The sequence below is a fragment of the Dipodomys merriami genome, unplaced genomic scaffold (genome assembly GCF_024711535.1).
Source record: "Dipodomys merriami isolate MVZ:Mamm:240054 unplaced genomic scaffold, mDipMer1.0.p SCAF_8, whole genome shotgun sequence".
NCBI classification, from domain to species: Eukaryota; Metazoa; Chordata; class Mammalia; order Rodentia; family Heteromyidae; genus Dipodomys; species Dipodomys merriami.
The window spans coordinates 38,570,232-38,714,410 of NW_027206401.1; the positions used below are offsets into that span (position 1 = coordinate 38,570,232).

At 40.4% G+C, this 144,179-nt stretch overlaps 1 protein-coding gene and 1 non-coding gene across 3 annotated transcripts; both read left to right on the top strand.

Moving 5' to 3' along the window:
* The first annotated feature begins 17,047 nt into the window (after window positions 1-17,047).
* On the top strand, window positions 17,048-98,374 carry Sim1 (SIM bHLH transcription factor 1). 2 transcript variants are annotated; one of them, XM_070010244.1, is made up of 12 exons: window positions 17,048-17,300; window positions 18,078-18,721; window positions 27,803-27,885; window positions 30,931-31,020; window positions 31,584-31,692; window positions 31,833-31,918; window positions 32,800-32,999; window positions 33,214-33,320; window positions 34,214-34,361; window positions 67,133-67,301; window positions 92,609-93,011; window positions 95,671-98,374. In XM_070010244.1, exons 2-12 carry the CDS (start codon window positions 18,547-18,549, stop codon window positions 96,399-96,401), a joined length of 2,301 nt encoding a protein of 766 aa, XP_069866345.1. In that variant the 5' UTR covers window positions 17,048-17,300; window positions 18,078-18,546; the 3' UTR covers window positions 96,402-98,374. The 2 variants fall into 2 exon arrangements, with proteins under 2 accessions (XP_069866345.1, XP_069866346.1); XM_070010245.1 differs by lacking the exon at window positions 17,048-17,300 and adding an exon at window positions 17,509-17,593.
* LOC138819582 (U6 spliceosomal RNA) lies at window positions 52,848-52,951 on the top strand. The gene has a single exon (XR_011369503.1). It is a non-coding gene; the product is annotated as a U6 spliceosomal RNA (small nuclear RNA).
* Window positions 98,375-144,179: the final 45,805 nt, after the last annotated feature.

Sequence of the window (144,179 nt, forward strand, 5' to 3'; positions counted from 1 at the left end):
TTTTTGTTTTGCATTAGTTGTTCAGAACACTATGAGGGTCACAGGAAAATACTTGTAATGAAAATGTCCACCTATAGGTGGCAAACTTGTACTGCTGGCTTTCTGTCCTTGAGCGCCCTTGCAAACAAAACCCACTGCGGATGGAGCTGAAAGTGAAATTTGAAGAAAGAAAAGAAATTTTAAAAAGAAAAGGATTCAGAAAAAAAAATCACACCAACTTAAAGCTGAAAAACAAGAAACCACCATAAAAATTTCATACAGTACTTAGATTCATCTGCAACATATCTCATGCAATTAAACCAAATGCATTTATTCAGAACGTATTTACAGAATTGCTACAGCATAGCACCCAACCCTTGGCTTGGAATAAGTGGGAAAGAGACACACCCCTACCCGGGAACCACAGGCCTGAGGCTCTCCACCAGCAAAGAACTTCCAGCCTGCCTCTGACCAGCTGGGCAGAAGCCCCCAGGCTGGGCCTCGGGCCCAGCTCTTTAGATTCCAACTCTTATCTCTGCCACAAAAGGCAGAGAGTGACAAAATGATTCAGGGTTTGAGGGCAGGAATAGCATATTCCTTAGGGATGTCTCACCACAGAGAAATCTCAGCAATCCCTCCAGAGCTTCTCTGAGTACAATGGTCTTGACCACCTGAGACTCTATCCTTTCCCCTTCCAGGCAATCCTGCCCAGACTGGCCAACTTCAGGGCAGGGCAGGGAGCAAGAGTGAGAAGCAGAACCTCCTGGAGCTCTAGGGAAAATGTCAAAGAATTTAACTTATTCATAAGAAGACATCTTTGCATCTTACTTAAAATTCCTTTGGATATAATAATCTTGTTAAATGTGTTTTATTAAAGTAAAATTACTTCAAGTGAACATAGCTAGTTTAAATATATAAAAGATCAGAAAAGTTGTGTCTTCTTTTATCTATTCCTTGCTCTTTGAGGAACTTCCTTCTATATTATTGCAATCCTAACCTTAGTTGTTTACATGTATGTGAATAAATAAATGTATAGATAGAAAGATTTTCTATGTATTACACTACCACTTTGTATTTTCATTAAGCAATATATCTTGGTGATATTACATATATATACATATATATATATATATATATATATATATATGCCACTCTGCTCAATGTGGTATGCTCATTTATGGCCCTCTCATATATAAACCTTCCCCCTCTTGTGGCTGTTTAGGTTTTATCTGCTCCCCATGAACATAAACAGTTTCACAGTGAAGTCCTTTTACATATATCTGTGCAACTGTACATATACACATTGGAAGAATTCATCTCTAAAACACTATTATACCAAAACATTCATTCATTCATTTTAAATTTTAACTGATACTATTAGATGTCCTCTACAAAGGCCTTTTTATTGAATTCACCTCTTTATTTCTACATTTCCCTCTTTCTGTTCTTTTTCCTCTCATTATCTTTCAGTTGTCAATCTATATTGTAGCCTACTTTTATTCTGTATATTACATGTTAATCTTGGAGTCTTTCTTCTCCTTCAGAACACATGCAATTCTTAAGAAAATGCTGTTGGATTTACTTTTAAATATGTCCAAAATCCAGCCACTTTTTTACTTTCTTTGCTGCTGTTTTCCTAGCTGAACACTGGCCTAGATCTTTATGGATGGGATCCATCCCATCCACCCTTTCAAACAGCACAGAAGCCATAGAAACCCTGATTTTAAAAACAAAAAGATTGAATCTCAATGTTGTTTTGGTCTGCATTTCCTTTATGACTAGAGATGTTGATTTCTTCATGTGTCTACTAGCCATTTTTACTTTTTTCAGAAGACTCTCTTTAGCTAATTGGCCTGTTTGTTAATTTGAGTGCTGGTTTTTTGAGGGTTTAATTTTTTAAGTTCTCTGTATATTCTGAGTATTAGGCCACTGATGTGTAGCTGGCAAAAATATTCTCCCATTCTGTAGGCTTTTGTGGACCATGTCCTTTGCTGGACAGATACTTTTTAGTGTGATGCAGTTCTATTTATCAAGTCTTTTTTGATTTGCTGTGCTTCTGGATTATTACTGGGCCAAGCAGCCTATCATGGTTTCAGGTCTTACATTGAGGTCTTTGATACATTTTGAATTGATGCTAGTGCAATGTGACAGATAAAGGTCCTGTTTCAGTTTTCTGCATGTGAATATCCAATTTTCCCAGCACCATTTGTTGAAGAGGTTTTATTTCTTTCATCCAATGTTGAGATTCCACCTCATTCCACATAGAATGGTCATTATCAAGAAAACGAATGATAACAGATGCTGGCAAGGATGTTGTCAAAAGGAACCCTAATACACTGTTGGTAGGAATGTAAACTTGTTCAACTTCTCTGAAAAGCAGTATAGAGGTTGCTCAAGAAATTAAACATAGAACTATCCAATGGTGCAGCAATTCCACTCCTGGGAAATTATCCAAAACCTGGATATAGTTAAGCTACCAGTACAACCATGTTTATTGCAGCACTACTTACCAGAGCCAAGGTATGGAATCAACACAGATGTCCCTCAGTGGATGGATGGATCAAGAAAATGGGGTACATATACACAAAGGAATTTTACTCACCCATTAGAAAAATCATATTGTACCATTTTTAAAAAGAAAAAAATGGAAAAACATACTAAAAAAATACATTAAATGAAGTAAGTCAGACCCAGAGAGACAAAAAGTGCACATTTATAAACTTAAATGTGTTGAGTGGTTTGCAATTGTATATAAATGTGTTAGCTGAAATATGGTAGATTCAGAGAGACTCAAATAGTGTAATTCCTTAGAAAGGCAAAGTCAAAGTTCAACAAAATAAACACCAGAAAGTATGTATTTGAAAGGGGTGGGTGAAGTCAAGCAGAAGCTAAGTTTATGTTAGGCAAAATGAACCCCAAGATAAGGACTCAAATGGTTTTTCTTTCTTGCTATTGTTTCTAACGTATTTACAAGATGATTTATTTGTTGCTTTGTATGTCCCTCCCCCACAGTATAACCCCTGTTTTCACTGTATTTGACGTTGATATAATTTGGGGAAGGAAAGGGAAAAAACAGATTGTTTAAATAGGGATACAGGTGGACCCATTACAACAATGAGATGTACAAGTCGTTATGTCGAAAAACAAACTTTACAACTTTGGGGGAAGGGCACAGGGAGATGGGAGAGCAAGGATGATAAGGGGAAACAAAGGAGGAGGCAACAATGCTTGATAAGAAATGTACTCATTACCTTGCTCATGTAATTGTAACCCCTCTGCACGGTACTTTCACAATAAAAAAACATTGATTAAAAAAGAGGAAAGGAATAGACAAATGAAGAGAAAAGGCAGAGAATATAGTCGAGGATTCAATGTATATTCTACTACATAAAGAAGAGTGAAGGAAGGTAGGAAAGAAACGGGTGACAGTGTTGAAAGGGGTGACATTGATCAAGATGCCTTCATAAACTGCTTTATTAACTGGCAGCTCCTTTGTATACTACTTAAAGGGAATTTTTTTGGAGGGTCCGGTCGTGGGGCCTGAACTCTGGGCCTGGGCGCTGTCCCTCAGCTCTTCAGCTCAAGGCTAGCGCTCTACCACTTGAGCCACAGAGCCACTTCCGGCTTTTTTCTTTTTGCTTATGTGGTGCTAAGGAATCGAACCCAGGGCCTCATGCATGCAAGGCAAGCACTCTACCACTAAGTCATCTTCCCAGCCCCCCTTAAAGGGAATTTTTAAAAAAAGAATCAGCCTGTGATTCATACCTGTACTCCTAGCACTCTAGAGGCTGAGAACCAAGGATTGGGGTTTAAAGTCCTTGAGATTCTTATTTCCAATTAACTACCAGAAAGCTGGAGATAGAGCTGTGGATCAAGGTGTAGCATGCTAACTTTGAGTACAAAAGCTCAGGGTCCCTGCACAGGCCCCAAGTACAGCCCAAGAGTAGGCAAAAAAAGCATTCAAGTTATATCATATGTGTGTGTGTGTGCATGTCAAAATGAAAGTCCTTTGTAGAACTAATTAATGTTAATTAAAAATAAAAATGAGCAAGCCAGGTACAGGTGGCTCACTTCTGTAATCTTAGCTACTCAGGAGGCTGAGCTCTGTTGTGCAAAGCCAGCCCAGGCAAGAAAGCCCAAGAGAAGAAACACTTACCTTCAATTAACTACTAAAAAGACATGAGTGAAGCACTGGCTAGAGTGATAGAGTACCTGCCTGCCTGCCTGCCTGCCTTGAACAAAAAACTTAAGGAATAGCACCCAGACTCTGAGCTCAAGCCCTAGTAATGGTACAAAAAAAAAAAAAAATGAGGGAAAGGGAACAGAGTTACTTTTTTTTTCAGGCATTTTGGTGGTTCAGGATAAACTCCTTATGGTGGTCTGAATGGCCCTCTGTGATCTTCCTGTCATACCACAGCTGTGTTCCCAGTCCCCATCTCCACTCTCATGCAGACACTGATCTTGCTACTCAGTGAACACTCCAGGACCACACCCTAGTTAGGGTCTTTGCTCCAGCAATCCCCAGCTTGCCAACGCCTTGGGTAACTCCTTCATCTCCTTCAAGTTGAATCAAATCGCACCATTTTTTTTTTGGTCGGTCGTGGGGCTTGAACTCTGGGCTTGGGCGATGTTCCTGAACTCTTCAGCTCAAGGAGAGTGCTCTACCACTTGAGCCACAGCGCCACTTCCTGCAGCATTTTTAAAAACAAAAGCCACTCTGACACACTTAGGTAACCCTGCATACTTCCCTTGCTCCGCTTCCTCTTTTCCCACAGCACTCACAACCCTCTTACCTTCTGGTAATTAACTGTTTTTATTGCATTCACTGTTTAACTCCCTCCATTTGAATTTAATTGTCACACAGCTAGGTTTTGCTGTTCTGTTCATTGAAAGATCCCAAGTGTTTAAGAGCAAAACCTAGCGCATGGTGATGCTTAATAAATATCTATTGTGTGGAATTCCATTCGTTTCCCTGCTGCAATTTTGGAAACAGTGTCACAGACCTGTGGTTTTGACACTGAAACATCCCTTTCTGGGCGATAATTGTCCTGAGACTTTCAAATGAAAGTTTCAAAAGGAAAAAATAGAAAATTGGACAGATTTTATTTTTTTGCTGAAAAAAGAAAATGAAAACAAAATCTACAAGCTGGAAGAAAATATTTTCAAATAATAAATTAGAGGATCTGTTCATATATATGCATATATGCATATATACATATGTTTATGTATATATGCATATATGTGTATATGTATATGTGTGCATATAGACATATCCATGACACAGCATGGATAGGTATACATAGATGTAGGTATATATACTTATATATGTATGTATGCATGTATACATAAATGTATATATACATGTATATATACTTTTATAATACATAAAATATCTCAAAACTCAAGTAAAATTGAGAAACAAGTGATTCCATTGAAATGCACAAAAACATGAATAGATATTTTTAACAAGGGGAACATAGATGCATGTAAAGAAATTAGAGAAATTCAGTTACACCACAATGATACCATATATATATCAGAATGACTAAGGTAGAAAATAACGACAACATGAATGATGGTGAGGATGTGGAGAAGTAAGTTGCTTATACATGCTGGTGAAGATGTAAAATGGCATGATTACAAAAATAGTAGTTTGTCCATTTCTAACCAAGAAATGGATTTCCCACACACCTCAGCAGTTGCATTCTTGGTATCAGTCCCAGAGAAATGAAAACTGATGTTCACTTAAAAAAATATGTGCCAGTCTGCATGGTGGCTTTATAAATAATAAACTCAAACTGGCAACTACCTAAATGCCTTTCAATAGTAAATGGTCAAGCAAATTGTGGAACATACATACCATTGAACAGTGCTTAGCACCAAAAAAGGAACAAACTATCAGTACATAGAAATAACCTGGATGGATCTTTAGGGGATTTCTTGAGAAAAATAATATAATCTGAAAATCTATGTATTATATAATTCTATTTATATACAACTTATTCTTGAGAAAATAAAAATATGGAGATAAAGAGCTATAGACAGAAGAAGAGAAGGGATCTCTGTAATGAAGGGACAATTCCATACCTTCTTACGATATGTGCATAATGGTATACTTGTCTGGTAAAATGTGAGTGCATGCATACACACATACTGGAATATATGTGTGTGTGTGTGTACATATATATATATATATATATATATATATATACCTGGAAAATATAGCCCCTGTGCATATATATATATATATATATATATATATATATATATACCTGGAAAATATAGCCCCTGTGCATTGTGTCATTTCCTGGTATTTACATACACTACAGTTATATATAAGATGTTAACACTACAACAATCAGGGTGAAGGGTGCCCCAATGTCTCTGTACATTCCTTTGCAGCCTCCTGTAAATCCACAATTATTCACTATGAAGAGCTAAGAGAAAGTGCTCCAAGAAGAAATCCAGAACGGCTATCAGGATCCTCTGCTTTCAGTTCACAGATGCTCTGCATCCTTGCTTTCACTTAGAATGTTTCTCCGTTGCATAGTGGATTGTCAGCACCTCCTCGACTAGCTTTTCACTGTTTGATTTCCAAAGGAAATCTTGAGGTCACTTGTTTGGGTGGTTATTACCCCTGTACAGGTGTGAGAAAGTCTCTCTACTCCCTGTTCTTCAGCCTTCTGTTTAGAACCTTGGAGAAATGTCACCTGCATCCTTCCTCACAAAATTCTGGGCCACAAAACCATAGAACCTCAAGTTCACTTTCTTCTGTTTTGAAATCATACAATGAGTTGGAACTGAACACACATATTCTGATAGGGTGCTGGTCAGGCTTTATCTCCTTCTAAAGAAATGTGTATGTCCTGTACAAATGTCCTTCTGGCAGGCTGATCATTGGAGAACTGACATTATTACATGTGGTGCTCCATGAGGTTTATATCTCTCCTCAAATTTCCAATTAGTCAAAGCATAGGTAATTTCTGAAAAGTTACTTAAAAATGCACAAACAAATTGCTTAATAGAGCTTTCAAAATAAACCTGTGCAGAATTTCTAAATAATTTTTCCTGTACATTTGGCCAAGAAGTCATCGACCTATTTTGTACTTGTTGGTGTCAGGTGTTCTGAAAAAAACATGCCTCTTACCTCTTCGTGCCATTCTTTGTACATTCTCCCTCCTTCTCTGAAATTTGCCCTCAAAAAGCAAACTTGCTATCACTTCTATTCTTTCAGTCCCCTAGAATGCAAACTATTTAGTGGTCATCCATTCAGCACTGATACTCTTGCATAGTTAGTTACAGTGCATCGTGACAAGCCTTCTTTAATACGGGTCACACAACAGATCAACAAGGAAGGCAGCCTCCGTAGGACTTGGCTAAGCCAAGTCCCTCTATGTGGGACTAAACCAGAGCTGAATTTCAGTTCCTACCTGCACAGATGAGCCACACTTGGCTCAAACTCTGGAACGGTCTCAGAAACACAAAGTCCGCTTGTTCTTGCCTTTGCACTCTACTCAATCATTGACTTGTATTTCCAAGAATGATTTCTTATTTTTAACACAACTTTTTTCCTAGGTCAAAGAACTGTAAAATAGTTAAACATATGGCTTCACAAACCTATTCTGGCATAAGTTTCTCTTTTAAACTTACTTTTATTAGTATGTATTGGTTGTACCAAATGGTTTCACTGTGATATTGTCATACATGCATACAATGTCCTCCAATCTAATTTATGACCTCTATTACTATCATTCTGCCTTTCATATTCTTTTTTTTTTGGTGCAGATACTGGGACTTGAAATCAGGGTCTGGGCACTGTCCTTGGGCTTTTCTGCTCAAGGCTAGTGATCTGCCACTGGAGTCACAGCTCCACTTCAGGCTTTTTGCTGGGTAATTAGAGGTAAGAGTCTCATGGACTTTCCCACCTAGGCTATCTTTGATTCTCAGTCTCCTGAATTGCTAGGATTATAGCTGTGAGCCACTGGCATCAGGCCCCCTCTGACTTCTTAAAACAATTACAACACGTTTCATTGCTCTATCTTCATACGTGTAAACTCCCTCTGCATGGGACACAGGACTAAACCAGAGTTGAATTTTAGTCCTTACCTGCACAGATAAGCCACACTTCACCACTGGACTCAGCCATGTACCCTCTATATTCACTGTTCCTCTCCCACTGGTACCCACCTCCTCCAGAACCTATCATACACCTGTCTTCATCAGTGTAACAAAGGAGTCAATATTCACTGGGCACTAACAAATCACTGAATCTAGGACAAAACCAGATCATCTTGGTTTTCTTTCATTAGAAAAGGGAACATTGGTTATTTCTAGTCTGAGTTAGTTGTCCTCTTCCACTGCAGTGGTCAGGTACTCTTGGCCTGCTGTCAGGGACTTAATCCATGCATGGACTGCAGTTGAATGAGAACATTTGACTCTCTATCAAATGGAACACACCTCCCAGATTTTCTACACTATGTGGTACCAGTTCTGGACATTTCTCATTCAGCGTTCATCCCTGTCAGCTAGTCTGAAAATTGGAACCATAAATACTTGACAAATCACCAGCTACCTCATGGTTACAGGTGGTGACATATCTCCACCGCTGCTGCTGCTTATTCATGAAAGCTGAGGTTAAGACTCTGTTTCTGAGATGTAAACTAGGGAGAATCCCACATAAAGCACCAGTGTTGGACAGAATATCAGACAGACAATTTTCAACTAAAATGCCAGTTATTAGAAGTCATGTGGAGTCAGGAGTTGCCATGGAATCCATTTGTTTCTAAACCAGCTCCTCCTGCTGGAATGGTTTCTCATTATCATGTCTTTCTGAGGAGCAGGATGGGGATGGGGGAGAAAGACAGTGTGCTATCTGATCTATAACTGTGTTTTAATGCCGAGATTCTGAAGACACTCAAAAGGAATACAAAATTAAAATCTTAAGAAAAGTTGTTATAAAAACACAATGCCTATTTTTATTGCTATCTGATTTGGAGTCAAATGTTCCCACTGCAATTAAGGTTTCTTTTTCTTATTCTGGGAAAATACACGATGGCTTCAGGTATGACATTTATCATTGCAAACAACTTATTGGATCTCCAGGAGTAAAAATAAATATCAAAACAGATCTAAACCATGACAGGCTGCGCATTTGCAGTGCACTTGTTTTCCTGTTTTCTGCTGTGTATCGTTTTTATTTAGATGGTTAACCAGATCATTATGGTTTTTCCTCCAGTGAAACTGCTGCTAGAATGAATCTATCCCCTTGTTTCCTCTACGTTTTTTGTTCAAATCATGAGAAGTGATTGGCCAGCATATGTGAATCCTTGAGTTGTTTTTCTGGTGACATCCCCATCTGTTTGCAGGTAAAAATACAGAAGTAAGTTGATCAAATATCAACTTTGGATGACTGAATTTTAAAACACAGAATCCAACAATTAACCACTATCTTAACATACATGCAATATAATTGATTATAATTAGTCAGGAGATCTGTCGGATGAAAACCGTTGAGATTACATTTGTATATCTATCTTTTTTCTGTGTTCTGAATAGAGATTGTTATTTGGAGGCAGTGAGGGCGGGGGGGGGGGAGGGGAGTCTTGGTAGATAACTCCAGAACATTGAGCCTGTGTTCCTGATTATTTCCACTGACCAGGGCCAACTAGCAAGCTCACTCCCCAGCTCCTACTTAATCATGACCCAGGGGACTTTTGTCCATCTGAGAACCAAGAAATTCCCACCCTGAACTCCCCACAGTGGAGAAATTCAAAATGGTTTGAGCCTGAATCTTCCTGACAAATAAAAGATGAATTAAAAGTAGGGACTGAGTATTTTTACCTACCAGATTGGACAAAACAATTATGATATGCTTCATTATAGGGACACAGGGAAATAGTCACACTAGCTGGTGGGAATGTTAATGATCACAACTTGCATAGAAGACAATTTAGCAAAGTCTCTTAGAAACATTAACCTATGCATCCTCTGACCCAGCAACTCCACTTTTAAAAAAAAAAAATCTTGTGAGGCCATTTACAAAGGTAATGATATGTATACAACTTTACTCATTATAGCATTATTAGTGATATCTATAAGAAGAAATAAATCTAAATGCTCTATGACAAGTAAATTCTCCTTGTATAGCCTTAAAGTAAATTTTTAGGAAGAAAAAGTTGAAGATATTCTCCAAATGATGACATGAAAAGTAAATAAGGTTCAGAACAGTGTACCAAATATCCCTCTTAATGTTTGCTTGAAAATGCATTAAGAAACTCCAGAAAGATATTAAGAAGCTAAGTAGTTGTATAGAAGCAGACAAACTAACAGCCCAAAGATACCTGGCTTGCATACTGTTTTAAAATTGGATTTCATTTAGTAATCTGGATTTCTAGGTAAGGAAAATGAGTGAAGCAGGCCAGGTGTTAAGATAAAAAATGATGCTGATAAGCTAATGTGCCTGGATTTTCTGCCTAGCTTTAGAGTAGAGAGACTCTGCAGTGAGAATACTGAGGGACTCATGGGTCTCCTACCAGAAGTGGAGCTGTGACTCAGACAGATACCCTTGTCCCAAACCATTTTCCTATTCTTCCTAAAGAGACTTAGGGACCACAGCTGGGCAGAGGCTTACCCAGCATCCTTATTCTTTCAGGTGTTCCCCAAAGCAGTGCTCCCTTATCCATTCTACAAAACATGAACAGTGCCTGAAGCCCATATGGTTTTATATGTCATGAAAATATTTGCATTTCAATTTATTTTACAAATCAGAAGAAAAACAAACATAGGAACAACAGACAGGTGATAATGAATCCAGCCTGAGTGGCATCCATCACTGGCAAACTAAAATTTTTAATATGGTTGTATAAACGAAGGCGCTTATAAAACAAGTAACAAAAGTGCTAAAGGGCCAACAGAGTTGTAATGGCATATAATGTAGCAATGTGGCCCATAGAGGAGGGAGGACTTAGCACTGTAACACAGGAGGGAGGACTTAGCACTGTAACAGAGGAGGGAGGACTTAGCACTGTAACAGAGGAGGGAGGACTTAGCACTGTAACAGAGGAGACCTCTACCTTATAGGCGAACTATACACTGGAAGAGCCTCTTCCTCTGAAGGCCGTTTCCTTACACCGATACCACTCACACACATTGGTGCTTTTATCCTAAAGCTTTCTTTAAACATGAGGGAACAGAATTGAGGCTGACAGAAATACCAATGCTAACCTTCTTTCCTTCCAATGTGCCCTACTTGGTCCTTCCCACTTTCCCCTATACTCTCTGAAGATTCTTTCTGGCAACCTAGCTGAGAACCCCAAATCCTGGGGTACCCTGAGCAAATATTTCTGCTTTTCTGAGGCCACATTCCCCGTAGAAAAGAGGGCTAGTTGGGCTGGGTTCTAGCTTCTGCTCCTTTATTTTGAGGCCATCTTTTTTCTAGGGAAGCATGAGTCATCTCTAGACACCCACACTATCATGGGGAGATCCTCTTACCCATGCCATTAAGTATCACACAATATTTGACATCCTACAACTGCAAGGCCAGTATTTCCAACCTTTTCCATCTTTACAATCTTTTCTTCAAAGAAGCTGGGGGAATAAGAACAGCAGAACCTTGGAAATGCCGTTACCGGGACATACTCTAAGTCTACTGGATCCTAAAATAGGGAGATGTGGTCCTCTGATTTTGTTTTAACCAAATCCATGGGGATTCCCATATACTGTCAAGTTCCCAACCTACCATGCATGCTAAGTTCCTAGATTTTCAAGAGCAGATAAACCATGCCAGACACCCAGGGGAAGGTAGACCCAGGAATGTGCTCTCCAGGTCTTAGGCACTTTGTCTCTGGTTCAAATCAGTACAAAAATGGTTCTGTAGGATCCTAGGGAGACACTTCAAGGGCCACTTTGGGCCTCAGCCACCTGGGGCCTAAGCTCTGAAGACTGAGCAAAGTCAGATGAGCATGGCCTCATACTGGTTAAGCTACAGAGATCAAGATTGTCCAGGCCTTGCACACTGTAGTACCAGAAGTGGTGCCCACCATTAACCCAGATCACCCATACTCTGTCCCCCAAACTTTCAGGTGTGTTCCAGACGGCCTGGAGGCTGAGTTTCCCTGAAGGTCAGATTCCTCAGGGTTTCCTTTATCTCTAGTCCAGAAGAGGCTTCTGAATCCTAAATCAGGGTAGGACTCATTTTCAAAAGCTTCTCTCTGCCTCCACTCTACCCCCGTATCACCCTGTCAATCCAATGGCCAGGTCTGGAAGTGGATCATCTGTTTGAGCTACCTTACCAGAGTTCTTTACCCACTTTTCTTGAAGAGTGCAGGCTTGGCATTCCAGATATAGCTTGGGGGTGTATTAGCACCAGGGGCTAGAAGAAAGTAGAGGTTCAAAGAAAAGGGAAACCTCAAGACCTATTCCATAGACTGAAAGCTGGAGGGGGAGAGAGATTACAAAGTTCTCACTTGGAGATACTAAGGTGCAGGTCCAGGAATCCAGCCCATTCTTGATCCCCAACATTTCTAAAGCCACAATTCTTAGACCTGATCCAGTTTCCCTCTCCCCATCCCCACCTACCCCACCCCACCCCCAACTTAGTCCTGGTGTTACCTGCATTACTAAGAGCTTAGTTTTCCCTGAAATTCAGGAAAGGATCTAGGCATCAAAAAGTCTTTCAACTTGAAGTTGTGAACCAGTTTTATTGCTAGCTTTGAAGTGTCACAGTACTGCTATGTCCTTTACTGAGTTATGTCCACCCACTGCTCCTAACTCCGTTCCTGGAAAGAAGAAAATGTGGAAAGTGTCTGTTACTGGAGTGGAAGGCACTCATCCCTTTGGTTTTCAGAACGTGCAGATCAGTTTTCTTGCAGCTATCACTTTAATAAATGTTTTATTTTAAAACCTAAAATTAGTGTCTACCAATAGAGTGCTATACAACATACGAAACAAGTTCTTCCCAGCCACCAATTGACTGTTATATTTTACAGTGTCGAAATCTGGACAGAAAAAAATACTCAGAACATTTAGAGAAACTTATAAAAATCCTTACTTGTATCCCACCACAGTAATTCTTTCTAGAACTAATTTTTTCAAATACATTTTGTGGAGCAATTCATGCAGATGCTTGAGAAACAGTTTGGGGGAAAAGTTGGTGGGTTTTTTTTCTTGGAGGGGGCAGGTACAAGTTAAACCTTTTAAAACATCTCCTGATTAGAGCTGCAATATTTACAGTTATTTCTAACATAGTAAATTTGAGCATATTTTCTGGAGTTTTCCTGCACCTTTGTTTTATGTCAGGCTCACTCCATGGGGTCAAAGTTGCAAGGGGCCCTGGATTTCACATCTACTCCACAGAGATGTGCATGTCTAAATGTGATTATAACATGCGTCTGATAGTGTATTAAAATTAACTTGTACATGTGAAAAGAAAATGGTTAATATTTCTTGAGACTAATATTTCCCTAGATGTCCTGTTCTGTGCTGGCGTGAACATCTGGATATAACTTAATAAGACACTGAAGTGGCCATCTTTAAATATTTTCTTCTTGATTATGAATATGTCCTTCATCCTGACCTTGGCCATTGAGTAAAACCTATGTCTGTGTTCTTTGTGCGTCTTGAATATATGATGCAAGAGCATGTACAAGTGTGTGTGTGTGTGTGTGTGTGTGTGTGTGTGTGTCGCTCACGCATGCGCGCCCATGCACAGCTCTGACAATCTCTCAGAAATCACTGTAGCTTTGATAAGATGCCCAAATAGCTGACAGGAGAGAGGCTATTGGTAGGAGGGAGGGAAGTTTATGCCTGAGCAGTGGTGATGCCCGCCATGTGTCCATATCTGCGCCCCTTCCCTTCCCCCTCCCTCCGACACCGCGCTTAAACCCCGCTTGGCAGTGTGTAGGTGGAATCCGATCAGAAGTCACTTTTACAACCCAAGGTTCAGCCTCTGTAGCCTGGACTTTGCTAGATGTTGGCAGAGGTCAGACAGCCCTCAGAGATTCCCTCCCCTCCTCTCTGAGCACACACAGAGTTCTGGACGTCTCTGGCACTGGCACTGGTAGTTCCCCAATCCCCAGAGAGCGAACTCGCTGCACCCACCAGCCACCGCCCTAGGCGTCTGCGCAGCGGCCAACACCAGCCACCCAGGGCCTCCGGGAAGGCAAAAGTCCCTGGTCGCCCCTGGGAAGGGACGCTCAGAGGACAAACGAGTCCCTCCCTCGAGGCTGTTTGTCCACATTGGTGAGGGAAAGCGATGTTTTTACGCTCGATCGAGTCACTTTCCTTTTGCCCTCCACCACGTTCTGGAAGGGCGTACGGAGACTGTACCCCTGGAGTCGGGGTTTGAGTTCTGCACCCCGGCCTGGAGGAGGCCTCCACCCTGTGGGGCTGGTCCTGGTGGCTCGCCTTGTGGCCAGCGGTTTCCCTTCCTTCCTAGGTCGGCAAAGAGGGAGGAAAGGATTAGCCTGTCAACCTTCAGAAAGTGACTTGAAAATTTCCCATGCAAGAGGCGATCGCAAATTCTCAGAACGCGTGGGAGGCACCTGAGGTTCTGGTTCACGGTTCAAGTCCCCAACTGGAGGGGCCTCGCGTGCCGGGCTGGCGGGCGGGGTCGCCTGGCGGGGTGACCGGGAGGGAGGGTGCGATGCTAGCCAGCACCCCGTGCCGGGCAGGGGAGTGGAGGAGTCCAGTTCCGGCTCCAACCTGAGTTCAAAGATTAGAAAAACAGGTGTTGAGTCGCCCTGCTAATTCACTCTCTCGGTAAACGAACGCGAGACAGATGTGTGCAGAGGATTTAGCGAGGGGCCAGCGCTTTCCGGGCCGTGCGTTCGCTTTGTTTATTAAAGGCCATCTTCTGCTCGGTGGCTGGTGGAGTGCTGATCTGCCAAGGGGACCCGGGAGAAGCCAGCCAGGCCCACTGTGCCCACTTTAATGAGATCACGTCCAGACTTGTTTGGGCTATCTTGCTTCCTCTTATGATTGCATTCCCCCCTTGTATGTGAAGCCTGGCCCCTTCCAAACCGGTCCTCTCCCTTCCTTACAGTGAACTCGGTCAAGTTTCAGACCCTAGAAAATCACTTTCCACAACCTGCTAGTTGTTTGAAGTAAAGACAGCGTTTAGAGCCACTGCCCACTTGTCTGACCTTCTCACCAGCATCCTGCCCAGATGCAAGTGTTCCTTAACTCTGAAGTGTCATTGCTTAGTCTGGTGGCTCCATCTTCTCCTGAGATCTGTCCAGGTTGCCAAAGAGAAGAGGGTTTTTCCACACTCCCCTCCCTTCTCTTTCCTTGCAGTAGCTGACTTGAGCTTATCTGGTCTTTTGGGAATCGTGTGTGTGAGCCACAGCTCATCTCTGTCTGAGATGCCCTCCTTTCTTGTTTTCTTTTGTATCTTTACTGGCCAGAATCACCCAGAACCATCCAGAGCCAGGTGGCTGAGCCGCTACAGCCACTGGGGAAATGATTTCTCCACCATGACAGCCCAATAGCTGGTTCCAGTTTTGAAACACCTACACAGTTTACTGCTGTTCTTCCTCCTGGCCCCCTCTCCAAAACATTCCTCAACTCTTGCCAGGTGTGGCCCAGATGTGTCAATAACCCATCCGAAAGCTCCCATTGTCCCGGGAGCTTATTGTCATTTGGGCAAGGAGGAGGCAGCAGATGTCTGTATTTTTCTTTTTAATACACACTCTTGAAGGTGTCCCAAATAACAGCAGAATGGCACACGCCCCTGTCTGGAGTATTTGCTTTCTGGGTCACATAGGAGATGAGTGTTCGCATACTTTTCATGGCGATCGGAACCTCGGTCTCCAAGCACACCTCCTGGAGCCGAGCTGGGGCTGGGTGCGAACAGCATCGTCGAAGCGGGTGTTGAACCGGTCAGAAGGGAGCAGCAGCAATTCTCTTGGGCATAACTTCACCTCTCCCCCCCCTCCCCCCCTCCTCGTTGCTGTCTGTGTTCTTTTCTCACATGATAAAAGGAGAGGGAGATTCAAATGAGTGGGCCTGGAGCTATAATTTGTCAGTGTTTGCGAGTTCATTAAAAGGCGGCGGGGAATCACGGCCGTCTCCTGAAGGCTCTGTCTTTTCTGCACGGAACATCTTGAACTTTGAACTCTTGTTTCCTAATACAAAGCCGCACGCCAAGTGGACACGGATTCACGGATTCTGGATCGTTCCCAGAGCTCTCTCCGGATCTCCATCAACTCCTGTTTTGCCCTGAAAGGGAACCTCTCCTCTCTACCCCACCCCTACTCGCTTCTTCCCTGTAGGAAAGCTTTTCCTGTAAGAAACCAATCAGCCCCCAAACACAAACCATGGTGTGGTGGTGGGGGTTCTGGGGGGGCGGATAAGTTAAGGCAAGTATTGCATTTATTTCTTTTGGAGATTAATTTGGCATCACACTAGTTTCAGGGAACCATGACAGAAAATAAAGTCTACCATCGGCCTCGCGCGCATCCCGGGTCCCAGAATCTGCCCTCAGGAGGGGCGAGTCCTTCAGATCGGCCTTTGGGCAAAGCCGGTTCCCGGTGCCGGTGATTTTCGCCTCGCCAGCCCGGAGCCCCAATCTGACCGTCGGTTCCCTGCGGCCGCCGCCCCGAGCCGTTCCCAGCGCCCCGGACTGAGGGTTCTGCACACCCGACCCCAGGGACCTCGGAGAGCTCGACACCCGCACAACATCCGGAAGGCCCGAGAGGTCCGAGGTCCGGAGCAGGGCAGCGGCAACCGGGCAGCGTCGACCCCCGCGTCCGGGGGCTCATTAACCGCGCGGCTGGCAGGCTGGTGGGTAGGACTCGGAGCCCGCTACTGAGAAGGGGGGCGGTGCACGACGGACTCGTCACTCACCCGCATCAACCAATTAGCGTCGTGCCGCAGGGCGCGCTAGGCCAATGGGAGCCCAGAAGACTCGTGAGTGACATTGCTAGAGGGCGGGAGAAAGGGAGCCCGGGAGTGAAGTTGAAGCTAAACCCACGAAGCTGTAGAGAAGTTAAGAAGGTGTGGGGGGGGGGGAGGGTGTGATTGCGGGGCGCGGGGGGAGAGGGGAGGTCTTTCGACTTCCAATTAGGAATATCACTGGGCTTCTTAGGAACTATTGAGGAGGAGGATTCTAAAAACCACCTCGCCCGTCCCGAAGCCCTCATCCTCCTCCTCCTCCTCCTCCTACCACGTACCCCTCCCCCAATTCTTGACCAAGAAAAAGGAGCCTGGGGAGTGCGCTGCGCCTCTCTGCGCGCGGGGAGCGGGAGGCCGGCACTTTTGCTTAGTGGGGCCGCAGGCAGGAGTACCCTTAAGAGGTACCCGCTGCAGCCCTTGGAGGATTGAAGGTAGGTGATGCAGAAGACAGCCCCAAGTTCTCGGGGCGGCCGTGCACGGCCGTGCGGCCCGGGAGGGGCTGGGGGGGGGGCGAGGCTGGGACGCCGCCCTCCCCGGCGCCGGCCGGCCAGGGGGCTGTCGCGTGTGCCACCTGTTAACCTGGCGCGGTCGACCCAGCGTGGTACCGCCCCTGCTGGGCAGGGAGAGTCCAGGGTCCCCGCGGGGGTCCCCGGAAGGGGGGTTGTCGATGGTGGAAGTGCCACTTTTTGAGGAATCCTTCCGACTTGAGAACGGTGTCAGAAAGGTAGCCAAGCTCCCGATTTGACAAGATGGGGGGGGAGCTGGGGAGGGGGGGAGCCCCCAAAGGGTTCCCGCGGCGGTGTGGAGGAATTCTGATTTGCTGTGCTGGGAGTGGTGCCCAGGCTGGGCGCGGGAGCGAGGACCCGCGGCCCAAGGGCTCTCGAGGGTCTCTGAAAATATGCGTTTTGTTGTTTGGGTAACTTGAAGGGAGGGTTGGAGAATGTGGCTGGCACGGGGAAGAGGTGGGAGAGTTGTTGGAGGCGGGAGAGGGGGCTCAGCCTCGTGGATAACTTCTCTATATCTTAGGAAAACTAATAATAATAACCATCAGGAAAAGGGGGGGGGAGAAGAGAAACCTCATGGGTCCTGAGGCTCCTTGAATCGCTTTCTGGCCGTTGTGTTGTGTTGTTTTGTTCAGAACGGGGGTAAGGGTGTGATTGACGCTGGGGTGACAAATGTCTGACACTCGGATGCTGTTTTCTTCGCAGTGGTCCAGAGGAGTTCGCCCGGATTGCTGTCCTGCCCAACCCGGCTCGGACCGCCTGCGTCCCCTGAAGAGCAAACATTGTCGGGGATTATTATGCCGACTTTCCAAGGAGCGAGGTTCTCGGCTTGGAGCAGGAGAAAAGGCTGGCTCCTCACGGGTCCGACCAGCATTTGATACCTAAAGATCCTCAGGATTGTCCACATTGTCTTCGATCGGCAACGTTCTTATACCTGTGACTCCGAATTGTTTTTCGTGTTTTTTTTTCCAAAGAAAATACTTTGTTTGCCGCCCTGGTCTTTCCCTACAATTAATATATTTCCCGCTGGTACAGATTTCAGCCTCTTCCTTCAAAATATGCTTTCCGTTTTCACCAAGTATGATTTCTAGTTGAAAGTTTCTTTATATTTTCCCCCCGTGTTGGATGATTCTGTGGAGTTTACGGTGTAAGAAGAAAGGGAGAACGAGACACAATGAAAGAAAAGTCCAAAAATGCTGCTCGGACTAGGAGGGAGAAAGAAAATAGTGAGTTTTATGAACTGGCTAAATTACTGCCTTTGCCCTCGGCCATCACCTCTCAGCTGGACAAAGCATCCATAATCAGACTCACCACCAGCTATCTCAAAATGAGGGTGGTATTCCCGGAAGGTAAGTGCTATTGCCTAGATGAAATGTCAAAGGTAGAAAAGGTGTAGAATTGCTGGGCCCAAGAGTAGCACACTAGTATTTACTAGTGTGTTAGTATTTACATATTCCTCTCCCCAGCGACAAGTTTAGCTCTGATACTTGACCAGTCCTCTCTGAACTCCGAGTTCCTTTTCTAGGCTCTACTAATACTTTCTCTCCAGTCCATCAGATCTGTTTGGTTGGGAAGCAGCCCAACAGTGCTTTTGTCAACACTTCAGATATGAGGCTCAATTGAAAGTACTACTAATCCAAACATGCCTTTCCATTTTATTCCTCCTGTTAGAAACGCACCCAGTAGAGAACAGTTCTGCCGAATTCTGTAGTTTTGCTAGGTATATGTCTATCATTCTGCAAAGTAATAGCACGGATATGTGTGAACAATATATCCTGAATTTACCCAGTCTCTTCAACTGCATATAATAAATTTGTTCTAAGTTTTTAACATGATCGCTGAGTCTTTAACTGTGGGGGCTCGGTAATTTGCAACTCTGGCCCTCAGATTAGCTGTAAAATACAAGGTTAGAACTAAAATACATAAAATTAAATTAATATGACTGGTTCACTTAGAAAAATCTCTTTTTAGTGGCCGGTTGGCAAACAAATACTGGAAGGGGGTGTCAAAATAAGGCCTAGAAGTTAGAATAGCTTAACTATAGATATCATTTTAAATTGCAGTTTAGGTGACTAAAATTCACTGTGTGAGGGCTAGGACCTAGATCTGGCTTCTAGAACACATCCTGTGAATGACCATGTGTGCTCACTTTTCTTTTCCATTTCTCTGTGCAAATAAATAGATGGCCCCCAAATATTTCAGATATGCCTTTGCTAGGAGACAAAGATTTGGAAATGTAAAGGAGTGATTACTAGACAAGCAAACAGATTTAAGAGAAAGAAACCTGTTTATTTACAAAGCGAACTTCTTAGTTGGCCTAATAGAGGTTTACCTTGTTGATCTTGAATGTCTGGGAGTTAACATCCAAAATCAGCAAGCAACAGTGTTTGGAGGGAGAGGAAGTAGTAATTATTCGGTTTGAAGTCTTGCTTTCCTTGGTCGTGATGTAAACACTTGTACAACATGCTTCAAATTAGTCAGGGCCACTGTGGGAAAACTTTCAAACTAAACTGTAGTCCACTTGGCCTTCAAACTATAAGTAGTATTAGAGTTAGTTCTTTTTTAAAACATTTCTTTGATGGGTCTTATTTGACTCTGGAAATGGGGGAGGAGAAGAGTGAATGCTGAAAGTACCTGAACAGTAGTTGTCCTTGTTGCTGTAGTTGGTGGTGGTGTTTGTTTTTTAAAGAAGAAAGGAAGGAGGATCTATACATCAAACACCACATTTCCCATTCAAACAGTGCTGAGAATTGCTGATGGGAAAATTACCATTAGGCCATACTGCCTTCTGTTTTTGAAAAAGAGCGAGCGATCTCGTTGTCTTTTATACTGTCAGCGCCTACTTTATAAAAATGAAGCCATTGCGAACTCCGCTGGCCGCGCTCTTCCTAACGGGATTATTAGCAGTGATTTGTCAGCTCCCGCGGTCTCAGTGGGCTCCCTTTCTGCGTGATTTCTAGCCGGTCTCATCAATTATTGGTGCCGATGTCGCTGGCTGCTTGATCAGGAGCAGCATATGGTGCTGCTTGTGGAGCTGCAAGTAATAGCAGGAGAAGAATAGCGTTCAGAGTCGGAGGGCAGACTTCACATAGGACCGGAGAGCCCGGGGAGAAGCTGGGCCAGAGATCCTAGTCAGCTTAGTACAGGCCCTGGGCTGGGGCAGCAGGGAGAGGATGACTGGGTCTCTCTCTCTCTCTCTCTCTCTCTCTCTCTCTCTCTCTCTCTCTCTCTCTCTCTCTCTCTCTCTCTCTCTCACACACACACACACACACACACACACACACACTTTCCTGTTTAAGATGCTAACTTTACATATTATAAATCACACCACATCATAAAGCATAGGAGGAACAAACAGTACACTTTCTATAGCCAAGGTCTTGTTTAGCACTGAAGACTGGAGAGTCCTCTAGGAGGTCAGGCTGGACCTACTCTAGTTAATTTTCTCTGTATTTTCTACAATGCCCCCACCTTTTCCCAAGGCCCAGGACCAGGCCCTCCCGCAAGCTCCCTTCTTCTTGGGTGAGGGCAAGTTTATGGGGAGGAGGGGACAGACGATGTGTGAACTCTGGGCACATCATTTATTTCTCCAGCTACCATTGAGCTCATAACTCACTCTCAGCTTGCACTTGCTGAGTTAGACAGGGTCACTGGAACAGCTGGCTTCTAGGGATAAGGCTTTGCTTTTGAGAGTAAACGCCTATTTGGTATACATTTGAAAAACCGCAAAGCCCAAACAAAGCTTTTTAAAGTATGAAAGCAAGGAGAAGAAAAATAACAGCAACATCAACAACAACAACAAAAGAAAACCCCAAAGCAGTTCTTTTGAAAGGAGTACTACCAAAGTGAATTGGTGACAAGTGGCAAAGCCAGACACAACCTGTAGGGGGTGCCAATTTGGGGTTCAGATTAGAGTTACGGCAGTGGGTGCACAAAGTTGAAGTCCAGGGCATAGAGGGAAACGCAGCACTTTTTATGGCTAGGATCCTTTGTTTCATGAACTTGAAGGTGAAATTTCACTTATTTTAAAACTGTCTTAGCTCACAGTAGGTCTTCAGCGAAATTTTGTTTTAGGAATAGAATACAGCAACTTTATCATGGTAAATACTCTATTACGTGTGACGTGGATTTTGCAAGATGTATGATCTCAATTACAGATCTGGTGACATAGCTGTATGCATAACGCCATCAAAATCTAGCTTTTGCTCACATTTCACTTACACCCTGCAATTCCAAGTGTTTTATGTTAAACAAACACGTTTGTTTAATAAACAATGTTAAAAAAACATTGTCCCAGGTATACTTGACAAAAGGGACAAATTTAAATACAGGTCATTCCTCTATGGAAAGGGTCCCTCCCCGCCTCGCTTGCTTAATACAATTTTTACCTCTAGGATCTAATAGGTTTTTAAAGGGCATGTTTCAACTTTTACTATTTTACCTAATTAGGCAATATTGGAGAAAGAGAGAGAGGAATGAAATATATGTGATTGAAGTAACTAAGACTAAGCATTAGACTGGTGATTTAATAGGAAAAAGAAAAGGGAAGAATACTGTGAAATAATTAAAAGAGCACATCTTCTGATTTATAACATTTTTCCTTTTAATATAGCCTTGCAAAGGAACAACTGAAGCATGGAGAGATGTTTGGTGCTATCAAAGCCAAATAGATTAGATTTTTAAAAGGAGATGGTATGATCTTATTTGTGTGCACAATAGAACACATTCAACATCGAAATACAGCTTTAACACAATTTTGGCTGGGAGTATAGTGGTGAGGACAATACACAATGAAAGAATCTGACGTGTTTTTGAATTAGTAGCTATTCAGAATCTTGGTAACACCACACAATATTTCATTGCTAAGGTGTCTTGGAAAGTAAAAATAACCACAGAGATGAAAACTAGTAACTGTTCAGGAAAGAGAGTCTCTTCAAAGGCCAGGAATAATTCAACAAACCTCCATAGACCTTTTCTGTAACATTTTCCTCAAAATTAAAATACTTAATCATTGTATGTTTTGAAGGAGATAACTGGAAAAAATAAAAAGAAAAGAGGCCCCATTTCCCACGTGGTTGGATGATTTAGGGCTGTTTTCTTGGCTGCTCAGGGAAATGATTGAGCATTAGGTTTCCATGTTTATTTTCTTACAGAAGTTTTTCTCATTTAAAGGCCTTTAAGCCCAGTTTATGGTCCACGCTGATTATCTCTGTTTAATTCTAGTTTTGATGTGCAGTGAAAATGTAAAGGCAAATAACCATGCAGAGAATTTTCCAGGCAGATTTATGTACTGGAAATTGTAGAGCCAATCAATGAAAAACAATGTCTTATTTGAAAAAAAAAAAGTATCATTAAGAAAAACTCCACAACGAAGGTACGAATAAGTCACAAACCTGAGGCTCAAAGGATAACAACGCTGTTTAGGGGAGTTGTGTTTTTTTTTCCAGTTCTGGGTAACTTTGGCACCTTCCAATTTACAGACAAATGGGGATGCCCTGAATTCTCCCTGCATTTCTCTGTGGACCCAGGTATTTCTTACAAAAGCCAGGTTTGGATTCCGATAACAATTATTTGAGTGGGTCTCGCACTACCAGTCTCTGATTCGTGGAATTTTTCGTGTGCGTTAAAGGGAACCCCAATTATTTAGGAATGGTCTTGCTAATCAAGACAGTAAGTACTAACCCTGCCTCTCTAGCGGAGCAAACTTCCTCAACAGGTATCCCCACCCCACCTCGATGACCAAGGACTGTTAGGTCGTCCAGGCCTCGGCGACACGCCTCTGCGTCTTCCCCAGGGTGCGAGTTCGCTGCCCACTAGGCTGTCTTGGGAAGTCCCAGGCTCTTTATTGTGGTGGCTTTGCTGGGTCGCCCCTGTGGGACGCGCCGTGTGACAACCACCCTTCCTGCTTCCTGGGCCACTGTTCCCAAGCACAGGAAGTGACCAAGGGCATTCAGATCGAATCCGGCCCTAGTGCAGAGGGCAGGCTTGGTTCGATGGTCTAGGGTCTCCAAGCCACGTAAAGACTGAAGCCTCGGGTTTCTCCGCCTTGCGCGCGCGGGTCTCCAGGGCGGTGATGCCGCCAAGTCCCGGTCATGGGTCATGATGGAAGTCCGAAGTTTGATAACCATTTTGTTTGATACTCCCCAGCCCCCACGAAGGGCTCTGACTCAGGCACTTGTCCCCAGTTTTAGCTGGGGCCTGGCGGAACCTTCCCCGCCGTCTCAGCTTTCCGTTCCTTGGCGGCTGGCTCGGAGCCGGGGGAGTTTGGTTGACAGGGACTGAGCCCGACGAGGACGCAGAAAGAAAGGGTCAGCGTCGCGACCGTAGGTCTTCACTCCATTTCTGGGCTAACGGGGCCCGCGAGGGCGCACGGGCCTCCGAGGAGCCAGCACAGGGCACACACTGAGTTCCAGCCGGGCGCGTGGGACAAGCACTCACCCGGGAGCCCAAGAGTCAAAGGGGGCCCTAGTGCGACTTGGTGCTTGAGGGGACTTTCTGCTCTGAGAGAGTTCCAGGAGTCTGGTCCCAGTTGGTAACATCTATTCTTTCTTTCTTCCTCTCTTTCCCAGAGAGCCCAACCGGGGACCTGTGCCCCTAGCCCAACACAAAGGCGTCTGGGCACCAGCCTGGGAAATACTTGGACTGTGCATCCAACAATGACCACAGGCCTTGCAGAATTCCCAGGATTTGGGGGCTGAGGTGGGGGGTATGCCCCAGGCCGGCCTCCTCCCTCCCGCCTCTGGCCTCGGAGGTTCCAGGTAGCCTCTTAGGGACTCAGTATTAGGAGTGGCTGTGAGCCTGTGTGCCTCAGTCTCTAGGTTGTGGAGCATCTAAGGGACAGCTCCTGCAGCTTCCTCCTCCTCCCTTTGCCTGAAAGGGGAGAAGGCAATGGGGGAGGGAGGGAGAGATGGAGAGAGAAAAAGAGAAGAGGAGAGAGAGAGAGAGAGAGAGAGAGAGAGAGAGAGAGAGAGAGAGAGAGAGAGAGAGAGAGAGAGAGAGAGAGAGAGAGAGAGAGAGAGAGAGAGAGAGAGAGAGAGAGAATCTGTTTCCTTTTGCTCCCAGTTTGAGTGTGAAGGAGGGAGATAATGCGGGGGTCTGTAATCTATATTTTGTCAAGGGTATGAAATTCATTCGAAGGAAAAGCGCGATCAATTTATTTTTGCTCCTTGCAATAACACAGCTGGATGATGCTTTGAGCTCCAGCTAGACTGTGGCTCATCATTCATTCGCCAAGAACGGGCCTAAATGGTGCCTGTGGGATTAGGTCAATTTTAGTGGATCTACTTCGCCTCATTTGGTTACTAATTGGTTTCTTGTTTTATAAATCGAAATCTCATTTTCAGGAAATTACAAAACCCGTGCAGTCAGTCCATTGAGGTAATCCTTGGGTCAGGGGGTATTTAAATGGAAATGGCTCAACCCAGCACCAAGGGTAAAGCCACAGTGAAACTTGCCCGGGTTTTCACATGAAATGTGAGCTAGCCCTTTAGATTCATCATAGATACATCGCTTCTAATGCTACTTATGTAAATATAATAAACCAGACTTTAGGGGAAGGAGGGGGGGCTAGAAGAAACAAAATTTATCTGCTAAGGTTAATGTAGCATATCTTGGAAATCTTCCAAAATAGATTATGTTTTCCTTTGTCTTCGACCACTTTAGCTGGGGAAAATCCTTTTGTCTAAAACTCGATTTAGTTATCGCCTCCTTCTCGGAACTTCTTTTCTCCTTTGGAAAACCCGGTTCCCTCGGCCCTCGCCAAATTACAAGCGAATCTTTAGATCTTGTGCCCACTGTAATCCCGCCGCAAAAGGAGCTGCTTTCCTCCTCATTTTAAACAGACAATCAAAGGATTTGCGAATTTTCTGCGGTAGGTCAAGTGCAGAAATGGAATCTCAGCTTCCCCCCTCCACACACACACTTCCGCCGTCGCTCCAACAACTGAAATTGGGTACAGCTCGAGACACCGAAGACGAGAGGAGAGGGGGTCCAGGGCGCTAGGGGTGTCTTCGGCCCTACTGGGGGACTTGGGGGAAGCAGGCCCCTGCTCGGGGGTGCGGGAAGAGTCCTTGGCACCACCAGGACGAGCTCGGCCCTGGTATTACATTTGGAAATCTCGACAGGTAGACCGGGACAGCCAGTTCCCTACAAAACATTAACTCAGCCCTTAACCGTGTGACCGAGATTCCAGAACACAAAGAGAAGGCAGAGCTCGGTGAACGCCAACGGCTTCTTAAATCGTGGTGGTGGTGGTGGAAGCCGGGGAGAGTGAGCGAGGCCCCGGGTTAGTCCACACCCGGCCCCGCCGCTTATTAACCTGGGGGGGGGGGGGGCTGGTGTTCCCTGCCTGGAGCATACTAAATGAGGGCGCAACCAGTCCAAACACACAGGCGCCTGGCTTTCCGAACCAGCGTCCTACCCTCCACCCCAGCCTAGCCCCGGGGACCCTTCAAATTATTTGAGTCGGGAGGTAGCTCCCGAAGACCCACCACTTGTTAGAGGGAAGACATTTGTGGATCCAAAGTTCGGGTTTCACACGCTTGCTGCAGGGCAGGGAGAGGCGGGTTTCCCACCCAGCGCAATCTTGGGCGCACCAGTGGCGGCCACGGGGAGCGGCGATTGGGGTGGGGGGGCGACGCTTTGGGGAAGTTGGCCTCGGCCAAGTGCGAAGGGGTCCCAAAGGCAGGCACCGCGGAGTCCTGGGCGCCCCTTTTCCTTTTCGTAGTGTGGCTTCCGTAGCCAGCTCCTCCCGCGGCTTACCAGTGGGGTGCGGTGCGCGGAGGGTATCCTAGCCCGGATCAAAACCAAACAAGCCCTGCCAGACACCGCCCAGCAGAAACTGGGCAGGTCAAGAATGAAACGCAGGTGACAGACGCTGGAGTGAGTGCAGGTGTGTGACAGGGCACTTCAGTAAAGGTCCCGGAGGACGGAGGACAAGAAGTCACCCCGGGGAGGAAAGTTGGGGCCGGCTAAAGAGTCAGGAGAAGAAACCTGCGGAGGGGGGTGGAGGGCACTTGCAGTCGGGGGGAGGGGCATCTGTGTTTGCCCAGCGGAGGGGCAATCGTTAGATTTATTTAGATGTGCAAACACCCAGAAAGATCCTATTCCAGCTCATCGTCACTCGTGGCCAGGGTTTTGATCGTTTGCTTTAAAACCAGCCCCTGCCCAAGACCTTAAAAAAAATATGACTCCACGGTTTATCGTGATTCTTTCCAGCCCTGTATGATAATGAATCAAATGAGTATTTGTCATTGTATACGTTATGATGTATTTGCTCCTAACGAAATAGACCACATTTTTAAAAACCTAGCCATGTTAAATGGTGTTCAATTGTATAAAAATAAAAGGATTTAACTATATATATGTATATATATATAGTTAAAAGAATTTCAGCAGCAGTCTTGTTATATTACCTCTCCCCAAGAGTTTAATATAGGCTTTCACAAATTCCTCCTGTCTTATTTTGATTTCTTTCTGCACACATATAATAAAGCCAAGTCGCTATGTTTTGATCTGACAGGTGAGTCTGAAGTGTTTTATTTTTTTAGGCATCACCAGTTTAAAAAAAAAAAAGTTTGTGGCAAGGCCTGAAAAGATCTTAGTGTATAATATGGAGAAGAAGAATGGACTGTGTTTGCTAATAGGAGATGTAGTTTGGGGCATAGAGAAACAATGATTCCCTCGGTCTAGAATAGGGTAAAAATATTGCTGAGAAGCTGTTCCCACCTCGAGGTTGTAACTGGCTTTTCTTTTCTTTTTAAATTTAAGGAGGGTGGGGAGGGTGAGCTGTGGGCTAAGCCGGTCCTTGGAAGGGAAAGGAGGAGGAAGAAGAGTTGTGAACGGATGTCTGGAAGTCAACCCTCAACATTTTCCCCCCGCTTCCAAAGGGGATTAAAGTCAGAATCCAAGGGAGGGGAATGGCTGGAAAGCCACACAGCCAATCAGAAAGGCGTCTGGGTCCAGAAGGACCGAGCGGGCTGTTTCAGATCTCTCCGGTGGTGTTTTCTGGGTGCGGGGACACCCTTCCGTGTTTGATGAGGTCCATAAGGAAAACTTTTAAGTGTCCCTAGAAACACGAGTGAACCCACGCACAAGTTAACACGACGGGATGTGGTGGGGGAGGGTTGCGGGGTGCAGTCCTTCTGGGCAGGCGCTCAGAGTTCCTCCCTGAGAAGCTGGGTCGCGGGTGGGGGGCACCTGCGATTTCTGCTCCCAAGGCGAGGGGGCGGGGCCTGCGTGTCCACGCTCGGACACGCCCCCTCTTATCCCCCAGCAGGTTGGCTCTGGACAGGGGTGTGACTGGGGGTGGGGGAAGGAGGGTAGTATCCAGTGGTACTCTCCAGCACCGGTGGCCCCTGTGTAACAAATCATAAAACGCCAACTAGCCAACTGGGTCTGGTTTTGTCATTAAAGACTGTGTGTTTCCACAGGGCTCGGTGAGGCGTGGGGTCACTCCAGTCGGACTAGTCCCCTGGACAACGTTGGCCGAGAACTGGGTTCCCATCTACTCCAGGTACTGACGCAGTTTCGGGGTGCTGCTGAGTCCGGGTGCTCTTTCTGTTTCTCCAGGGAACAAAGGGGATGGGGTGGGGTGGAGGGGTGGATCTTGCTAAACCTAGCGCACTTTCGGCCCAACAGCTCCCTCAAAGTTAAAACTTTCAGCTGAATGGGTGATGGCAGCTCACTGGGCTGAGGATGAAGCAAAGGAGCAGCCAGAAATTGGGCTTTAGAAAATAACCATGGTGGCAAGGCCCCATCAGGGCTCTCAGACCAAGGGAAAGGGCACCACTGGTCAGTTTTCAGCTGAGGAAATTAGAATGCCCTGGGCCAGGCGGCAGAGAGAGGCCCACAGAAGCAACCGTCTGAAATGAAGGATTTGCAGAGGAAATAAGCTGAATCTGGTAGAAACACCGGACAGTGCTTCAAGCCCACACATTCCCCGATCCAGCTGTGTCTGCAACTCATTTCATCTCCCTGTAGTTCCCAGGCTCCTCTGATTCTCCAAGGAGCCCGAGCCTCAGGCCAGTCCAGACTGAGAATGAACGCTCTCTTACCCACATGCAGCCCCTTAGGTAATGAGTTTAACCAATGTGAGGCGCCACTTACCTTGTTATTTGCAGTGCACACTGCTGTAAATAGCTTGTTGCCCCGTATGTCGAAGAACAAATATTTTAAATAGTAAAACTCCCAGTGGTACTTTTAGGTTTGACACTTGTCCCCAATACTGCACCCTCTTTATTATTATTCAAGTCCACTGGGAGCTCCCGGACTGATAGAAAGCTCAGTGGAATCAGCCAGTTAGTTCTCTCTCCACTTTGGGACTGAAGAAATGGCATCTATGACATCATACCACCACTCTGCAGACTCAGTCAGTTCCATTTTTCCTTTCTTTTCCAGAGACCAAGTAGTTTTTGTTAATTTATTTGCTTAGTTATTTTACAGGATTTGAATTCATAGCTGTTTGCTAGGCAGATATTCTGCCTCTTGCAGTCCAGTCTTTTTTGCTTCAATTATTTTTCAGATAGGGCCTCTAGTTTGTTTTGTTGTTGTTGTTTTCTGTCAGGCTTTCCAACTTAGGCCTTCATAGCAGTCATGTTGGGATTACAGGCATATAACACCATGCTGAAGTTTTTGTTATGGTTCTGCTTGTTGTTGTGATTGAGTATTGATAACATTTTGCTTGGGACTGGCCAACCAGGATCCTTCCCAATCAGTCTCTGGAGTACCTGGAATTATAGGTATGAGCTACTGTCCTGGCATGAGACCAGTGAGATTTTACTGCCCACTGGACATAGCTAAGTAAAAGTCTGCTTGCACCTGAAGCTTAGCATCTTCAGGACAAACATATGTTATCCCCCCCCCCCCCACCCCCCAGACCTCCGTTCAGACAAAAACTTTCTTTAAATTTTCTTTTTCTTTTTTCCTTCCTTCCTTCCTTCCTTCCTTCCTTCCTTCCTTCCTTCCTTCCTTCCTTCCTTCCTTCCTTTCTTCCTTTCTTTTTTTTTGACTGGTCCTGGGGTATGAACTCAGAACCTAGCTGTCCCTGAACTCTTGTTCAAGGTGAGTAGCTTAAGCCATAGCTCCACTTTGAGGTTTTTGGTGATTAATTGGAGATAAGTCTCATGAACTTTCCTGCCCAGTCTGGCTTCAAACTTTGATCCTCAGATCACAGTGTCCTGAGTAGGTAGAATTTCAGTTGTGAGCCACTGGTGCCTGGCTGTTTCTCTGAGTTTTTAATCTGGGTCAGTGGTGTCACTTTCTGCTCAATGTTCTTACTGAAATCAAGAAATCAACATTTAGCCTTTCTGCCACTAATCAGCATAAAGCCTACAGCCAATACCATCTTTGAATTAGATTCTCCCCTTCCTTCCTTTGTGAAATTCTCAGGCTTGAAAATCAAATTTCCACTGCAGCAAGCTACCTACTTCAATCTCTTGATCTTCATTCCTTCTTCCTGCAGGTTATTGTCCATATACTTTGAGGAACCCCTGTTCCCCCCCCCCCCCACACACACACACGTCAAAGGACATTTTAGTCCTGCTTAGAAACCTCAGGTCCCTAAACAAATTCAGATTCCTTGTTGTGCCATACTCCAAAATTCCATCATGACTAAACTCAGAATACATCAGATCCACTCTCTCTGCACCTCTTGTCTTTGCTACATAATTCCTTCAGCCTGGGGTGTTCTTCTCTTCTCTAGTAATCACCTTTTTACCAAGGTGCTACTCAAACATCAACTTCTTGAAAGCCTCTGTGATTTTCCCTCAGGCCTCTGGGTGCTCAGCTTCAGGCTCTCTTGCCTATTCAGCCTAGACCATTTAACTGTATGGCATTAAGTCTGTCTTCAGGCCAGTTGCCCCAGGTGACTTCCAAGATTTGACCCATCCTAATTCTCCACTGTCTCCTGTGTGGATCCATTCACAGAGATGAAGGGACAGAGGGAAATCTAAGTCATTCCTCGCAACACAGACACACTATAACATTACTCTTTGGATTTGCTGCTCGAAAAGCCTCTTATCTCCTAAATCTCCCTTTCCTGGATTCTTTCCAGGGCCACTGGGTAGCTTCCTTCTGTCTACAAACTTCATACTGCCATGTCGACCAGTGCTCCTCCACTGGATCATTCCCAAACCCTGCTATTACTTTTTTCACTAGAGAACACTGCTACTGCAGAGTTCTTCTAGACTGACATTAGACCATCACCCCAAGAACCTAACTTACCTTTGCTTAAAGGCTATGACCCACTACCCCCTGCCCCCTTTCATATATGCTTGTTAAAGATGTGTCTTTCCTTTGGGAGTCTCCCCAGTGTTCCAGGGCATTAGGCATCTCTCTCAGTCTTCTACATGCCCCAGATGTTTACGAATTTGTTTTGACCCAAAGAAGGGACGTTGGTGGCTGGTTCTATGTCCTGTTCCTTGGCATTCTCTCTCCAAGCCCTCTCTTTGCACTTTTTTCTAGCTGAACCTCTTACCATCTCTAACTTATACCCCTTCCTCTGTTGTTTATCCAAATGGCTCAGAGGCCTCTCCATTCACTCTGTTCTCTGACTTCCCAGACCCTGGATGGCTTCATCTTTGTCGTGGCTCCTGATGGGAAGATCATGTACATCTCAGAGACAGCCTCGGTTCACCTGGGTCTTTCTCAGGTAGGTGAGTGGTTCATATTTCCAGCCTGTGGTGTTTACAGCCAGAGCTGGTGGAGGGAAGGGAAGGTGTTTCCTCAATTCCTTTCCCCCCTCCCTTAAAGCTGCATTTCTGAGTCTGAAAAACTCTCAGCTAGAAGGAGGACTTTTAAAACAGGCAGGCCTGGATCTCCCCATTTGTGAACTTGTCTTTCCTTGTCTTCTATCTCCGGCTCAAGCAGTTGCTATAGTTATGAGTTCTTACCATAAGCCAGACTCTGTGGAAAGAGGTTATGTACTTATATCTTTATTACCATTACCAGGGAGCAAATACTACTATGATTATCTTCACTACTGCTATTAAGATTATTTCACAGATAAGGAAGTAGTGGTTTATGTAAGAAGCAAATGTGTAGCAAGTTCTACCCACTGCCCATTGCTAGATGCAGTCCATAGCAGCTGGCCTATTCCAATTGCTGCCTGCATTGTCCTGCAGATTCCCTGGCCCAAGGAAGCATTCAGCCTCTGAGTGGGGTGGGGGGGGGCACTGTACCACCGGGGAGACGGTGATCCCCTCCTCTTTACAGGTAGAGCTGACTGGAAACAGCATTTATGAATACATCCACCCTGCCGACCACGACGAGATGACGGCTGTGCTCACTGCCCATCAGCCCTACCATTCTCACTTCGTACAGGGTAAGGAGGACACGTGCCCCAGGCCCTGAATGTCCCTGCGAGTCCAACTGGGATTTGTGCCCGCAATTCGTTATAGCTGAGAGATGGGCACCACCCTGTCATTCTCACATCCTGAGCTTCTCTTTGCTCTTCTTTCCCAGAGTATGAGATCGAGCGCTCCTTCTTCCTCAGGATGAAGTGCGTCTTAGCCAAGAGGAACGCTGGCCTCACCTGTGGGGGCTACAAGGTGTGTGGCAGAGCTGCAAGATAGACGGGGGGGGGGGGGGGGGGGGGGGCGCAGCAGGTGTAGTGGGTGGGGCAGGACACCAGGCATCCAGCGGCTTGGGGGAAGTCGTTTATGCCTTTGGGTCGCCCCCCTCTGTGTCCCCAAAAGTTTGGAAGCATCTGCAGGGATCTTTCCTTAGGGTGTCTGACTTTGAGAACACCTGGCGGACAAGGCTGAAAAAGCGGAGTGTGACTAAACTCGGATACCAGGCTGTGGAGGGAGTTCATAGAGTCTCCAGGGTGGGAAACTCCATCGGAGTTATGACACCCCCAAAATTGGTTAAGAACCCGAGTTGTGGTTACAAACTGTGGTTCTAAAGTCTAGTGGGATTAAACATCAGTAGAAAGGAGATTTGATTCAGATGGGTTCAATCATTTGGAAATAAATACACATATATTTTATTCTTTTAATTTTGTGTCAGTGCTAGGGCTTGAACTCAGCCTGGACACTGCCCCTTAGCTTTTTTCACTCAAGGCTGGTGCTCTACCACTTGAACCACGACTCCACTTCTGGCTTTTAGTTTTTCTGTCTGGGCTGTCATCAAACCAGTATCCTCAGAATCCAGATCTCAGAATCCAGAGTAGTTAAGAAAACAGGCTTGAGTCACCAGCAACATGCATTTATTTTATTTTAAAACAAGCTTCCAAGTGAGCTCAGTGTGGGGTTTATTCACTCTCTTGAGACACTGTGGCTCACCAATCACTTTGGACCCCATAGAAGGAAGCGCATGATTCCCACAGAATGTGTGGTCAAGTAGAATGTCAGTAAGATTCCATTCCTTTGCGTGTTTATGGGTTCTTCTGGACCTGGCTTGGGTCTCACGCCCTCCGAATCCACCCTAGGTCATTCACTGTAGCGGCTACCTGAAGATCCGCCAGTATAGCCTGGACATGTCCCCTTTCGATGGCTGCTACCAGAATGTGGGCCTGGTGGCCGTGGGCCACTCACTGCCTCCGAGCGCCGTCACGGAGATCAAACTACATAGCAACATGTTCATGTTCCGCGCCAGCCTGGACATGAAGCTCATCTTCCTGGACTCCAGGTGTGTGGAAACGGCTGAGAAGGGCTGGCCCTGCTCGGTGAGGGACAGCTTTCCTTCCATGTCAGGAGCACATTCTACAGGTGACGCCACTGTCAATGTGCCGGGAAGTAAGGGCACCGCCCTTCCCCTTCCCTCCCCGCACCCCGAGATCTACGACCACGTGGGAGAGGAGGTAACACCCTCGAACTCATCTTTTGGGGATTGCTTTCCTCAGGGTGGCAGAGCTGACGGGCTACGAACCTCAGGATCTGATTGAGAAGACCTTGTACCACCACGTGCATGGCTGCGACACCTTCCACTTACGCTGCGCGCACCACCTGTGTAAGACCCCCCAACCCCTCCCCTGGGCCGGAGGGAGGGTCTCAGCCACGGGTAGTGGGGGTCACCAGTGTGTGAGGCCTCCCGGAAGGCCACCTACCTGGGCCACTGAACCCCATCTGGCTTCTCTGCCTTTCCCCAGCTGCTAACACTGGGCAAAGTGTCCCCCAAAGCGATTTTATTATGCTACTAAGACTTCTTCACCTGGACACCTCATTAACAAAAATGCAAACAGAAACCAACTCTCTCCTCTCACCTGGACTTTAGGTGTAGGTTTCTTTGGAGCTGAATTTCTCGGGAGTGGGAACTTGAATGTCAGAGTTCACTTGAGCAAACTCCTTCCCTGGTTAGAAAAGCCAATCTGAGAGGTCAGGCGCTGGTGGTTCACGCCTGCAATCCTAATCATTCATAGAGACTGAGATCTGAGGATCACTGTCCTGAGCCAGACTGGACAGAAAAGTCCATGAGATTCTCATCTCCAGTTAGTCAGCAAAAGGCCCGAAGTGGAGGTGTGGCTCACGTGGTGGAGCACCAGCCTTGCGCAAAAAGAGAACCCCTGGGTGCAGCTAGTTCAAGCCCCAGCAAACCACTCCCCCCACAACATACATGGAGGGGGGGCGGGGAGAAAAGCAAAAGAAGTCAGTTTAGGGGAACCTTTTCTCCATTTTTAGCATTTTGCTTGGCAGTGGAAACAGAGGCCCGGCGGGGGAAGTCCATTAGCATACCTATTAACCCCCTGCCTGCCCCCTGGGCTCCCTGCAGTTGAACGGAACAATCAAGGGGATTGGGAATTTGCCTGTTGTCCCTCCCTCCCGCCGGGTTCTCAGGGGGTCGGCGCTTGGGGCGCAGGGACGGGCAGGCCGGCTCCTCACCCCACGCCTCCGTCTCTCCCTCAGTGCTGGTGAAGGGCCAGGTGACCACCAAGTACTACAGGTTCCTGGCGAAGCACGGGGGCTGGGTGTGGGTGCAGAGCTACGCCACCATCGTGCACAACAGCCGCTCGTCCAGGCCGCACTGCATCGTCAGCGTCAACTACGTCCTCACGTGAGTGCCAAGCCCCCCCACCCCAGTTTCCTACACCCCAGGAGCCTGGTCTCGGAGAGGGGTGCAGTGGTGCGCGCCGCCTGGGTAGGCCGGGCTGGGGGAGAGGAGGCCATGGCAGCACTTTCATCTTTCCGAAGAGGCTTCCTTATTTCCTGCGGGAAGATTTGGGAGTTTTTGCATCCTGGTCCGTCATTTGCTTTCCTTTCTCTGAATTCAATGATGGGGCAGGGGGGTGCAGAGAGAGAAAGACGGGGGTGGGGTGGGGATCCGACGTACGGACCCCATTTATGGTGAACGAACAGGACATCTGTTTCACTTTTTCAGATCTGGGGTTTGAAGTTCTTAATTTCAACCAGAGTTTCCAAACCAAAGTTGAGAGTTCTGAGAGAGCGTTTCTTTCCCTGAGCCACAAACAGGGGGCCTCGGTGATCGCCAGGGTCTCACTTCAGACCTCTAGGATGCTCGGGGCCCCCGAAGTAGCATCGCTGCTCTGCCGATGGGGGCCGGGGCCTCGCGTGGCTGGAAGGATCCCCCCGGGGTGGGGTGGGTCCGAGCCCAGCTCCGGTGTCACCTGCGGGGGGCCACAGACCCGGAGGCCGCAGTGGCAGGATTACAGTTCTGGCTTCTGGTCGCGAGTGGGGCGTGGCCGATCGCGTGGCCTCCGAGGCCCCGGCGGAGGAAAGCATGCTTGGTATTGGCCAGGGCCCGAAGCCCTCCCCAGAACTCTTGGGGGGCCCAATCGCCGTTTGGGTTTTGTAGAAGAGGTTGGATTTCTTGGGACTTGGGAGGGGACTTAAAGACAGGATTTATTTTCGAAGGGTTGACACACGAGATGGAGAAAACGCTGTTTTGATGGTCAGAAAGTTGGTCAGGGGATGGTCTTGGGAATCGATTATCCCATCATGGTCAATGAGCATTAGACCCATGCCACATGGTTTCAAATCGCCACATTAAACATGTAGTAGCTGGAAATAGGCTTAGCCAATGAGACTAATCCGTGCACTGTTTCATAAGAAAATACAATTCAATAGACTTTGGAAATGAGTTTGGTTGAGGCGAAAGAGTTCAATATTCAAGAATAATATCTGGTGATGATGAAGAATCTTGCTTTTCTCTCGTTCTAGTACACGATGTTCACGTATGACCATTGGATTTGGGGAATAGAAAGAAGGCCATATATTAGAATACAGAGTGAAAACCTATCTATTTTGGGGGATCACTGAATGAAACCATCGATCTTATGAATGTAGTTTTTCATATTATAAAAGTAAACATAAGAAGATGGCAAGGTATACCTTGTAAAATAAGTCGCTCTGTAAAGCTCTGTATTAAAGGGTGAAAAATTATGTCTGCTTAGTATGGAAAGAAATCAGACATTTCTTAAGAAGGTGCTTTGTATGTCTGAGACATCACAAGCATTATACATGCACTCTGTTCTCTGGTGGGTGCCTGTGGTTAGAAACCATTCTTTATCAAACAGCAGGGTATAGAGTCACACAGACCCCTACAAATGATCTGAATGCAAGTTAGACCTCCCAATGGGTAAACTTAATTTATGTTTGAAGTCATTTTGAAATATTCTGTTTTGTTTTCCAGTGGGTAAGTGTTCTTTTTCCTTCTGTTGACTCTACCATTCTTTACACACTTCTTCAGAGCTGCAGAATAAGACCATCAACTCTACGTCAGATTTTTTTTTCATTTAAGGAGGATACATAATTTATAGAAGGAAAAAATAGCATGGCACATATTTTCTGATTTTTTGTACATCTAACTGAAAATAGAAATAAACAGACAGAAGCATATAAGGCGAAAAGCTGAAGTTGATTACGCTTTTATGAGTCTCAGCTCCAAATCCTTGTATAAAAAATTCTTAGAACCATTTTTATGGCTGCAAATGTGGAAACTGCTCTAGATGAAATGCCATCAAGTGGCTCCGTGTGTGTGTCAACAGGATTTTCATAATGAACAGGTTGCAGTTTGTTTGATGTGTATATCACACAGCTGGCTGTGAGTTACTAATTTACATTGTCTTAGCAAATTAAATAGATGGCTATTGATTCTCTAGGGTAGTAGTGAACTAGCACATGCATTTGTCTTTAGGGCTACTTTTCTATGATGACAGAGAAGTGAATGCTTTCCAAATGCCCCACCTCAAACAATGTGCTTAAAAACTAAGCTCTGAAATAATTTGGGATGCCATATGGTTTTCAAACTTAAACATTTTTATGATACGTACTTTGAGGGGATTTTTATGTTATGAAAGTAGAGGATATTTTAAAATAAGTATTGGTCACATGAAGGTATGATTTTTTTTCATTAGGTGCTCATTTTTCTAAATTCTCAAAGATAAAATTTATTGTCCAAGTTATTACCTAACGAAGGCAACAATGAATAGAATTAATCAGTAATCTTGTTTTAATAAGCACCTGGAAATAGTGCATAGGGAAACGTGGGTGATTTTAGAGGCACATGGTGAATGTCTTGATGTGTTTTGCTGGTTTTTGTGTGGTCTCCTCCCACAATTTCTGAAGGGGTTGAGAAAACACTATGATTCAAACTTCAATTTTTTTTCATAGTTTCTCTAGTCTTTGAGTTTCAATGGAACTCCTATAGCTTTTCCTTCCTTCCCCTTCTCCTCTCTAAATAAAAACCCAGAACAGTTTGTGATTTTCCTACCATACACACATATGATAGGAGGTTTATCTTCTGCGTTAAAAACATCTTATATATCATGAGTGCCCACAGGCTTTGAAGTAAATGCTACATATGGCAGGATTGATCTTGGTTTTAAGAGGATAGATGAATGGAGACTGTGACTAGTATTAGTGAATGTGGGCAAGGTGTAGAGAATAGGAGGATGTATACCATCTTTTAAGCCTTGGGTGGTTTTCTTGCATTCATACATACTTGACATTGATTGGTAGTAATTATTCCTAGTCTGTTCAGATAGGAAACATTAGTAGCAGTGTGAAGAAAATTGAAGTTGTGGAGGACCTAAGAAGCTATGGAAAGTAGTTTCCAGGGAAGTGGAAAGTATCAGTTCTTTCTATGATTTCAGGCTTCATATATTTAAAAAACATGAAATATTTCTCTTTGTTCAAGGATAAGCCTTCAAAAATAAGGTATAAAGCTTTTATTTTGAAACATCTTAGAACTTCAAAGTTTTCAAGCACAGACGCTGAAAGAACCACACAGCAAAGATCCTTATACATACCATTTACATTTAACACTATGAATAGGTGCCATGTTTGTTCTGCACGCATTTGTTTGCATGTCCATTTTTATGTGTGTTTCCCCCTACTAGGTAATTTTTAAGTCAGATAAAGACTTTATGGTATTTCATTCATACACAGTATTCTATTTAGCCACCATGCCATTTATGATGGCATAAATTAGTGTTCATAATGACTATGAGTCAAAGCTTGCAAAGATAGGGTAAGAGCTAGTTTACTGATGCCATTAAAAACAATCTGCTACCAAGATCCATCAAGTACTCATTGATATAAGACATCAAGTAGGCTGATAGACAATATTTTGTGGGGGGACCTCTATAGGATGTAGGTCTAAGTGTTAGAATATTTTAAAGTAGGTTTCTCTATTGATCAAGATGCTTTATGCGCACAAACTGACATGTTGAACTGAAAACTTTATGTACAACTGCTTAAGGACAATAAAATTCAACAATAGATTTCTCTGAGAATTATAAGCAACTCTGCAATTCTGTTATTGGGCCTGGAAGGTAAAAGAGATCATGTTTAGTGATTTGACAGGTTTAATATTTTGATTCTTTCTTTTTTTGTTTGTTAGTAAAGATGGATGCCTTTTGTATTTCTGTGTGTGTGTGTGTGTGTGTGCGCGCGCGCACGTGCACACACGCGCGCGCTCATAGTCTTTCCTGGCTTTTTCTCCTCAATGTTGGCTCCCTACCACTTGAGCCACACTTCCACTTCCTCTTGTTCTTAAAGTGAGGAAAGAAGAGTGCTTTCGTGGAAAATCTCACATTATGTTGCACAGTGATTTCCAGAGAGAATATAAAAGGAAGTAGTTTTCTGTGTTCAGGTTCCGATTTCCGAGCAAATACAGGTAATTCAATTCATGGTACAACACTTGTGATTTAGTTCCCTTTGAATTTGTAGAAATGTCTAGGCAAAGGCGAAATGACAGACTTACTTCATATCAGAACTAAAAGGTGTCCACACTGTAATTATTATAAGGATTACTTTTTGTTCTTATTTGCATATTATTGTATCCTCTCACAACTATTGTGAGAACCATTGTGGTTTCACAATTGAAAAGGATTTTAAAATGTCAACATATTGTGTGAATATAAAACTTTACATATTCTTACTGCAGCAAACATTAAAATATACATATATTGGTTGTTTTTCCGAATTTGCTAATGGTACTAAATGAATATGGGCGTTCAAGAGTTTGTTGCCAGTGGTATATGACTGTAATGTCAACTGTGAGTAAGGCATAGGTAGTTGAATCATGGTCAAAATTGTGAGACCTCATTTGAAAAATGAGTAAATCAGCCAGGTACCAGTTGTTTACACCTGTAATCCTAGCTACTTAGTATGTTAAGATCTGAGAATGATGGTTTTAGGCCAGCCCAGACAGGAAAGTCCATGAGACTCTTATCTCTAATTAACCACCAAAAAACCAGAAGTGGTGTTGCTCAAGTGGTACAGTGCCAGCCTTGAGTGAAAAAGCCAGTGTGCTGGCCCTGAGTTCAAGTCTTAACACCAGAACAGAACAATACAAAACAAAGAAACAAATGAAACAACAACAAAGAAAACTAAAATAAAAAACATTGGAGGAATAGCTAAAGTGGTAGAATCCTGCCTGACAGGTACCAGGGCTCTAAATTCGAACTTCAGTAGCACAGGAAAAACAAAATACCTTAATTGCTTCTAGAGACAATACTGCAATAAAGTGTATTTCTACAACTCAATTCAACATTTTACATTCTTGTTAAACAAAAGCCTTAAATCAAATATCAGGAGATTGGTAAGCCAAGTTACGCTTTTTCTCAAATTTGACATGAACTACTTATGGCATTGGGGGTATTGTCTAGCTGGTGTGTGTGTGTGTGTGTGTGTATGTTAGCTCTTTTGTGCCTTTCAAGAAGAATGGAGAAGGGGTTGGGAAGATGGCTCAGTGGTAGAGCACTTGCCTTGCATGCATGAGGCCCTGGGTTCGATTCCTCAGCACCACATAACCAAAAAGAAAAAAGCTGGAAGTGGCGCTGTGGGTCAAGTGGTAGAGCGCTAGCTTTGAGCTGAAGAGCTGAGGGACAGCGCCCAGGCCCAGAGTTCAGGCCCATGACCGCCACCCCCCCAAAAAAAAAGAAGAATGGAGAAGTTTATCAGTAACAGAAGTTATCCGTAAAGTTCTCCTCAGTAGCTAGGATGAACTACCCAGCATTCTCTGGGCTGCTATGCCATTCTCTGTTTTTTGTTTGTTTGTTTTTGTACTGCTGCTGTGTGGCTTCTCCTCCCCAGGCCTCTCTGGCCTCTGCTCCTCCCTTCATTATTTCTTTGACTTGTAGGGCATTGACTCAGAACCTTTCCCTTAGTTCAGTGATAACCATTGAGGGCTAAGTGATCAGCCTGACTACCGGTCCTGGGGCTTTCCTTTTACCCTGCCTATTGGGAGGAAAGTGTTCTGATCTTTGAGTCACGTTACAGAAACGCATGAATCATTGCCTTATTTTAAGGCAGGGCTCATATGTGATATTGTGAATAGATGGAGAAATTCAAATAAGGCTTTACTTGAGCTCCAGGAAAACGTGGTTTTCTTTCTCTTGACTGTCTATTCATTTGGGGAATGCTGTTACATTTGGTACTAGATGTATGTGAGCATGTGTGCATGGAGTATACATATCTTTACAATTTAGTAAATGGCTGCTACTGCTTTTCCCTTATCTACTGATTCTCTCAATGTTCTCTGCTGGCTGCTGATATTTAGCTGGATGAACAGGTGGTGCTAGAAAATTTGAGGAGTTAAAGTGTGGATGTTTGTGCTTAAGCAATCATGCAAAAAGGATTGATTAGAATTTAACTGAAATCTGATGTACTGGAGTACATGTCAATAAAGAAACTAAACGCTCTGCCTTGCCTAGGGGAACAATTTCTCACCTCATCTCCCTTTCCCCCATCACAGGCATTCCAAGGAGCTGGCAGAGTGGAAAGGGTGAGGGCAGAGCTAGGGGGTGGTGGAGCCTGCCCAAACACTGTCAGGGGTCTGGCTGAGCCTGAGTGATACCACCTATGACGTTTACTCCAGGAAGTGATCTTGCAGTAAGGTTGTGATTTTGTTTTCAGAAAGACCCAAATAATCCTTCTAAGCAACTTGTGCAGGCAAGCCATGAGTTTTGACATCAGATGAATCTGAATTACAATCAAGATGGTCACATTATAAGTATCTGTGACACTTTGCATAGACCACTGTATCCTTTTGACCCATCTGTAAGATGGGGACGTTTATATTCAACTTTAGAGATTTAGAGAGGACTATATGAGGAAACACACACACACACACACACACACACACACACACACGTAGACACACAGAGAACTAGCACAATATGTAGCAGAAAGCAGGTGCTCAGGTCTTGGCTGTTACTATTGAAGTAAGGAGGTCAGGTCTGGCTGGCGCCATATTGACCACATAGTAGATTATAGGTCTGGCATCTTGTCTTCAGGCTGGGGGAAGGAACACGGCCCTCCCCCCACCCCCATCACCTGCCTCCCAGGTAATGGGTGTGCCCTGGCCCTGGAGGCAGGGGCAGGCACTTGGCTGATAGGTTACTGAATCTGTCAGTCTAGTGCCTGGGACTGGGAATTTCCTGAGGATCTGCCCCCTGCATGGACCTATTTAGGCCAGGACCAGCCTAGCCTCCAGGACCAGCCTAGCCTCCACGTGTGTCTCGGTGACTGTGTCCCGTATCCTGTTTCCTGACTTGTCTCCAGTCATCATGGAGTCCCAATTCAGCTCTCCATTGGAGCTGAATTGGCTTGTTGGTATTGTTTTTGTTATTTTTTTTCCTCTTTAGCATGTTTCTTAGCTATGGTATGTGTATTTGCGTGCTGCAGGTCTTTGTAACAACTGGAAGCCTGTTAACTCTATATTAAAGACTCCAATATTCTATATTTTAAAATATGGCTTCTTGGATGAGTTACCTTAAAACACTATTAGCATTTGTCAATTATGATGCCAACTAACATATTTTGGAGAAAAATAGAGCAGTTTTGAATTTCTAAATCCTCACACCCACAAATTTTGGTATTTATTGTCTTCCTCCTCCTTAGTTCTTCAACTCATAGGCTCCCAGAACTAGTCTTTGTATATGGTGAATTCCAGCAGTTTGGTTAGGCTCTCCTGGTTTTTACTGTGGTCATCATGGACTATACAGGGCTCTGAGCTTTGTGCATGGAGAGACATTAACCAGAGTTTCCTCAATGCTTTGTTTAGTTCCTTACACAGGGTACTTTCTTAAAGAAAGAAAAAGTTTCTAAGAAGCAAAGCTTCTAGCAAATTTCTAATATAGTTAGAGCCAGTATGTTGTCAACCTAATTAAGGTTACTAACTATAATTAAGTGAGTAAAACATGAAACACTGGCCTTTTTGATGTTCTGTGAAGCTTTCTATCTCATGATTGTGTGTGGACTGGGTATGGCTGCATAGCAAGCAGAAATCTTCGTGCCTTTTTTTTTTGGGGGGGGTTTGGTCGTGGGGCCTGAACTCTGGGCCTGGGCCACAGCACCACTTCCAGCTTTTTTCTTTTTGCTTATGTGGTGCTGAGGAATCGAACCCAGGGCCTCAGGCATGCAAGGCAAGCGCTCTACCACTGAGCCACCTTCCCAGCCCCATCTTCGTACTTTTTAATAAGATTATGGTTCACTGGCAAAATAGAAGAGCCCCACTTCAATATGAAAGAAGCCAGATCAGCCCTTATCAGAATGGTGATAAATGCTTGTACTATTTGGTAAGGGTATTGAACTCAAAGGTGCTAAAAGTGAGGATGTAGCCCTCAGGAATGGAATGGGACTTTTAAGGGCTGGAAACAAGTAGCATCTTTTGACATGGACATAAGACATGTGTCCATGCACCTCACGGTTCTTTCTCCAGTATTTATTGTAGCACAATCTGTATCATCTTATACAATGATGTGTTCACTGCTCGCATTGAAACAAGAGTTTCCTTTCCTCTGTGTGTGTCTGTGTGTCTGTGTGTGTCTGTATCGGTTGGGGCTAGAACTCAGGGCTCAGGTGTTGTCTTTCACCTTTTTTGTTAACAGATGGCATTGTACCACTTCAGCCACAGCTCCACTTGTGTGTGTGTGTTTGTGTGTGTGTGTGTGTGATTAAATGGAAATAAGAGTCTCACAGATTTTCCTGCCGGAGCTGATCTTTAAAATTTTATTTATTTGTTTGCTTGTTTGTTGTTATGGTAGAGTTTATATACAGAGGGGTTTATAGTTACCTAATCAGGTAATAAGTACAATTCTTTTTGAATCATGTCTCCCTTTCCTTCACTCTCTCTGTTTTTCCCTCCTGTCTCCACCCACAAGATGTGCAGTTCATTTTCTACAGTGTCTAGTGAATAACACTGTTGTATTTTTTCACCCTTGTTTTACCCTTTCTGTGCCCCGCCAAACCCTCCCAAATACAAACAAACAAACAAGACAAAAGAAAAATAAAACAAAACAACATTAATGCCAACTAAAATGTCTCTTGTTTCCTTTTCTTGGAGTTCATTTCATAAAATATTACTTTATATGATCGTATACAAATAGCTATTGAGCCTTTGTCAACCACTCCCATTCAGTGTGTAAATGTCTAGAGTCCTATATAATTTATCATATCCTGGTGTATATGTGTGTATGTGTATGTACATATTTAAAAAATCATTCAGTGTTTTTACTCGTAGATTTATAAGCACACAAATGAGGGAAACCTTGCAGCCTATATTTCTTTTGCTCTGGCTTACTTTGCTTAATGTAATTTTTTCCAAGTCTTTCCATTTCCTTATGAATGGTGCAATGTCATTCTTTCTGATGGAAACATAGAATTCCATTGTGGATAAACATCACATTTTCTTGATCCATTCATCTACTGAGGGACATCTGGATTGATTCTATATCTTGGCCATGGTAAACAATGCTTCTATGCCTGAGTTGGTGTTGAACCATGATCCTCAGAACTTAGACACCTGAGTGGCTAGGATTATCAGCGCGAGCCACTCATGCACAGGTTTTCTTTCCTTTTTACTTTCTTTCTTTTTTTTTTTTTTTTTTGTCGGTCGTGGGGCTTGAACTCTGAGTTTGGGCGCTGTCCTGTGCTCTTCAGCTCAAGGCAAGCCCTCTACCACTTGAGCCACAGCACCACTTCCAGGTTTTCTTTCCTTTTTAATGAATTGCTTTGCTGGAACATAGCATGTTTTATCAGGACTAGAAACTTTCTCCAAGCCTCTTGTCTTTCCTGAGTTACTGACATTTTTTTCCCAATGTGTTCACTGAACTTTATTAAATATTCTGTAGTACCTATCCACAGGAAAACACAGATTTTAAAGTGTTCATGGACATCAGCATTCTAAATTGAATGTAAATCTTGAAATGAGTATACAGTACTACCATATGTATGATAGCTTTACTTTAAAGTTTATTTTAGAAAGAAAATCTGAGGTACATACTGGAAAGGCAGATGACACAGCTGAAGACAGGAAATCACAAGAGCCAGAAGGTCTTGTTTGATGACATAATTCTGCTGCTGGTAGAATATGATGCAGTCTAATCTCTGGATTTCTTAGTTGGATGCTTTAAGCTCTGAAAAACACAGGAATGCCTACAAGTTTTCTGGAAAATGTGTTATGAAAGAAGGCATCACTATATATTTTCATGTAACAAAGCATTTTGCTTGAGTCTATTGCTATTCACTGCTGCTTTTCACTAGGACTAGGACTGTGGGAATTGCTTAATTGTATCTATCTATCTATCTATCTATCTATCTATCTATCTATCTATCTATCTATCTATCTATCATTCTACTTTTCTATCTAACCATCCATCTATCTAGTCCCATTCCCAAGGGCCTGGGTACTGTCTCTGAACTTTTTTGCTCAAGATTAGTGCTTTACCATTTGGGTTATAAATCTATTTCTGGTTTTTTGGTGGTTAATTGGAGATAAGAGTCCCAAAGACTTTCCTGCCTAGGCTGGCTTTGAAGCATGATTCTTAGATCTCAGCTTCCTGAGTAGCTAGGATTGCAGGCATGAGCCACTGGCACCTGGCTAATTTTTCTATGTTTTAAAATCTGTAATATGGAGGTAATATTGCTGGTTCTACCTCACAGAATTGTTCTGAACATTAAATGAGAATGTGAGGTTACTGGTACTGTGCCCAACACAAGTGACAATGAATAAATGCCAATATTCGGTGGTTATTTTAGTGAAATAAAATGTTATTGTTGTTGTTGTTGTTGTTTTGCAAGCCTGGATGTGCAGGTCTTTGAGCTGACAGAAGAAAAGCCTTCCCCTTAGGAAGGCAGGAGGGCAACCAAGAATAACAAACCAGAAGTCATTCTGATGTGTCTCAAAGGGATTGCTAGCTCTCTTTCCAGTTTCCTAGGACTAACAGATCTTTAAGCATTCATAAAAGATTAATTCAGCATTTATCATGTAGCAGGTGCTGTGCCAAGTTTGAGAGATAGAAAATGGGTGTCAGTGTGGTCAGGAAAAAGAAGTTTGCAAAAACACAAGCATAGGCAAATGTAGCTCAATTTCCCTAATAGGCTGGTGCCTAATGCAGCTTCAATGAGGGAAAATTCTTCCATCCACAGTAGAAACAGGAGGGGCTAGTGTGCGTGGGCCCTGGATGGGTCACTTCTGGGAAATGAGCTCTAACTAGGTGGAGAAGGAAGTGGAGGCAGTGGTATGAGTAGGGTGAGGAGGGTGGGAGGGTGGGGGGACAGAGGGCAGTGTAAAGAAGTAGCTAAATGGTGAGGATCAAGGAGGTTGCTTATTAGTAGCAGAGTAACTGGCCACAAGGTAAGGAGTGCAACTTGAACTTTCCCAGGGACATTGCCCAGGGTGGTCTTGTGTTTCTCATTGCTTCAGGGAGGGATGGCCGCTGATGGCCAAGTTGAATATTGTCCTGTTGTTATGATGTTGAGCTGATCTATTGCTTACATTTTGTAAGCAATATTCAGTATTTATAGGAGATGTCTGATAGGTTTCTGAATCTTAGTGAATTTTTGTATCGAATAATCATTCTAGATCCCAAATAGTCCATTGTATATTTATTATATTTTTGAAAATGCTGCTTGCAATTTTAGATTGTTTTGTAACATTAAAAAATTTACCTATAAGGATTATCTTGTAAGCATTTCTGCTCTGGGACCAGTTGGAATATGATTATCGGCTTTAAGGGAAAGGAAGGGTAGCCACTCTGCTGCTCATTACCATGCTTAATGGACTCATATTTGAGGCAGCTATTTGGGGTAAGAGACTAAGTTTGGTCAAGTGACTGCCAAATACCACACAGTCAGCTAATGTGGACCAGAAGGAAAACTATGGAGTCCTGGCTCCAGGATCCACTTGGTGTCTTTCTTCTTTGGCTTCAAACCCTTGTATTGGAAAATGCCATGGGGAAGTGCTATTTCTATATGTTAGAGGAGTCCAATGTTGGCAATTTCATGATTCCACCTTGTATTTATGAAGTAATTTATGACACATAGGAGATATTTTTCACAGGACTATGGGAAAGGTATTCTCTTGTTTAATAATGTGAGTCAGTTTCTTCATTTCTCTGATGTACTTCGATCACCAGAAATATCTTCACATCCCAGGTCCAATCCTAAGCTATCAACATATCAACAATAATCCCATTTCTACAAAAAGCAATTGATTAGTGTTTCCTACAGAACATTATTTTATTTAGACCATCTAATATTTTACTAGGATTCAAGTGTGAACTGCTGTGCTATCTTTACAGGACAGATACTTTTCTTTTGATTGATTGCTATATGGACAGAGCCTGTAAAAAGATCTTTTTTTTTTCTCAGGGATTTCTTGTTCAAACAGAATTTGTTGTATCCACATCAGTAAAGCCATGCTAATATGGGCTGCTGGCCCGATCTTGGAAATAGCCTCATTATATTGAACTGGATGTCATCATGGTACCCATTAAGGTGGGATTCTCTCTGTGTTTGTACTTTTAAATCCAAGTCCCTTGTCACCTTTTTACATCTCACCAAGAATAGCAGCCTTCTCTGGTAATGCAGCCTTCGAATCTGCTGCCTCTCATCTGTCTCATGCTACTGCAAGCCATTACAAAAGTAGAATCCTTGGTTTTGAGCATGCCTAGAGGTTTGTGGCTTGCTGCTGCTCTTCTGTCATTCATTTTATTCTCTGAGAGAGATTTAGTCTCTGAGATGATTGTAATATATCCTGGTGACTGAAGGGAGAAAGCCAAGAGATTCTCATCTTTCAAAAACTTCCTACTAATTGAATAGCTATCCAAATATACCACAGGTAAAGAGCTGCTTTCAAAATTTTCACATATAAAGAAATTCAACTGTTCTTTGATTTAATTTTTGCACACATCTCCATCAAACGATTTTACAAGCCATTAATAACTAACAGTGTTGGAAGGCACAATGCTTTAAGTTCACTGTGGAAATCTTACTACCGTCCTGGCAAAGGGCAGCATTTGTTATGCAGGATTTGATAATGGCCCCCCGCAGATTTACAGCTCAAAATGGTGTAAGAATGGGGCCTACAAAAGGGGAAGCAGAATGGGTGTCAATTGCACTCTTCCAATTAGAGCACTTAAAGAAATAGCAAAGTGCAGGGTAGCATTTTATTGGGAAGGCTAATTGAAAACCAAGGGAAACTATTTAGAGATGTTACATGGTATCTTCTGGTGTAATCTCTTTTCTGTTTCTGTGTCTTCTCAGTTAACTGAATAGGATTTTCATTATAAACAAATGCCTGTCATTAGAATCCGCTTTTTATTTTTCTGTTGCTGCAATTAAGGGGGTGATCAGAAATGTTTTGGGGGATGTTTTGTTCATTCACTCAGCAGGTGTTTCCCCAGTACTTGCAGGCTCTGTGGAAGGGCTACAATGTAAAGGTGGAAGACCAGAACCCTGCCCTCGCGGTATACCAATTTTAATGGGAAGAAACAGAAATTATAAACAAATAATATATAATGTCAGAAAGTGAGAGGGGACAAATTAATAGGACAGAGATACAGGACAAGTTATCAAAAGCCTCTCTGAAGTCTCATGAATGAAGATAAAGAGTTGAACTTTCCAACAAAAGGTTGCAAATTCAAGGCTGAGAAATGAAAGTCAGCCTGGCATGTTGAGAACAAAAATCACCATCAGTCATGGTGGCTGCTGCTTAAGGGAGGGGAAGCCTGGAAGGAGAGAAGGCTAGAATAGATAGACTTAGACAGCATTGGGTCTTGAAAGCTGTGGGAAGTCATAGGAGAGTTCTGAGCAAAGAAATGTCATGATTTACCAAAAAAAAATTATTGAGGAGTTGGGCATGTGGTTTAGTGGTAGAGGGCTTTCCTAGCATGCATGAAGCCCTGCGCTCAATTCCTCAGTACCACATAAACAGAAAAAGCTGGAAGTGGTACTGTGGCTCAGGTGGTAGAGTGCTAGCTTTGAGCAAAAGAAGCTCAAGGACAGTGTCTAGGCCCTGAGTTCAAGCCCCAGAACTTGGGAAAAAAATATTATTGAGCCAGGCACTGGTGGTTCACACTTGTAATACTAGGTGCTCAGGATCAGAGTACTGTGATCTGAACCCAGTCCCAGCAGGACTGGAAGAGAAGTTGTGGCTCAAGTAATATATTGCCAGTGTTGAGCAAAAAAAAAAAAAATCTAAAGGACAGCACCCCAATCCTGATTTCAGGCTCCCAAACCAGCACACAAACACATGCACAAATGTTACTTAAAACTAGTAGCATAATTACAAAAAGGGTTTCATTGTGATAATTAACTACATGGATATAATGTACTTTGATCAAATTCACATTTTGAAATTACTCTCTTTTTTCAATATGACTCTTTTTTTTTTTTTTTTTTTTTTTGGGTCCAGTCATGGGGCCTGACTCTGGGCCTGGGCGCTGTCCCTCAGCTCTTCAGCTCAAGGCTAGCACTCTACCACTTGAGCCACAGTGCCACTTCCGGCTTTTTTCTTTTTGCTTATGTGGTGCTGAGGAATCGAACCCAGGGCCTCAGGCATGCAAGGCAAGCGCTCTACCACTGAGCCACATTCCCAGGCCAATATGACTTTTTTTTTTTTTAATTCCCTCCTTCTTCCTTCTCATAATTGAACAGTTTTTAACTGGGTTTCATTGTGCTGCTTTCATACATACAAATAATATACTTCGATGACAATCATTGGCAAAGTCTTCTTTCCCTCTCTTCCCATCTGCTGAGTCTCTGCCAAACAGCACCCTCTCAACATGGTATATATTCTATTATTATTATTATTACAATTTTGGGTCTAAATTTTGCATGAGTCACAACATGATGTTTGTCTTTCTGAGTCTTATCTCACTCAACACCACGACCTTCATTTCCATCCAATTTTTTCCAAATGATGTAGCATGAAGAATAGGCACTGGGAAGAGGAGAGGATAAAGGCAGGCAGAACAGTGGGGTAATAATTGTAATCACCGAGGTGAGAGAAAATGAGGGTTTGAAAGAAAGAGGCAGTGTGAAGGGATCACATTCAGGATACATTTCAAGGCAGAACTGGTAGCATTTGCAGAATCTTTGGATATGGAGTGTGAGAAGGTGCGCAGTCAGGAACAGCACCTGGTATGGTAACCTAAGCAACTGGTGCATGGTAGGAAAAGAAGTTTGGCAAGCAGTGACAGCCATCAGGGTTGTGGGGCTGTGTCTACTTTGAAATGCTATTTGATGGCATCTGTCAGAGTGGACTTAGGTGTCTATGGGAAGGTCTGGGTAAAGTTAGAGGGCCATCTACTGGGTGGTAGTAGCTCATACCTGTAATCCTAGCTACTCAGAAGGCTGAGATCTGAGGACCATAGGTTGAGCCTCCTCGGGCAAGTCCGTGAGACTCTTATTTCCAATTAATCATCAAAAAGCCAGAAGTCATCATGTAGCTCAATGGTAGAGTGCTTGCCCAGACCCTGAGTTTAAGCCCTAGAAACATGTGCATTTGCGTGAACACACAGAGACACATACAAAGACACACACACACATGCACACACAGACTCAGGGTCATTAGTGTGTAGAACTTGAAGCTGGTAGAGTGAATGAGATCATCAGAGACTATGTGTCAACAAAGAAGAGAAGCAACAGGAGTTTGAGAGGGAGCAAATTGATGAGGAGATGAGGTAAGTTTCAGTGAAGAGTTTAGGCTTTGAGGTTGATTTTGTCTTTGGGATGATCTTTCCATTTCTCATTTCCCTGTGGTCTTAAGACCCTATTCCTTTCATTTTTCTATCTCAGGTAACATTACTCTAATTCTCTGAATAGTTGTCTGTCCCCATATCCTTGGCCTTGACTGGCAGCATCAGCACCACTTCATACCTCAAAAAAAATGGCAAATGGCTGTGCCAGATACTGTGACTCATTAATCCTAACTACTCAGGAGGCTGAGATCTGAGAATCACAGTTCAAAGCCAGTTGTGACAGGAAAGTCCATGAGAGTCTTTTCTCCAATTAATCCCTCCCCCCCCCCCCCCCCCGCAAAAAAAGTTGCAAGTGGAGCTGTCGATCAAGGGTACAGCACCAGACTTGAGCAAAAGAGGCTCAGGGATGGTGCCCAGGACCTGAGTTCAAGCCTCAAGACAAGCATTAAAAAAAAAAAAAGGTAAATGGCCAATATCCATCTGCAAGTGAGAACTTCTTGGGGCAGAGCTCAGCAGGTTGTGTCTTGCCCTTGTGTTTTGATGCACACTGAAGCTGGGAAGCCACTGCTTTTCAGGAAGGAGCTGATGGACTGAATCAAGGAAAGAGGACAGAGGAGGCATGCATTATTATCTGTCTCTGGGTCAACTATGTAAAATCAAAGAAGTACATAGATTTTTAAGCTCAGCCTGTAGACCACTGTTGAGATGTCTTCACAGAGATGGACAGGGAAGTTTCTCCAATGCAACAAATTATAACAAGATGCCACTACCCAGCCTGTCCTTTTCAATGGGTTCTATTGATAACTACTCTGTGTTAGAAAACTCTCTGACACCAATTACAGAAAAGCTTTTTAGTATTTTAGTGGACAATTTTAAAGGATGCCCACAGCACATACAGTAAGGATGAAGGTGGAACATTCACGGAATTGTGAATTTTTATTCATAAAACATCTCAAATTTATTTTAGCCATTTAAATAATAGAGTTTAATGTATATTTAGTCAAGCATTACTGGAGTGAAGGCTTAAGGAGATTAGAAATAAATGAATCCAATTAAAGAACTTGTCTCTGAGATTTGATATGTCATAGGTATGAATGAACTGTTTGCACAGCAACTGTAAAGAAACCATTAATGATTAACGATCTAAAGGAGGTTTAATCAGGAATCAATATTATAGGACATCTTTAAAAATATTTAATTTAAACAAATGATTTGTGTATCAGAAAGCATTGAATCATACCATTGGTTTTGTGGGGTCTTTTCCTGGGGAGTTCAAAGTCTGAGGTTCTACATCTATATGATTTACGGAAATGCCAGCAGATTTGCATTGGGCAGAAAAGGATTGACCCTCAAACTGTGTCCTGAGATTTGGCTTTGTGAGGTCTCCCCACAGAATATGGGGAACTTGAGTACATTGTGGTCTTTGTGATTGGGTCAGTTTTACCAACGTGGTGTGAAGATGGTTTATTTTTGGTTGTAGCTGTTTCTTTTTCGGTTCTGAAATTGGTCTGGAACTTAACAACAACTACAAAAGATGTGCCCTTTTTACCCATTCTGCCAGGAGATAGTTTTGGGGTTTAAGAATCAGCTTTGCTGTGGATTTGAATAACCAGATGAGAAAGTTGTTCTTGTGAGAACAGTCTTAGGCACAGCTAAGGTGTGAGGTTGATGACATGTGCCACTGCTTCTCAGAAGACCTGGAAGAGTTCAGATGGACCACACATTGGAAAGGCATCAGCTTAATAAATAGCCATGAATTGCCTAGTATGAGGGATGGACAGGTGGGTAGATAGATGGGAAAGAAGCGCAGATGTGGAAAAGAGAGGCCAGAAGAATGCATGCATGTTTTTAATCTTTGTTGAAGTGTTTTAAAAAGCAACAAAAGTGGACTAATATGAATATTACTTTTTCTTTGTTTCTATTTGAGTCCTTGCCAGAAGAGATCCATATCAGTGGTTCATGTTGTGGAAGAAGAGAACGTTGTTGCTGTTTTGGTTTTGTTTCGTTTGTTTTCCAGTTCTAGGGCTTGAACTCAAGGCCTGAACACTGTCCCTGAGCTTTTTGCTCAAAGTTTGTACTCTACAACTTGAACCCCAGCTTCACTTCTGGCTTTGTAGTGGTTCATTGGAGATAAGACTCTCATATTTTCCTACCCCAGTTGGCTTTGAACCATGATCCTCAGATCTCAGCCTCATGAGTAGTAGTACAGATGTGAGCCACCAGCATCAGCAAATGTTTGTTTTTTAAAAAATGTATTCCTGTTTCGAAACAGGCAATACAATCTCTCTCTCTCTCTCTCTCTCTCTCTCTCTCTCTCTCTCTCTCTCTCTCTCTCTCTCTCTCTCTCTCTCTCTCTCTCTCTCTCTCTCTCTCTCTCTATTAGACCAGGGCTTCATCTCTGGGCTTAGTGTTCTTACTTGGTTTGCTTGCTCAGGGCTGGTGTTCTACCACTTATTTAAGCCAAGCCTCCATTATGTTGCTGGTTAATTCAAGGTGGTATCCTAAAAGTTATTTCTGTTCCAGCTGGTTGCTAACTTGAATCCTCTAGACTAAATCTTTCCTACTTCCCAAGAAAAGAAAAGTAAAAGTAAAAGAACAGAAAAGTAACGAATCAATAGAGTTTAGATCTTAAGCCTAACAGACTCACAAATATATTTATAACATTAATAGTAAACTATAGAATATTTTTTTCTTTTCTTTTCTTTTTTTTTTGGGGGGGGGGTCCGGTCGTGGGGCCTGAACTCTGGGCCTGGGCGCTGTCTCTCAGCTCTTCAGCTCAAGGCTAGTGCTCTACCACTTGAGCCACAGCGCCACTTCTGGCTTTTTTCTTTTTGCTTATGTGGTGCTGAGGAATCGAACCCAGGACCTCAGGCATGCAAGGCAAACGCTCTACCTCTGAGCCAACTTCCTAGCCCTAGAATAATTTTTTCTTAAGCATAAACATTAACTTTCTAGTCAGGTACAGTGTAATGCACATGTGCAGTCTTGGAACTTAGAAGATTGAGAGAGTGAGATTTTTGAAGCCAGAGAGTTTGAGGCCAGCCTGTAGACATAGCAAGACCCTATATCTCAAAGAAAAAAATAATCCTGTGCTTGTTTCAGCAGCACATGTACTAAAATTACGATACAGAGAAGATTATCATAACCACTGCCCAAGGATGACAGGCAAATTCATGAAGCATTTCAAAAAGCCTCCTTAGAACAACAAAACAGCTTCTTAGGATTTAGTTTCTTTGAACACTGATAAATGTGTTATTTTAGCTTACACAAACCTAACTTGTTTTAAGACACCATGTGAAAGAAAACTTTTCCCTTTGAACTGTCTTAATAACTTAAGTTCTACTCTTCAAAAAAGTGAATCTGAAGTCACATAGTTCATAAGAAAACCTTCCCAGAAAGATAATTCTGTAAGAACAGAAGGGTAAGGGTAGAAAATAGATCAGGAAGTGGAATATGCTGCTACTGGGAAAGCTTGTGGACATTTGGACATGTAAACATTATAAAGGGTGTTCCAGAGAAGTTGAACCCGTGAGAAGATAAATTTAGCAGTGCTTTCTCTTTTGTATTTACCTTAAAAATAAAAAGAAAGAGGTTGGGGAGCCATTTTAATATGAGGTGAGAGTTCCTGAAATTGGCCTGAATAAGTATGTTTTCTAATAAAGTTTTTTTTTTGATAACAAAAGTCATACATGCTTACTAACGGAAAACCTAAAATATTGAAGTGAAGAGAGGAAGAAAACAGATTTAAAATTTATATCCCAGACATCTGCATTGAACATTTTAGGTCATAGCTTCTTGTTGCACCTATTACATGTTAATTTAAAAAGAGCAAAAAATTCACTCAGCTATAGTATTTTTCATAAAATTGGAGTAAAAATATTCAATGACTGCATAACATTTTTATCAAATAGATTTACTACAATTTTGCAATTTATTTTCTTCTTATTTCATTATTTCTAATGGTAAAAAATTAATATAACTTAATATAAATGTAGATACTCACCTTTGATTATGACCTTACAATTCTAGAAGTGAAATTGCTTGATTTACAAACATGGAGATTTAGACTCTTGATAAATATTACTGCTTACTCTTCAGAGTACTATTCTTCTCTCTCTCTCTCTCTTTCTCTCTCTCTCTCTCCTTTCTTTCCTTTATGTATGTCAAGTTTTATTTTCATAGAATTGGGAAAACTATATAGATAAGAGTATCTTACAGTTTATAGTTTTACAGAAAAATAAATACACCTGCATTTAGTTTCTTTATCGTATAGCCACACTTTCATATATTGGCCTAAAAAAGAATTCCTGTTTATAAAAAAAACAAATCTAATCAGGAATATAGTATATAGATGAGTACAAAGTGGAATACATAGAAAGCAGACAGAATAACTAAGTACCAAAAGCTTAGGAACAAAGTGTAACTCAGTCAGGTAATTGACGGAGGGATGCGTCTGTGTGTAACAGCCTCTTTATGCAACACCACACTGAGAAAACAGAGCCTGGTAAACCATGCTGATTCAAACATCACTGTATCTTATCCCGCTCCAGGGGCATGCAACCCAAAAGGTAAAGGCACACTCATTTATTTCCAATGATCTCATTATCTTTTGTCATAAAAAGTCCTCTTTACTGGTAGGATGTGGTAGCACGTATCTTTAATCCTACCTATTTGAAAAGCAATGCTAGGATGATTAAGATCTGAGGCTAGCCTCAGGGAAATTCAGGAGAACTTTATCTGAAAAATAACTTTAAAAAATGCTTGGGGTGTGGCTCCTAATAGAGCACTAAGAAACTCGGGACTTGAGGTCTTGAACTGAAACGTAGTATTGTCAAAAAGGGGGAAAAAAGACTCCAGCCCCCAATCCCCTCCACAGGCAAAAAACTACACTCTGTTAATATAAAAGCAAAAATGGTCATTTCTCAATTGCTTTAATTCCTATAGGTTATTACTTGTAAGGCAAAAACTCTTAAAAACCATTTCTCAGCATGTTTACCTCCTTTTATTTTGCTCATGGGGATATCTGTATTCACTACTGATTTGTAGAATGCATTTCTCTTTAGAGTCAAAGCACTATTTCTCCTCCCTCTGCCAATAAAATTACAATAGTTCCAAGTGGTTGAGGATGAAATTAACTTCAGTATTCTAGTTTACATGATATCAGGTATGCAGTACCTAAATTATTATCTGATAAAATAAGTTTATTTTTATTAGTGTGCATATCATTGAAACAGGAAAATATTGCTTATTTGATTTAGTATCTCACAGAATTTCTGAATGTTCATTATTAATTAGAATCTGGAAATTACATGAAAAATCTCATGTAAATTCAGCTTAGAGGATATTTCTTCACAATTCAAATAGAGCTAGGCTTTATTTATACAGAAATCAGGGAATCAAGGTACGAGGCTAGTTGGGGCATAACAGTTCACAAAACTTGCCAGGAGCTGGTGGCTTATGCTTGTAATCCTAGCTTCTCAGGAAGCTAAGATTTGAGGATCACAGTTCAAAGCCAGACCTGGCAGGAAAGACTCCTATCATCAATAAACTATTCAGAAAAAGCTAGAAGTGGTGCTGTGGCTCAATTGCTAGAATGTTAGCCTTGAGCAAAAGAAGTTCAGGACAGCACCCATATCCCAAGTTCAAGCCCCAGGACCAGCAAAAAAAAAAAAAAAAAGTTCACAAAACTTCATCTTAACCAATGGCTGAGTTCAATGGTGGGTACCTGTTATCCAAGCTACAGGGAAAGTACAATGGTTGGATGCATGCCTGTCATTCTAGCTAGCAATAAAAAGAATCACATATAAGACAACTACAATCCAGATGGGCTCAGGCATGTAGTGAGACCATATCTTGAAAATAACCACTGCCAAAAAGGGACTGTTGGAATGACTCAATGGGTGAAGTACCTGCTTAGCAAGTATGTGGCCCTGTGTTCAGATCCTAGTATTGCCAAAACAGAAGTTGTATGGAAAGCTTCATTTTCAGTCATTTGGATTGACATGAGTCGATGTTTATTGCAATGAACATTATTTTATTAATCACTTACAAGGGAACTGTTCTATGTGACATATTGTCTTAGACAATAAAAGAAAGCTATCGTATAAGAAGGAATTTGGGAGGTGGTGGTGAAGTTTCCACACTCGCCATATTGTGAGACAAAATAGTAGACATGTTATGTGATTAGTAGAAGATGGACAGAACCCAAAAGAAAAGCAAAGAGAAATCACTGTGACCATGCAGGGGAAGGAAAAAAGTGATCTATTTAGCTATATTTTACCTGTTTTATGGTTTTTTTCTGTTATAAAGATGAATGATTATACCATATCATATTACAGATGGGTATATATATATATATATATATATATATATATATATATATATATTGCCTTATGTTCTGGTTATTGTTTGCCTATTGATAATACTCATCTTTTTCCGTCTTGATCTCAAAATGCAGTAATAAACTTCATGTTCAAACCATTCATTGCTCTTGAGGTGACATCTGAACCACCGAGCAATAAATGAAACTTTCAAAATAGAGGAGAAAGATGGTTTGTAGGCAAAGGCATTCTTTATGCAAAGTCAAAGACTGTGGGAGAACAACTCTTAGAAATGAACACAAATCCACTTATTAGAATGAGATTGTTCCATTTCAGAGGGTAGATTAGCCTAATTTTCCAGCAGATTGCTTTAGTGTGGGAGCTCCACACAGTATGGAGTTCTCCTTCTCATCTCTTTCTGCCTGGCTCCATGGGAGCCTGAAATTGAAGCATAAAACAGGTCTCTCTGCTGCCGAGGTTTACCCAGTGACTAGGCAGTCACTCTGCCAGAATATAAAGAAGGTCATGCACTTGATGTAACAGTGACTTTAGAATCCAATTAAAAAGTTTAGTGTAAGGCCCAGTCATTCCCGCTTAATCGGATCACAGTTTAATGCAATCCTCTGCTTATTTCAGTCAGTGCCCTTGGAGCCAAATCAGTTTTGTGTTTTGGTTTCCATGTTTTACCTGCATAATTTGATTACCTTTAGCTCAATTCAGGAATGTGGAAGCATCGTTTAAGAATTGTCACATAGCATCCTGTCAACCAAGAAGCTCCCAACAAAAGCAAAAATGCATCTGTCTAAAATGCAAGTGGGAAAAAGTGTGTGAGGCTTGAACTGGGGCTTGAACTTGGCTTGGGCGTTGGCCCTGAGCTCTTTTGGTCAAGGCCTGGGCTCTACCATTCAGCCACAGCTCCACTTGAGGTTTTCTGGTGGTTTATTAACCATAAGAGTCTCACAAACTAGCCAGGCGCTGGTGGCTCACGCCTGTAATCCTAGCTACTCAGGAGGCTGAGATCTGAGGATCGCAGTTCAAAGCCAGCCCGGGCAGGAGAGACCATGAGACTCCTATCTCCAATAAACCACCAGAAAACCAGAAGTGGCGCTGTAGCTCAAGTGGTAGAGCGCTCGCCTTGAGCTGAAGAGCTGAGGGACAGCGCCCAGGCCCAGAGTTCAAGCCCCACGACCAACAACAATAACAAAAAAGAGTCTCACAAACTTCCTTGTCTGGGCTGGCTTTGAGCTTTGATCCCCTAATCTCAGCCTCCTGAGCAGCTAGTATTATAGGCATGAGCCACCAGCATGCTAGTATGGTTTTGAGGAGAAAAATTGTTACAAAGAATCTTGACTTAACTTGAACTATCAAAATAGCATTGATTGCATCATTGTACATTTATTTCAACTCACCTAAAGTTGCATATATGTTAGTATAGCTATCAGCATTGACTATTCAAGGTGGAGGGGCTGGGAAGGTGGCTCAGTGGTAGAGCGCTTGCCTTGCATGCCTGAGGCCCTGGGTTCAATTCCTCAGCACCACATAAGCAAAAAGAAAAAAGCTGGAAGTGGTACTGTGGCTCAAGTGGTAGAGCGCTAGCCTTGAGCTGAAGAGCTGAGGGACAGCGCCCAGGCCCAGAGTTCAGGCCCCACGACCGGACCAAAAAAAAAAAAAAAAAAAAAAGACTATTCAAGGTGGAATATAGGGATAATAATGCATTTCTCTGAAGCTAGGGGTAGCATCTGGTGGTGAAGAACCTTTCACTTAGCCCTGGCTGGTATCAGCCTGAGTTTTTCTTATAACAAGTAGCTTTGACCTCATGAGTAGTTGTGGCATGATGCACAATGGTTTCATTCTTTTTCTATTGGTATTTGAGTTATTCCAAATATGTACATGAATATTATAAAGTTTAAAATAGACTCCGGTGGTTTATTCTGCAAATTGAGTGATTTCTGAATGTCCATAATGGAATAAGAGGATTACTTTGGCCTATGCAAATATGGGTGAGACTAGCAAGCTCCCCAGTCTTAGAAACTGCAAAATTACCCATGTCACATTGCTTTCAGCCCTGAGCTACCTAAAGATGTCTGTAGCTTTTGTACACACCCTTAAAAGGAGAGAAAGCCAAATGTAGATCATTCTCACTACTATTTTGAAGAGGATCGTGTATGCCAGAGTTGCTCTTTCACTGTATCAATTGTGTCTGGGAAACAGCCCGCACTGCCCTTAATGAGACCAGCTGTGGCGCTCCAAACTGAGGCTATGTAGCACTTCCTAAGGAAATGCCATGTCCTTTGTCTATAAATCAGTTATGTTCTCTACAGTATTCTTGTTACATAACTTTATCTTTTCTGAGTTTCCTATTAGAGAATTTTAATTTCCTTCCTTCCTTCCTTCCTTCCTTGCTTCCTTCCTTCTTTCCTTCTTTCCTTCCTTCCTTCCTTGCTTCCTTCCTTCCTTCCTTCCTTCTTCCCTTCTTTTCCTCCCTCCTTCCCTCTCATTCTCTCTCCCTTTCTCCCTCTATTCCTTTTTCCCCTTTCTCCCTCTCTCCTGCTCTTTATCCACATAGCTAGGGCCTATTTTTCTCTCTTTCTCTCTCTCTCAAGTTCAAATTCTGTCAACTAATTTTTTTTTATTTTCTCCCACTTCATGGGGGCAACATGAAATAAATGGCTTCGCTAAGCATATAGGAAACTCTGAGGGCATGTGTAATGCCAGAATACACTTCAAAATGTCAGGGTGAGTAGTAGGGCAAGGCTCTTCTGTGTGCTTGAGTTTGGAGATGGACACGCAATTGGTAAATGCGATTTCCAGCAACTTCTACAAATGAAAAGCTCCATTTCATAGAATTCTAAAAGTAAAACAAATGCTTTGTTCTTTGTGCATCTGTATTTGGAGCTGTTCTCGGCAGCACATCAAGCACACTTGAAATCTAAGTGGGCACATATATGTATATGTATGTATATATATAATGCTTTTCATATTAATATATCTTTAGAGCTGTTGGGGTTTTGAACACTGAAACAGGAAGACCTCTCAGAGTGATTGCATTTCTCTAAAGGTCCCCACTTGCAAACTTAGCAATAAAGAACTTTTTTTGATAAACATTTTGACCATGCTGCAGTAGATTTTTTTTTTGTGCCATTCCTGGGGCTTGAACTCAGGGCCTGGGCACTGTCCTTGAGTCTTTCGGGGCTCAAGGCTAGTGCTCTACCACTTGAGCCACAGCACCACTTCTGGCTTTTTCTGTTTATGTGGTACCTTAGGAATTGAACCTGGGACTTCATGCATGCTACTAGGCAAGCACTCTACCACTGCACTGTTAGGTTTTTAAAGAGAGGTTGCCAAGTAAGAACCACACCATGCACGTGCTATTCAGATAAGGGATAGGTTTATTCATCGTTCTGGCTGGCACCAGGCCATGTTGGCACTCCATGCGGCTGGGAAAGGCCTGGGAAAGAGGGCGTCTGGCCCTGGGCTACGCCTTATCTAGGTATGGGCGGTGAAAGGTGTGGCCACATAGAATCCAGATGTGACCTCAGTGGATGCAGATGTGACCTCTTCCTGGTGTGCCAGTTGTCTAGGTAATGCAGGTATTGGGTGGAGACTTTGCTGCGAAGAGGGTGGAGTCTGCTCACCATCCAGGAGCAGACCTAGCTGTCCCTCAGCTCTTAAGCTCAAGGCTAGCACTCTACCACTTGAGCCACAGCACCACTTCCAGTTTTCTGGTGGTTAATTGGAGATAAGAGTCTCAGGGACTCTTCCTACATGGGCTGGCTTTGAACCTCGATCCTCAGATCTCAGCTTCCTTAGTAGCTGGGATTACAGGCATGAGCCACTGGTGCCCGGCTCTGCAGTAGATTTTATAGGTTGAAAAATAATATAGTAAATTTAGTAGTAAATTTGGAGTGAAAGGTCAAGTAATACAGCACAGAGAGGTATTTATGATGTGCTAAAAAGTGTTACAGAGTTTGGAAGTTAAGAGATAATATGGCCATTGAGAATTCACTGTGTTCTAGGTACTGTGCTATGGATTTTTCATACACTATTTAGTCTTAATCTTATCATGTCCCCCTGATAAGATAAGCCAAGCCTCATATGGGCTGTTAGACAGTCAGGCAGAGGCTGCTGTACCCTTGATCTACCTAACTTCTGCAAAAATTTGATAGAATATATGTGTGTGTGTGTATGGTGTGGGTGAGCACTCAAGTGTATATGTATATTTATACTGGCCCTGGTCACCATCCCTGAGCTTTTTTGTGCTCAGGGTTATTGTTCTACCATTCTACCACTTTGAGCCTCTGCTCCACTTGCTATTTTTTTTCCTGTTGTAATTTTTTCAGCATAATTTTTTTATTATCAGGGTTATGTATAGAGGGGTTAGTTACATAAATAAGGTAATAAGTACATTTCTTGTCAAACTTGTTACCCCTTCCCTCATTTTTCTTCTGCTTTCCCTTCCCCCCAATCCCCTAGCCATCCCACCCACAAGTTGTACAGATCATTTCCAACACATTGTCTTGTGTATATTGCTATTGCATTGGTTCTCCACTTGTCCTTCTGTTGTTCCTTTTCTGTTCCCTAATTCAAATAAACGTAAATACAATACCAAAATCAATTACAGTGATAACAGGGTATATACTATAGAGGGAAAAACATACAAATAAAACAAAAAATCACATAGTTTATTACAAACAACAACAAAGAAGATATCGTTTGAGGAGAACCAAATTGTTACTATTTTAATCTTAATTTAATCTTAATTGTTACTATTTTAATTTTAATGCATCAACTCTGCTTACATTTAACAGTGTTTCCATGTGCATATGTAGAATTTTAAATCTGATACTGGATTTAAAATATTATTTAGACTTATTTGATTTGTAGTTTTGTTGTTGTTGGGAAATACACAAAAACTTTAGAAAGGCTTAAAAAAACTTCTTTCCATAAAACAACTGCAAGAGCCGGGTGCTAGTGGCTCATGCCTGTAATCCTAGCTACTCAGGAGGCTGCGATCTGAGGATCACGGTTCAAAGCCAGCCCTGGCAGGAAAGTCCATGAAATTCTTATCTCCAATAAACCACTAGCGCCAGAAGTGGCGTTGTGGCTCAAGCGGTAGATTGTGCACCTCGAGCTGAAGAGCGTATGGACAGCGCCCAGGCCTAGAGTTCAAGCCCCACAACTGACAAAAAAAACAAAAAACAAATATTTATGTGGGTACACTGTGATATTTTAATGCATGCTTTAACACGTGTTTAACACATGATGTCTACTGATTGATAGTAATAAGGACTTAAAAAAAAAATCTCTATCATTTCTTCCTCCTTCCTTCCCTTTGGCACTATTGGGGTTTGAATTCAAGGCTTTAAACTTGCTGTACAAGTGTTCTACCATTTGAGCTACTTTCTTGGTTTATTCTTGTACTTTAACCTTCATAGCTGGAATTATAGATTCATGTTCTCATGCTTGCTTTATTGATTGAGTTGAGGTATCATTGCCCACCCATTGCCTCCGACTGACTTTGAATTTCAATCTTCCCTTTTCCACTTCCCAAATAGCTAGGGTGACAAGGATAAGCCACAGTGCCAGGAGCACTTGAAATCCTAGTACTTCATAAAGTATCATTTATTAAAGTGTCTGTATATTCTCAAATGCATGTTTCTGTGTCTTTGTGGAAAATTATTTTATGTCTTTCAATTTTAATTGCAGAAGTTCTTCACTTCCTTGTTTAAACTTATTTTTTTAAATATCAATTGAGAATGGGATTGCTTTCCCTAGATTTCTGTTCTTATCAAGTTCATTATTTTTGTATAAAAAATGCTATTAATTTTGGTATGTTGATTTTGTATCTGGAAACTTTCCTGAATTTATCAGTTTTTTCAATGTTTTGGTGGAGTCTTGAAGCTTTTCTCTATATAGTATCAGGTGCTTTGAAATAGGAATAATTGTGGTCTTTTCCCCTTATTATTTTTGTAATCTTTTATTTCTTTCTCTGATTGCTTTTACTAATATCTCCAGTACTGTGTCAACTCTGAGTGTGAAAATGGACATCCTTGCCTTATTCTAGATCTTAGAAGAAATGCTTTCAGCCTTCTTCCCATCCTTATCATGCTGGTTGTGGGTTTATCATATGTTTTCTTGGGATATGTCCTTTCTATACTGAATTAAGAATATTGATCGCATCCTGCCCATGTAATTGTAACTCCTCTGTACAGTATGTTCACAAATAAAATAAAAAATAAAAAAAAAGAATATTGATCGCTCTAGCTAGCTATGTCCTTTACCATGCAGAAGCTCTGCAACTTCATGCAATCCCATTTGTCCAACCTTTCTTTGATTTGTTGTGTTTCTGGGTCTCTATTAAGGAGATTTCGGCCTGTGCCAAGAAGACCTAGGGTTTCTCCTATTCCATCCTGTAATGTTTTCAGAGTGTCTGCTTTGACTCCGAGATCTTTGATCCATTTGGAGTTGATTCTGGTGCAGGGTGATATATAAGGGTCTAGCTTTAGTTTTCTACAGGTAGTTAACCAGTTTTGCCAGCACCATTTACTGAATTGGCTGTCTTTCTTCCATTCTATTTTTTTAGCTCCCTTATCAAAGATTGGATGGCTATAGGTCTGTAGGTTCATTTCTGGGTTTTCAATTCTATTCCATTGGTTCTGAGGTCTGTTCTTGTGCCAGTACCAAGCTGTTTTGATTACTATGGCTTTATAGTAGAGTTTGAAATTTGGTATTGATATTCCTCCAGCAGTGTTCTTTCCATTGAGGAGCGTTTTTGCTATTCGGGTTCTTTTATTGTTCCATATGAATTTTTGGATTGCCTCTTCTATTTCCTTGAAGAATTTGTGGAGGGGAAGGGGAAAAATAAGTCGTTTAAATAAGGATACAGGTGGACCTGTTGCAACAATGAGAAGTACAAGTTGTCATGTCAAAAACGAACTTTACAACTTGGGGGGGGAGGATATCGTGGGGGAGAGGGAGGATGGGAAGGGAAACAAAGGGTAAACAAAGGAGGAGGCTACAATGCTTGATAAGAAATGTACTCACTATCTTGCCCATGTAATTGTAACCCCTCTGTACAGTATTTTCACAATAAAAAAAAAAGAATATTGATCGCCAGGCTGGGAAAGTGGCTCAGAGGTAGAGTGCTTGCCTTGCATGCACAAGGCCCTGGGTTTGATTCCTCAGCGCCACATAAGCAGAAAAAACCAGAAGAGCCACTGTTTTTCAAGTGGTAGGGCACTAGCCTTGAGCTGAAGAGCTTAGGGACAGTGCCCATGCCCAGAGTTCAGGCCCTATGACCAACAAAAAACTCGGCTCCCCAAATATACCAACATCAAATACAGTGAAAACAGGGGTTATACTGTGGGGGAGGGACATACAAATCAACAACAAATCACTTGGTACCTTATAAATACGTTAGAAACAATAGCAAGAAAGAAAAAACCACTTGTGGACAGAAGGGAACCCTACTGCATTGTTGGTGGGAGTGTAAACTTGTTCAACCACTTTGGAAAGTAGTATGGAGGTTCCTCAAAAGACTCCATATAGAGCTCCCCTATGACCCCGCAATCCCACTTTTGGGCATTTACCCAAATGTTTACAAACAAGACCACATTAAAGCTAGCAGCATGACTACGTTTATTGCAACCTTATTTACCATAGCTAAGATATGGAACCAACCCAGATGCCCCTCAGTAGATGAATGGATCAAGAAAATGTGGTATATATACACAATGTAATCCTATGCCTCCATCAGAAAGAATGACATTGCCCCATTTGTTAGGAAATGGAAAGACTTCGAACAAATTTTATTAAGTGAAGTAAGCCAGGCCCAAAGAAACATAGGTCCCATGGTTTCCCTTACTTGCAATAACTAGTATATGTCTGAGTCAAGCAGAAAAAGGTCAGATAAGGTGATGCTAGGGAAATGAACCCTAAGATATGTATTCCAATGTTTTTTTCTTTCATGAGATTGTTTCTAACACATTTATAAGATTATTTCTTTGTTGCTTTGTATGTCCCTCCCCCATGGTATAACCCCTGCTTTCACTGTATTTGATGTTGTTATAATTTGTGGAGGGGAAGAGAAAAAACAAATCGTTTAAATAGGGATACAGGTGGACCCATTGCAACAATGAGACGTACAAGTCGTTATGTTGAAAACGAACTTTACAACTTTGGTAGAAGGGGGAGGGTTGGGTGGGAGGGCGGGGGGGGGGGAGGATGGGATGGGAAGGGGAAACAGGAGGAGGCTACAATGCTTGATAAGAAATTTACTCATTATCTTGTAACCCCTCTGTACAGTATTTTCACAATAAAAAAGATAAAAACCACGTGTGTCCTCATTTTGGGGTTCACTTTGCTTAACATCATCTTATCTGACTTTTTTGCTTGTCTCAGACCTATACTAGTTATTGCAAATAAGGGAGACCATGGGACTTACGTTTCTTTGCAACTGGCTTAGTTCACTTAATATGGGTTTTTCCCCCCAAATCTTTCCATTTCTTAATAAATGGGACAATGTCATTCTTTCTGATGGAGGCATAGAATTCCATTGTGTATATATACTACATTTTCTTGATCCATTCATCTACTGAGATAGGGATACAGGTTGATCCATTGCAACAATTAGATGTTCAAGATGATATGTGGAAAAATAAACTTTACAATTTAGGTGAGGAGGGGGATGTAGTTGTGGAGATGGGAGGGAAGGGATGGATGGTAGGGGAAAAACAAAGGAGGAAGCAACAATGCTTGATAAGAAATGTACTCATTACCTTGCTCCTGTGATTTTAAAAACCCCTCTGTACAGTATTTTCACAATAAAAAACTTATTAAAATTGATGGTAGCATAATGTTTAATTTTACCTAGTTGTTTTGCTGCATCAATTGAAGAAATAAATGATCATATGATTTTTGCCTTCATTCTATGGATGTGACACATTACACTAGTGATTTACATGTGTTGAGCTATCCCATTCCATCATTGTATATGCTTTTTTTGATGTGCAATTGGATTGGATTTGCTAATGTTTTCTTGAGAATTTTATAACATGTTTATCAGGAATATTGGTCTGTAGTTACATGCAAGCGTTTGCTCATATCCTAATCTGGTTTTGGTATTATGATAATGTTAGCTTCATAGTATGAGGATGGAAGAGATTAGTTTTCCTTGGAAATACCTTTCAATAGCTGCGATGCATACATACCTTCTTGAATCTGAAAGTGCAAGAGAAAAATGAATCTTTGCTTACTTAATTCCTTGGCTGAGATTTTGCATTAGGAATGATATTACAAAGTTATTTGGCCACATTTACTTGGATGAATGATTTTTGGTGTTAGTGTATGTCCTGTCAGATGGGAGCCTCTGCTTTCCAGTGGTTAGAAATGGATATGACACAAAAGATGGCCAATGGCAAAGGCTCTAACCTGTGTCAAAGTCTAGTTTGCTTGGTCTACTATTATCAAACGGAAGATGTGAGTGAGAATGCACAGCTCATAACATTTCTTTTCCTACTGGAAAAGGCTATTGTACAGCAAATTACTTGACCTTATTAGGGAAAACAATCCTTAGTTGCATCCTTGTTATCTACTTCCTCTTCCATCTCTGTGGTATTCTATGCAGTGATCCTTGAAATATAATAAAAGAGCTCTTGATTCTTGTTTTTTAGGACCTTAGAATCCATGGGGAAAGACATAATCACTTAAAGAATAGCGTTAGAGAAGAAAAAAACACCTCCATAGTTTCTAGTCACTTCCCTCAGGAACCAGACCTCATCTTCTTCAGGAGGAATAAGAGACTTAAGCCTTTTGTGTATCAATGTCTCCTTAGCCTCCGGGGATAGCCCCATACAGAAGAGATCAACTCATACTCATCAAGTATAAATTGGGTGAATGATGTTAATGGTCAGTGAGGAAAGGCATCCTGGAGACAAGTGGGATCTGAGCTGGTTCTTTTTAAGAGTAATTGTATAGGTGTGTATTCATGGAGGGAGAAAGTTTAAAAAGTATAAGGTCAGCTTGGGAGAATATTATTTGGATTTCCTATTACATTTGTGAGTTTGTAGGAAAAATGGGTGGGAGCCACATTATGGATGGAAGACCTTGAATTTCTGACAGAAGGGTATGGTCATCTGAGGTGTCCTCAGAAGGTGGTTAGAACAGTTCAGCAGATTGTGACACAATCAGACTTTGTGAGCCTGGAAGACAACATGCATGTCTTCCTTCTAAATTTTTGCTACTTTTGTGGCTAAAACTGCTGCTTGGAAGGTTGGGGGTGGGCAGGGACGGGGATTGTGTCCATGAGCAGGACCATGGCTGTCATCTTATGCCCTTAAATATCTCATGCAAGACTTTTATAATGGTTTTCCTAACATAAGCTCTTTATCCCTTCCAATCCACACCCTGCAGTTATTATATAGGCTTATTTGTTTTTTACTTCTTCCCAATACATTATAACTTGTAAGAGCAGGGATTATAGATGTCTAACTTATTCTCACATCTCCACACAGTATACAAAGTGTTCAACAAATAAGTCTGGTGGTAAAGTGTACCCTGGTGACCTATAGAAAAGGTTTTTATACTGGTTATGCTTATAATTATATCTTAACTATATATAAGCCTGGTTATGCTATTTAGCCAGCTATAAGAATGTCTCTAAGGTTTACCAAAATCACTGATCTTGGAATGGCTGATAGAAGAATTCTTGGCAATAACTAGGAAGCATGAGCTGTCTGTTGAGTTCTCCTCATCTAAGAAACCTTTAGAGCAAAAGCTCAAAGGAACTGAATTAAAGGTTTGTATCTATTACTTGAAAAGAAAATTAAAATACAGACTGCTTTGTGACCTAGCATATAACTTGGTTTGGGGATGTGTGGCAGTTACATTCACACACATCAGTTAAAATGTTACACTTTCCAGTTGTTCTGGAAATGGCTTACATGGCTAATATTTGCTTGCATCCCCTTCCACATGTGGATGGTTGTCATTCCAGAATAAAGCATGAGTCTCTTTCTTGCAGTGGCTAATGAAGGGGTTTGTCCTCCCACCCACAGAGACACAGAATACAAAGGGCTGCAGCTCTCTCTGGATCAGATCTCAGCCTCCAAACCAGCCTTCTCCTATGCCAGCAGCGCCACACCCACCATGACTGACAGCAGGAAGGGGACTAAAGCAAGGCTCTCCAGCTCCAAGTCAAAATCCAGGACATCTCCATACCCTCAGGTAAATGCTTTGACTTTCTAAAATCTCGCTTTTGTGTGTGTGCAGCACTGAGTTTGATCTTGGAGTTGAAGAAATATTAAAACTGTTTGGAATTAATCATCTGGCTTTAATAGAGTCGATATATCTATGAATCTGGAAGGGTTTCCAAACTATCTTCTTCTCTGATTCCTTGAAAAGGATAGGGCTAGTAAAAAATTTAAAATGATTTTTTGTGGCTTACTGCTTTTATATAAAGGTCATGAGAGTCTGGTTGTCAAAACCACAACTTCTTTGCTATTTCAAGGGTATTGATCCCAGTTTTGTTCCACGTACAATGATAAAAAGAAAGATACAATCAGCATCCCAAAATATAGAAAATAAGAGCTTGATACAGAAACAAAAATTGACCAGAAACTAAGAAAGAAGAAAGCTAAGAGGTGGAGGCAAAGAATGAAGGTTGTTTTCACTATGAACTTTGAGCATGGATTGAATACTTGTGTGTGGGAATCAGACAGGAAGGACCTTCTAGAAGGCAAGCTTTCTATTCTCATCTTTGAAAGATGAGACCAAAGGAGAGTTTCTAGTAACATTGCAAGACACAAAGCAAAGTCCTGGGGTCTTGGAGGGAAAAATGTTATCATTCTGATCCATCATAGATATAGAAACTAGACTGAGTAAAGGTATGTGTCTATTTGCTCTGGCCTTAAGAAAGTTGGATACGAGTGTGGATTTCCCTTGCTGCTCCCCACCCCCCAGTCCTGAGGCTTGAACTCTGGGCCTGGCACTAACCTGGAGCTTCTTTTACTCAAGGCTAGCATTCTACCACTTGAACCACAGCTTACTTCTGGGCTTTTTCTGAATGCTTTATTGGAGATAAGAGTCTCACAGACTTTCCTGCTGGGGCTGGCTTCTAACTGTGATTCTCAGAGCTCAGCCACTTGAGTAGCTAGGATTCCAGGTGCTGGGCTCAATTGCTAGCATCTTGTGGTAACCTTTCCTCCATTCCTTTTCTGTAAGTGTGCCATGTCAAACTGCCTGAAGTACATGGGGATAAGCCAGGAGATGATTCCAAGGATGGTAGAATACTAAACTAGTTTCTCAACCATTTACTTACTCAAGTGATTTCCCTACTTGTCAGAGGAATTTTTTTGTTGATACCTGCAAGTATTTATTATTTGAAGAAATGTTCATTGACCCGATGATACACATGCATAAAAAATGACTGCCAATGTATCTTAGCAAGTTGGTATATAAAGTTGAGAAGACCATTATCCCTATCTCCAAGAGACTTATGTCACATGGTTTGAACTCTTTCACTGACGACAAGATTCCTTTACTTCAGTGAGAATAAATATACAAAATCTACATATTTTTCAGTGCACAGCTTCTATTAGGAGTACTGAGAACTTTACATATTATATTAGTTACTTTTTCTTGTTCTTGTTGTTGGTTGTTGGACTTGAACTCTGGGCCTGGGTGCTGTCCCTGAGCTCTTCACCTCAAGGCTAGCACTCTACCACTTGAGCCACAATGCCACTTCTGGTTTTCTGGTGGTTTATTGGAGATAAAGAGTCTCATAGACTTTCCTGCCTGGGCTGGCTTTGAACCGGGATCCTCTAAACCCAGCCTCCTGAGTAGCTAGTATTACAGGCATGAACCACCGGTGCCCTGCTGTATGTACTTTTTTTTTTTTATTGTAAAGATACTATACAGAGGGTTACAGTTACATGAGTGAGGTAATGAGTACACTTCCTCTTGAACATTGTTACCCTCTCCATCCCCTCCTTCCCTACCTTCCCCGAGGTTCTTTTTTTTTTTTTTGATTGTGATTAAGTGATTGCTGTATGTACTTTTAAATTACTGTTTTAAATTACTTTAAAATTAGTTACTTAAAAATGTGGTGACACAGAGAACTTAAAGGAGGAAAGATTTATTTAACATACAGTTTCAGAGGTGTCAGTTCATCCTGGTGGAGAAGGTGTTCCAGAGCAAGCTTAGCATCATTGTGGACAGAAAAGAAAGGAAGGCAGAGGAAGAGATTGGAGGTCAGATTACCCCAAGGATCTACCCCCTGGGACCTACTTCCTTTAGTTAGGTTCCACCTTCAAAGTTTCTAGAATTTTCCAAAATACTGCCAACAGCTGGGCCCATAGAGCAGTGTTGGACAGACACATAAAAGAATTTAAATTAGGAAATAAGAAGATAACAAGAGATTTGTGTTTGTCCCTTGTTATAAAAAAATTAAGTACTTTGGCACATCTTTGTTTTGGGTATCTAAATCCTCATTCTATACTTTCTTTTATGCTTTTGTCTTAACATCCAAACTTTCTATTTTTTCACTTTAACAGTAGATGTTTATTTAAAATATACATATTTCTGTACCAATCCTGAGGCTTGAACTCAGAGTCTGGGCACTGTACCTGATCTGTTTTGTTCTCTAGTGCTCTATCACTTGAGCCGCAGGTCTACTTCCAATGATTTGGAAGTTTATTGGAGATAAGAGTCCCACAGACTTTCCTTCCTCTGGCTAACTTTGAACTGTGATCCTTAGATCTCAGCCTCATGAGTCGCTAGGGTTACAGGTGTGAGCCACCAGCTCCTGGCATCATTTAAAAATATTTTAACTAATCATTGTGTTGAATATATAGTTAAAAAACCTACAAAGTGAGAAGTAGAAAAATCCTCCTTTATCCATTATTCTCTCTTTTTTTTTTATTATTGGTCATGGGGCTTGAACTCTGGGTCTGGGCACTGTCCCTGAGTTCTTCAGCTCAAGGCTAGCACTCTACCACTTGGGCCACAACACCACTTACAGCTTTCTGGTGATTAGTTGGAGATAAGAGTCTAATGGATGTTCCTGCCCTGGCTGGCTTTGAACCATGATCCTCAGATCTCAGCCTCATGAGTAGCTAGGATTACAGTTGTGAGCCACCGGCACCCAGCTTTACATTTACTTTTTAGAATGTTCCACGATATATAACAATTATATACATGCAGATATATACATTCATGTAGGATTTCTCTTGATGTTTGTACATCCATTCTTTTGTTTACTATTTGCATAAACACAGTCCTTAGAATTTTGGTTATGTTTCCTATTTGAAGCACCATAGTCATAAATTAAATTTACCAAACATTTATATGCCTACGAAAGGTGATTTTCAAATTGTATTTACTTTAGATAATCATCCTGCTAGATGAACCATTGACGGAATTCATCCTCTGTGGGCTGCTAACATACAGATGGAACACACATCTTTTGCTTTCAAAGAGCCACTGGTTTCGGCAGATAAACGAACAGACATTTGCAATGAGTTGTCATGATGTAAGGGTGTTTTCTCCATGGACAAAGGCTGACATTCAGGGCAAACTCAGCACGGTTTCTGCTGGAAGGAAACTACAGAGAAATTCCTCTATCTTGTGTTCTAGCCCCTCAGAAATTTTAAAGAAAAAACTACTAGCTTCTCAAAAAAATACTTGGGGGCAGCTCAGTGGTAGAGTGCTTGCCTTGCATGCATGAGGCCCTGGGTTCGATTCCTCAGCACTATATAAGCAGAAAAAGCCAGAAGTGGCGCTATGGCTCAAGTGGTAGAGTGCTAGCTTTGAGCTGAAGAGCTGAGGGACAGCACCCAGGACTAGAGTTTAAGCTCCATGACCGAAAAAAAAATGGTCCAAAGTATCCCTCTATCATTAATGGATAACTAACTTTACATTTTTGAGCATCATTGTTCTATGTTTTGAACTCAGAAAACTCCAGTGGAATGTCTGCTTTGGAAAGATGCTGCTTATAATCATTGCGGTATTATGGCTTGTGTAAAAGTTGCTTGACTAGACAGGAGTGTATAAAAAATGTCCTGAAGTTTTGCAGTATGGTTCAAAATCGTACAGAACAGAATAAAAGAAGTAGTATATAAGAGATGATGGATACAGCAGACTTTGTGAATAGACTGGTAACATGGACTCCAGCCTGTCTAAGAAAGATGTGGGTAACTTGTCTTTGAGGATAGGGTTCAGGCATTTTGGGGTGAAAGAAAGGAGTGGGGATTTCAGAGAGAAAATGATTATGAGGAAATGTAGTAAGACCTTGTTAGTGTGGCTACATTTCTGAATGAGCACTTGTAGTAATATGTTAGAAACACTGATTGGTTCCAAATATATACTGAATTAAAAGTTCCATTCATCTTGTAAAGAAAGAGTGAAGACTTTTGAATAGGACAGGGAAGGACTAATCTGGTCAAGCAAAGAAAACTATTTAAGGGAGTAATTTTAATTGCTTCTGAGGTACATCTATGAAGATGTAAATTAAAGTTCTTTCCTGATGTAAAAAATAATGCAAAGGAAGAAGTAGATAAAAATCTTTTTTACCTTTGACTTCTTTGTCCTTTCTTGATATAGATAAAATTTGGTCATTACAGAGGAATTTTTTTTTTGTTAGTCATGGGCTTTCAACTAAGGGCTTGGACACTGTCCCTGAACTTTTTTTGCTCAAAGTTAACATTCTACACTTTGAGCAACAGTTCCAATTCCAGTTCTCTTGTGGTTAATTGGAGATTCAAGTCTCAGGGGCTTTCTGCCCAGGCTGGGTTTGAACCATGATTCTCAGATCTCAGAGTAACTGGAATTACAGGTGTGAGCCACCAGTGCCCGACATTATAAAGTGATTCTGAAATTACTTTTACAACTTGCTTTCAGTTGTTAAACTTATATTGAATTCCCCATATGAATTAACAGATACACAATACATTCCTTTTTACTGGCTGAAGAAAGTTTTATTTGTACATGTTTAACTTTAAATACTTCTGCATATTTATACTAGGGCTTGAAGTCAGGGTGTGGACACTATTCCATAGCTTTTTAGCCTGGTGGTGCTCTACCACTTACGCCACAGCTCTACTTCTGGCTTTTGGGTGGTTAATTGGAGATAAGAGCCTCACAGTTTTTCCTGCCTGACCTGGCTTTAAATTATGATCCTCAGATCTCAGCATCTTGAGTAGCTAGGATTACAGGCACGAGCCACCAGCTTCTAGCTCAAAGTAATCTTTTCTTCTTAATTATTTTTGTGGATACACATTTTTGGCATAACAATTCTCATCAGGTTCTTCCCATGTCACTTTCCACAGCAGAACTGAGTTCAGAGAGTATTATCTTGTGTCTCTTATTAGTTAAGCAGATGGTGATTTAATAATTTGTGTTATTTACTAATGTCTTTTTTCCCCTGACTATTGTACATTGTCCATATTTAGAAATTTTCGACAGATATCTGATGAATGACAAACAGCAACATTGCTTTGTGAAATTGTTCAGGCATCTTTAAATGAACAATCATGACAGGCACTAATTAAAATTCACTGCCACCACCCAGAGTGTGCAGAAGCAGATGAACCTCCAGCTCCCTTCCTGGTGTCAGATACCCTTAGGAACAATTTTAAACTTGATTGTATTGTATTATAGCCACTTAATGAATGACTCAGCCACCTTTGTACCTCTATGTATTACATAGGACAGGAGAGGTCAAAATAGAATTGTTCTGAATGATTTTGGAAAAGCTGTTGTAAGAAATTGTTGTGAAATAATAGTTTCCACTTATTTTTACCTTTTTTTTTCTTTTTTTTTTTTGGTAGTGAGGCTTGAACTCAGGGTCTGTGTGCTGACCCTCAGCTTTTTTTGCCCAAGGCTAGTGCTCTTGCACTTTGAGCCACAGCACTACTTTTGGTTTACTGGTGGCTAATTGGAGATGAGAGTCTCAGGGTCTTTGCTGCCCAGGCTGGCTTTGAATGAAGGTCCTTAGATCTCAATATCCTGAGTAACTACAATTCCAAGTGTAAGCCACCAGCACCTGGCTCCATCTATTTTTATGCAACTAGTCATCACTACTTTGTCTTGGAAGTTATCTTGCTATTGTTTTGGTCATGTCCACCAGGGATAAATTGCCTTGGAATTCAGTGTTTCCTTTTGAACTTCTAACCTTGGCATGTTTATGGCTGTGTTTAATATAGTCAGAGCACACCACACTACGTTATGATATCATTCTGTCTCTTCTTGTCTTTTCCCTCATCAGTAGTAACCAATACACTCACTGCATTATTTCCTAATAATCCATACATTGCACTCTGCAGCTTCTGAAATCTGAAAGCATTCAATCACTTGTTTCAGATACACTATAATGCTTACAGATCTTTCTTACATCTGTTACCTTAAATAATCCCACAGAACCCTCTTAATTTTCATTACCAGCAATCTGTTCACTTTTGGTGAATGTAGAAACTCTGTCTCTGCAACTGTTCTTGGCCTCAGAAGTATACCAGTGATTACTACTTGGAGAATCTAAGTTTTTGAGAGGCAGAGAAAAGAAGTGGCAATTATTTTGCAGGCAACTTGTCTCTTTTACACAGTACTGTTACCATTGCCAACATAGATACCCCTTCTTTTCCTTTTACATGTGACAGAAAAAACATGTAATCCCTGATCACGAATAAAATAAAAATCCCAAATGCATTTTGCATAAAAATAAAGTCATGAAAGGGGGGAGATGGGAGGGAAGGGATGGTAGGGGATAAACAAAGGAGGAGACAACAATGCTTGACAAGAAATGTGCTCATTACATTGCTCATGTAACTGTAACTCCTCCTCTGTACAGTACTCTCACAATAAAAAACTTATTTAAAAAACCCCACCAAGATTGAAAAAAAAAGTCATCTTCCCAGGAAGTCTGTAATGCACTGGCTTGTTTCTATTTCCTGGACATATGTAAATTTGAATTTAGTCTCCCCTACTATAGAGCAAGAAGGAGGTCTTTTCAGATGATCTTTGTATATGGACATTACTTTAGAAATTTTTTTTTTCAGTTGTGGAGCTTGAACTCAGGTCCTGGGCACTGTCCTTGAGCTCTTTTGCTCAAGGCTAGCACTCTACTACTTTGAGTCATAGCTCCACTCTTGGTTTTCTGGTGGTTAATTGGAAAAAAGAGTGCCACAGACATTCCTGCCCAGGCTGGTATTGAACCGTGATTCTCAGATCCCAACTTCCAGAATAGCTAGAATTACAGGTGTGAACCATTGGTGCCCAGCTAGAAAATTTTTGCTCAACAAAGTAAGATCTCTGTGCTTCAAGTATGATCTTTGGCCTTTACTAACTCTTGTATTTGCTTAAATAAAATGCTGAAGTCGAGTCCTTAACAAAGTATATCTGTGGATCAGATAAAGAGCCAAAACAACTTTTTTTGGAGGGAAATTACATGATGTGGTCAGTGTTAGGGCGCCATGATCACAGTTTCTGCCTTCTTTATCTGTTGACAACTGGTTGGAGGGGGAGCAGACAGTGGTATCTGGGGGTGTTGGCTTTGGCCCATCCTTTCCTCAATAAATTCAAGAATGTTGGAATCATATCAAGTATCTTTTCTGACCACAGTGGTATGAAACTAGAAATCAGTAACAGGAGGAAAATTGAAACATTTCACAAATATTTGGAAACTCAACAACCTAACTCCTGAACAACTTATAGATTGAAGTAAAAATAAAAAGAGGGGAACAAATGAAAACAGAAAAAGAACATGCCAGAGCTATTGACTGCAGTGAAAATAATTCCAATAAGAAAAATTATAAATGTAAATGTTTTTGTTGTGGTGGTTGGCCAGGACTGGAGGTTGTACTCAAAGTCTTGTGTCAGACACTCTACCATTTGAGTCATACCTTCCACCCTTTTTGCCTTGGTTATTTTTGAGGTGGCGGCTCATTTTATTGCCAGGCTGACGTTGGCTGAGATCCTACTTCCCTGTGTTACTGAGGATGACCGTCAGGCACCATTGTTCAGAGCCATCATGTTTTCCCTGAAGCTGGGATCCCAAGCATGTGTTCACATACCTAGCCATTCGTTGGAATGAAATCTGATAAACTTTTATACCCTGTTGGACCACGATCAACTGATCTTTGCTTTCCAAGTAGCTATGATTATAGGTTAGAACAACTCTACTGGGCTAAATATAAACATTTAAAAAACAATAAGAGTTGAGAATGTAGCGCTTGACACTGGGCTGGATCCCTGGGCACCAGAAAAACAAAAACAAAAACAAAAAAGAAAAGCAAAATGATCTTAATTCCATTTACTTTGTGTTAAAGGAAACATAAGATAAAGAACCAACTGAACACAAAGTTAGCAGAAGGAACAAGATTGGAGCAGAAGTAAATGAATTTCAGAGTAGAAAACAATAGTAAAGATCAATAGAAGAGAGTTTGTTTTTCCAACAGATCAAGGACATTGACAAAACTTTAGGAAGTATTTTAAATGTCTGAAAGTTCTTTTAAAGGGTTAAAATTGAAATGTCATGTGGTCTAGCAACCCCAATTCTTTCTATTCACCTTCAAGAAACAAAACCAGTATCTCAAAGAGGTATTTGTATCCCCATATTCACTGAAGCAGTTTTCCCAATAGCGAGTCAGTGAAATACCTACTGATAGATGAGGGGACAAAGATAATGTGATTATATAATAGGATGTTGTTTGGTCATAAAAAATAAGGAAATCCTGTCTCTTGTGGACAAATTAGTTAACTATGCCAGACAATGGATACTGTATGATTTCACTTATTTATGGACCTTTAAAAGGCAGTCATAGATACAGAGTAGCTGGTTTGTCAAAATTATGATGTAGGAAATGGGGAGGTATAGTTTAAAGGGTAAAAAAAATTTCAGTTATAAAATGAATACATTCTATGCCAGGCCTGTATTACCAGTTACTCTGGAGGCTGAGAAGAGGAGGATCATGGCCAGACTTGGAAAAAATTAATGAGACCTCTTCATCTTAATCAAATACTTCAGGTACATAAAGCTAGACATAGTGGCTCATGCCTGTCATCCCAGCTGTGCAGGATGTGTAAATAAGAGGATTGTGGTCAAGGATAGCCAGGGCAAAAAGTAAAACAGTATTTGAAAAATAAAAAGGCAAAAAAGCTGGAGGTGTGACTTAGGTGGCCAAGGCTCGAGTCCTGAGTTCCAACACTAGTACCACCTAAAAGAAAAAATAAAAGAAGGATAAATTCTGGGGATTTATTACAGAGCATTGTGATGAAAGTTACTAATACTTTATTGTATACCTGAAATTTCTGAGTTTTCATCTGGGTTTCCATCTCTCTCTCTCTCTCCCTCTCTGGCTGACTTTCTTTCTTTCTTTCTTTCTTTCTTTCTTTCTTTCTTTCTTTCTTTCTTTCTTTCTTTCTTTCTTTCTTTCTTTCTTTCTTTCTTTCTTTCTTTCCCTCCTTTCTCTCTCTCTGTCTGTCTCTACCCCCTCCCCACATACACACACATACATATAGGCACACAAAGGAAAGTGAAGGAGGTGATGGATATGTTAGCGAATGTGACTGTGCTAATAATTTTAGAACATATATTTATAGCTAATCAACATTTTGTATATATCAAATGTGTGATAATTCTACTTGTTGCATAGGCCTTAATTCAGTATAGCTGGGGAGAAGGTATTGGTGTGAATTGTTAGTTTCAGAGTTCATGCTCTTTTCCTTTTCCTTAATATTCCTATCATAGTGCTTAACTTAGAAGAGGAAAAGGTAGACCCATTCTTCCACTTCGAGTCACCAATTTGAAATGGATTATCTTGGTAGAGGTCCTTCAATTTTCATTCTCCCCCCCCAACAAAGTCACAAGTCTGAGTCCTCCACATTGAGTATGAAGAGCCCATCAGGTTAGCCTGCTGACCTGACACGCAGCTTCAGGATACTGCCAAGTGAAGTTCAGAAAGCGCTTTCTTTGTCTCTTCCTAGAATAAAGCAGGGAAGGCCAAACAACACTGAAGTCTGGAGTTGGAGCAGGTGGCACCACCTGTGCCCATCTAACTCAAGCCCATCTAATCTGCCACTTACATGTGGAAAATCAGAGAGAGAGAGAGAGAGAGAGAGAGAGAGAGAGAGAGAGAGAGAGAGAGAGAGAGAGAGAGAGAGAGAGAGAGCACATCCATCAGCAAAGGGCTTGTCGAAGTGGTTCTGGCTCATGGCCGAGGCCTATCACAGAAGATAATTACCATTAAAATTAATGCTACTGGTCCTGGAAATCCAGGATTTCCCCAGTGTGCTAGAGCTCGTTCTATATTTTCTGTGCAAGTTTGGATATTCTTGCTCACTTACAGCTGAGGATGCCATGAGGTAAAGGATGTAATTAAAGGCTTATGGCATGCTTGTTATTACCTGTTCACAATCTCCAGAACAGTGGAAAATGCGCATACGTCTTTTTAAGACTTCACCTTTGGATTTACCAAAGGGATGAGAGTGGATTTCATGGTTTGGGAACAGTTCTCTCCGTATGGAACCCTATAGGCCATTCCTTATAGAATTATGCTGGAGGAAACCTGACCCCTGCTCTGTGAGCGGATTCCCTTCCAGCTGCATGTCACTCTGACAGCTAACGAGATGTCGACTATGGTTACTTTTCTGTGAGAACAATGAGTGAATGGAATCCCAGGAACATTTTTGTAACTATGGGGGGTGGATTAAGAGAAGGCCTATGACATTCCAAACTGTATTTGAGGCATATTCAAATAGCTTCCCATGTTTCTAACCTTATAAAATACATCAGGGTACTTACATGTATGCAGAACTTCTTGCCAGGATATTTTTGGTCTAAAATAACAAAAATATGAACTAAACTTACAAAAAAATCAAATAAATAGAAGAATATACTGTGATCATTAAAATGAGTGAATTTATTTTGTATGAACCCATCCTCTCTTCTTGCTTTCATTTTTTTTTATTATCTCTAAGTAGCTGCACAAAAGGGTTTTGATTCAGCATGTCAGTTTATGAGAACAATAAATGTTGGTCAGTGAACCCATTCGTAAATATTGATTGTGGGAAGCTGATAGTTTATACTATTTCTTAAAAATGAGAGAATAAATGGCTAAAACATTTTATATTACTTACAGTTGAACTTTTGAGTCAGTATTTCCTTTCCAGTTATTTAGAGTATGAATGGATATATTTACTACTCATTTTCTCAACTCTGGAATGTCACTTGAAATTGATGTTTTCAATAGTATATTCTCAGGGCTGGGAAGGTGGCTCAGTGGTAGTGTGCTTACCTTGCATGTATGAGGACCTGGGTTTGATTCCTCAGCACCACATAAGCAGAAAAAGCTGGAAGTAGTGCTGTGCCTCAAGTGGTAGAGTGCTAGCCTTGAGCTGAAGAGCTGAGGGACAGTGCCCAGGCCCAGAGTTCAGGCCCCACAACAACAACCAAAAAAAAAAGAAAAAAAAAGAAAAAAAGAAAAAAAAAAAGAGAATATATTCTCTGAGCTAGGAGGATTGTAGTTCAGTAGTAGAATGCTTGCCTAGCATGCATAAGGTTCCAGATTCTATTCTCAGTATCAAGAAAAGAAAAAAAACCCTCTAATCTTTCCTTTATTGTTTTTACATTTATTATTACTTAATTTAAAAAATAAACTTCAAAAGGTTGTACAAAGGAATGATAATTTAATTAATCTATCTAAGTGTCCAGTCTTTCTTGGACTTGAACTGGCTTTAAAACTCTTAACACCTTTTGAGCCATATGGAATTAAAGTGAATTCCTTAAAAAAAATCTCAGGAGGGTTCTTCTCCAAAGCTAAATATTTGCCAAACTTGGGTAAAAATGTAAATACATCTAACCTTTCTTAGTGTGTTTTATCTACAGAACAATCCTTACTGTTTATTTCTAAGCCAATAAATTAGAGATGGAAGCCAGTGCAAGGTTTCTTATAGGAGTCCAAAAATGTAGCACCATAATTTCTACTTTACATTCTCTTTGCAATTTCAGCTAGTTGTTTCCTAGGACCTAAAATTTCTCAAATTACAAGTGTACCTTATTGTTCAATTTCATGATTACGGGCTTGTGGGTTCAGCCAGCCTCTCAAATGAGCAAATTAACTTGCATTATTGTCATTTGATTCTGCCATTAGGTTTTTGCTTACACTTCTGCTTATCCTTAGGAAAATCCTTGGTAATTTCCACTGAGTGCAAACCCAGGCCGTTCCTTATCATAAACAGGACTCCTGTTTGAGGCCAGCACCCAGCAGTGGGGGTTATTTTAATGGACATGCCATATTACTTTAATCTAACTCTTTCACCATCTGTTCTTCTCATAACAGCGAATGAAAAAAAAAGAGAGAACATATTTTATGTTTCAGGGTTACATTAGTAAAAAGTAAGATAAAAGTGATTTAAAAGCATGCATATGTTCTTCGTACAATGCTCAGTCTGCATCTGTGAAGTTTTTTTTTTTTTCTTTCTTACAGTTCAGACACAAATCAAGAGGAAAGCTGCTTTGGCCTGATAGAGTGAAAGTTTTTTCATGGAAAACAGGGCTTTGCCATCAGAGGGTCTCTTTCTATATTTTACAGCTTAAAAATGATTAAAAAAACCCTCAATAAGCTGCCAGAACAAAAATAGATAACTGTAACGTCTATTGTTGGAACATCTGGCATGTTTCCTGAGTGGATTGTTGCTGCCACATCCAGACGAATGCAGCGCACCTGTCTGGAGGAGGCCTCTGAAGCAGGAATGGATCTCAGGCTCCTTACTAAATGAGGAGTGTCTGTGGGCATAATTGTGCTGGAAGACTGTGTTAGTGACTAAAGGACATCCTAGGGGTATGTGGAGTTGACTAGGGTGGGAAGCTGGAGGAAAAAAAAATCTCCTCTGTAAAAACATTAGCTGTAGGACTTGCTTACATGTTCTCTAGGTATATTGAATTAGGAAGTAGGAAAGGGCTCTTTGTTATCTTTTGTCTCAAATTTCATGGCTGTGCTTCTTTGGACCAAGACATAGCCACATTTGCTGCGACTTTAATAATACTTTGTCAAGGATATCTTGGCAAAATAGGAACAAGTAACAAGTATTTTCTAAGGATGACTATTGTTTGCTATGAGTATTAGTATATACAAAGCATGAAGCAAATAGTTTCATGTGGTGGGGGGGAGGGTGTGGTCCTGGGGCTTGAACTCAGGGCCTAGATGCTGTCCCTGAGCTTCTTTTGCTTAAGGCTTGCCCTATACTGCTTGAGCCACAGTGCCACTTCTAGCTTTCATGGAGGTAGTTTATTGGAGATAAGAGTTTCAGATTTTCCTGTCCTAGCTGGCTTCAAACTGGGATCCTCAGATCTCAGTCTCCTGAGTACCTAGTATTACAGGTATGAGATGCAGGCATCTGACTAAATGGTCTCTTAATCCGTCATAGTTCATGTCCCTTTCTTAACTAACTTAAGATATGGAAGACTACTTTTCTTCTTTTATCTCCTCTGTTATACTTCCTTTGTTTGTGTTTGTTCTGTGCATTTTACACCCTTCCTAGTGTGAATTCCTTAAAGACCAGGCTATATTTTTCATATTGACTGCCTTGAAAATAGAGGTACTTAATAAATATTAGAAGAAATCATTGCAAATAGTTCTCTTCAGGTACATTTAAATCCCTGTGATTCAGACCTTTTGTCTAAGGAGGTAGTAAGTTTAAGCACGCAGGCATGACTGTCTTATAAGGTGAATCCCAAGGGCAGAACTTTTGGGGTCGCATCTGTTTTCATATATTATAAGAACATGGGCATTCTTCTATGGATTTGTTTTAAAATTTGCAAACATGAATGCTTGTTCTGTAAATTATTAAAAACAGACACTAGGCTTAACTAAGAGTATTCAGAATGACACCAAAGTTTCTTTTCTTTTCCTTTTTCTTTTTTTTTTTTTTTTTTTTTTTTTTGTCACTCATGGAGCTTCATCTCGGCCTGGGTGCTGTCCCTCAGCTCTTAGGCTCAAGGCTAGCACTCTATCACTTGAGCCACAGCACTACTTGCAGGTCTCTGGTGGTTTATTTGAGAAAAGAGTCTCATGGACTTTCCTGCCTGGGTTGGCTTTGAACCATGATCCTCAGCCTCCTGAGTAGTTAGGATTACAGGCGTGAGCCACCATTGCCCGGCCCAAAGTTTCTTTCTTTTCTTTCTTTCTTTTTTCTTTTTTAATACATTTTATTATCTTTAAGTAATTGTACAAAGGAGTTGCCACTTAAGAAAGCAGTTTATGAATGTGATGTGTCTTGATCAACGTCACCCCTTTCAACACCAAATTTTCTATGAAGGGAAAACAGAATTCTACAAAAATTAACCAAAAACTCATCTTCCATGAACTTCCTTTGGTGAATGTAAATTCTCAAAATTGAGGACTAAGTTGTTCAATTTCTCAGCTTTAAATAATTTTTTATTTTTATTTTTGGTTGGTCATGGGGCTTGAACTCTGGCCTGGGCGCTGTCCCTCAGCTCTTCAGCTCAAGTGCTCTACCACTTGAGCTACAGCGCCACTTCTGGTTTTCTGTGGTTTATTGGAGATAAGCACCTGGCTTCTCAGCTTTAAATATAGCAGAAAAGGTTTTTGTTTTGTTTTTTTTTCCAGAGGAAGAAGAGCAGGTACCTTAGTAGCTCATGAAACATGATTTGTATTTTACTTGAAAATAGTAGATACCAAGGATGATTAGGAGAACATCCATAGGCTTGCTTGTAACCTAACTGACCATGATTTTTCCTTCTTGTTATCCTTACAACACATTTTTAGACTTTTTACCAAAGCCTGGTGCTGGTGGCTCACATCTGTAATCCTAGCTACTCAGGAGGCTGAGATCTGAGGATCTTGGTTCAAAGCCAGCCAGGCAGAAAAGTCTGTGAGACTCTTATCTCCACCAGAAAGCTGGCTGAAGTAGCTCAAGTGGTACAGCGCTTGCCTTGAACTGAAGAGCTGAAGGACAGTGCCCAGGCCTAGAGTTCAAGCCCCATGACTTTTCACCAAACTAATGATAAGAAACACTGGCAGAATTGGAATATTTGCAAGAAAAAGTCTTTGTTTCAGTGGCTGGCTGTTGAGAATGTTGAATTTGTGATCCTTTAATATATATAGATATGTGTGTGTGTAATATATATTTAATATATAAATACACATATACACATATATTTGTTTTATTTATAATCCTCTAACATGTCTGTAAGATGGGTTTAAAAATCTGGCCTCTAGATAATATAGGCTACAAGATAAATCACTTTTACATAATGTTTTGCTTTCTTGGAAGTGACGAGATATTTTATATGATAGGCTCATATTTGCAATATGTTTGCATTTTTATATTTGCATTCACATATTTCTTTTTTTCACCCATCTCACTGTGAAGATGGAATTGATTATTTATGCATTTATTTATTTTTTCTGGACTTCAAAAGGTTTTACAAGGGGCTGCAATTTAACGTTAAGTTGTAAAGTTCATTTCCAACATAGTCTTTTGTGAGTATCACTATTGCATTGGTATACCCTTTGTCTCATCATTTCTGTGATTTCCCCTTCTTTCTTCAAATCAGATAAACATATACAAGACACAGGGTGTTCAGTGCTCCTTAATCAAAGTCCACCCTTTCATTGTTCTCCCCCATCCTAATATTGGCCTTTTTTCTTCTTTTTTAAAAATATTTGGTGCTAGTCCTGGGGCTTAAAGTCAGGGCCTGGGCACTCCCTGGGCTGATTTTGCCCAAGACTAATAAAGTTCTACCCCTTGAGCAAGAGTTCTTCCAGCTTTTTTAGTAGTGAATTGGAGGTAAGTGTCGCAAGGGCTTTCCTGCCCAGGCCAGCTTTGAAGCATGAGCCTCAGATCTCAGTTCCTGAGTAGCTAAGATTACAGATGTGAACACCAAGGCCCAGCTGATGTTTGCATTTTAAAATGTGCTGTGATATAAATTCTTTGCTTCTCACTGAAATCCTGAAAAACAGTCTCTAATTTGTGCAATGGGTAACGCAAGGCCCAAGGAAAGATGACTTTGGTGCAAGTCACAGTAGATTTAGGTCCTGTGTACTATACCTAGGTTCACAAGTAGATTTCCTAATGACTTATATTCTCTACATAATCACATATAAGAAGTATAATGTGAATAAATAGTTTTATCTAATCTTACCATCCAGATGTAAAATTTACCCAGTATTGTCCCTAATAGCATTTGTTGTTTTCATTCAGTACATGATTAAGTCTAGGATTTTAAATTGCATGTTGTTTTCATGTCTCTTAGTTTCCTTTAAGCCTAGTACTTCTTCCTTGTTATTTCTTACATGTTACTCGATTCTGTTCAGTACTGAGAATTGAACAAGGCCTCATGCTTGTTAGGTGGGCACCCTACCAGTTAAGCCATACCTCCAGACCTTTTTTTGTATTGGTTATTTTTGAGGTTCCTTTGTACTGATTAATTTTGAGGGTCTCTCTTTATGCCTGACCACCCTGGCTGTGTTTCTTCTACTTACATTTTCCCCATAGCTGGGATAACAGGTACATGCCATGACACCTAGTTATTGATTGATATGGAGTCTCTCTAACTTTTGTGCTTGGGCTAGCCTTGAACTTCATTCCTACACTCTTTGCCTGCCTTGGGATTATAGGTTTTTTGAGGACTACAGTTCAGTTATTATTATTTATTATTATTATTATTATTATTATTATTATTATTATTATTATTATTGGTGATACAGTGATTTGAACTCACGGCTTTGTGCTTGTGAGGCAGGAGCTCTACCACTTGAGCCATACCTTCAGCCAAACCTCAGTTTTTTTTTGTCTTTTGGGTCTGGGCCTGGGTTCTGTCCCTCAGCTCTTCAGCTCAAGGCTAGCACTCTACCACTTGAGCCACAGCACCACTTCTGGCTTTTTTTTCTTTTTGCTTAGTGGTGCTGAGGAATCGAACCCTGGGCCTCAGGCATGCAAGGCAAGCGCTCTACCACTGAGCCACCTTCCCAGCCCAGCAAACCCAATTTTTAAAAAGTTGAGTTTGTGTGCTGCTTCTTCATGGGCAGATTCCAAAGATTATCTGCTAGAACACTCCATACTAACATTTTGTCTTCAGACTATCACACTCAGAAGCATGGGTTGTCTTTCTACTCTGAGTGAGTTGGAGATACTAATTTTGGTTACCTGGTCAAGGTTTCTCTATGATATCATTAGTGTTATTTTCTCTGTCAATTAAAACAGTTTTCTGAGGACAACTTTTTAAAACTATAAAACATCACATTCCCTATAAAACTTTCCTCCCTAGATTTACCATCTATGCTAACTTGCACTCACAGAAATCTTCAAACTGATTGCAAAGTACTTTTTTTCTAATTTAAATATTCCACACTTACCAGTTGACAGACACTCTTCTATATAGAAGATTTCTCTTTTCTCCTCCATTTATCAATTTGCTTATTTGTATGAATTCATTGATAACTATTTTGTTTAGTGGATTAAAATTCACAGTTTGCTGTCCTCATTTTCTTGCTTAAAATTTTCCTGTATGCGAGTGAGAATCTCTTCAAGCTGCCTCATGTGTTTTTTGAAGCAACCCCATCATTTTTATTTTGTGAGCACACTTTCCTGTTTTGTGACTTACTGAAATGTTTCAAATCCTCCTTCATCTTCCATACCCCAACCCTGGCATCAGCAATTTCTTTAGGAAGCTCTAGTTCCTTTTAGTGGAAAAGGTTATAAGAAATTAAGGTCTGTATATTAAGTGTGCTTATTAAGTGTCCCTATCATTGCTTCTAGGCTTTTTCAGTAGCAGAATAAATTTATATTTCCACCCGCTATCCTTCTGTCTTCTTTTCCTTTACCTTCCCTCCTTCGGCTTGTTTTCTAGCCTCCTTCTTTGATTTCTTTTCATAAAAGTTAGAACATACATGCATGTTTTACTTGTTCTATTTTTACATGTACAACAGTATATTAGATGTGTGCATTAAAAATGATAATATATTATATATACACACATACACATATAATTTATTATATATTATAAGAATATTTATATCTATATACACACAAATAATTCTCTCATATATGTCTTCCTGTGAAAAACGATAAATGTATATATAGTAAGCTTATTCAACTAACACCTGTATTTGAACATTTAGGTGATTGCTATTTTGCTAATGCAAATGTTGGTATAGTAAACAACCTACGTATGATTATTTACTAATAGTGGAGGTGTATTTTTAGGATGTCTTTTTTAGCAGTGAGAAACTTCTTGGTCAAGGAGTAAATGTTGCTGGTTGCAAGGCATTGCTAGAAATCCTTAAACAAGGGGTATACCAGTTTGCATTCCCACTTAGATATGTGGGGGCACCTGCTACCTGTCCCCATGCCAGGACATTGTCTAGCATTGAAATTGCTGCTAAGCTAATAGCCAAAAAGTCATATCTTAGTGGTTTTTTTAAATTTGCACTATCTTAAGATTTAAATATGCTGTCACGTATTTAGAGGTATTATATTTTTGTGGATAAGCAACTTGTATCTTTGGACATTTTCCCTCCCTCTCTCCCTCCCTCCATCCCTCCCTCACTTCCCCGTCTTTACTTTCCTCCCTCCCTCCTTTCCTTTCTTTCTGAAGTCTCAATTTAGGATTTGGGTTCTTTCCCCAATCCTTATATCTTTGAACATTTCTTATTATGATTTCTTTTGCTTTGTAGTGGTTTCCAAGATTTGAACTGAGAATTGAATTTATTCTATTCTTTTAGTTAAGTTGACTTGGATATTTAATGCTATTAATCCCATAAAGTTGAATATATAGCATTTTCAATGATCATTTTCCAAAAAAACTATAATCTAATTTGAGCAATTTGTGTTTGTGTTTGCTTATTATCTCCAGCTGTTATTTAACACATTTTTTTTTAGGTAGAAGGGTCTTTTTAATTTTTTTGTTTTAAATTTTTATTTTTATTTATTGCTATCAGAGAGCATTCTTTATAATATTCCCACATCATGAAATTTACTAAGGCTTTCTTTGTGGGCTAACATTTGATCAATTTTGAAAACTACCAACAAGTGTTCTTCCTTTTTTTAAAAAAAATTATTGTCGGGCTGGGAAGGTGGCTCAGTGATAGAGTGCTTGCCTTGCATGCCTGAGGCCCTGGGTTTGATTCCTCAGCACCACATAAGCCAAAAGAAAAAAGCCGGAAATAGTGCTGTGGCTCAAGTGGAAGAGCGCTAGCCTTGAGCTGAAGAGCTGAGGGACAGCGCCCAGGCCCAGAGTTCAGGTCCCACAACCGGACCCCCCAAAAAATTAAAGTAATTAATTTTTTCCTGAGACTAAATTAAATATCTTGTTTTCCTAACATTTAATATACCTATGTCAAACTTAATCCCGTTCCATGGAGTGACTGTGTAGGGTAATCTATTTGATTTGACTATTCTCAATGTAATTTAATTCAGTACTTCTAGGGTTTCTTTTATATTGGTAATATGTAAAGTTTGAGATATACCCATATAATTTAATTGTTTTTAAAAACCATATATAGTATTTATTATAGTTTAAACTTCACTTGTCTTAGACTGAGAGTGATGTTACTCTCCAATATATAAAGTATCTTTCTTCATATATATAATACAAGATATAATAATATAAAGTTTCCTCATTTGTTCTTATGTCTCCTATAGTTTCTACTTTATATACATGATATTACTATGTTATTTGATTCATAGATACAGTCATATATTTATAAAGTCAAATAACTCAAGTCATCAACAAATAAATGGATAAACAAAATGCAATATAGATGAAAGCAATTCTGACATTTCTATGCTGCAACATAGATAACCTTGAGGATATTATTCTAGGTGAAGTAAGCCAGTCACAAAAAGACAAATTTTGATTTCTGTACCCTTTGTTTTGTGTATTCGTTTATCTGATTTGAGGAGGGGAAGGAGGTACAAAGGGTGAACTAATTCATCAGTGATGATCACTAGATAGTATATTGGAAACGAGCTATACAACTTGAAGGGGAGGAAAGTTGGGAGGAGAAAATCTGGGAGAATGTGAGGGAGGGGATGACACTGTTCAAAAGGAAATGTACTCACTACCTGACTTATGTAACTGTAACCCCTGTGGATGTCACACTTACAAGAAAATTTTAAAAATCTAAAAAAAAAAGATAAATAATGTATGTTTGTATCTCTACAAGATACCTAGAATAGTTGAATTCATAGAGACAGAAAGTAGAAAAATGGTTTCCAGGGGTCACACGGAGAGGGGAGGGTGATGTTCTTGTTTAATGGGCTCACGATTTAGTTTTCCAAGGTGAAGGGTTCTGGAGCTGGACAGTGGTGATGGTGAACGTACATAATACCACCGTGTACCTAAACGTTTGCCAGATGATAAATCCTAAGGAAACAAAGAGAACCTGGATGTGGGGACAACTGTTATAGATACTGATGCACAGGTATTTTAATAAATGTAGTTTAATTTTTCTGGGATAGGTGTCTGGGATTGCATGTGGCATGTGCACATGTAGGTTTCTAAGATGCAGTAACACTGTCTCTGGAGTGGCTATCTCATCAGCAGTGTCTGAGTATTCTAGTTTCCCTTTGCCAGTTTAGTAGAATCAGTATTTTTAATTTTAGCCAGCCTGAAAGGTGTGCTGTGATATGTCACTGTATTTTTGATGGTTTTAATTTGCATGTCCCTACGTATTGATGTTTTCAAACATCTTTCATGTGATTATTTTCCATCTGGATATCTTTTCCTATTGTATTTTAATTGTAGAGTTTAGGGAGTTCTTTATATGTTCTAGATAATTAGTACCTTGTTAGATATATAGTTTATAAATATTTTCTCCATGTTTGTAGTTTGTTATTCATAATCTGAATAGGTTCTTTTGTAGGATAAGATTTTAAAATTTAAAGTTCAATCTATCATATTTCTATATGCATTGTGCTTTTGTTGTCATTTCAGAACTTTTTACTTTTCCCTAGATTTTGAAGATTTTCTTGTGCTATTTTTAATAAGTATTATAATTTTGCATTTTATACTTAAGTCTGTGATTGTTTAAACTATTTTTTTAAGCAACCACTAATAGATCACATAGGATGAAGTCCACTTGTTTTTTTGCTTATGAATGTCCAGCATCATTGGTTGTGAAATCTAACTTTCCTTCATTAAATTCTCAAAAATAAGTTGAGAATATTTGTGTGGGTCTGATTTTGTAGGCTTCTTTTTTTATCCTGTTCTATCAATCTGTTTCTCCATAAATACCACTCTTTATTTTAGTAGCTATATACTAAATCTTGAAATTATGTACATCGATTTTCTAAGTTTAGTCTCCTCTTGTGTTTAAACAATGTTCTCTTTTTTTATTTAAACAATTCTAATTCCATTTCTTTCTATGTAAACATACATATATCAAACCTTTTATATCTTCTTTATAATCTTTCTGGTATTTTTAATTTCTGTAATTTAATCCTCTGAGATGTTTTCCAGATTTTCTTCAACTTCTTCTATTAAGTTTTCAACCACATCTATTCTTCTTTTTCCAACTTGTGAATAATCATAGCAATGATAATAACAACAGTAATAGTAATTTATTTTTGCTGTGCTGAGTACCAAGCCAATCCTTGTGCATGTGAAGCAAAAGCTTCTGGTTTCAAGTGTGCCACATGTGTGTTTATGTGTGTGTACCTGAAAACACTTTATGAGGTATTTGAATTCAATTTGGAGTGTTACAATTTTTCTTTCATAATTATTTGATAAAATTTTTATTAGCTCGAGGCATTTGCATTTGCATTTTTGTGTTTTCTTTCACCCTGGGTTTCCTATGAAGCTTAATTTTTCATTCTTCCTTAATGCTTCATAGGCTGTGATACTATTATAAGACTACCTTTTCCTATCAGTTTGTAAAATAGGGGCTTGTTTTTTTTTTTTTTTGGTGGATGATGGTGTGGTGAAAGGGGTAAATTAGAATTAGATTAGCCTGTCTTATGCTTTATGTTTTTATGTATCTAATGAATCCCTAAATTTGGGTCTTCCTTCTTTCCCTTCACTGCCATCTCTCTGAGGAACAACTGACTATTTTTCCTCATGTGGAAATGACTCTTTTAAAAAAGGCTGTCACTTTAAATTTTGTACACCTGTGACATCCTTCCCAGTGACTGGCAAACACCAGAGTCTGCCTTGTGTTTATAGTCTGGCATTTAAAATTGCATTTGCCTTTCTGAGAGTGATTTTAAAAAAATTAAATTATTGTTGAAAGAAGTTCTAACAAGAAGTGACTTTTTAAAAAAATCAATGCTTAGTCTATGTACTGAAGTCAACCGCCTTCCTTCTAAGTGTCTTCTGCCTTCCCTTACACTATGGTTACCAGTTCTACATCCAGACGTTCATAGTAACTAATGCTGATCTTTTAATTTTTAAATACATTTTTTCACTTATAAATAACTTGAAGTTAGTCATATTTCCTGCTTTTTGATATTAGTGATGTTGTGAGTCACATGTGATATAATTTGTGCTTCTTGACTCTGTAGTTTGAAAGGAGGGTATGCCATCGCTAGGTTTAAATGACTGTCATCACTTTCTATCTCAAAAGGATAAAATGTCCTCTATATTCTAGAATGTACTACAGACCAAAAGGCATGTGCCTTCATTAACTTGTGTAATAATAGGATAGAAAGGAAAATTGGCATTGTAGTAAAATTATTTATTTATTTAGTTATTCATAAGGCCTGAACTCTGGGCCTAGGTGCTGTCCCTCAGCTCTTCAGCTCAAGGCTAGCACTCTACCACTTGAGCCACAGAGCCATTTCCAGCTTTTTTTTCTGCTTATGTGGTGCTGAGGAATTGAACCCAGGGCCTCATGCATGCAAGGCTAGAGCTCTAGCACTTGAGCCACAGTGCCACTTCTGGCTTTTTCTGCTTATGTGGTGCTGAGGAATCAAACCCAGGGCCTCATGCATGCAAAACAAGCACTCTATCACTGAGCCACCTTCCCAGCCCCATGACTTTCTTTTATTAGGACAATAAAAATTCTTCGACTTGGGTTATAGTTATCAGTATTTATCTATTTAGATACAAAGTCACAGAGCTGGCCTGCAGCTCACTATTAGTGCAGCTTGGCCTCAAATTCAAGAATCTCCTGCATCATCATCCCAAATGCTGGGATTCCAGGTGTGAACCACCTCCTGGCTGTAATTGTCTTCTTCAAATTAGTGGAATGTACAGAGTAGCAAAGAAATCATGTATTTCAATAGCACAAAGACTATCAGAAAATTAGAAAATGTCTAATCAAATTAACATATCATTTTAAAGAGGACACTATGAAACACATAATAATTTACCCAAGATGATCCTGCAGGGTATAGTAGGTATGGGCCTGGAAACAAGTTTGCCTGGCTGTCCATCACTAATACCTCCAACTCTGTTTTAGCACTTGGTAGGTTACTGTCATCATGACATTATTTCCTGTTAAAAGAAATTAAGACTTGAAAGCAGAAATGGCTACAGGGAGGTGAGAAAGACCAGAAGCCTTCTTATGCAGTGTTTATTCACCGTCACGACGTTGCACTTCCTGCATAGATTGGCTGGCTCTCTTCCTCTCTTTAAGTCTTCTCTTTTTCTTCTTCTTCTGTTATTTAATGAACACCTGAAATAGTTTATACTGAGAAATGAAGTTGTCATGTTCTCAAAAGAGTTAACATGCAGTACAACTCATTTTAAAGGAGTGAGGATGGATGGCAGTTTTGAGGATGCACATTGGTTCATGTCCGTAGGTTTTCTTAACTACCGCAACCACAGAACCCACTAAAAGTTGAGATTAAGCTTCTTTGTAGCTCCAAAGCAGTATGAGGTCTAGGTCTCAATGAACCATCAACTTCACTTGAATATCCCAGGGTGGTGTGTTTACTGTTGTCGTTTCTGGGCTATTGACAAGAGGCTTATCTTTTCAACTCTTCTTTCTGTGCTCTTGAATTGCATCTCCTATATAGCAAGGATGCTTTGTGTTGAATTTCCTTTGTGAGTGAAGGGCAGATGTTCTTTGCACTTTCCCCGTGTACACTCAGGAAGGCTTTTCCCTCTCAACAGGGCTCAGAAGTCTTGATTGGGGCACTTCAGAAATAGGCTTGGTTTTTACTTTTAAAAAAACAAGCAGAGAGAGGGCAATTCCTATATTGGAACAGCACGGATGCTCTGTTTCCCCGAGGCAAGTGGCTGGATCGGGGAGGACGCTGCGTAGCACAGGGAGCCCTACTCCTTATGGCCAGTGGCGCCATCCTTACTTCCTTTGGTGTAAGGGAAAGGGTTATCTTGTGGAGAGGCTGGCATTTTGTTTTTCTAATTAAAATATACAGGCTCACATCTGTAATCCCAGCTACTCAGAAGGCTGAGATCTGAGGATCGCACTTCAAAGCCAGCCTGGTAGGAAAGTTCTTGAGAAGCTTGTCTCAAATTAACTACTAACAAGAGAGAGAGCGAGAGCGAGAGAGCGGGAGAGCGGGAGAGCGAGAGAGAGAGCGCGTGGAAATGGCACTGTAATAGAGGATTATACTTGAGCACAAAAACTCAAAGGCAGTGCCCAAGCCTAGAATTCAAGCCCCAAGATCTGCCCTCCCCTCCACAAAAGAGTAAAGAAAAAGAATAAAAAAGTGGAAAGCAAAAGCAAAAAGAAATAAAATATAAGGTTTTTTTGGGGGGGAAAAATTAAAATTAGACCATTTGGGCAATGAGGAAGAACTTGTGTTGAATGTTGGTTCTTTTTCAGACTAACCCTGTTGGCTGGGGCAAATCACTTTCCTTCTCTGAGCTGTAGCTCCCCTATGCATACAAAGGGGAAAGCAAAGTTGTCAGTAATGTGTACCTAGAGGAACTTGCTGGACTAATTCACTGGAGGACTTCATCCAGTTACTGCAACTTCAATGTTCGCTATGTATTATTATTATTATTGTTGTTGTTATTTAATTTTTAACCACTTCTAGGATTTGAACTTAGAGTCTCACATTCTTATCTCACTCTCTTTTGCATTTTTTTGCTTAAAGCTTGTGCTCTACCACTGGAGCCACACTCTACTTCCAGCTTTTTTTTTTTTTTTTTTTTTTTTTTTGCTGGTTAACTGGAGAGATGAATCTTACACCCTCTTTTCCCCTACCCCCCCCCCAACCCCTTGCAGGCCAGCTTTAACCTTGATTCTCAGATCACACCCTCTTGAGTAGCTAGGGTTACAGATTGAGCTACCAAAGTTTGGCTGACTACTACTACTACTACTACTACTACTACTACTACTACTACTACTACTACTACTATCATCATTATTATTAAACTCCTGCTTTCGGCCACCACTAGGATTCTCTATGGAGGCATCATCCGATTTATTAAGCGATTCCACGTTGGTGGCCAGGAGTTGCAGTGACTCTTGTTTTGGCAGTCTCCAGCCAATCTGACTCGAGGGGTGCTATGTGTGGTGGTGGGGGGCACCCAAGGCTGTTTGTGTGTATTTAGCTCATTTATGTATTTTGGCCCTGGCCTTCTCTCCCTCCTCTCCCCGTTTCAGTACTCGGGCTTTCACACGGAGCGATCAGAGTCGGATCACGACAGCCAGTGGGGCGGGAGCCCCCTGACCGACGCGGCGTCCCCGCAGCTGCTGGACCCCGCGGAGCGCGCGGGCTCCCAGCACGACGCGTCGTGCGCCTACCGGCAGTTCTCGGAGCGCAGCTCGCTCTGCTACGGCTTCGCGCTCGACCACTCCCGGCTGGTGGAGGACCGGCACTTCCACACCCAGGCCTGCGAGGGGGGCCGTTGCGAGGCCGGCAGGTACTTCCTGGGGACGCCGCAGGCCGGGAGGGAGCCCTGGTGGGGCTCCCGGGCAGCCCTGCCCCTGACCAAGGCCTCCCCGGAAAGCCGAGAAGCCTACGAGAACAGTATGCCGCACATCGCCTCGGTGCACAGGATCCAGGGTAAGAGCGGTCGGGACTCCTGCGGCCCCCAGCGCGGGAGGTGGGTTCCCGGGCCAGGTGCCGTGAGTACATCGGGGTCTGGAGTGGCCCGCCCCAGGGGGCCTCTCCTTCTGCACTCCCTTGGAATGTTAAAAAAAAACCAAGGCCACTCTGGCTGAGTGTGTTCATTTGGGTCATAGTGGCAGAACCTGTGACAAGTGAGATCAACAAGTTTCTCATCTTAAAAAAATAAGGAAAATGTGCTGGGCACCGGTGGCTCAGGCCTGAAATCCTAGCTGCTCAGGAGGCTGAGAGCCCAGGTTCTAAGGGAAGTCAGAGACTCTTCATCTCCAAATTAACAACCGAAGAGATGCAAGTGGAGGTGTAAAGTGGTAAAGTGCTAGCCTTGAACAAAGCAGTCAGGAACAGCGTCCAGCCAGGCACTGAGTTCAAGTCCCAGTATCAGCACAAAACCAAAATCATGAAAAGTAGAAATCAAAGTCAATTTTTTCCTATCGAACTTGCCATCTCTATATATGTATGTGTGTATGTGTGTACATCTGCATATATGCATATAGGTCCATTTAAATGCATGCACGTGTATGCATGCATGCATGCATGTATGTATGTATGTATTTCTGTGTGCCAGGACTCAAAGGTGGAGGTGAATAGCGGTTCACTGAGTTATAGCAGGGTTTATTGCAGTGAGGCACTATTGATAGATTGGTGAGGTCAGTCACTGATGCCATAGTCTTCTGCCTCTCTGGCATTTAGTACCCAGATCCATTAACTGCCCCACCCACTGTCCCTCCGCATGATGAAAACCACAGTGGCCTGCAGTAAGGATGGAGGACATTTAGTAACCACAGAGATTTTCACCTTAGGATTATTATACAGCCTTTGCAACACATGGAAATGGGCCCTGAAGTTAAGGCTTTGATCACTGGAAATGCTTTTCTTTGTTCATTTCAAAGTAAGCTGGAGAATCCACCCTGTGCATTTCAAGCTTGGGTCCAGGCGGTTCTTTGAAACCCTCACTGTTTCATTAAAAGTCAGTCAGTGGCACATTTGATATGTAGGCCGGCAATGACTCTCCTCGTCTTTATCCATTGATAAAGCCACAGATGCCACCCAGACACTAATGGCCTTCTAGGAATAATTTTAATTTGTTTCCATTCTTGCTTTTTTAGTATTCAGCTTTTATTTTGAGTAAACAGGCTGTTCTGAATCAAGGAACATTTCAGTAGTCTAGTAATGAAGAGCAAAGGGCAATTGCTTGTCAAATGAAGAAGGGCAAGGGAAATCCTGGCTTCATCTACCTGGTCTGTAAGAAAATATTAGAAATAAAAATGAAAGAAAGAGGAAAGGGAAGCAAGCAGTGATGGCGTGATCCACAGCAACTCTGCTGCATTAGGAAGTTTTCAGTTTTTGTATGTCTCTGCTTGATTGTTTTCCTTGCTTTTTACATTGATATCAGACTGCCTTGGAATATATTTTGGATGCATTATGTATCCATTTTATTTATATTATGTTTCTCTCCTTGGTTCAGAGCAAGTTATTCAAATTATTAGTATTTACTTACTCTTTTTTTTCTCATGCCAGTCCTGGGGCTTGAACTCAGGGCCCTGGCACTGTTGCTAAGCTTTATTACTCAAGAGTAGTACTCTCCCACTTGAGCCACAGCTCTACTTCTGGCTTTTTGGTAAATACTTGGAGATAAGAGTCTCAGAGACTTTCTTTCCCAGACTGGCTTTGGACCATGATTCTCAGATCTCTGCCTTCTGAGTAGTTAGAATTATAGGTGTGAGCCACCGACACTCGGCTAATATTTACTTATTCTTCATATTGCTTCAGAAGCCATCTGAGATATCAGAGTTCCTATAAAATGACCTTGGAAGTTGGAATGCTTACCCTGTCCTTTAATAAAGTAGTGTTATATTTTGATTGGGACAAAATATATCTGTATCTATCCATCAATACACACACACACACACACACACACACACACACACACACATATGTAAAAGATATATTTTAACCCGTGACTAGTTGAAAGTTAAGATTAAGGGCTTTTATATAACCCTTGTTTAGATTCATTGAATGACATTAACATTTTCAGTGATTTATTTTATGTAGTATAGAAAAAAAAGGTTCAGTCTGTGCTATTGTCTTTTTCAAGCTTAACTGAAAGCATTTTCCAGGCATCACTCTAACCAACACCGCTCTCAAGAATACCATAAACCAATTTCTATGTCCTTCTTTCCTTCCTTCCTTCCTTCCTTCCTTCCTTCCTTCCTTCCTTCCTTCCTTACTTTTTGGAAGCTGGAAAGATCCAATAAAATGCAAAGAGAGAGGTGGAAACATTCCTAATTTGCCATTTGGCATTCACAACCCACAATAAGGCTATGGTCTAAAAATGTTTTTATAAATCTTATCTGTACTTAATGTCCACCAACTTTATGTGAACTCAACACAAGTTCCAGAGCAATAAAGCAACTATTCTGGCACGTAGGTGTGTGTCTAACTTAAGTTTTATGTTAAAAAAATTAAAAGTGTATGATATACTTTAACAGGAAAAGAAATGTGTGTGTGTATGTATGTGTGTGCGTGCATACATGCATGCATGCACATGTACATGAATTTTTTAAACAACTTACTTTTTACATTTTCTGATTTCCAGGACGAGGTCATTGGGATGAAGATAGTGTGGTTAGTTCCCCAGACCCAGGGTCAGCCAGTGAATCTGGTGAGAGATACCGCACGGAGCAGTATCAAAGCAGCCCACAGGAACCAAGCAAAATTGAAACTCTGATCAGAGCTACCCAACAAATGATTAAAGAAGAAGAGAACAGATTGCAGCTCCGAAAAGTTCCCCCAGACCAACTGGCTTCCATAAACGGAGCTGGGAAAAAACACTCACTCTGTTTTGCAAACTACCCACAGCCCCCAGCAACAGGTGAAGTCTGCCATAGCTCCACCCTTGCCAACACATCACCCTGCGACCACATCCAGCAGAGAGAGGGAAAGATGCTGAGTCCCCATGAAAATGACTATGACAACAGTCCCACCGCACTGTCTCGGATAAGTAGCCCCAATTCCGATCGCATTTCAAAATCCAGTTTGATCCTAGCTAAAGACTATCTGCATGCAGATATGTCTCCTCATCAGACAGGAGGAGACCATTCTGCTGTCTCTCCAAACTGCTTTGGCTCCCACCGGCAGTATTTCGATAAGCATGCTTACACATTAACTGGATATGCCCTGGAGCACTTATATGACAGTGAAACCATCAGAAACTATTCGTTGGGCTGTAATGGCTCCCACTTTGATGTAACTTCCCATCTGAGGATGCAGCCAGACCCAGCACAAGGACACAAAGGAACATCTGTTATAATAACCAATGGAAGCTGATGTTTTTCTAAAATGTTTTGTTCTTCAAGGGTCTCTGAAACATATTTATAGTTTAATGTCCCATTACCAGCACTTACTACACCACAGATTGTCAAGAGAGGGTAATTTAAGTTCCTGGGTATATGACATGTGTTCCCATGAAATCAAAGAAGAAAACATAGCACTAGCATTCAGGGTTATATACAGATAATGGAGATAAAGTGACTACATAAATAGCCCATCCAATTATATGGGAACTAGAATCGATATGTATTTGAACTGAAAAATACTCATGTAAATCAAGGAAGCATATATGCCACATGGAAGGGCTGAAGAATGGCAATGTTGTATTGTAATGATCCCTTTAAATTCCTACAGACAGATTACTCACTCTTCACAAATCCTATGTGCACTTTACATGCAGAAATAGAGACTATATGCCAGAAACACACCTAACCATGCAGAAATAGAGAACATATATGATAAACACACCAGACCTGGGCACCTTTCCCTAACTTTACTATATGAAACTTCTTAAACAAAATGTCCCTGCTCAAAATAACTAAGGAAGAAAGAGATACATCTCATAAATTGACTTCTTCTTTGTGGTTTCAAACCAGTCATCTCATTTGGTTCAGGCATAAATTAAGGAAATGGTCTGGCTGTGGTACAAGAATGTGCTTTCACCTGCAATCCATTATAAGCAATCAGAAAGTGGTGTATTTTCACCTTACTTTTTGAGATAGACAAGGGCCAGAATTGCACTGTCATAGGAGTAAGGGGTTTTCTAAGTAGCAGCATTGAGATGGTAGGAAACACATCCGAAGTGTGGTGTGCTCAGCTGAAAGTAGTTTAATGAAGACGGCAAGGCCAGGGTCAGAGAAGGACAAAATGCTATCTCGAAACAATTGATGGCTCAGAATTAAGCAAGCAACATGTTTGGGGGCTTGCTGATAAACCAACCAAGTAGAAAATTCAAACCAAATTCCCTAAGAAATTAAAAAAGGCTGCTAAGTATAGAAATAATGAAGGCAAACCTGTGAAGTGTGTGATATGACAGCTGGGCAAGTGTTTGAAAACATTTCAAAGCACAGATGTGCCATAGTAAAGGAGAGGGGCTAAGATAAAAGCAGATAAGCAAGTGGTTAAGGGGGTGAGAGGAGTATTCTGATGGAAATAATAAGCAGGGTTTCTTTATTGTTTGTTAACAATGAAAACAAAAAAATTTTGCTTTTTATATGTGTGCTATATAGCAGAAAGACTAATGAAACTACATGCCAAGATCTCTGGGTTCTGGTTCTGGTTCTGACTCTGCATGTGAATGATTCTTGTGATCTCAGATGTGTCAATGGCATGTCTGGGTCACAGATCTCTGTACTGAAAGGCAGATCTAATGGTCAACAGCTCTGTGGTTCATTGGTGCAGCAGAATCGGAGTTGGGAGCTACTTAACTCTGCAATGAGTTGTCAAGACCAGTTGTCCTGATTTTGCCAGGACATGCAAAGATCTTCATGGTTTGTAGCTTAAGCAGGTACTTGGGCTCTTTTAGGAAGGTATAGTAACACTTAAACTTCTCTTAGAATCAAACAAAGTATAGATGGTAGAAATTCATAAGGGGAAGGGAGAATAGAATTCATTTAATGCACTATTCTCTAGTAATCAAAGTGAAGTGACACAATTGATCAGAGAAGCCTCATAGAAAATATTTTGTAGGAGTCTCATGTCTGAAACTTTTGCCATATTCAAGGAGAGGAATGTACTAGAAGAACGTGACTTACCATTTTGAAAACAGAACATGACATTGGACACTCAGGGATTAATACTATATTTTCCTCATTTAATACAATTATTTGGAAGTCTAGATTGTTGATAATCTGTATGATAATAATTTGAGAGTTGAATACTGGGTTTTTGTACAGGAGAAAAGATGTTACATAGAATTAATCATTTGTGTAACAGCAACATTTGTCAATATAAATGCTAAAAGAAATAAGAAAGGGAGTAATCATATCTACATTAAAAATGTTTCAAATACAATAAAAGTCAATTTTGAGTTAATTTCTAAACAAAGACTAGTAAGTACTTTTAAGACAACTATTTGTATTGAACCTCCAAAACATTTAAAATAGACTGATCAATTTGCAATGTGAAATAAGATTTTAAGAATGCTAAAGGTTTTGCAGAATTCTATAGACAAATGTTTCAAAACATGAGTGTCTGACAAAGGAAAGGAAATTTGTGCAGCTGTTTTCTACTTATAGAAAAATTTCCACCAAATTTGTCAAGAACAAATACTGGAAAAGAAATGGGAACAGGAAACAAAGTAAAGGAACTGCTATTAAAGAAAAGTCTGTCACTAAAGTAATTCCAGTGGCTTTTTATATGTAGGCTAATTAATGGGAGGAATAAATTATGGATTCTACAGATAGGGGCTCATCAGGAGAATAATGTTTCTTAGGATAGATGACAGTTTTGCTCTCTCTCTCTCCTCTTTCTCTCTGCCTCTCTCTGTCTCTGTCTCTCTTTCTCCTTTCTGTCTCTCTTTCTCCTTTCTTTCTTTCTTTCTTTCTTTCTTTCTTTCTTTCTTTCTTTCTTTCTTTCTTTCTTTCTTTCTTTCTTTCTTTCTTTCTCTTTCTCTCTTTCTCTGTCCATCTCTCCCTCCCTCCCTCTCCCTCTTTCTTTCTTTCTTTCTCTCTTTTCTTTCTTTTTTCTTTCTTTCTTTCAGCTGATCCTGGGGCTTGAACTACAGGGCTTGGGTGCTCTCTCTGAGCTTTATTTGTTCAAAGCTGGTGGTCCTACCACTTGAGCACAACTCCACTTCTAGGTTTTTGATTGACTGGAGATAATAGTCTTACAAACTTTCTTGCCCAGCCTGACTTTGTACTGTGATCCTCAGATTTCAGCCTCTGAAGAAGCTAGGGTTACAGGAATGAGCCATCAGTGCCTAGCTAGTGGCTACTTTTTTTTTTTTTTTAAATCAGTCCTGGGGCTTGAACTCAGGGCCTGGGCACTGTCCCTGAGCTTCTTTTGCTCAAGGCTAGCTCTCTACCACTTGAGCCATAATGCTTCTTTTGGCCTTTTCCATTTATGTGGTACTGAGGAACTGAACCCAGGATTTCATACATGCTAGGCAAGCACTCTACTACTAAGCCACATTTCCAACCCATAACCATTATTTTTAAAGGGAGGGAAAATTACCTAAATTACATCTTGGCTAAGGATTTTGATAGATTGACTTAGTTTCAAGTAAAGACCATTTTCTTAATTTGCTGAGTGTCAATAATTTTGTAGCAGCAATTTCATTTCATTACATATAATGCCTTCTAGTTTACCTTTTCTTTTTGGAAAAAGGCATTATTTTGAAAATGATCCAAAATAAACTGACATTTTTATGACAAGGTGACTTCTTCCTAATCACGTAGATGTGTAAAAATCTGTTTATAATCTGCACTATTTTATTCTGTGCAGGAACATACTTCCTCACAAGGAAGGTATTATTTGTGTCTTTTAAAGATATGGGATATAAATAAATACGTTCTCAATAACTTAATTGGTGAAAATCAAACTAAACTTGGTTTTAGTTTAATCCATCACTTTCATAACTTTGCTCAAGTTCTGAAAACTATGAAACTTGATTGAAATAGAGCAAAGGATGCTTTTTAAAAAATCACCTTGGGGTTTCATAGAAACATATTATATCCCATTATACTGATGCAATGTGTAATAATTCATTAGATATTACAAAACTCATGCTTTCTAGGATGAATATCTTTATTGCTCATTTTCCCTGCTTGAGCCAATTTAAAAATTTGGATGACCAAAGAAGTAAATGAATATGTCTCCCATCTTTCTTGGTAAAATGGTTAAAATTATTATGGATGTATTATTTTAAATACATCATAGTATGGTCACAGTCACTCCAGGTCAAACATAGATGTGTTTCTGCTCCACCATTCCGTTGAGATAATATGATGAGTATAATGTGCTAGCTTTCTAAACTAATTTCTTAGTATAAGGCTATTTGACAATGCTGATGTGACACTCACAATGAGACAGGATGCAATAAATGATTTGCCTTCAGTGTTTATACAGAAAAACCACTTATTATTTCCTGATTATATTTTATAGGGCCAGAATATTTCCACTGAGGACTGTTCTTAATTCTATCTACACCCTGCTGCCACATGCTGCCTCTGGGCAGAGAATCCCACTTAAAATGTACTTTAATGGCATCTTCCAGAGAGGGATAATATGTTCCACTTTTCTTTCTGTTTTAAGTTGAAGGATGAGGATCAATGCTAATACAAGATCATTTGGAAAACATGCATAGCTATCTTAAAATAACATGAAAGACTGCTCCCCACTCAAGATCTAGACCAAATAAATTTGATAGAGGAATACAGCTAGAGAGACACTCTGAATATGGATTTGCTATTTTGTAGCCCAACTGCCCTCTCTTTTTCAAGAGCAGGGCATTACCAAGATACTAGGTGTAATGTATAAGTATGGAGTAGTTGGGAGTAACTAAGTAAATGCTGACATTTGGAAAATTGAGTATTTGGCCATTTGGGAGTCCATCACCTTGTTTATCGGAATCAATGCTTTAATACAGTCCTTTGATTTACTAAGTTTGAGTGGCCAGATTGGACACCCTAACTTGACCCAAATCATAGTATAGATATTCATCTTGTTTTCTGAATGACTGGATAAAGAGCATAAACCTTGTGATCCTCCAATTAAGTGATGTAACTTGTAAATGTCAAGTTTTTGTGAATAGGCATTTAAATCTAAGCAACATCTATTGGCTAGTTCTTTCTTTGAAACATACTGTGAATAAAACATTCTAAATCTTAAAACAAGTGATCGAACAGCTATGGACATATGCAAAAATATCATACATAGAGGATGTTCTTTGGGGGAAATTTTTGTGTAGTGCTCATTTCTTGTGCACAAGGGTTGTACGGGTAGTGTTTAAGTAAAAAATGAGATTGTACTCATTTCCAAATAGGTGTTTTTTCAGAGTTCTTTCTCTAAGACTGCAGAAGCTACACACACACACACACACACACACACACAGAGTATGATTTTTGTATCATCTTGGGGATTTATAGAATGTGCTATATCCAATTTTATATATACATCTATATATATTATAGTTCACACAAGAAATTCTAATTGATAACTTTAAACCAGACCTTTGTAGTTTAATTTATTGCAATTTTGCTGCATGGGACTTTGCATTGCTTCACAAACTTGGATGGGAAGAGTTTGTTCTGGGACACATTTAATAACTGTTAAATTTATACCCAACAATCTTGATGTGTTTACATTTTGAAAGAAATGAAATTGGTGTGGAAAAATTTTTAGAAGTACTGTAATTTTTTTCTGTTTTGTTTCTCCAAAGGGAAATATTTCAAAAAATAAAACATATGAGTAGGCGTTTCAAAAGGGAAAAGATAAAATATTTAGTTTGTTTTTTGACTGCCATGCTATAAAAGGGATTATATTTGTGAGAAAATATACTGATTGCCAATATTCCAATAACCACCTTGCAATGTATAGTTTTTAGTGATATTGTAGTATACAGTTGTAATTTGAACTTTTACTTTGGAATGTAAAGTAGAAAATATTAGCTATGTCAATGATATCTTGCAAAGTGTTCCCCTTTATAATTATTTATATTGTAAATAGCTTTCTGAAGTAAATTTGAAGTTAATGTGCATAAAATGTATTTATTATGTGAGGAATTTTTGGTTCAAAATATAGTTACCAATATGCAGTTTGAGTCTGAATTGTTCATTGAAAGGAAAATATCTAGAGCAAAAAAAATACAAAAAAAGCACAAAAAGCAGAGCCTTGTACTATAAAAAAAAATAAGGACCATTTGAACGCTAGAGTATGCTGGAATGGATAACCCCAATGCAATACATGCACAAACATGAACACACATAATGCACATAAGAATTAAGAATAGAAGTGTACACATATACATAATAACGATTAAGTAACAGGTCTGTTTCATATTAGACACTGGAGGGTGGTTTCTCACTGTTTCATCAGCATATCTTAAGCAGAACTTCTTTCTCCCCTTTGCCAAGTAAAAATTTGAAGGTATAGAGTGCATTTTTAATGCCTAAGGGAAAAGCAAACCTACAATATTGAGATGATTTACTTTGCTGCCATTCAAAAGCATCAAAAGTACATTTAAAACATTGCATCCTGAATAATTTTTGTTTTGGAATCCAAAGTATTTTTAAAATTCAAAGTTAGGAATTGAAGTCAAACAAAAATGTATTTCTAGGAAATTTTTTCTTGAGAATTTTCGTAGTGCCTCTCATGCTTTTCTTTTCTTTGTTCCCCCTTCAAGAATTTATGATTTGCCTTTAATGTGTTCCAGAAATTGTCACTTCCCAATTCAACCAACCTACACAAGATCATTTGTACTTTTCAGTTCTTTTTTCTTAAAGCTAAACAAAATATTCAAATATAATTATCATTACTACCACAATATCTCCCAACATCCCTCCCTTCCTTCCTTCCTTCCTCCCTTCCTTCCTCCCTCCCTCCCTTCCTTCCTTCCTTCCTTCCTTCCTTCCTTCCTTATTTCCTTCTTCCTTTCTTCTTGTAGTTGTGGAGTTTGAACTCAGGGCCTTGGCAGTGTCGCTGAGCTCTTTTGATCAAGGCTGGTGCTCTACCACTTTGAGCCACAGCTCCAATTAATTGGAGATAAGAGTCTTATGGGGACTTTTCTGCCCAGGCTTGCTTCGAATGGTGATCCTTAGATGGCAACCTCTTGAGTAGCTAGTATTACAGGTGTGAGCCACCAGTGCCCAGCCAACATTTTTTTCCCCAACATTATTTTTTTTAAATAGTCATGTTTGTTTTTCTCTAGGAATAATTTTTTTCATCTACTTTATTTTTTTCTGAGATAACTGCACTTCAATTTAATCCACAATTTTCATTACAATGTTGTGGTCACAAGTCTTGTGACACTAACAAATACCTGAGAAAATGAATTTGCAAAGAGGAAAGACTTATTTTGGCTCAGTTTTTGAGCCCAAGGGTAACCCAGTGTGTCATAGCAGGGAGCAGGTAGTGTGGAGCAAAGCAGGTGGGACATGAAAATGAGAAAGAGACAGTGCACCAATGAGGAGAGGACTGCCCACTAGGCTCCACCTCTTCAAACTTCCACCACCTCCCAATAGTATCAGGCTGGGACTAAGCCTTTCATACATGGGCCACTGGAGGATATTCAGACCCAAAGCATAGTAATGGTCTATGCATAGCAAATGGGTGAGGAACCAATGCTTATCTCATTTAATAGCGTTTTGTTGATATAAAATTCTTTAAATAGTCATAAAAAAAGACGTATTGAACCAATGTGCATCCAGTACTGAACCAAGCTCATATTGACAGAGAAGTCAGATTAGGGAGAGGTATCTGCATAGAAAGAATTATGATTGTGTCCATTTTATTATTGAGTGAACTGAGACCTAGAATGTCTTTTAAGCTGCTTATGTAGTGGACATGAAATTTGACCCCAGACAAGTTTACTCTAAAACTTTGCTTTACTTTATTCTGGTTTTCTTATATAATAGTCAAAATAGTAGATCAAGGGAAAGCAAACTATCTTAGCTGATAGATGATGGCAACAATCCAGTCAAATCGTGGCTCCATTCGTTCCATGTAAGGTCTTGAAGAAAGATAGATCAACTCACTCTTTTTTGCCTGCCTGCCTTTCTTCCTTCCTGCCTGCCTGCCTTCCTTCCTTCCTTCCTTCCTTCCTTCCTTCCTTCCTTCCTTCCTTCCTTCCTTCCTTCCTTCCTTCCTTCCTTCCTTCCTTCCTTCCCTCTTCTCTTTTCTCCTTGTTTTCTTCTGTGGTACTAAGTATTGATTATTGAATTCAGTATCTTGTGCTTGTTAGCAACCGCTTGAACTACAACACTTTTACTTTCTTTTTTTTTTTTTTTTAAACGATGTACTCCCCACTAACTGCCTAAGCTGTCTTCAAACTGTGGTCCTCCTATTTCTGCTTCCCAAGTATCTGGATTATAATTGTGCACTACCACACTCACCCCCATGTTTCAACTTTTGTTAAATGAATGTTCTGGTATTACTTTTTTATTTATTTACTTTTAAATATTTTTTTTTTGGTCCGTCGTGGGGCTTGAACTCTGGACCTGGGCGCTGTCCCTCAGCTCTTCAGCTCAAGGTGAGCGCTCTACCACTTGGGCTACAGCGCCACTTCTGGGTTTCTGGTGGTTTATTGGAGATAGGAGTCTCACGGTCTCTCCTGCCCGGGCTGGTTTTGAACCACGATCCTCAGATCTCAGCCTCCTGAGTAGCTAGGATTACAGGCGTGAGCCACCAGCGCCCGGCTTGGTATTACTTTTTTTAAAAAATATGTTTTTATTTTCAGGTTATAAGCCTAAACAGAAGCATTATATTTTCATGCTAGCCTATAAATATTCTGTTTGACTTCATAGCAATCTTTACTTCTTGGGAAAAAAACAACAACCAAGTTCACTTAACCAAAATTTAAGAAGTGTCAGCAACAACTGTATTATTTAAGAGCATTCTGCATACAGATCTTAAGGCTTGTTGTGCTGACCACATTACATATATTCCTATTTGAAAGGCCGCTTCCCACAAGCTAGCTGGGGAAAGCCCTTCTTGAAAAGACAGGTGAATCTTAGAAATTGTCTTCAAGGGATGGTGTGTTCCTGCTGGGATCAGTCTGTCTCTCTCAGCCTCTGATTATGGCACAGCTCTTGGTGCCAGGAACCCAGCAGTCTTCCAGCCCCATCTAGCCATTCCTGGCCACCAGCCTCTCTATCTTTGCAGTGCCAGGAGGGTTGATGATCTGCAGTACTTCTTGGTCTTCTTCATAATTAATGCTTTATGACTTAATATGCATTGTATTTACCAATGGAATTAGATCCAGGGTGAGAGAAATGTAAAAGAGTTCCTGCTTTGGAAGTTACTAAGTAATCTCTGCTTTCTTCAGCTCCCCCAGGTCAAGCTCCTGTGTGGAGAGTAATTCCATATGTGAATCTTATTTGAGTGCCATCTAAGTAAATCTTAAAGAGAATCTTGGCAATATCTACAGAGCCATAAGGAAACCATTCTCAGTTTCTGGTAAGGATTTTCTGATAGTTTTGTTTGGTTATACATACTTAAACAATAAAAAGCCGAAGACTCCCTTATGGATGAAGTCTCCAGGGTTCATAGTGATGGATAATTGGAATCTAATGTGAGAAGAAATCATTCAGGAAATAATTGAGGCTTATTATTCAGTGCATTTCTACATCTCTAATTTCCAATTTCAGCACCGGGTCAGTCACATGTCACATTAGTTAGGCTAGACAGGGCTTGTCTAAGGTGCCATGCTAAAACATATTTTTTAATTTAAAAGGTCAAAGATGCATTTCCCATGCACATTTGCAATTCTGTTACATAATTAAAGATTGTCCATTGCTAAGTAAAAATTTTCAGGGTTGGGAGTCAACGAGGCTTATGCCAATTTTACACTATTTACAGACATCTATAGGCCACACCTGTTCCTTGTTTAAACACTTGCATCTGCTGTGTAATTAACCTTGACAGTTTTCCTACGTGAAATTAAAATATTCAGAAGGCATATTTAATGTCCTACTTTTGAAATTTATTTCCTTTTCATAGATACTGCTGCTATGCCATTTTTTGAAACATAATATAGTGATGTAAAAATTCCGCCACTCTTAATTTTCCTTTTTAATTGGTTTATGGCTAGGTTTCCCTCTTTAGAGATATGATATCAGATTGCATTGCTGCCAGTTTTTACATTTTTTCCCCAAAGCTCTCCTAACTTGCAGATATCCTAGTATTTCTTTTTGTGTACCAGCTTTAAATGATCAAAAAAATCCTGCATCATTTTCACACATACCAACATTATCAATAGTTTGTCACCTCATACATAGTACTTATTATGAAACTTTGTTTTTTCAATGTTTACTCCAGCTAATCCAACTTTTTTCTTTTGTTAGCATATGTTAATTGCACAAAGTAAAGAATTTCATTGTGACATTTTCATACATACTTATAATATACGTTAATCACATTATCTCCCTCTATTACCTATTTTACACCCTGCCTCTTCCATATTGCTAATGGCTCCCTTTTTACTTTTTATAGTCTTTTGTATTTTCTTCTATGATTCATATATGAGAAAAAAAAACTATGCGATCATTGTCTTTCTGAGGACAGCTCCTTGTTCTTAACATGATTATTTCCAATTCCACTCACTTTGGCTGCAAATGACATGACTACTTTTCCTAATGACTGAATATGTGTATAAATGGTACATTTTCTTTGTCCATTCATCTGTTAATGACACTTAAGGGGCTGGGGGTTACATCAGTGTTCAATTTTCTTTTAAGGATTAAAGAGCTTACGCTTTTCTTTGGACTTTCCCAATCTTCTGTTCTACAGTTCTATTCACTCTTCCTCTCATTTTGATTCATCTCAGATGCCTCACATTTTTAAGTACATTGGTGCCCTGTATACAGATTCTCTCTCTCTCTCTCTGTGTCTCTCTCCTTTTTCTCTCCAATGAGAGTTCAGTCTTCAAGTCATGAGGGCCTCATTGCTGATAAGCTACACTTTTTAACATTTTAGTTGAATTTATGATAAAATCATAAATTCACAAACTACTAAGATTCTGTTGTTTAAAAGAAGGGAGAGAGGGCTGGGAAGGTGGCTCAGTGGTAGAGTGCTTGCCTTGCATGCATGAGGCCCTGGGTTCAATTCCTCAGCACCACATAAGCAGAAAAGACTGGAAGTGGTGCTGGGGCTCAAGTGGTAGAGTGTTAGCCTTGAGCTGAAGAGCTGAGGGATAGCACCCAGGCTCAGAGTTCAGGCCCCATGTCTGAAAAAAAAAAAAAAAAGGAAGAGAAAATGTACTTAGTAGGCAACCAAAACTGAAAATTGTTATTTCTTTTGGTTAATCTGTCAAACTAAGATTAACTACAAGTCCACTTGATTCAATCACCCAGCAGAAATTCCCCAAAATAGGTTGCTATCTCTTCTGAAAACCTCAGAATATACTTGTATCTTCTCCTTTTTTTCTACATGTGCATCTTGTGGAAGGCGATTTTCCAATCTATTCTACAACTTTTCTTTCTGTAACACAAGATCTACTTCATCCTTAGTCTTTCCTTTGTTTTCTCTATTCACTGGCTCCTTTGCTTCTGTTTCTGAACATATGTTCACCATTCAGTTTTTTAAAGAAATCAGAAAGTTAAAAAAATCCAAGTAGTCTGACTGACTTCTTATTCTCCTGTTCCTATTACCAACATTTTTGTTGTTGTTTTTGGTAAGAATTATTTACACTTTACTTCCTTCTTTATGCATTCTACCAATCTTCAAATGTACACATTTTCTAAAGTATTTCTTTTATTGTGCACAAACTACCATCTATCCTTCAAAGCATTTTGCCTGGACTCCTTTAAGTAGTTTTGCAATCTGGCCCCCACCACCATTTTCTAAATTGTCTCTCATTCCTTTGCGACAAAATCAGTCATGCACAATGCACAGGTTCAATCTTGATGCCTTATTGAGCATTAATCTTGGAGGGGGACAGTGAACACACCAAATGCATAATCAGACTTAGCTCCCACTAGAATTTCTACTCCTTTGCAGTAATGTGACTTGGGGAACTCTGGTTCAGCTGTTGCCCTATGGAGATGCCATGTAGACATACCTTGAAAAGCTGTTGTGAGTCAGCCTTTAGTTAGACAATGCTTGTGGTTTGGAGGCCTTAGGATACAGCAAGTGCTCAATATATGTGAACTGAATGTGAAAGACCTCTAAGAATATGATCATGCAGTCCAATTCCTCTCCCCACCCCCACATCCAGTTAGCAACATACCGACACATACCACATGGTGCCATGAGCTGACGTTGAGCTAGCCACTGCTACTACAGACAACCCTCCAACCCTGGTCTTGTAGACTCTTATCCAAGACACTGTGGGCTGGGGAGGTGATAAGAGAGCCCAGATGCCCTGACTACTCCTTCACTCTCCTAGATGCTGCCTTGCTCTGAAACTGGCTTCTCTTGATCCCTCCTCCTACTGCCTCGGGACTCACTTTTCTTCAACTCCAGATGTTTTTTTTTTGCCAACCTGGGGGGGCTATACCCTCATGATTTTTAGTATGTCTGAACTCTTTCATTAGCAGCCAAGGCCCTTGCTATACAGATGGTTCCCTCTGCCTCCTGATACCTGCAAACCCTAGCTCTGGGAACAGTGCCTGGTACATGATCGGACATGATGATTTGGTGTTGGATGAGCACCTGACTTCACCCTTACAAATGGTGATGTATTCCAGGCTATTTCATCTAGGTATAGAGTCAATGTTATAAAACTTCTTGTGATATTTGCTACTCAGTTAATACTCTGGTGTTTATAAATAAAATTATAAGGTTATTTATTTATTATTTGTTTTGCTGGAGGGGAACAGAAGCTATGTACAATCTTTGGATTTTAAAGCCTGAATAGCAGTCATTCTGCATCTCATGTGTGTGGTTGATTTTGACTTGCCATTTATACAGAAAAGGAGATGACATGTGTGGCATCTTGATACTGGAGTATCTTTTCCACCTCTGCTTTCTTCCCAGATTCACCTTTTGTCTAATTTCCCCCTAAATCATAGTATATCTGATACATATTCCTTAGTTCTCTATATTGTATTACAGGATAGAACTTAAAAAAATTCTTAAAACATATTTTCCCAAAGCTCACCATCATTTCATGAGATACCACCACAAATTCAACTTTCTTACTTTCTCCTGAAAGTTTTCTTCCTCTTATTCGATATACCACATCCTCTACATTATTAATAGGGTGTTCTTCCTAAAGAATGTATGTCATTTTTCTGCTTCAGAAAGCTTGTTTGAGCTGGGCATCTGTGGCTCATGCCTACAATTCTAGCTACTCTGGAGGGTGAGACTTGAGGATTGTGGTTCAAAGACACCTTGGACAGGAAAGTCTGTGAGACTCTTATCTTCAATACACTACAGAAAGGCTGGGAATGGAGCTGTGGTTCAAGTGGTAGAAGGTTAGCATTGAGCAAAACAAACTCAGGGATAGTGCCCAGCTCCTGAATTCACATCTCAGGACCAGCACACACACACACACACACACACACACACACACACACACACACATTTGTTTGTATTTCTACAGTAGCTGAATAAAACTTAACTCCTTTAGCTTTGTATGCAAAGTACTTTAGATCTCCCATTTGACCCTCTCTCTACCTGACTACTTGGACACACTATGTTTTGGCTGTACTGAGCTCAAGCTCTCACTCTTCCTGGAATGTGCCGTGCTAATCCTTGGCACAGGTTGCTCTTTGGAATGTTTCATGGCTGTTTCTTTAGGGAAAATTCCTCTCCATCCTTCAAGGAGCATAGTTCAGTCTGACTTCCTTTGGGAAAGTTTTTTTTTTTTTTTTTTTTTTCCTTCCAGGGTTCTCACAATACATGGTTGCTATCTATCAATTGGAATAGCTATCAATCACACCATGAGTTGTAGGATTTGAAAAATTATTAAACTGAGAGGTGGTTGGCACTGATGTAATACACAGACATATATTGAAATAAAAGTGAAGTTCGTTTTCAACATAGTGTCTTGTACATCTCGTTGTTACAATGGGTCAACCTGTATCCCTATTTAAGCGTTTTGTTTACAACCTCAGTGGGGAGGGGGAGGGATGACAAAAGAGGAGTCAACATGGGGCTGGGAAGGTGGCTCAGTGGTAGAGCGCTTGCCTTGCATGCCTGAGGCCCTGAGTTCGATTCCTCAGCACCACATAAAGCAAAGAAAAAAGCCGGAAGTGGCGCTGTGGCTCAAGTGGTAGAGCGCTAGCCTTGAGCTGAAGAGCTGAGGGACAGCGCCCAGGCCCAGAGTTCAGGTCCCACGACTGGACCAAAAAAAAAAAAAAAGAGGAGTCAACAATGCTCAATAGGAAATGTACTCATTACTTTGCTCATGTAACTGTAACTTCTCTGTACAACATTTTTACAATAAAATAGTACAAAAAACAAAACAAAACAAAAAAAGTGAAAACATACAAATTTGAAACCTCTACTTTGTCCCCTACAACAAAGTATCACGGAAATGCATTTATGCCAATTTAAATATCTTTTCTTTCTTTCCTTGATTTTTTTTTTTTTTTTGTGCCTGCCTGTCCTGAGACTTGACTCAGGGCCTGGGTGCTGTCCCTGAACTTCTTTTGCTCAAGGCTAGCACTCTCAAGCAGAGCCAGACCTCCAGTCCCATCCTTTTTTGGGGGTATTCTATTGAAGATAAAAGTCTCGTGGATTTTACTGCCCAAGTTGGCTTTGAACTGTGATCTTCAGAACTCAGCCTTCAAAGTAGCTAGGATTACAGCATGAACCAGCGGCGCCCAGCTCGTTGATTGTATTTTATTGTATGATTGTGCTCTAACGTGTTTATTACCATGTTTTTGATAGGCATCTACTTCTTGTCAATTTTAGTATTTTAATTATATGCATATGTACAAGAAACATCTTTGAAAATAGATGGTTTTACATCCATGACTGAATTTTAGTAGAACAAATACTTCAAAATAATATTTCCTGGTGGAAGAGTATCCAAGGAGGTATGGTGGCTCAAGCCTGCAGTCCTAGCTACTTGGGAGGCAAAAATTGTGGAATTGGAGTTTGAAGTCAACCTGTGTATAAAAGTTTGTAAGGCTCCATTTCAATCAATGCCTGTGTGGGGTGACATAACTTATCATCCCAAGCTATGGAGGAAAATACCATGGCTGCAAGCAGTGGCATGTGAGTATCATCATAGCAACAAAGGAAGCAAAAATAGGAGGATCAAAATCCAGTGGTCCTGGGCATAAAGTGAGAGTCTATCTTGAAAATACAAAATACAAAAACATTCTCATGAAGTGACTCGAGTGGTACAGTGCCTGCTTAGCCAACATAAGGTTCTGAGTTTAAGCTGCAGTACTGCCAATAAAGAGGGAAGAAATACTGCTAAGAAAGAAAGGAGGGAGGGAGAAAGGGAGGGAAGGAAGGAAGGAAGGAAGGAGGGAGGGAGGGAGGGAGGAAGGGAAGGAAGGAAGGAAGGAAAGAGGGAAGGAGGGAAGGAAGGAAGGAGGGAAGGAAGGAAGGAGGGAGGGAGGGAGGGAGGGAGGGAAGGAGGGAGGGAGGAAGGAAGGAAGGAGGGAGGGAGGGAGGGAAGGAAGGAAGGAAGGAAGGAAGGAAGGAAGGAAGGAAGGAAGGAAGGAAGTTAATATTTTAATTGGTAAGACGAAGAGTATCTCTTCAATTTGGTAAGTACACCAAGTTCTCTAAATCATTTTAAAAGTAAACTCCTCTCAACTGCATATCATTCTGTGTCTTATTCTTAATGTACAGTTTCATAGGTTGATTCATACAATTATTATTTTTTTATTTTTATTTTTTTGTCCGTTGTGGGGCCTGAACTCTGGGCCTGGGTGCTGTCCCTCAGCTCTTCAGCTCAAGGCTAGCACCCTACCACTTGAGCCACAGTGCCACTTCTGGCTTTTTCTGCTTATGTGGTGCTGAGGAATTGAACCCACAGCCTCATGCATGCAAGGCAAGCACTCTACCACTGAGCCAACTTCCCAGCCATGATTCATACAATTATTAATAGCTTTTTCTAACTCAGAATTAATGTCATGTAGAACAATGCTTCTTGGTTTTTGCACGTATTATATCACCTTTTATTAAACTCTTGTTATTACCAATAGGGTTAAATTCATTCTTTTGTATTTTCTATGCAAACAATATTTATTTTTCACTATTTAAACTTATTTCTTTTAATGTTTTTGATTAGTAACTTTAAATGTCATTTTCTGAATATTTAATTTTATTAAATGCCTTTTTGGCATTCAGAATGATAGTATGTTTCTTTCCTAATTGCTTACTTAGAAACATTTTTTCCTAATATTATAATGGAAGTAGAAGTGTGGATCAAGATGTAGAGCACCAGCTTTGCACAAAAAAGCCAAGTGAGAACAAGAGGCTCTGAGTTCAAGCCCCAGTATTTGTGTGTGTGTGTGTGTGTGTGTGTGTGTGTGTGTGTGTGCATGTGTGCATGTTCTGGGTGACACCATTTGCCTTGAGGGGGAGACATAATTTCACAAAGTTGAGGGGATTTAAACACATTAGTGAGGGACTGAGCATTTCTACAACTGAGCTATGTAGTATGTGCTTGCACAAAAAATTTAAATTTTTTGCTTTGGGATTTTCATTTTCTTAAATTTATTATTTCTTTGGACACATTTGGTCAAAATAGCATGTAAGAAATGTGAAGTTATTTCTTTTTTCCTGTCATTTCCCCCCCCCCCCCCTTTGGTTTATCACCTGTTGTCACTGATTTTTGATTTTGGTACCCTGTGTCTTGTATATATGTTTTTATGATTTGGGGAAAGGAAAGGGAACAACAAAATGGCAATATAAAGGACAAAAGGTGAACCAATGCAACAAAGATACTCACAAGACATTAAGTTAGAAATGAGCTTTGCAACTTGAGGAGGGGGAGTCAGGGAGGAGGGAAAATGGAAGAAAAATGAGGAAGAGGGTAACAATGTTTGACAAGAAATGTACTCATTACTTATGTAACTGTAACCCCTTTGAACATCACCTTCACAATAAAATAAAATAAAAATTTTAACAATACCACAAATAAGGTGGATTTATTGTAACCTGATGCTTAAAGCCAAGCCTCTTCCTCTATATTTTCATTTGCAATTAATTTCCTTGTATCTATCTCTGTGTGAATTTGGACCTTTTGTGGTCAGCAACCATGCACTATTCAACTGTCAATATCGCATACCACACATGATACCAGGGCTCCAATCTTTCCTTTTACTATCCATGTGGATAAGGCACTTAATATTACATCTGTTACTTCATTTGCAAAGTGTGGTATTACCTCATCAAAGGATTCATGTAGTGCTGAAATGAAAGAACACACATAAAGTATCTATTATCATGTTCAGGGCATTGAAGCTGTGTAAGGTCAGCCCTTTTCTTTTTCCTTTGAAATGGAGAAATAACAGGATTTTTCTTTCTGTCATGGCAGTTATCTGAGCAACCCAAGGATTTCCTTAACAGAGAAGACTGTAGGGGATGCTGAGCCTCGACATTCTTAGTGCTTTCTTTTGGTCATTTTTTAAAAAATCAAATAAATATTTATTTGGAAGCTCATAATTGCAACTCCAGGGAAATTTAATAAAGTATAGGTACCAGGGCCAGTTAGAGACAATTTATATTACAATTATATAGATTATTGCTTGATGTTGTTTCCTTTTTGAAACATATGCATATATACATAGACAGAAACACAGACACACAAAACACACACTTGCACACATATGCATGCACGCACGCGCACACACACACATATTTTTTGGACCTAAAAAGGAAGCCCATTCCTAATATATCCTGAAAGGGCAGAATTGATACTGATTTGCTTTCACCTGCTCATCAGTAAGCTTAAGAATCATATGAGAATGATCTATTGTAGACTTTTCATTTTTATAAGAAAAGGAAAAAAATAGGACTGTTGAAACCTCAAAGCTCCATCCACCAAACTTAAATATTAATGTATTTTTTCATATACAGGAGAATAAAATCTATTACCTATGTATGAAGCTGAATCAATGCCTCAGTAAAACCCTCTGGTGTTGTCTTGTTGAATGGTTTCAAATAGGAATACAAAGCCCAGATGAAACTAAGATGAGATAGTGGAAATTGTGACAGAGCTATTTTTGAAATGATGCTCTTAGGAAAAGCTGCTGATTGAAATCAATACCTCAAGACCCGGAATCTGAAAAGACCATTTCTGAGACCTGAGAGGGTCACTGAATAGAAGTGTCAGTTGATGGTATTCAGACCATGCAATTGCTTTCACCAAGGTCCCTCTGTGTTTACTTAAGTGACTTGAGGTAGCTGGTGGCTGAGCATACATTGAGAGAGTCTCCCTGGACTCAGGCTCAGGGGAGGAGAAAACAGGAGGGAGGGGACATTGGCTGTGGTTTAAATGAGTAAGTCCAAGTGTGCTGTATTGGAGGAAATGAATTGAACTGGGTTTTCTTTTTCATTTCACACTGATTAAAAAAAGTCTTCAAAGGATGGAAGAATATGAACCTCTCAAAAGATTAAGAAAATGACTGTACCTCAAATCTTGTAATATTCATTTCAGACCAAATCTTGTTTAATAGGTTATAATTGATCAAGAAGAATTCATTTGCACAGATCTCTGCTAATGTTTCCAATTTCTTGCAAGGCACATGGAGTCATTTTCTTTGTGTTAAGTGTGAGATTTTGCTTGTGATGATGTCCTGGAGTGAGGGGTGAATATGGAAACTATTTACTGTAATTTCTGGCTGCTTTATATGGAAGTTGCCAGATCACTTAATTATACAGAGTAAGATTTGAACTATTTGGTAAGGATAAATGTAGGTTTTAATGAAGCTATTAGTTTTTTTATAGCACACAATTTTAAAATTTAGATTATAAGGAGATTTGATTTGTCTTTTAGTTCAGAAAATTATATTTTAGCATCCATAGCATATGTGATGTTAACTATTATTTATTTTGTTCCCTATGTTTAGGTTTGTCCATTTGAAGAAAATTGAATAATTTCTTCCAAGTGTTCTGAATGCAGCACTTTGCTTTCCCAACCCATAGGACTATCCCAGATTCGTATGCAGGTCACAGGTACAGGCGAATGGAGAGAGAGAGGGGTGGGAGTCAGAGCCCCCATCCCACACTCTATCCCATACCATAGAACTGGATATGTTCATTGGAATTGAAGACTTACCCAAATGGAATGAGAGTCGAAACTGAGTTACATCAGAAGAACAGTTTGAAAAGCAAAGCAGCTCTATCAATGATTTCAGTCACCTAACACTATAATCCAAAAGGCGGAACTTGTTGCTGCCACTAAGGAAGCACTGAGAGGTCAAACTTAGAAGAGATCTCTCCTTGAACTAGAGCCTAATTCTTGCACAAGACCCACCATTGTAAGTTTGCCTACTGGGTCTTTCTAGCTTACCTGTGTGCAGCACAAAAGGATTGGATAATTTAGATACCACATTAAAGACTTTCTGCAATTTCTGATTTTGGAGTGTGGGAAATCTGAGAATTAGAAGTACGCAGCTTTTAATGAGCTAAAGGCCTATTCCACTCTTATAACTTTCCTCTTATCACCCCAGCACTGGGTTTGTAAACAGAGTACTTAAACTCTATACCCTTAACATAAAATTAAGAAAACAAGAGTCCCTACATTATAGAGGATTGTGAAAGTATTTTCTTCATAGCATGGATGTACAGTACTTAGAGCATTGTCAGCAAACTACTCAGCAAATATTGCTTATTATAATTAGTATTTTGCTAACAAGAATAATTACTATTATTCTTTGGGGAACAGATGATTGAACTCAGGGCCTTGTGTTTGCTCGGTAAACATTCTACCACTTGAACCATCATTTGTTTATTTGTTTTGCAGATAGAGCCTTATTTTTTGTGTTTTGTTTGTTTTGTTTTGTTTTGGTGCCAAGGCTTGTGCTTCTGATTGGGCTAATTTCAGTCTGCAATCTTCCTGCCACTGTCTCTTGAGTAGTTGGGGTTATGGTCATCTATCACCACATCCATCTAATTGTTATTATTTTAACATTGGTCTTTGATCCAAATTCTGTAATTTCTCTTTCTAGAGATGCACTGAAGTCCTAATTCTGATGTTTGGCTATTTTTTGTACAAGGGGTTTAAAAGGACATCTTACCGAGCACAGTGTTTGTGAAAAGAAAATAAATGCTAGCATGTATGTGATAGTTTTATCTTTATTGCAGCTTTTTAGTGGAATTCCAATATTATTCAGCATGTTTTATGTTTATAGAATTATTTAGGGTATAATCAAGAATACCATAATACTGTCTTCATAAATGGACACTGTTTTAAAAACTAGGCATAATTAGCAAGGAGATATTCATAGTGTGCATCTGACATTATTATGGCTGCAATATAAATTCCACGAGGTGGAGAAGACTCATAGAAAGGAGGCTGCAGATTTATCATAGCATGCTGCATTTGCAATATGGATTGTACTTATCTTTTTATTTGCCCCAGACAATGTAAATTAGGAACATCTGAAGAAGGATTCAAATAATTTAGCAGCTGTGGCTCACTATAAAATATGCTGTTCTGATGCTCAGGAGGAAACAGAAATTTACTGTTTCTTAACTCTACTGCTCTGATTTGGCTCAGAGTCCCAGAGGAATTCTCCTACAGATATTGGATGGACAAGGGAGTCAACCTGAAGGAAAAATGAAGCTGATGGCATATAGATTCACTTTCTCAGCCCATTAAAGAATTAAAGGCAAGAAAGTGTTAAAAGCACAAAGAGCAAGTTTATTTGAAAGTGAAAAGAATGCCATGAAGGGAAAGTAGTGAGACTCTCTATGTTGAAAGTGGCCCAAAGAGGCCATCCAATGGTATCCTCTCTGAGAGTTATTTTTATAGTATGAGGCTCCTCCCATATCTCATCCCTTGGGCCTTTGGCTTTCATTGGTAATGTGGGCACCAAGAGCATTATGTGAAGAAGAAGCATTGAATCAGGAGCCCAAGGCACTATGGGAGCAAGAGGTATCATAATGGGCTGGCCATTTGTTACTTGCCACATTTTATGTTTGCCACTTTTTAATACCTATCTACCTAACAGTTCCCCTTTCATTCCATGAGGAAAATGGCAGAGAAATACATGATTAATTCTTCCTTTCAACACAGGAATGTATTCTGACAGGCATATTGTTCCTTCCTTATCAATAAAAACCTTTTAGAGAGAGTGAAGTTTTATGTAATATCTTTAATCTGGTTTCCAAACTCAGGTTATTTTTTCCCTCTCTTGCTGAGATCATTAGCCTTATGAACTTTAATTGAGCAATAGAGAATTTGAGTGCATACACATATCTGAGATTTGGTTGGGTGACCTTGAATGGCACTGGGCATTTTGATTGGGTAATTTTTCCAGCATATGTGAAGAATTCATTGTACTCACAGCATGGAGTTAAGTCACCTTTGCAATGGACAAAAAGAAAACAAGCAACAAGCTTGGAATCTGATGTCCTACTATTACCAAAATCTTACTGTCCTCTTTGGGAAGATGAGGTTTTTAAACTATTAACTCTACATTACTTGGGTGACCAGTGAAACTTGGCCTTTGTAATAAAGATAAGATATAAATTGATATATATATATATATATACATATATATACATCTCTCTCTCTCTCTCTCTCTCTCTCTCTCTCTCTCTCTCTCTCTATATATATATATATATATATATATATATATATATATATATATATAAAGGGCATATATCAGTATTGTGCCTCTGCCTTGGGGAAACCTGGGCTGCCCTACCAGCTGTATGACCAGGAACAAATGTAAGCCATGAAACTGCCACTATGGTAGACAGTAGAGACATGAAGAGGATTGCTAGAGAGCTGTCAGGGAGAAAACAGGATGCAGGATAAGTGCGTGTCTCATCTCGGAACTTAACCTGAACAGCCGCAGCCAGGAAAAGCACTTAGCATTTGGGTATAATGGTGAGGAAGGCCAGTGGCAGATGTCACTTCCTCCTTCCCCGAGTGGCTGTGTGCATTTTTGAAGTGGCCTTCCACGTTTTCTCATTACACATTTGGAATGCTGGAATAAAAGCTGCAGACAGTTTAAGGCCTGAGATGTCACCTTCCTGTTGGCTTAATCTGCAGTCTGATTAAGGCATTTCTCCCATTCTCCAACAGGGGAGGAAAAGGACCCCTTCTTGCTATACCCAGTCAGCAACAAACAACAGCTGGGTAGTGTTGATCCAATTACAGCAACCAATTTGCAAGTGGCTCTGAGTAGACCTGAGGAATCCCACGACTTTCTCTTAGCTGTGTGTGTTGAGTTCAGAAAGTGGAAACATGACATCCTTCTGGCCTCCCAGGCTACTATGAGAGCCTCCGCTTAATGCGGAACTGATTTCTTTCTTTGAGCAATAATAGCAAAGCAAGCACTTCAAAAAGACCAATCCATCTCCTCTCCATAAAACGTTAATACCCTTCAGTGTACAGAGAGAGAGAGAGAGAGAGAGAGAGAGAGAGAGAGAGAGAGAGAGAGAGAGAGAGAGAGAGAGAGAGAGGGAGAGAGAGAGAGAGAGGGAGAGAGAGAGAGAGAGGGAGAGAGAGAGAAGGAGGGAGAGAGGAAGAGAGAGAGAGGGTGAGAGGGAGAGAAGGAGAGAGGGAGGGAGTGAAGGGCGGGAGGGAGGGAGGGAGGGAAAGCTTCTCAACCTTTGCATTGGCAAACACTGACAAAAGTAAAAAGAACCAAGGGCATTTGAATATCCTCTTTTGCAGTCCATACGTTACCCATTTACCCTGACTGCAAGAAAGTACATTCTCTGTAGCTGCCTGTAAACTTGAATTTTTCTTATACTTGGGGCTGGGGGAAGGGCAGCATCCCTATCTGAGCAGAGAAGCCCAGCCCTCTTCGAAACCTACCCACTCCTAGATGCTAGCTTTTGTCCTTCACATCAAAGCCAACCTCCTATGTGGGATTGTCACTGGTCATCTGGGGGTGAAGGTGTTGTTTCCAAGATGCAGGATGAGCAGGAAACTTCTGACGTGCCTGCCACACTGTCATCTGTCAGCTCAAGTTCCCTTTCCTTTCTTGTCATCTTGTATACATTTCAGGGTCCAGCTAATACTTGGAGCACACAATTGCTTTCAGAAGAAGGGATATTTGGTAAGGAGAGAAGTCAGAAGAGAAATTTGGAAGTTTCTTTCTTAATTCATCATTCTTGTTTTGATTTTACACTATCTGTTAGGCTGAATTCCTTTGTTTTGTTTAGTATCTCAGCAAGAGTAGCAAATGTTGCTCCACTCAGAAGCTATTTGGAAGTCTTTGGGAGAGTGGGAGAAAGAGATTTACATTGCATATTCTCAGTAAAATATTTGAAAAAAAAAAGAAACCAGGGAGATGTAATTCTGGCATGTTAAGCTAATTTCCTCATAGAATCTAAGTGTAGGAAGGAAATTGGTTCTTTTTTCTTAATCCACTCCTTGTGTAATAGTAATGGTAATAATAATTAGCAGTGATCAAACACTTCATGGCAAACTGTGCTGGGAACTTCAGATCCTTACTACGCTCCTGTGCATTAAATTCAATTATTATCTCCATTTTGCAGACCAAACAAACTGAGGGCTTGGGAGGTTAAATATTTGCTCAAGTTCTCATGATAGTTAGTGATAGAGTTGAGATTAAAATGTGGGCTTTGACTCCAAAGCTGATGGACAGAGACAGATTCCTTCTACTTAAATTCCAGCTTTACCCTAAGTGAGCACTATGACCATAAGTAAATTATTGACCTTCTCTGCATCTCCGTTTCTTTATCTGTACAATGGGGCTCATAATAGAATCTATGTCAAAGGATTTAGAAGTAGGTTCTTTCTTATTGCTCCCCATAGCAACAACTCAAAAAATGTCTTAGCTGATATTTTTTTTATCAAGTATAGGAAGCACAATTGAGTTTTAGTTTGCACTTTCAGTTTTGTCAACATTATATAGGCAGCTTATTCTTGCTTGAAGGTAATTGAAACAAAGTCTCCTAGAAAAAAAAAGTTTTAAAAATTGACAGAAAGCAATTTGTGCTCTTTTGTGAGAGAGCACCCAGGCTCCATTGATAACCATAACCTGTACAAAAGGAACATGATTCCTACATGAAGTTTTACAGGGTAGCACTATGGAAGGAACAATTTGCGAGTGCATTGTAATAACTTGACAAATGCAAGATTTGAGTCACATATTTCCTTCTTGTCTAACTGGTTTACATTGTATAATAGCAAGTTGGCAAAAAGCTTATTACTCTTTAAAATGATATTCCCAATTTCATTGGTTGTCTGGAACTTCTGTAGGATATGTGCAATCCAAGAGTCATTTTTGTAAAGCATGATCTGTCAGCTAGAGTACTTATGAGCAAGATTATGTTCTCCATGGGTGGAGGATATAGATTACATCAGGTTACATCAAATACCTCATATTATTACTCCTTTCCATTCTCTGGACTCAGAAACATAGCTAAAGGAAGCTAAGATAGGACTTAGGAGAAGTAAGTAGTGATATTAGAAAATATAATGCTTAATGCTTTTGGTGTTTTTGGTTTTAACTGCTTATTGCTGAGGATATTCTGTTTTGAGGAAAAGGAGAATGCAAAAGTTCATACAGACAGGTTTTGAAAGGTTTTGAAAAGCTATTTTATAGTCCCTCAACAGGTTCTTGGTAGATGATATGCCTAAGGCTTGTAAATCCATACATCATAACTAATAAAATTACATAAATATTAAGGATCTACTTGTTGCCAGGTACTACCCATAAACTTATATTTATTTTTATCACTTTGTGCATTTTATTGATAATCTATATTTTAAATCTGTATTGTGACATCTTACATAGGGAAAAAGCTTCTTCTTAAAAAAAAACCAACAACTTTTTAGGATGACTGACCTTTCAAGTTTCTGTTTTGCATTAAACAAGTTATTTTTAGCAGATGTAAAGCACTGTACAAAAAAAGGGGAAAAATTTGTACATTCTCACAAAAACAGAGCTTTTAACCAGGAGTTTTGTTAGATATATTTTGGAAAAGGGTGCTGTGTTCAGGTTTAATTAGAAAGACAATGAAAAACCAGATAAAGCAAATTCATTTTGTGCTCCTTTTCGATGTTTTAAAAAGTTGCTCTCCAAGAGGCGAGCACACATACTGTTGCTTTCATGAATTCTAAAAACATTGCTTACTCTTTCTTTCTTTAAATTGCACATAAGTCTCCCAGTGATGCCCTTTGTTGTCAAAGGTGTCTATTAAGATGAATATATTGTTACTACAGAACCCATAGTGCTCTCCAGAATTCATGCTCTCTTTTCCATTTGGCATGCTGTGAAAATACATTTCTAGTATTTTTGCATATAGGAGAAGGCCACATGATTGAATTCCAGCTAGTAAAATGTGATGGAAGTTGAGTAGGCCATTTTAGTCCTTGCTCCTAAATCTCTATTATTTTCCTTAACTCTGTTTCGCAGTTGAATGGAAAAGATCTAGTGACTCCAAAGTCAGATAATATGGAGAAAGCACTAGATAGGTGGAGTCTGGGTCCTACACTAATTAGAACTATGAGATGAAGGAGAAATACTTTCTTTGCGTTAAGTTCATTGAAATTTTGGAGTTGTTTGTTGTATCAGCTAACTTTACTTGCCCTGACTAAAGTAGAATAAATATACATTTACGAATACAGAAATGACTGAAAATAATAAGCTAATCTCAATAGATATAGATATTAGCTAAATGATAGAGACAGGGTAACTCACCTGATCAACCCCACCAGCTAAAGAACGAGAGAACCATAACTGAAAGCTACAGAATGACTCTGGAACCCATGGATTGAATCATTTGCTCTATTTGCCTATTAGCATGCTTTTTTTTTTTTAATCATTTTTGCACCACAGAAATAAATCATGAAATGCTCATGGATCAGTCATTTAAAAACTCATGATAAGTAGCTATAAAGGACTTTTATAACTGAAAACCTCAATATTTAAGTCATTGGGAAATAATTATTCATCAATTATTATGATATAAGTAGATATATATCAGATGTGTCTGTAAGGGGCCCAAGAAATCTCAGCAGAGACATAGTATCTCAGGACTATCTTTTGTTGTTGTTGTTGGTTGTGGGGCTTGAACTCAGGGCCTGGGCCCTGTTTCTGAATCTCTTCATACTCAAGGTTAGTGCTCTAAAACTTGAGTCACAGTGGCACTTCTGGTTTTTGAGTGGTTCATTGGAGATAAGACTCTCACAGGGACTTTTCTGTCTGGGCTGGCTTCAAACTGCAATCCTCAGCTCTCATCCTCCTCAGTAGCTAGGATGACAGGTGTGATCCACCAGTGCCTGTCTACTTTTAAATTTTGATTTGTTGAGTGTACTTTCATTCCATTAATCCCTTTCATCCACATTTGTCTTTGCATTCCAGTTATCAAAGAAAAATAGCCTTGGAAAGGCCAGTGTCCTAGACATGGTGGGACAAAGGTGGATATTGTGAACTTAGGTGGGGGCAGAGTTTCGCGGACATGTTGGATACAGACAAAAATACAACCCTCCACAACCCATTCTTTGTTCTTCTTGTTTTTTTTTTTAACCCCCCTGAAGATAATTATTTATCTCCTAAGTAAAATATACAGAAGCAAATGCCAGAAATCTTAAGGATTTTATTTTATTTTATTTTTGGTCATGAGGTTTGAACTCAGAGCTTGGCTGCTTGCTGTCCCGGAGCTCTTTTGCTCAAGACTAGTGCTCTTCCACTTTGAGCCATAGCGCCACTTCCTCCCTTAAGTATTTTAAGTGTGATTGTTTGTGTTCCTTGTAGATAAGCCATCTTTAAAGTGTAAAAAAGCTTTTTTTTTTTTTTAAAAAAAAAAAAGAAGCTAAATTAGAAACAAATATAAAACTCTGGAACTTATAGAATAGTTTGGGGGTGGGGACATATGTTCTTCTTTGTAAAACAAATGTGTCGAAAGAGAAAAGATCTGCAAAAGTCAACTACAAAGAATACCATGTGAGTTAATGCATATCAAACCACTCAGTCACGAGAAAAATTTGGAGAAACCAGCAGTGGATCGGTCCAGATCCATTCTCTGCTGTGGTGATTAAGTCCCAGATGCTGGGCCCGCTGCGTGTGCAGCCGTTCCAGCCCGTGGGATGTGTGTGCCTGGGGAGAGGGGCAAGCCCAACTCCATGGGAAAAGCCTCCTCATGCGAAAGCTTTGCACAGCCTGTTTGGAATGCTAATGGGTGATGCTTTCTGCTCCTACAGAAGGTTGATTTTTCTGCAAGCCATTAAATCCTCCTCCTCTTCCTCCTCCTCCTCTCTTTCTCTCCATGTGTCCAGACTTTCCAGTAGTAATTCTCTATCAAATGTTATCAGTTGGTTCTTTTTGGGTGGATTTTCACATTCTAATTTGGAGACTAGAGAAAGGGTGTAAGAAATACAAGCCTGTCTCCCTTCCACAAGCCCTGTGGAAGGGAGAGTGGAAGGGAGACAGGAAGGAGAGGGGTAATGCGGAGCTAGTTAGTGTGCATGTTTTCTGTGTAAGGCTGCAACAAGGGGTTTCTGAACAGGTAGTGACACTTTCCCTAATGAGGTGGTAATGCCAGTATTAGCTGTGGTTTAGGCTTCAGTTATGTTAATTCATATAGGGAACACATATTGCAAACAGTGAAGGCTTGTTTTTCATCTGACAGCGTGTCAAAGGGAATTGTGTTAACTAGCAATTTCACACATCTTCAGCCAAATGATAAATGGTGCTAAATGATGTTACGCCTGTGGTGAATGAAAGCTTCAGGGCCTCCCATATCAGAAAGCGCAATCCAGTTAATGTATAAATTCATTTTTTATTCATATCTTTGCAAACTAGTAGCATATGTAGAATATAACATGTATGACAACATTGTATTAACTGGCACAAATTTTCTTAATTGTATTTTTAGAAGACTGTGGATCATTTATACTCAATGAATTCTGAGTTTTTGCAGCTCAGATGCTTTCTCTTCTTGAAGTAGAGCTTTCTCAGAGTATTTAGTTGTGGAGTCTGGGGATAATGTCAAGGCTTCTTTGCTGAGGACCAGAGAGGAAAAGTATATTATAATGCTTCCCACTGTGCATTCTTCTCCCTTATTCCAGTCAGGCTTTAGGAAGCCATGTGATAATCACATTCAGATTTCTGCCCTGACCAAATGCTTCTGTTCAGCTCTCTAAGGCTTTCTTTGAATTTGTTTCCAATTCTAGTGCATCCTAACCTTTGAACTTAGTTTTTCCCTTCCTAGCCATTGGAACTTGACTTGCCTTTACAGTTCAATACCAGAAGCTTGCATACCTGAGAGAAGACTTAACTCACTGAAAAACCACAGGTAATCTTTGGGAGCATCCTGGGGCCTTTCATGAGAAAGCCCACCCACCTCACCTGGAAGGGTGTCTAGAGAGAGCAATATGACTTTGAAAGACCAGTAATGTTCATTGCTACCACATTGGGACTATGAGGATTTCTCTCTGAATAAAGCTAGAGGAAAACTGATACGCAAGTGCCCGTCAATGACTGAATACTAAAAGGCTAGTACAATCCCAGACCCGACTGGTATCCATAAAATTTTCTAACTATATGCCCTGGTTTGGGAAATCTCTAGATCCTACAGTGCCTATCAGTCTTGGCATGAAGCCCTTAAAACACAATTGAAGCATTTTATTTTTCATGACAATTTTATATCACTTCCAGACTTCATAAAACTTTTTCCATTTTACTGAAAATTCTTGGTTTACTTGTTGGAGGATCAAACACTCTTTGTAAGTGCACATATTTTAAAATTAACTGTTCTTTAACTCCAGTGAGCAAAACCTTGTTGGAAAGTTATTTTGCCCTAACAGAAAAATCTTTTAATTCTTCCTCATTTCATAGGAACCAAGAAAAAAAATGTAATTCCCAGGCCCTATGGATTGAATTTTTCTCTACATATGGTCTAAAGCATGTGTTCCTGACTGACTTCAGAGACAATAAGTTTCCGTCTTGCTTTGCTGGTGAACTTTGTGTTTTGTAGCTTTTATTGGTATGGGGGCTTAAATTGTACTTTTTTTCTTCTTTTGGGTCATACTGAGGCTTGGGTCATTCAGAGCCTTAACACTTGCATGGTTTTTTTTCCCTTTTGCTCACAGATGAGGTTCTTGCTCTTGAGACAGACCTCCAGTTCCAACTTTTTCCCCCTGGCTAATTAGAGAAAAGAATTGTTTGGCTTTGAACTGCAGTCTTCAGATTTCAGCCTCCTGAGTGGCTAGGATTATGGACAGGAGCAGCTGGTACCCAACTTAAATTGTGCTTTTAAGTTTGAGTATCTCTATTTTATTTCCTGAGCAAGGTTAGGTGAAACCTACCTATGCTATAGGCACAAAAGTCACATGTGATTATGCCTCAGTTTCCCTCTGTCCTGGATACTGGCTTGAACAGATTCATTATGCTGAAGTTTCCTTTGGTTGAAAATCTGGTTCTTCCATTTTTGAGCTGTGTGACACTTGAAAACTTATTTCTCTGGGCTATCTGTTGCCTCATTTTAAATAAAAAAAATTGATGGTATTATCTTACAGTTGTTGCAATTAGTACAAGTAAAAGCTTAGAGGATGTCTCAAAAATGTCTCAAATCATTACTAAATGGGGACATATCTGCAGCATAATCTAAAAAGTGTTTCCCTGATCGAAACAGTAGTTCACACAAGTAGCTACAAAGAGAAACGAAGAGTACAGTACCCCACAAGCCACTGCACTGCTACTGTCATTGGTATTTTGCTCATTAGGTCTTTCCATTATCTGTTTGTATGGCTTTTGGTGATCTTTCTATATGGATGGGATTGTAAGTCCCCCAACCTTCTTTCATTCCTTTCTTTTATTGAGAGTTGACTTTGTGCATGCTAGGCCGATGCTCTACCCTGTTCCTAGCCCTTTCATTTTAGTTATTTTGGAGGTAGGGTCTCAAATGTTTACCTAGGCAGAGCTGAACTTCCACGATCTTCCAGTGTACTCTTCTTGAATATCTGGGATGGCAGGTGTGAAATGCCCTTGCCCCAGCTATTGGTTGGGATGGAAGTCTTATGAACATTTTCCCTGGATTGGCATTGAAACTATAATTCTCCCAAACTTCGTTTCCTAAAAGTTTGGATTGCAGGTCTGAGCCACTGTGTTCAATTTTGCCATTCTTTTTTTTTGGGTCCGGTCATGAGGTCTGAACTCTGGGCCTGGGCGCTGTCCCTCAGCTCTTCAGCTCAAGGCTAGCACTCTACCACTTGAGCCACAGCGCCACTTCAGGCTTTTTTCTTTTTGCTTATGTGGTGCTGAGGAATCGAACCCAGGGCATCTGGCATGCAAGGCAAGTGCTCTACCACTGAGCCACCTTCCCAGCCCCTTTGCCTTTCTTTTTAATGAAGACATAAGTTGCTAAATCACAGCCACAACAACTGCAGTGAACACTTTTGAAGCATCTTCTCAACCCATAAGCTATCTTTGATTCTTTGGCAACGGTCCCTCAACCTCATAGTGTAGACCCTTGGAACCCTGTCTCCATATGCTTCACTTAGTGTCTCTTTAGCCAAGGTTTGCTGTTGACTCAGCCATATTCTTTCTCCTAGTGTTTTGGCTTTGGGACTGAGACATCTAGTTATGGCATGGTGACCGATTTCAAGGATTTGTTAATGGTGGAACACATGAAGAAGTTAATAACAGTATGAAATAATATGCTATGAAGTACTCCATTTGAACAGAGTTAATATCTTTCTTTTATTGAAGGAAATTTTCAGAAGAAGCTTTATAGATGATACAGGTTGTGATTCTTCATTGGTATGCAGTTGTAATACTTCCCAACATAATTTATTGTGGACTCATTTTTTCTGCAGAGAACATCTTTTGGGTCTAATGTTGTGTAGAATATGGTTTGAGTGGAAACTACTTGGGGGAAGTTTCTGTCATCTGGTATCACTGGGATTCCCTTGTTCTCTTATTGCTTGAATGTAGCCTTTCCATTTATAAGTGATCCCAAAAATCTTTTGGAATAAGCAGGTTTTATCATCATCATCATCATCATCATCATCATCATCATTTGTTTATGAGATTTGCTTTTAGATAACATTGTCGTGAAACAATTACACTAGTGACATCAAAGGAAAACAGTCTTTATTCACATCATTTCTAATAGGAAGAACTGTGGAGTTTATTCCTCCCACACCAAAAAATTTCCCAATTCTCTGGGAAAATCCACTGGATTTTATACTGCACCCAATTTATCTGTCAATCATATGTCTCAGGTCATATCTGTACATCTAACCCATTGGCTATAAACTGAGAACTCCCAAAATCCCCTCCTCAGACTGCATGGATTATCAAATAGTTCACACTTATTTATGCTTATGATTTTATTCCAAAAGCTGAAACTCAATAAAGCCAGATGAACAAAATGCATAAGGCAAGATATTGAGTATCCTGGGGGTGTTCATGCGCAGAACTCTCCAGAGCAGCACCCTGCTGGAAGCATATCAAATCTGAGTAATAATATGAGTTTTTTCTTCTAATTGAACTTAATCTCCAACTCTTCCTCTTTGGCCTAGAGTTTATTGGGTAGGATGGAAAGTTCCAGTGGGCTATTCACGTGCTCTTTCTGGTGACCAGTTTAGACAGAAACAATCTAGGCCTTACAATCTAAGCCATCTCATTTGGATAAACTTAATTGGGACAGAAAGGGACTCAATATGAATGACAAAAGTGACTCCTACCATGCAGGCAATTCCAAAGGTTTCTGGCTCAGAAACCAGGAAGAAAGACTACCCTTTTGTGGTATACCAAAACACATTTCAGGGCATTTAGATTACTAGATTGTAAGCCTCTTGGAGGGTCCTATTTCTCTGTAGGTCTTTACCAGAAGGCAAGTTGATGTCAACTATGTAGGTTCAATTGAGTTGTTAATGTATTGAAGAGTTGGTGTTTTTATTCTTTTAATATAAATTTTTGTTTGGAGACAGTGGATATATTTTTCTAACAATATGCCCCTTTAAAATATCCACTTAAATAGCCCAGCCCTGGTGGCTCATGCCTGTAATCCTAACTACTTAGGAGGCTGAGATCCCAGGATTGTGGTTCAAAGCTCGCCCAGGCAGGAAAGTCAATGAGATCCTTATCACCAATTAACCACCAGAAAACCAGAAGTGGTGCTGTGGTTCAAGTAGTAGAGCACACACCTTAAGCTGAAGAGCTCAGGGACAGCATGCAGAGTTCAAGCCCACAACCAACAACAACAAAAAATTAAAAATATTTATTTGAACACAAAAAGGTATTATGGTATTATTGAATGAAGGTATTATTATTATCAACTGACACTGTTTACATTCTGGAAGATAAATTGTTAGCAAGTACTTTCCTCTTATACAGATTTCTTTCATATTTAGGGAAATATCCCTGAAACTTTTGCTAAAGGAAAGAATAATAAGTCAACATTTTCTTTATGCACTCATGAGAGTGCTTTAGATAACAGCTCATCAATAAGATCAATAAAATTGTAATCAAATGTGTTATGGAATAGTACCTTGTATAGATCATTAATAGAATTGGGTCTGGTGGTATGAAAACAAGCCAGGAAGCATTAAGATGCTTTAGATCCCATGAGTATTCCTACTCATAATGCATATAACATATGCATTGCATTTTAATTTATAGCTTAAGGGAACAGTGATTAAGTAGGAGAGAGAAGAGCTTTTTAAAACACCTTCTGGGAAGTGATTTCTATTCTTCGCTGTCACATCTCCGATTAGTCTTTCTCTTCAAATACTTCTTCTCTTTCTTTGAGTTTTCCTGGTACAGGTGGCTGCCATTTGCAGAGCTATCAATTTTGCTGCCCTCTTTTAAAGCAGCTATTATTTATGCTAGTTCCTGCTTATCCTTCTTTTGATTCATGTAGACATGAACAGCTACAAAACATTTTAAACAGCTTGAGAAAAGGGTTAACTTTAAGAATCATATGTTATCATGCACAGCCTCCACATAAAATCCCTAGGTCTGTCCAGCACAACTCTCTGAGATTGCAATTTTTAACATGCTTTTAATTTGAGCCACTCTGTTAGATGTCTTAAATGTGAGCATCTGAACCATTACAGCAGTGCCACAGAGTAGCTGGGCTATTCCATGTAGTAGCCCAACAATAGAAGCTCTGGGAGAAGAAAGTTTTTTTCATCTTTCAATGATAGTGTGTATCATTCAGGAATGATTGTTGTATGTCTGTTAATTGCTATTGCATACTTTACTCCCCCAAATCATCCCATTTAAGGTTTGTATGTTAGAATTAATGGCAGGTTTTGTAGTCTGTTAAGCCATAAATTACCACTCCTTGTCTTGATACTGAAAGAGATTACTTAGCCATTCACAGTTTTCCATGGGATGTTCTCCAGATGTGTGCCATCTGAAGCCTCCTGACTCCTTTCTCCGGTGGACTAAGCTGGCCTCTTGTTGAGGAAAACAAAGAATTGGAAAATATATACATCACGTTAGAGCCTGTGGGTCCTCAGACAATGTTAAGATGCCTTCACCCTTTCCCTGAGTCCATTTGCGTTCACTAACAATGCCCCCACTGTGGTGAGCGAGTGCTCGGCTGTCTTAACTCTCCTTTATGTATAATTTTATGCTAATCCTTGAATTGTCCAAAGATCCTTTACAGTCAGTTGTCTTTTTGTCTTGTCTTTTGACAGTTTAGATAATGTTACAACTTGGAAATCCCATAGATGTGGGCGATTTTGTCTTTGCATCACTTCTAGCCTATTCTAGTGGGGTTTTTTTTAGTAAGTTTTTTTATTGTGGAAATATTGTACAGAGGGGGTACAGTTACATGAGCAAAGTAATGAATACATTTCTTATCAAGCATTGTTGCCTCCTCCTTTGTTTTCCTCCTACCATCCCTTCCCTTCCACCTCCACAACTAACTACACTCCCCCCCCCCAACCTAAATTGTAAAGTTCGTTTTTCAACATAGTGTCTTGTACATCTCATTGTTACAATGGGTCAACTTGTATCCCTATTGAAACATTTTGTTTTTTCCCTTCCCCTCCCCAAATTATAACGACATCAAACACAGTGAAAACAAGGGTTATACCATGGGGGAGGGACATAAGAAGCAACAAAAAAAATCACATGGGACCTTATAAATACATTAGAAACAATAGCAAGAAAGAAAAAAAAAACACTTGTGTCCCTAAATGTGAGATATATTAAGGACACGGTTCTTTCCAGTTCATACTAGAATTTGGTACAGACTCCCCATTTCAAAATGGCCCAAAGAAGCTAGCCATTAAGGCCATGTTATCTCTAATCCAATTTCCCATAATCTCAAACTATGCAAAAGCAAATGTTGAACCTGTAGCTGAACCCAATCTTTTGAATACCAAATCAAGACCCTTAATGTATGATCTTAACTATTTTCAGGAGGAGGCTGATTGTTTGTAAAATATCTTTGGGTTGCCATTAGCTGGGGTTTAATCCTTGAGAAATATTCAGCGCCCAGGCCTATTCAAATGCTCCAAGGACCAGCTCATCATACTGCCTGTGCGGTTGTTTGTGTACTTAGACTGCACTTATTTTGTTCAGGTTCACGATCAGGCGAGACAGCGCTGTCAATTCAAAAAGACATTCTTTTTTCAAACTATTGATCTCCATTGCTCTTGCAAATCCTTTAGTATTGGCTTTCAGGATTACTATAATGCTATAATCATTCTGTTAAGGATTCAGATTTGTGGTAAACTAAAAGATGGGAACATCAAAAGGATTGAAATGCCCTTGAAGCAATCAATTTTTGTTCATCAAATACAAATGCTAGAAGCTGCTTTCGGCTAATAATTTATAACGAAATTAATGACACATGGCTTGCTTGGGTATTTTTTTTCCTTCTTCTTCTTGGATCGTTTCCCTCTCTTAAATGACCTGATTTTACATTCTGAGAAGTGAATTTAAATTGCATAGTGTTCAACAAGAAGGCATTGGGGATCTTGTTTTCCTTGCTTTCAAGTTGCAAAGGCAGTAGAAAGCTCTTTTGGGGTTCTAAGGGATGGTAAATCCTAACATTGTATCTTTTCTATTCTGCTTGGTAGCCAAAAAATGCTGCGGTCACTTGTGAGGAGGTAAAATTCTTGCAAATTCCACCAGTAAAAAAATATTCTGTTAAATTCATGAATACTCTGATAGGGGTCAATTGCTCTCACACAAAATCATTTCAACAAATAAAATTTATTAATAAAACATACCAATAATATGATATTAAAGCCAGGAAGAGGTGTCTTTCAACTTATTTAGTATAATTTACACATCTGTTAATAATTTAAATTACTAAATACTTACAATACATAAAAGCTTTACACTTACTTTCATTTGCACTCACATCTTAGCCCCTTTTATTTCTCTAAGTGAAGATGTCAGAATTTGTATTTTGAGCTCAGAGGATCTTTCATTGGAGAGCTGAATATTTATATGCTTCAATATGCCCTAAGAAGTTCCAGACTTGCTCATCAAGACCCTAAAAAGAAAGTTCTAGGTGATATTTGAGAGTAGTTGAACCAAATGCAGAGAACATATAGAGGAGGCGCCCAGCCAAATCTTCTTGGTCTATTTTCTATGTAGAAATTTTTGTTATTTAGAAAGAAACTGAGTTAAATAAAGTTTGATCTCAGTAAATTATAAGACAGTAAAAGAAAATTCACAGTATGAACAAAATCATTGAGGAGTAACTTATTTGAGAAAAATGTTTGTTTAATATCTAGCAGCATAATTTCCATGTTAAAAGTGTATAAATTATGTCAACATCCATTATACTATGTCATTAATTATATATCATATTAATTATATGTCTACTTAACTTATTCAACAGTTAATATTGCTAACAGTTCATTGTGTTAGCTTGGTTTGCATTGTTATAGATGGCCATAATGAGATTATATTAAGATAATCTTTAGTGAAGATACAACTCCACTTCCAGCATTTGCGTGGCTAATTGGAGGTAAGTCTCACAGACTTTCCTGCAGGCTAGTTTTGAACCGCAGTCTTCAGATATCAAGCCTCCTGAGTAACTAGGATTACAGATGTGAACCATCACCTGTGCCCAGCTCTTTTCACCCCAATTTTGGGTCAAATGAATGGCTATACTGAATATTCTTATACATCTTTGAGTTTATAGTGCCCAGAGCTGAGCCTGGCACAAGATACGTATTCAGGAAACATTTGCTGGAAGACTGAATGCCATGCTTTGTATAGACTTTGGATATGAATAAAAAATATTGCAGTACTTTGAGTTAAAGTAATATTTTATACTTTCTGGTTACAAAACACCAAAAGCAAATATTTCAAGCTGGTCTGACAGAGTGGTATGTCTCAGTTTTGTAAGAATGGATGAAAACTCATTGCTATAACTCTTTGCCTGTATTAGGAAGAGGAGTACTAGCTGAAGAGCTCCTTAAACTAAGCAAGAAGAGAAACCCTAGGTTCTATCCTTGGACTTTAATAAAATAATTTTAACTAACATGTCTAATTTTTAACTTTTCAAAGTTTTTAAAACTATTTTTTAATGATCTAACATATTAAATGCATTGAATCTATTTACATTGTACAAAGTGTTAAATGTTGTCTCTGTGGACAAGTTACTACATATTATAAAACCTTTTACTTGGAAGTCTACATTCACAGATCTCTACTCTGAGACACACCTACCCAGGGTCATGGCAGGCCAGTGATATCATAACTTACACTAGAGGTATGCCACCCAAGGGATGCACACTGGTGAACTGTGTCAGCACTGTACCCTGAGAACAAGGGGAGTGTGATGTTCTTGCACAAAAACAAAAAACAGAGAGTTCCCCAGAAACAAACCAGTCATGAGTTTTGACTTCCTTCCAAGCAGAGCCTGCACGTTTAGGACTTACCAGTTGAAAACCTCTATGATCTTCAGATGATGACGGAAAAGTAAAAAATAGTATCTCCCCCCACCCATATATATACAACTAAAAATAGAGGGAGGAGAGGAAAACTTACAATCCAGAAAATGCTGATGGGGATCACGATTGACATGGCTCTGTGGAAGAGAAGGACTGTTGGCTGAAGCTACTTAACAAAATCTAAGATCAGAGAGGAAAGGTCCCGGAATTTAACCTGTTTCAATATCTGCTGCTACACATCTTTTGGAAAGACCAATCTCTGATCCAGTTTTAAAATGTTCATATTCTGAGTAAAAAAAAAATCTATGTCCAGATTGATTTAACACTGAAGTACAAGCTTATATTTTCTACAAGGCTTCTGTTTTCATAAAGCATTGTATAAGGCTAGCTTTAAAGAAATGTTACTTTTTAAATTTCTCTTTGCTTTTGACATTGCTGGGAAGGAATCTTATCTCCAGATCCTTTACTTGTCTGAGTTCCTCAGTGTTGTTTATCTTAAACATTGTAAACTCAATTTTATCTGGTGCTGTGGCAGAATGTTATCCTGCAATTCATGACACTCAAACTGTTATGCAGGTGTTGAGAGCAAGACAGAACTTCCTATCTTGAATTAACTGAGTTATCAGTTAATTCAGACTCTACACTGTGTGTGTATATATGTATATGTGTGTGTGTGTGTGAGAGAGAGAAAGAGGCAGAAAGAAAGAAAGAAAGAAAGAAAGAAAGAAAGAAAGAAAGAAAGAAAGAAAGAAAGAAAGAAAGAAAGAAAGAAAATAGCAAGCAAGAGAGAGAGAAGAACCAGGCAAGGAAATGGAGGGGCAGGGAGAAGTTGACTGCCCTTTTCCTGGGGTTGAACAGTACAGTGAAACTAAGGGGCAACAATATGTATAGATGAATTACTCATTAGAAATTGGTACCAATACATGTTTTTTGTCCTGTGAAATAAGAAACACTTCTTGCTGATTCATTTTTCACGTACTCCAAATACTGGAACAAAAGAAAAAAACATCTATGCACATGAGCCACATATATTGTAGCTACAAGAGAGGACTTTATTACATATTTACTTTTAAATTTTTATTTGTTTATTCCCCCTGAGGAACTGAATACTAATGGGGGCTGCCTTTATATGAAATGAAATGCATTTTCCCAGAAAGGAGCTGACTCCTCATCCTAACACAATATCAGAGGGCCAGTAGTGTTGAAGAAGAAACACTCATTCCCTAAGCTTCTGGATTTCCAGCCTCACTTTCTGGGTCTTCTTGTCCCCGGCACCTAATCAAAGAAATGTGTACCATAGGCGCCTTCTGGATCAGCACATTTAGTAGCACCTTGGTATCATTACAAAAGGCAAAAATATGCTGGTACCAGAATATAGTATTACAGGCTCATGCCTGGGGCCGGTGGCTCATGCCTGTAATCCTAGCTAGTCAGGAGCCTGAGATCTGAGGATTACAGTTTACAGCAAGCCCAGGCAGGAATGTCTGTGAGACTCTGATCTCTAATAAACCACACAGAAATCTTGAAGTAGTGCTGTGGTTCAGGTGGTAGAGCCCTAGCCTTGACCTAAAGAGCTGAGGGACAGCTCTGTACAGGCTTATGCCTGTAATTCTACCTATTCAAGAGGCTGAGATTTAAGGATCATGGTTCAACACCTGCCCAAGCTGGAACATTCATGAGACTCTTATCTCCAATTAGTTATAAAAAAACAAACAAACAAAAAAACTGGGAGTTGAGCTGTGGCTCAAGTGGTAGAGCAATAGCCTTGAGCAAGAAACTCAAGAACATCACCCAAGCCTAAGGTTCAAGCCTCAGAACCTACATCAAAACAAACAGCAACAAGAACAACAACAACAACAACAAAACCCCAAACAACAAAAAATAAGGAAAATATAACCCATTTTCAATGAAAGGCGACAGTGACCTAAATGGAACGGCCCATTCTGTTAAACTGCCCAGACCTTGTGCTCTTGGTTCATTTATGGCAAACATTGTGTTAGTCTCTTTGCACATATTTTATTTAAATAGGGTGAACAAAGGATGTGAAGCTCAAAGTACATTTTCCGTCCTAGTTTGAAGATTTTTTTTTCTCTCTCAGTAGTTGATAAGAGAATTCTGCTCCGGAAAATAAAATCATTTATTTCCAGTACTGAAGTATTTGATCTTTATTGTTTTTCCTGCTTCTTTTTCAGAACAGGGGGTGGGGGGGGGAGGGGGGAAAGCAGGGATGGAGACTGGTTAAGGCTTAGGCATCCAGAGAAATTTTTAAACATCTCACTTCATAAAATCAGTGTGTTGGGTCTTTTAAGTTGTAAAGAACAAAAACATGTTCTGAAATTGTAAGGGGAGAGGTTTTTCTTGGGGCCCAAGGGATGTAAGTAACCTGGCAAATTGCCATAGCACTGAAGAAGACCTGGATGAAGACTGTGGTAATCTCCAGGGGAAATGGCAAGTCTGTCCTTTGCAGATTTCTTGTAATCTGTCTTCAGACTTTGCTGTCTGTTCTCTCTTTCTGCTCCACCTCCTTTCACACTATATATCTCATGGGATGGTAATCAGTGGGTGAGTCACCATTCAGTGTGACAAACAGCTGTGGCCTTCTTCCTCTGAGTATTTGATGGGCTCTGGGGCTCCAACTCTAACCAGAAAACCAGCATGGCAGCTTCATGAGCTAGCATGACAGGTCCCCACCATGGGAGAATAGATGGAAAAGGACATCATCCAGCTGGGTGCTGGTGGTTCACATCTATAATCCTAGCTATTTGGCAGGCTGAGATTGGAGAAGCCTGGTTCAAAGCCAGCCCTGGCAGGAACGTTTACAAGACTTACATCCACCACCAAAAAGCCATGAGTAGTTCTGTGGTTCAAGTAGTAGAGTGCCAGCCTTGGGTGAAAATATTAAGGGATAGTGATTAGGCCCTAAATTGAAGCCCAAGTATTCTCTGTCTCTCTCCCTCTCCCTCTCCCTCTCCTTCTCCCTCCCTCCCTCCCTCTCTCTCTCTCTCTCTCTCTCTCTCTCTCTCTCTCACACACACACACACACACACACACACACACATGCACACACACACATGCACACACATACAAAAAGGGCACCATCAATTATAAACCTCTTTATATGTATTATAGAATGCATGCCTTCTTGTTATACATTACATAATGTACATTATATCTAATATAATACATTAATACCAAACACAAATATAATATTAAATAATATACAAACAGAATATGTTCCTATGTAATTATAGTACATATAACCATTCTCTTTTTTTTTTCTGTTCTTAAATATAATTGTTAGTTATGCCTGGTACAGAAAGCTTTTTTTGAATAATTTTTTAAATTGTAAAGATACTGTACAGTGGGGTTACAGTTACATGATTAAGGTAATGAGTACATTTCCTATTGAGCATTATTACCATCTCCTTTATTTTTCCTCTACCATCCCTTCCTTCCCCATCTCCCCAACTCCTCCTCCCCAAGTTGTAAAGTTCATTTTCAACATAGTGTCTTGTACATCTCATTGTTACATGAATCAACCTGTATCCTTGTTTCAGCATTTTGTTATTTCCCTTCCCCTTCCCAAATTAGAAAAATGTTATACAAGATACAGGGCACTGGAATAAAAAACAGGCCTATACCATGGGGGGAAGAACATACAAGAGAAACAAAAAAAATCCACATAGTACATTATAGGTACATTAAAAACAACAATAAGAAAGATAAAACCACTTGTGTCCCTATCTTGGGGTTTGTCTTAGCATCATCTTATATAGTCAAATTTACATAGCTTTTGACCTTTTCTGCTTGTCCCAGACATATACTAGTTATTACAAATAAGAGAACCCATGGGACCTATGTTTCTTTGAGCCTGGCTTACTTCACTTAATATATTTTTTTCTAAGACTTTGCATTTCCCTAACAAATGAGGTGATGTCATTCTTTTTGATGGAGGCTTAGAATTCTCTCTCTCTCTCTCTCTCTCTCTCTCTCTCTCTCTCTCTCTCTCTCTCTCACACACACACACACACACACACACACACATTTTCTTGAGCTTGTTCATCTACTGAGGGGGCATCTGGATTGGTTCCAGATATGGTGTATAATGCTGCAATAAACATAGTTGTGCTGGTAGCTTTAGTATGGCCTTGTTTGTGATCATTTGGGTAAATGCCCAACAGTGGGATTGCTGGGTCATAAGTGAGCTGTATGTGTAGTATTTTGAGGAACCTCTATACTGCTCTCCAGAGTGACTGAACAAGTTTACACTCCCATCAACAATGCAGTAGGGTTCCCTTTTGTCCATATAACCTCCAGCATCTGCTGTTATTACATTTCTTGATTATAGCCATTCTAACTGGGGTGAGGTGGAACCTCAATGTCTTGATTTGAATTTCTTTTATGGCTAGCGAAGCTGAGCATCTTCATGTGTCTATTGGCCATTCTTATTTCATCTAAGTCTTATTTCCTCTCTAAGTCTTTAGCCCACTTATTAAAAATTGGGTGGTTGTTTCTTTAAGAATTTGTTGTTGGGGGATTAATTTTTTGAGTTCTAAGTATATTTTAGATATGAGGCCCTTCCTTGTCTGTTGTCTGACTAGTGAAGATCTTCTCCCAATCCATGGGCTTTCTACTGATCTTGCTAACTATGTCCTTTGCCATGCAAAAGCTCTGCAATTCCATGAAATCCCATTTGTCCAACCTTCCTTTGATTTCTTGTGTTTCTGGGTCTCTATTAAGAAAATTTCGGCCTGTGCCAAGGAGACCTAGGGTTTCTCCTATTCCATCCTGTAATGTTTTCAGAGTGTCTGCTTTGACTCTGAGGTCTTTGATCCATTTGGAGTTGATTCTGGTGCAGGGTGATATATAAGGATCTAGCTTTAACTTTCTACAAGTGTTTAACCAGTTTTGCCAGCACCATTTACTGAAGAGGCTGACTTCCTTCCATTCTATTTTTTTTTAGCTCCTTTATTTAAGATTAGGTGGCTATAGTTCTGGGGGTTCAGTTCTGGGTCTTCAGTTCTATTCCATTGATCCTCAGGTCTATTCTTGTGCCAGTACTAAGCTGTTTTGATTACTGTGAATTGTAGTAGAGTCTGAAATTTGGTATTGATATTCCTCCAGCACTGTTCTTCCTGCTAATGATTGCTTTTGTTATTTGGGGGTCTTTCATTGTTCCAAGTGGATTTTTGGTTTGCTTCTTCTATTTCCTTGAGAATGAGGTTGGGATATTGATAGGCATCACATTGAATTTGTAGATAGCTTTTGGTAGTATTTCTATTTTCACAATGTTGATCCTTCCAATCCAGGATCATGGAGGTTTTTCTACTTCCTTAGTTTTGCTTTAATTTCCTTCTTCAGATTTTTAATGTTTTCATCATGGAGGCCTTCACTTCTTTTGTTAACTCCTAGGTATTTTATTTTTTGTGGAACTATTACAAAAAGAGTTGCTTTCCTGATTTCAGCCATGCTATTCTCATTATCGGCATACAGAAAAACCATTGATTTTTTTTTCCTTTGACAATTGTGGGGCCTGGACTAGGCCTGGGCACTGTCCCCCTGATCTTCTGCTCAAGGCTAGTGCTCGACCACTTGATCCACAGCGCCACTTCTGGCTGTTTCTGCTTATGTGCTGCTGAGGAATCCAGCCCAGGGACTCATGCATGCAAGGCAAGTACTACCATGAGCCACCTTCCCAGCCCAAGCCATTGATTTTTGAGGGTTATTATTATTTTTTTTTACCAGTCATGGGGCCTGAGCTCTGGGCCTGGGCACTGTCCCTCAGCTCTTCAGTTCAAGGCTAGCACTCTACCACTTGAGCCACAGTGCCACTTCTGGCTTTTTCTGCTCATGTGGTGCTAAGGAATTGAACCCAGGGCCTCATGCATGCAAGGCAAGCACTCTACCACTGAGCCACCTTCCCAGCCTTGAGGGTTAATTTTATACGCTATTATTTTGAAACGTTTTGAATCAGCTCAAGTAATTTGGGAGTGGAGTCCATGGGATTCTTTAAATACAAGATCATGTCATCTGCCAAGAGGAAGAGTTTTACTTCATCTTTCCCTATTTGTATCCCCTTTATGTTTATATCTTGTCTTATTGCTGTAGCTAGGCATTCTAATACTAAATTGAGGAGAAGTGGAGAGAGTGGACATTCTTGTGTCATTCCTGAGTTTAAAGGAAATGGCTTTAGATTTTCACCATTAAACATAATGCTGACTGTAGGTTTGTCATATTCAGCCTTTATTGTATTGAGAAATGTTCCATGGATTCCTAATTTTTCCAGCGCCTTCATCGTAAAGGGGTGTTGTATCTTGTCAAATGCTTTTTCTGCATCTATTGAGATAATCATATGGTTCTTATCCTTGCTCTTGTTGGTGTGATGAATTATATTAATTGATTTGCATATAGTGAACCAGCTTTGCATCCCTAAAATGAATACTGTTTGTTCATGGTGTATGATTTTTTTTTTGATGAGTTGTTGAAGTCGATTGGCCAAAATTTTGTTGAGAAGTCTTGCATTGATTTTCATCAAAGAAATAGGTCTATAGTTCTCTTTCTTTGATGAGTTCCTGCCTGGTTTTGGGATGAGGGTTATGATGGCTTCACAGAAAGAGTTTGCTAGTGAATTTTCTCTTTCAATTTTATTGAAGAGGTGGAGGAATACTGTTGTGAGTTCTGCTTTGGAGGCCCTGTAGAATTCTGCTGTAAATCCATCCAGTCCTGGGCTTTTCTTGGGTGGGAGGTGTCTTGTTGCTGTTTATATTTCAATGCTTATATGGGTCTGTTAAGTTGATTGAACTCATCTTGGTTTAGTTTGGACATGTCAATGTTTGCTAGAAATTCTTCCATTTCTTCCAGATTCTCAAACTTGTTAGCATAACGGTTTGAGAAGTATTCCCTTATAATGTTCTGACTCTTGAGTTCTCATCTCTGAGTTTGTTTATTTGAGTGTGTTCTCTTCTTTTTCTGATAAAATTTGCTAAGGGGGGCTGGGAAGATGGCTTAGTGGTAGAGCGCTTGTCTTGCATGCCTGAGGCCCTGGGTTCGATTCCTCAGCACCCATAAGCAAAAGAAAAAAGCCGGAAATGGAGCTGTGGCTCAAGTGGTAGAGCACTAGCCTTGAGCTGAAGAGCTGAAGGACAGCACTCAGGCCCAGAGTTCAGGCCCCACGACCAGACCGCCCCCCCAAAAAAAAAGATTTGGTAAGGGCCTGTCAATTTTGTTAATATTTTCAAAGAACCAACTCTTTGTTCTGTTGATTCTTTCTATGGTTTTTGGACTCTGATTTAATTCTGATTTAGTTGTAATTATTTGTTTCTGTCCACTGGATTGGGTTTAGCTTGCTGCTCTTTTTCAAGGAGCTTCAGGTGTCTCATTAAGTTTTTGTTTTCAGATCTCTCTAATTTGTTGATATAGGAACTCAGAGCTATAAAGTTGCCTCTGAGTACTGCCTTTGCTGTGTCCCAGAGAAGCTGGTAATTTGTGTTCAGTTTTACTAAATATCATGAACCTTTGAATTTCATTTCTAATCTCTTCCATGACCCACTGGCGATTCAACAGTGTGTTACTCAGCCTCCGAGTGTTACAAGATTTTCTTTGGTGGCTTTTGGTATTGAATTCTAATTTTATTCTGAGAGAATGCATGGCATAATTTCAGTGTTTCTGAATTTGGAAAAGTTTTCTTTGTGACCTAAAATGTAGTTGATTTTGGAGAATGTTCCATGTACTGTTGAGAAGAAAGGGCATTCTGATGCTGCTTGGTAAAATAGTCTGTAGATATCTGTTAAGTCTAGTTGGTCTATGCAATTGTTTAGATCCAGGTTTTTCTGTTGAGTTTTTGCCAGGTTGACTTATCCAGCAGTGATATTGGTGTGTTAAAGTACCCAACAATTAATGTCTTTGGATCTATGTGAGATTTGAGGGAAAGTAATGTTTCTTGGACAAATTCAGGTTCTTTGTTATTTGGTGAATAGATATTTAGAATTGTAATATCCTCATGAAGGAGAGATCCTTTAGTTAGTATGTAATGACTTTTTTTAAAAAAATCTCTTATCACTAATTTTAATTTGAAGTCTATTTTATCTGATATTAGGATTACAACTCCAGTCTGTTTATGGGGGCCATTTGCTTGGTAGATTTTATTTCAGGCTTTCACTTTCAGAATATATTTGTTTTGGTGGGCAAGGTTTGTCACTTAAAGGCAGCAGATAGAAGGATCTTGCTTTTTGATCCAAGTAGACAATATATGTTGCTGAATTGGAGAGTTAAGCCCATTAATGTTGAGAGTTAGGATTGAGAGGTGTTTGGTAGTTCCTGCCATGTTATCCACCTTCTTGGGGGCTGTGCCAATTGGGTTCTTCCTATGCTTCTTGGGTTCTCTGTTTGGGGGTTGTTTCTTGGCCTTTATTGTGCTCTTGTTGGTTTTCTATGTGTAGGACATCTTTAAGTATCTTTTTTAGGGATTTTTGGTGGAGATATATTGTTTTAATTTTTCTTTGCTGTGGAAGGTTTTTATTTGTCCTTCCATTATGAAGGAGAATTTAGCTGGGTACTGTATTCTTGAGTGATAGTTGTTGGTCTTTAGGGTGTGGTATACATCTTCCAGACTCTCATTGGTTTCATTGTTTCTGCTGAGAATCTGAAGTTATTCTGATTGGTTTCCCTTTATAGATGATTGATTTTTTTTCACTGAAAGCTTTAAGGAGCCTTTCTTTCATCTGAATTGATCCTATGTGGATTACAATGTGACAATGGGATGTCCCGTTCTAGTCTAGTCTCTGTGGGGTTCTAAAGGCTTCTTGTATTTGAATGGGCCTACCTTTTTTCATGTTTGGGAAGTTCTCTGCTAGGATCCTTTTAAATAAATTTCCTAGATCTTTAACTTCTGTCTTTAGGCACTCCTCTACACCCATTAGCCTTAAATTTGGTTTTCTGCTGGTGTCTTCTATATGTTGAATATATCTATCATATTTCTTAGATTTGTCTTCAGTACTTGTCTGTTCTTTCTATAATGTCTAGGCTGTCTTCAATCCCAGAGTTTTGATCTTCTGCATGGTCTAACCTACTGTCAAGGCTTTCTACTTTGTTTTTTATTTTCTTTCCTTCTAATTGGTCAGATTTGATGGCTTCAAATTCTTTGTTGGCGCTTTGTTTTAGATCTTGTTTGGACTTCTTTACCTCCTTAATTTGGTTTTCAGTGCTCATTTCATTTCAGTGCTCATTCAGTGCTCAAATCCCTTAGTTGATTGGTTATAGTTTCATTGGACTTCCTTTCCTTCTGTTGAGCTTCATTCAGCATTCTGCTTGTGGCCTCCATGGATTCTCCAACTTTCTGTTTGTGGATTCCATGAACGCCTTTATTAATCTTTGTTCTCATCCCACTCACAAAATTCCTCTATCGGTCTTTGATTAGCCTCCTCATGCTCACACATTTCTCTATCACTATCACACAGAGACATTTTCAGGCTTTCAGTCTTTTCATTCATCATGTTTACTAGTACTGTTTGTAGAGCGTTTTGGGAACTCTCTCCTGGATTATTCATTAACTGCTCTGTTGCCTGATTATCATAAGCAGGAGTTGAGATACCTGGTCTTGCCATTTTCTTGTGTTTCTCTGGCTTGTTCTGACCATTTGGGTATGAAAACAAAACCAATTCCACATTAGAACATCATCAACCAGAGCCCTGTAGTTGCACAGATGTTTGAAGTAGTCAAAATGAGTACAGATACAATCTAGTTCAACAGATACAATCTAGTTCAACCACAAAAAACTAGGGATCAATGGACTAAAGAAAACAAAGAAGGAGTCAGCAGATCAGAAATGAATAGGTTTAGGGAGAATTGTGAGAAGAAACTAAGATTAGAGGAATGTTAGGAGGGAAAGTGAGAGAAGTTAAATAACTAGGCCCTAAATTCAGAGAGCATAAAAGGATAGAAAGAAAGGAGAAGAGAGATAAAGAAAAAGGAAAAAATTAAAAATTAAAAAATAAACACTTAAAAATTATTTAAGTATAAGCAAATAATACTACAATTAAAGGAATTAAGGCTGAGAGTTTGAATTGAGTAGTCGATATCTGAGTTAAGTTTGCACACAATGAAGGGTAAGGTCTAATAATCGAAGATGGGTATATATCTGGGGATGAACAGAACAGCAATTAAGTAAGCTAAAAAACATAAAGGACCAAAAGGGAAAAGATTAAACGGGGGCGGGGAGGAGACCTAAAATAAAAACGATGAAAAAAACAGAAAACAATTTAATTTTTAAAAAATTAGGTAGAGGTCTGAGAAGGTGGTTCAGTGATAGAGTGCTTGCCCTGCGTGCACGAGGCCCTGGGTTCAATTCCTCACACCACATAAGCAGAAAAAGCTGGAAGTGGTGCTGTGGCTCAAGTGGTAGAGCACTAGACTTGAGCTGAAGAGCTGAGGGACAGCACCCAGGCTCAGAGTTCAGGCTCCACAACCAACCCCTCCCCCCCAACAAAATAATATTAAAGAAAAATAAAAGAAAAAAATAGGTAGAAAAAAAGAATTCTTCAATTTTTTTTGGAGGGGAGGGGACAGATCTTGTGTCTCTCCTGTGTCCCTAACCAGTCTCTTGGTGGAGTCTCTGGTTTGCTTGTGGTGTTTGGTTTTCCTGTGGCTTGATTGGTTTCTTAAATCAGTTTGAGCAGGCAGAATGAAGCTCTGCCTTACCAGGGACTTTATGAACCTCCTCACAGGGTAGTTCACTGGGAGGGTGATCTGCTTTGAGTATCACAAAATAGGGAGATGACTATTTCCTCTAGCTTGGAGTTGCTGTGATGGGGCTAGATTGTGGGGCTAGGGTTGAGGCCTGTCAAAAATCAGTAGCTTTTCCCTGAGGGTCCAGTTTCTGAGACACTCACACAATCCAGCCTGGAGCCATTCTCAGGCTGAGTTTCCAATTGTTTTTCTTTTACCCTCCTGCAACTTGAGTTACTGCCAGTGCTATGGAGCAGTGGGGCAGCTTCTGGCTCTGTTTACCCAGTGAAGAAAGTCACCCTGCCCTGGGTGGAGCTTGCTGTGCTTAGGAAGGGCAATTTTCATGGTGCAGGGGGGGGGCAGGTGGTTGGGAGTGGAGATGTAGCTGAGCCGTGCAGGTCAGGTTCTTTTGACGTGTTGAATGGCTCCTATTGTCTTCTTCCAAGGCCTAAATT

Bases quoted from the DNA above. Each gene is read 5' to 3' on its own strand.
- Sim1 (XM_070010244.1), top strand. From the start codon at position 18,547: ATGAAAGAAAAGTCCAAAAATGCTGCTCGGACTAGGAGGGAGAAAGAA. The intron at 31,919-32,799 runs GTGTGTGGCAGA...AATCCACCCTAG, and splicing joins TCACCTGTGGGGGCTACAAG to GTCATTCACTGTAGCGGCTA. The intron at 93,012-95,670 runs GTAAGAGCGGTC...TCTGATTTCCAG, and splicing joins CTCGGTGCACAGGATCCAGG to GACGAGGTCATTGGGATGAA.